Below are 140483 nucleotides of genomic sequence, written 5' to 3'. Positions count from 1 at the left end.
CACCCTCCAAGTTCCATCTCACCAGCCTCGCTGGCAGAGGCAACTGCTCTAGTCAAGAGGACCAAGACCTCAGGCCTCTTGGACCTTTCAGCCTTGCTACAGCCCTTGGCCATCTCTCCTGCAGCCTGTCCTACCCTGCCCCAAGCCTGCACCTCTTTCCCTTCAGGCTGTTCACACCCTGCTTGCTTTCCCACCCAGCTCTCACCCCACCATTTCTCCACCTTCCCTCGTGTCTCTCCACTCTCGCTGGCCATTCCTTGAAACACAAAGCCATAGGCTGATACAGACGCCCTCTGGGGGACCTCTTGCACTGCAAGACTACCCTCTGTGAGACATTTCTTTTGTTCTCCCCTCCAGTCTAAACCTTCCAAGCTGTACTTTGTGGAGGTTTCCTTCTCTTCCCACTACCAAGAAAATCTCCGTCAGCTCTGAAACCACCCTTCAAGCAGGTGCACGCTGCTCCTGTAGTGCCCTGAGCCTCCACTTCAGCAGGCTAAAGAAGCCCAGAACCTTCATCCTCCCTGCACAGGCTCCAAACTCCAGCCTGGCAGATCTCCTCGGCAGGCTTTCCTTTTCCTCCCCATTCCTCCAGGCAAGGGAGCCCCAAAGACAGACTCTGGTCATCCAGATGTGGCCACAGCAGTGCCGAGCCAAGGGGGATTACAGGTCCCTAGTCTGGGTGGCCACGCACCCCCTAACGTAGCCCCGTCTCTGCAGCCCCACCTGCAGCTGGACTTCCACACGGTGAGCGTGTACCACCGGCTCCTCTGGCATCCCTCGTAGTGCCCAGGCCCTTCTCCTCAGGGTCTTGGCTGTGCTGCCTGGCTGAATTTTCTGGTTTTGTGGGGCAGCATTGAGTGCCTTCTCCTTGTTGCTGTGGCCCATGACCTCTGCACAGCCCTCTGTGACCCCCTGCACTATACCCTCATCATGAGCAGGGGTCTCTGCATCTGGCTGGTGGTGGGGTCATGGCTGACTGTCTTACCAGTGCAAGTAGGACAGACCCACCAGGAGTTCACTTTGCCCTTCTGTGCATCTCGTCACCTTCACCACTTTTTCTGTGACCTCCCCCCTCTGCTGGCACTGGCCTGTGCAGACACTTTCTGGAACCAAGGGATGCTGTACATCATCATCCTGGCATTCGGAGTCCTTCCCTTCTCCTTCATAGTTGTGTCTTACGTTAAAATTACCAGGGAAACTCTGAAAATACCTTTGGATCTGGGCAGACACAAAGCCTTTTCCACCTGCTCTTCCCATCTCTGGGTGGTGACGCTCTGCTACAGCTTGGCCACAGTCGTCTACTTAAAGCAACGGTCAAGGGATTCCATAGGCACCAACAAATACCTTGCCCTGCTTTACACAGTTAGGACCCCCATGTTTAACCCTGTCATCTATAGCCTGAGGAATAAGGAAGTGAGAATTGCCTTGAAGAGACTCCTCTGGACAAAGTGATACTACAGAGTACGCAAAAGAGTCCCAAATAGTACCAGAACTCTCCCTGGGGTACGTGGTGGCCTGAATAAAGCACCCCATACTTGCTCCAACAAAACCGTGTGTCCAGCCTGGCTTTCATCTTCCTCAAGAAGGGGAAAGGTCTCCTGAGGCCCTCCCGTTATGCCATGCCCCACCATGACATCTTTGCACTCCAGAGCATCTTCAGTTTCCCTCTATAGCTTAATGCCAGTAGCTACTTCAAGCTGTGCCTGACCAACCACACGTTAAAGGGAAATCATCAAAGGATGGTCAGTAGTCAATGGGGCACAGAGGGTGAAACAATCGATGAAGAGATGGCTACCCTCAGGGCTGAGAAATCGCTTGATGGACCCCACAGACTACCTACGGTGTCCCAGCGTGGAATCAGCTGTAAAAAGTTAAAAGACATGAAAGTCATGTTCCCCTGCTATGGTCTCATCCACGTAGTTGTCTAATGCTTTCTAACTTGACATAAAGAATAAAAAACCTCAATCACCAGGGGAACAGTGCAGCACTGGAATAGACCTCTGGAGTTTGTGTTGGTTATGCTTTAACCCCAGCCGGCAAGGTTTCCCAGGAGGGACTCTCCAGGATTCACCACAGCCACACACGCCCTTGGGGCAGTTGACCTTCTGGCACTCATGAGGGGAGGCAGCTCAGGAACACGTGTGTCTGCTAGAACCGAGGCTCCAAATTCTTCTTTGCAGTCGGGGGCTAAGGCTGGATCGAGCTGCACCGACACTCCTCTTGGAGAGGAAGTTTAGAAAGTGAGGGGGGCCTGTCTGGACCTCACGATTCAGCGGTGGGTCTTCCTGGACTCTTCTAAAACACAGGGAGGGATCTCCTTCACCTGGCCTGAGGGAAGGGATTCAGCTGTCTCAAGGGAGGCATCTCATCCTGGGTCTGTAGTCCCCAGGGCTAAAAGAGGAGTTAGCTCCATCCCATGCCCACCACAAACCCGCAGGAGGGGGGATCCCTCTTGCCTCCGTTCAGACGTGCACAAGATAGGCTCCTGCACGTGAGCTCCTTGTCTCAGCTCCCTTGCTTGTTACTGGAAATGGAGGGCAGGAGGAAGGTGCTCAGGCACAGACACTTGGTGACACATTTGGTGCCAGAGGTGACCAAGATGCATGCTGGTGACTGCAAGCTCTGATGGAGCAGTTCCTAGGCAGAGGGCAGCATCTGGGGGCATCTCCTTAGAGGCTGGTGGGAAATTCAATTGGCCAACTTAAAAGACAGACGGTGCCCATGGGTAGTACCACTGAACCTGTAACTATTCCCTATGTCCAGGGCATCCTCTAGAGGTATTCAGCTGATCAAACGGAGCCATGTGGCACAGGCAGAGCCAAGTCTCTCTCTTTCTCTTCTCCACCAGCTCTATTTTCTCTATGGTCTTCAAGTCTAACAGCAGTTGTCTCCTGTGCATCCCTTCATTGCCTGCCCTAATTCGGGGCAGCTGAACCTCAATTTAATATCCACATACAGGCCCATAGTGCTATGGGAGGCAACAGGGCTTCCCAGCACAACTGCAGGCACCTGACACGGACAGCACAGATCCAACCCAGGAACCCCACCCCCATTCAGACTAGCTGAGTGGCAGGCACCACCCAGGACACCTCAGAGTCAATGCCTTTGGGCCAGTGACTGAATCCCACCCCTGAAGTCACCTCAGGGGTGTCCTGTCTCTATCCAGTAAATGTCGGGCAGAGTGTGAGTACAAAGCTCATCGCAGCAGGGTCTTCGCTCATGGACATTCCTTCTCCAACTCTGCTGGTTCTTCTCTCCTCCAGTGTGTAACCGTCCCCTCAATGATACAATCACGGATCAGGTGAATGTTTTTCACAGTGTGCCTGAGTCACAGGATGTCCACATCAAGGACATTTTCAACTTCATGTTGTCCTTCCTGAGGTCAGCTTCCCCTCCACCACAGGCCCTTGGGGCTGCAGAGACACAACAGACAACAAACCCCTCTCCTGTTCAGACTGCACAGCCCTGCTCTGTTTCTCTCTGGCCTTGAGGAGAGCAGGTTTTGCTCTCTTTGTGGGCACCTCCTTTCCTCTCCACACTGCCATCTACCATCCGCTCCAGCACATTTTGGTGTGAGGCAGAGAACCCATTTAAGACCCCGTGTGGACTTGAATTACCTGGCATTCACTGGAAGGGGACCACAACAACATGCAAACAGTCTTGGAGGTCTCTGGAGGGGCTTGGGACACAGGTGTTTATAGCACAGCTGCCAGCTTGGTCAGCAAGGGTGACGCTCATCTGCATCTGCTGCTTTCAAAGAAGGAAGAGCTGGGCATGGGTGTGAAAACCTTTCCTGTCATGACCACAGAAGCATGGCATCTCCACTCTTAAGCAGAAGGAGAATAGAAGAGTGCAGATGCTAGACCTCAGAGGAGCAGACTTTGGCCAAGCCTTGTGAATTTTAGGGGAGGAGCCCATGTGAGCAGAACAGAAGGGCAGCAATGCTCAGTCTAGCTAGTGTTCAAGGACAGTGTCTTTCAAGCACGAGAGAGTGCGCACCAAGAGTCAGGACAACAAGCAGAGCTGTCAGGAGAGAAGCTTGGGGGAACAGGAGAGTCACAGGGAAGCTGCACAGAAAAAAAGGAAGCCTACAAGAGGTAGATGCAAGGATCGAAAAAAGGAGGAATTCAGAACTCCCTTTTGTTTTAGAAAAGCCAGAACTCCTGTGAGGCTGACACTTGCAAGGCAATTCAAGGGCACAATGATGAGCTGTTACTGCTTCAGGAAGAGTTGAAGAAGAACTGCAGATAATGTGTGGCCACTGCTGAATTTCCTCAGAGTAGGTGTAGAGAGATCTGGGGCACTTTTGGCCTTTGTCTTCCCCAGCAAGGTCTTTCAGTTCTGTGTGTCTAAGAGGCAGAAGCCCAGAAACAATCCAACAGTGACAGAGATCAAGTCAAGTGTTACTTAGGTAAGGTCAGCCCAACCTTTAGGAGCCCATTGGAGCAGACGGGATGAGGCCAAGGCTGTTGACAGACGAGGCCAGTGCCACAGCAGGGCTACTCTGGTCCAGTTGGAAGGTGTCCATGACTGGAGAAAGCAAGAAGTGAATCTCACACATGCCTTCTGAAGAGACCCAAGGGCTGAGCAGGGCAACTACAGGCTGCAGGGACAGAGGCCAGGAGCCATGTGGCTGGGCAGCAGCTCTGTGGAAATGGCCCTGGTGGTCCTTGATTATCATCAGGCAAAACACGAACCAGCAGCAAAGGCGGGCAACAGCCTCCTGGGCTGTAGGAGCGGGAGTGCAGCCACAAGAAGGGATTGTGCTCCTCTGCTCAGCACCTTTGACACCACACCCTGCACCACGACAGGGAGACAATGGCAAACAGGAACCAGTTCACTGAAGGACCACTGAGGTGGCAATCCTCCAATTCTCCTCCAAGTGCTTGTGTGATTTCACTATCTCCAACTACAACAGCATCCGTCTGCCTAAACACCAATCTCTGCAGCAGAGCCATCTGCACCAGGGTAGCCCCTCTGGGCGATGCCAATGCAATCAGCATTTACCATCCACAGCGTGACACCCAATCCACAAGTCCCTCTCTGAAGCGGTTCAGATGAAGGGTGGCCTTGCAAAACCCACCCTTTGTGTCACCAGGTGGCATGGACACTGCTGTTTCCCTCTCAGAGCGTGGCTGAGGCTGGATCCCCTTCTCAGGACAGACTCCTTGCCAGGAAGCCGCAGCCATGAGGGCAGCTCACCTGGCTCCTACCGACACTTCACTCAGTATCAGTTGTGATTGATTTGGTTCTTTTCTGGGACTGCTCCTGCACAGATGATCACAAACAGACAATCACTTCATAAGACATGGTCAAAAAGGCCCTGCTGTGTCTAAGAAAGCTCACCATGAGCTCTAGAAGCACCAAGGAAGATTCTAAAAAGCACCAGGAAGATCTAAAACACTCAAGGCCTCTTCTGAAGAGGAAGCGGCCCTTAGCAGTAGTCGTTGGCCATGTGTAGGTGTGGGACAGGGAGTTGGCGGATGTCAGTGAGAAATAAAGAGATTGCTGACGGCTTTATCGAATCCTTAAAAGGCTGTCCAGCAATAGAAAATAGGTAGAGGAGGAGGAGGAGGGTTTTACTGGAAACATAGCAGGAATGAAGGCCCCTCCTGTGCATATCAGGGATGATACAGATGTTTCCAACTTGCGTGCAGGCCATGGAGATGGGGAATGCCCACTGCTGGGGGTGGCTGGGTTTAGTCATCCTCATGAGCTGACCAGCACCCTTGGATGCAACACGTCCAGTCCCATGGAATGGAAAGGGTGTGGTTTGCTAAGGGACCCCTGGCTTGATCCCCATCCGCCACTGGTTGTTCTCCTCCAGAGTCCTGCCTCACAGCTCAAAGGCCTGGGAGACCTTGCTGGTGGTAACTGCAGCAAAGAGGACATAGACTATCCCAGATCTATCTACATGTATTCTTACCTAATGTAGGAGTAGTCCTGTAGGATCTCTGTTTCTTTTTCAACTGTTCCTGATGTAACAACAGCTCGTCTTGGTGCCCTTGAATTCCCTTTTGGGTTTCAACTGAGTTTTGATATGGGCCATTGCTGTGCTTGGGACCTTACCTCTTTGGTTGCATCTGCTGACTGATGCCTCTGACTGATGGCAACCACTGATGGCACAAAGGCACCAAATCCCGCTCTCTGAGGTGCCATCAGTGGTGTCTGTCACGCACCCTCCCTGAATCAGAATTGCTTTTCCTGTAGGACCTGTGACTCCTGTGCCAGCCCTGGCATCTCAGGTAGCTCTGTGGGCCTGGACTGGAACTTTGACTTGAGTAGCTGCTCTGAATTGTGTCACACGACGTGGGGCTGACCATGAGACAACTGCCAATGCGGTCAGTGAAGATCTAGTAAATCCACCAGATGGAGAGGAGGAAGAGAGACACTGAGCTCTCCCTGTGGCACATGACTCCATCCCATCAGACGAACAGCTCTACAGGCCACCCTGAACATCATGACAGGGACAGGTTCAGATGCCCTTTATTGGGGCATCAGCTGCCATTGCAGTTGGCCAAAGGAAAGTGCCAAGAGCCTGCAAGAAGAGGCCCCCAGATGTTGTCCTGTCCCTGTATCAGCCTGCACATATCTTCCATCTGACTCTATTACCTGTCCTTGTTGAACCTCATGAGGTTCCTCCCTGTCCACCTCTCCAGCCTGTCCAGGTCTCTCTGAATGGCAGCACAGCCTTCTGGCGTGTCAGTCACTCTTCCCAATTTCACCAAACTGGCTGAGGGTGCACTCTGTCCCTTCATCCAGTGGCTGATAAATAGAGTGAATAAGATTCGACCTAGTACTGACTCCTGGGAACACCACTAGTTACAGGCCTCCAACTAGGCTCAGCAGCACTGATGACAACTCTCTCAGCTCTACTGCACATTTCTTCTTCCTCATGTCCAGTCTCCACTTTCCAAGCTGCACCTTGTAGCAGTTTTTCTTTCTCCTGATTTTTCCTGCTTCCAAGGAAAGATTAAAAACCTCAGGAAGCCCCCTTCAAGCAGCCAGCCTAACTCATCATCCTTCCTCTGGCCTTTCACCTGACCAGACAGAAGTAACCTCACCGTGATCTTCTGAACCTGCTCTTTCAGCTTCCTGGAGAGGCACAAACAAGCCACACCCCTGCTGCTGTCCCATCAGGTACTCAGGCAGAAGGCACATGACAATCCATACCCAGGCCCTCTCCCTGCATGGGGCTCCCCTGTACAGGGGGAAAGGAAGGACATTCAATAGTGTTGGCCCGAATGCTGAACACTGAGGGATTCCGGTTACGACTGGCTTCTAGGAGAGCTTTGTACCACTGGTCATGTTTGGACCTGGTCATCCAGCCAACTTCCCACCCTCGCTGTACCATCCGCTCTGTCAGCCCTGAGAGCGTCAGTAGGCTCTAAGGAGACTGTGGGAGATGATGTCAAAGGCCGTGTGAAAGGCCAGGCACACACCATGTCCTTGTTTCCCCTAACTGTTCTGGTTCAGCAGTGCCTTTCTTCGCCTTCAGGTGCCTGGAGATGGCTGCAGGAGCACGGACCCCATCCCCTTCCCAGGCACTGAGGTAGGCTGACCGGCTTTAATTCTAGCAATCCTCATCCCTGCCCTTCTTGAAGGTGGATGGACGTCTGCCTTTTCCAAGGACCCCAGAACGTTTCTGCCTGCTCTGGCACTTGGGAGGGCACAATCCAGAATCACAGGCAAGGGGGACGTAGCAGACAGGAGCACTTGCAAGGATCCTGTCCAAGGCAGCTGAGATGAACATCACTGGGACGGTGGGGCTTGTTCTGGAGTCACACACAGAAATGTCAGAGCTCTGCCAGGTTCCCACATCTCCTCTGGCCTCGTGCATTCCTCCTACACCCATGGGTGATCAGAGACACGAGTCCTTCCCTTGCACACGCAGAGGCAGTGCGCTGCAGCAGTCAGTGTCTCTCCGACCTTCTGCTGCCACTCCCAGAGGCTGGGAGGCCCCTCGGCCCTGGGGGGTATCGCCCTGCTCTGCACTCACCTGAGATGCCCCACGACGTGAGGAACGGACACGGGGACCAGGGTTCAAGGAAGCCCATCCCAGGGCTGCATTCCGGTGGTTTCCCAGGACATGTTGCTCTCCACGGGAAGTGACCTCCAGACACTGTCTGTCTCACAGGCCTTCATGGCACCCCCAGGAGCAGCTGATGGCACTTGTGCTCGCTTGGGTTCACCTCCCCACATGCATATCAGATGCATGCTTACCTCTCATCTGTACAGTGCAAACATGGACTGCTGACCTAGTCCTTTTCTTGTACAGCGGCACTGAAAATGTCTTTTTTCCTTCTTTTTCTCTCTTTTTAGCAATGGAATTTTACCTTCCTTTTCTTTCCCAATTTTGGCCCTGTTTTTCTGCCTCCTTTTTCGCAAGATTCTGCTCTTGTTTTCACAAGATGTGGGGCCTATTGTTCACTCCAATAGACCAGGTGGTCTATCTGCAAGTGTTCTTTTCCCAAATTCGGTCCTGTTTTTCCAGCTCGGTCCTGTTTTTCACAAGACTCCGGGCCAGTGGTTTTGTATGCTGGACCAGGTGGTCTATGAGCAATGCGTGACTGACTTATGTCTGTTCTGCTGAATGAGAGGAACAGGGACAGACTGATAAAAGAGAAACATCCTACCAGGGAGAGTCCCACCAGATAGTCTTGCTTGTTTGTACTGATTTATGCGATCTAGGCAACTAAAATCCATCAGTAAAAAAACACTTTTTTTGAGAAAAAATATCCTTGAAAATCTGTAAGCAAATGAATTCAGTTTATATATTTCATTTTGGCATAGAGAGTATAACAGAAAATACTTTCTGAGCTTTCGTAGTAATTGAGTTATGTAGCTTTAAATTGCATAAAAACTACAAAGTGAAGCAACAAGGTGTGCTAGCTTTGTGGAATTTTGACCTAGCACCCTTTTCTGCCCAGATTTATAAATAAATATGTCATCTCTGTGTGTACAGTTGGCTTGTTGCACATCGGGCACTGGACCCAGCTTCTGGGAACAACACTTTGGTGTCCCTCTGAGAAAGGACAAGCAACCTCTGCGAGCTGGGGTGAGAGGCCAGTGCTGGACATGGTGGTTGTTACTGGCTGCTCTGTGAGGATGGCCCTGGGGCAGCACCCCTGGGGTGTCCAGGGAGCACAGGCTCAGACCAGACACTCCTCTGCATGTCCTTCATGTCCCAGAGCAAGAAACAGGCCACTGAGAACATTCATCCAGCCGGCATGCTGAGGAGATCCCCACCTCAGGCACCTTGCAGCCCCACGTGCTATACTGCCTCCCCAGGACAGCAGGAGACAACTGGCCTAGGGGATCCTCAGGTGTTTTTGCCCCAGGGAAAGGGCAGCCTGACCCGAGCTGTCACCCACACCGAAGGGTTTCTCTTTCCATGTCCCCCCTGCACATACACACGGTGCCCTGCTCTTCTCCCGGGACATCCCATCACCCCACAGAGACTTTTCCCTACAGAGCTCATCTCTGCTGACCTGGATGGCCATTCCTGCAGCCCCTCCCCAGGCTCCCCACAGACCCTGAACTGGTGGTGCTGCTCTGCAGAGCAAGTGGGCTGTGGTGGCCAGGGCCATGCTGTTGAGGTTGGGAGGCAGACCCAGCTCAGGGTGGTTACTGCCCCCTTCACCTCAGCACACAGACACTGCCCCAGCAGCTCCAGAGAAGATCTGGGAGAAAGGAACTCAGACAAACAAGTCAGTGCAGGGTCCTTTATTTGGATTAAACACACAGTGAGCACAGCTCCTTATTTACACAAAGTCTGTGGGGCACACAAGGCGGGCAGAGACTGACATGGAAACAGGATGAAGAATGACAACATTTTTTTGGACAGCATTTATACAACCAAGAAGAGCTAAAACCAAGAGAAACCAAAGCAAACCACTCACCAAAGACAGGCTGAGCCTTTAATGAGTTTCATTACTAGTGATATGCGGAAGAAGATGGGCAGTTCATTGCTACTTCTGAACAACAACCAGTCATCAGTTTGCTCAGGGCATCCTTGAGATTCTGGTTCCTCATGCTGTAGATGAGGGGGTTCACTACTGGAGGCAACAACGAGTACAGAACTGCCATCACTAGGTTCAGGGATGGGGAGGAGATGGAGGGGGGCTTCAGGTAGGCAAACATGGCAGTGCTGAGAAACAGGGAGACCACGGCCAGGTGAGGGAGGCAGGTGGAAAAGGCTTTGTGGCGTCCCTGCTCCGAGGGGACCCTCAGCACGGCCCTGAAGATCTGCACGTAGGACACCACAATGAACACAAAACACCCAAAGGCTAAACAGACACTGACCACAAGTAGCCCAGCCTCCGTGAGGTAGGTGTCTGAGCAGGAGAGCTTGAGGATCTGGGGGATTTCACAGAAGAACTGGTCCACAGCATTGCCCTGGCAGAGGGGCAGTGAAAATGTATTGGCCGTGTGCAGCAGAGCATAGGGAAAAGCAGTGCCCCAGGCAGCTGCTGCCATGTGGACACAAGCTCTGCTGCCCAGGAGGGTCCCGTAGTGCAGGGGTTTGCAGATGGCAACGTAGCGGTCGTAGGCCATGACAGTGAGGAGACAATACTCTGCTGTGAGCAAGAAAGCAAACAGAAATACCTGGGCAGCACATCCTGCGTAGGAGATGGCCCTGGTGTTCCGGAGGGCATTGGCCATGGCTTTGGGGAGAGTCGTGGAGAGGGAGCCCAGATCAAGGAGGGAGAGGTTGAGGAGGAAGAAGTACATGGGGGTGTGCAGGCGGTGGTTGCAGGCTACAGTGGTGATGATGAGTCCGTTGCCCAGGAGGGCAGCCAGGTAGATGCCCAGTAAGAGCGCGAAGGTTAAAAGCTGCAGCTCCCGTGTGTCTGCAAATGGCAGGAGGAGGAACTGGGTGATGGAGCTGCCGTTGGACATTATTTCACTGCAGGAATAGGAGACTGTTTAAAGAGGAGAAGACATTGACAAGTGAGGACAGATTTTTCTGAGACAGTCTTATGCAATTTCTTTCTGATAACCCCCATAATGGCTTCTTTTTTAAGGGTAAATTCAGTCATTTCCTTTTTGTGAAGTCAGCTTTGATGAGCAGGGGCTCTGCCCATGGGCTCCAGAGAAGTCAGACCTGTGCTATTGCAGTGGTGTCAAACAGCCCCTGCATTTGGTAGGTGTTCCTGGCAATGGGTGCCTTCAGTCCAGTGAGAGGTATTTGCCTCAGTGACCGTGTGACAATTGTCCCTGTTTATTGCAGTGCGATGGAGTCAGCACCCAGACCAGCTGTATCTGAGAGGGAAGAGCCCAGGGAGGGACCCAGCCCTTCCAACTCTGCTGTAATGAACAGCAAAGTCTGGGGCGGAATCACTCACAGCCAACACAGAACCTTTCTCACAACCATTTTCCATCTCCAGGCTCTCTCCAGACATGATACCAGCAGCATGCCTGTCAAGGAGAATGGGGCTGTCAGTAGGTTCCCATCCTCCCCTGCTGAAGTGCCCCCAACACGGGGGAAGGGCACTTCAACCCCTTTACCTCTGGGAGATGCTCAGGTACCTGCAAAATTCTGCCCAGCTTCTCCTGAAGGGAGAGTCAGCTTGTTTGTAATTTCCACACGCTGCGTTGCCCACAGCCTCCCAGGGCCAGTATCTCAAAGTGCATCTGAGATATCCCCACAACCCAGAGCTTCCATAAGCAAGAAAAAACAGCAGCACAAAGAAGAAAAACACAAAGCAATACCCTGATCCTTCTGCAAATGGGGAAAAGGAAAGAAAGACAGCTGGCACATGGGAAAACTTCCTCCTTACACAGCAGAGCACAGCACCTCCACTTTGGTGATATCCCAGGCCGGTTGCTCTCAGTCCCTTTTCTCTGCAGAAGGAAGAGGTTTATGTGTCAGGAGAGATGCACTTTTGCTCTACTGCAGCTCTTGCAGCAGAAGAGACAGCATCTGCCCTGGACCCCCCTCAGCTTGAGGGCAGAGGGTCTGCTGGGGGGCAGAGCTGACTAGGGAGGCTTGCTCAGAAGCACCTCTCTGTATTGGATCAGCAGCTTTCTGAATTCGCACTGCCATGACATTTCTAGTTTTCTCTGCCCAGGTCTCTGCTGCCTGGAGCTGTCCCTGTCAGGAACTCTTTCTCTGTCCCCACATCTCCTCCCCGGCAGCACCCACAGACCCCATCCCATGCTCTGTGTACGCAGCTCAGCCTTGCCTACACCTCCTGGCAGCCAAGAACTGCCCAGGGGCACCTCCGTGGCACCAGGCTCTGATGGGAACATGAGTTCATTGCTGATGAGGATGGAGAGTTGATGCTGGGAAGGCCTGTAATCCAAAGGTGGTTTGTTTTTGATACTCCCGGATTTAGAAAGCTCCAAGTGAAACACATCTGGAGTTTCAGTGCCTTCTCCCAAACGGAGAGAATACTTTCCATGTCCAAACCCTCCCTCCACCCCTGAGGTGATTAAGAGTAGAAGACTGAAAGCACAGGTTCCATCCCATTCAGGTAAGCCCTGCCTTGATGTGTTTCTTGAGAAGCTTCCTCTGCCATTGTTCTGGGGGTGATCTGGAGCAGTGAGAAGTCCTGAGCAGCACAGCACCCTTTGAACAGCAGAAGATCCTTGCCCTGCCCTGCTAGGAATCTCCCTTCCACTCACAGCTTCTCCCCACAGCTCCACGAGGAGCTCAGTGGGAAAGCTGAGTGCTGATCCTGGCTGATGACAGAGTCCCTGCTCCAGGTCACAGCCCCCTGGGTGAGGACAACCTGTTTGGGAGGACAGCTCTGGGCACCGCAGGCTGCATGCCCAGGTCCATAGCCCAGAGCCATGCCCAGGAGAAGGCAACCGTCATGCCCTGTCCCTCTCACACTGCAGGAGGGAAGCCCTGCTCTGCAGCCCGGCTTCCTCTTCTCCATCACAGACAGATCCCAGAGGTTGCACACATTCAGGAGATCCTGCAAGGAACCACCGACACATCAGCCTGCACCCAGAGACTTACTGTGTCAGAGGCTGGGAAGAGTTCTCCTCCAGTGAGCTCTCAGCCATCCTCCCCCTCTCCCCTGCCTTCAACCTCTCTCTGCCCCGCTCCTTTCTCCTTGGTGCCCACAGGCAGCCCCCTCAGCCCTGCTGCGCTTGGCAGAGCAGCTGCTGCTGGGCAGAGCTGTCTCCCTGCAGCTCTGCCTGCTTGCTAGGAGCTCTCTCTGTCCCAGGAGCCCAGCCCAGATCAGCAGCACAGCAACAGCCCAACAACTTTTTAATCATCTCTCTAATGGTTTTGGTGCGAAGTCCATGAAACTCGGACACTGACGGGAAGCTGAGGAAACCTCTGGAGGAGTCAAAGTCAGATGCAAACTGTAAAGTTTCTTGGAGCACTGATGGGTTCCACTGGGGGACGTTACTGACAAAGCCTCCCTGGGGGCTGGTTAAAAATGAAAACTGGAGGCAGTGAGGACAGGTAGGCAAAGGCAAGGTGAAGGTGGCTCTGATGCTGAGTAACCCTTGCTGTGCTTCATCAAGCCAAAGAAAGCCCTGACTCCCCAGCCCCTGCAAGGCAGACCCTGTCCCTCAGCCGTTCCTCAGGGTTCTTCCTGGGGCAGGGTGATGTGGGGATGTGCAGTGCCAAGGGCAGGGCCAAGGTGCTCTGCTTCTGGGTTTGTCCTGGGTGGGCTGAGGAGGCACTGAGGTGCTGGTGCCATAAGGTTAAGGTGTCTCTGCGAAGGCCTTAGGGGTTGAGACAACACCCCTAGCCAAGGGGAAAAAGACCTCCGCTCTCTTGGGGGCTTTTTGTCTTGCCAGAGCCCTTGAGTGTCTCCACCACAGGATGTCCTACCGTGTCCCACACCTGAGCTTGCCATTGCACCGTGAGATCAGACTGTCCCCAGGAGACGCCTGAGCAACGCCTGAGGGACATGTTCTCCCTTCCCAGAGGCTGGAGGTCAGGACCTGTAGCCTTCATGGAACACCCTCAAGTTTCCTCAGCATCAGAGCCACCGTCACCTTGCCTTTGCCTGCCTGGGACGAAGGGAGATCCTGGCAAGAGGGCAGTGCTGCCGAGAGCTCTGGAGTGTCCCTCTCCTCCCAGAATCACAGAACCAAGGAGGCTGGAAGGCAGCCAGCTCCCACCTTTTCTGGGCTTCCCCTTCATGCTTGGTTTTAGCCAGCAGCTCCTTTCTCAGCCATGCCAGCCTCCTGACACCTTTATGTGACCTCCAATATGTCAAGGAGGACCATTCTGGATCATGAAGAGGAGATCCTTGATCATAAACAGCTCTCTGCACCCGTCTTCTCTGCAGGGCTGTAGCTCATGGGATTCTTCCAAGGAGGTCCCTCAACAATCCAAAATCTCTTCTGTCTTGGCCTTCTTCCCTTTCCTTAGGATCCTCAACTCTACCTTCTCACTCTGGATTCTTCCATTCCTCACCAGTTCTTCCTTGTTTGTAAATGTTGTGGGTTAAGCCCAGCAAGAAATTAGGCATCACCCTGCAGCTTGCACACCTCCCTCCTCCAACCTCAGTGCAACAAGGGAAGAGGAAAGGAAGAATAAAAGCAACAAAACTGGGGATTAAGAGGTCATTTGTAGTCATTGGCCTGGTTTTGTCTCCCCCCAACCTCTTGCACCCTCACCACTTCAGCCTGTGCACTGATGGGGTAGTGCCTTGGCACTGTGCAAATACTCTTCAGCAACAGCTAGAACATTAGTGTGTTCTCAACATTTTTTTGGTCACAAATCTGAAACACAGCACCATGGGAGCACACATGAAAAAAAGTAGGTCCATTCCAGCCAGACCCAGTCCAATCTCCACCCCTGATTCCGTCCCATTTCTGTCACAGTCAGGTCCCACACTGTCCAAAAGCACCTCATTTACAACCACACATTTCTCATCACGTGATTTATAGACAGCTATCATTCCTTTATCTATGGGCCATCCATCTCAAATGTCCATGAAATTATCCATAAAGTGCCCACTGAGGTCATGTCATCCATGACTCTGGTTCCATTTGGTATGGTGGTTATGCAGGACAACAGAGGCATGTTGTGCGGAGTTACTGGTCATGAAAACTAGCTCAGGTTGGGCATTGCTGCACTTGCCCAGCTTTATGCAATGCTCATTTAGGTCATATGTGCTGTAGAACTTTCTAAAATGTACAACTCAAACCGTGAGTATTTCCTACCCAGGTTAAATCTACTGCAGGTACATGTCAGATTTTCCAGACAGCAATGCAGTGTACCATGGTCCTTGAGAAAAACAATCCCACAATCAGGCTGTTTTTTCCTGAGGCAGGAGCCACCTGTGCTGTCTTTCCAAAACAGTTTCATACACGCACTATGGGTCCTTATCTCCTTCTACAATACGGAGGTTTTTGTCTGGGCAGGGCCAGGTTGATCAGTCCATCCTCTGGTATTAACCAGGCAGGTGGCTTCTGCCCAGGCTGCATCCCACCGCTTGTATTTCCCAGTCCCCTTTGCTCTCACTCTTGTCCTTAACAGTCCCTTCTCTCTCTGTCAATCATTCCAGAGGCTGGTGTGTGACAGGGGATGTGGCACACCCAATCAGTGCCACGTTCCCTGGCCCAGGGGCTTCTGAGGGTCTTTCAGAATGAAGCCTGCTGTCTGCCTCAGGTCTTTCTGGGGTGCCACAGCACTTGCTGTTCAAGGCCCAGGATGGCGTTTTGGGGGGTGGGTCATGGTTGTCACGGGCCATGTTGCCAACCCTCTGGTTGTCACTTCCACCACAGTAAGGACATGGCGCTTGCCTTGGCAGGTTCGTGGCAATGTCACATAATCCATCTGTGAGGCCTCTCTGTGTTGATATCGCAGCCACCATCCTTCATAGCACAGAGGCTTTGCTCGCTTGGCTCACTTGACTCCGGTGCGTGTGTCACACTCCTGAATAACACCTGCAATGGCTTCAGTGGTCAAGTCCACCCCTCCATCTCAAGCCCATCTGGACATCTGCTGGGGTGATTCCTCTAGCGAGTTGGGGCTTGGGTTCCTATCTCATCCCTGATGCCTTCAGGTGTGGTTTGTGTTCCCATCCCAAACATGGTGTCCTCTAATGTTATGTCTGTGTCACAATCATGGCATCCTCAGAGGTGGCTTGGGTCCATATCTCAACCATATTGTTCTGACAGCACCAAACAGTGGCTCGATGGGTTTCACTGGGTTAGGCAAGGCACCCTTCTGTTAGGCAGTGTGTCCATGCCCAAGCGGGATTACCTGCCTTTTCAGGCTTCAAAGAACAGGCACTGGGAGGTGATAACCACCCTAAGCACCTGCCCACACACCCTGACACCCAGGGACTGCCTGCCTCAGGGCATGTCTCAGGATCTCCTCACCATCTACTTCTTTCCTCGGATGACACAATTCCACACTAGATTGCACAAACGTTAGGAGACAGGAACACTGTTCCCATATAATTGCTGCATCATTATCTGGAGACCCAAGACTTATCAACTCCCCTTTCTGAGAAGAACAAGTGTGCAACAAAGAAAAGGACGCCTCTGTTCTCCCAAAAGAAGTAAGTGGATCCACACTGAAGAGAAACACCAGTTGCTGATGCCCAATGACTTTGCAGAAGTCAGTGATGGAAACATAGAAACACAGAATCATGTAATTGTTTGGGTTCAAATGGACCTCAAATACCACCTAGTTCCAACCTTCCTGCCATGGAAGGGACACCTCCTTTAGACCAGGTTGCTCAAGGCTCCATCCAACCTCATCTTGAACACTTCCAGGGATGAAGATTAAATGATTACCTGGGCCCCTGGGTCCATCACTGCCTCTCCTAGGGCTCTGGAATCCCTCTCGATGCTCTTGAGATTGCTTCTGGCTATGTCACTTGGTCCCATGGGAAACAGCAGCAATGGAGAGTGCTCCGTGGGAGGTACCAGGTTGGGTAGTCTCTCTGTGACATCCCTAATCCCAGCCCTTGCTGAGCACTAAACCTCTCTAGACAGCGGGTCAGCAAATGGGCACCTCCGTACCCCTCAAAAGAGGGTCTCCCACTACTGTTACCCATCGCTTTTTCTTGGTTGCCCTTGTTGTAATTCAGGGAGCTGATCTAGCCGCCTTCCCCAACTCTGAGGCGTTCTCTATGTCATCACCCTTTTTTCCCTCCTCATTCTGCAGAGCCTTGAAGTGGTTCTGCAGGAGCACCTCAGGCTTTGAGGAAGGCTTCTTCCTCCTTCTGGACCTTCCCTGCACCAGTTCCAAATTCACACTATGGTTGTCTTCCCCCTGTTTTGGGTGTGCCAGTGGAAGAGTTTTGGCTCTTTGGCTGGAGGGAGCGGTTTTGGGTGTGCTGGTGGAGAACCTCAGGCTCTTTGGCCAGAGACTGCGGTTCCGCTACTGCGTTCCCCTGCATCCAGCTCGCTCTCTCCTTTTCTGCCTCCCTGGTGCTCCGCAGCTTTGTGACCGTCTCCTGCAGCTCAGCCACCAGCCGCAGGAGGTCCTCCACTGTTGTGGTAGGGACCGACACCTACAAAAATATATGTATAAAAGGCAGCCTTTATTAAGTTACAAAAAGCCAAGATGGCTGAGATGGCGCACCAGAAAAAGCATTCCCTTCTATAACCTTTCTTTTCTGTCCACTAGGTCATGCACTGAGGCTGTTATAATGATTTGCTCAATACCTCTGTCCATTCACCTCTATTCACATACTGATTGGCTGGAGCTCCTACTGTACTTCCCACTTCGTCTACTGTTCTTTTTCCAAATTTCTACTCTGTGGTATTCAGTTGTTTAATCTCTTCTTGCTCAGTCTGTTATCACCTCCTCAAGCCTGTTTACAACATTCTTCATCCACTTCTTTCGTCTTCTCAGGGGTATAATGGGACACTGTTGAGGCCAATTTCATCTCCCTCAGTCAGGCTATGCCCGACATTGTAGAGTGTCTGTGTTTGTGGGGCGTGTGACAGTGGTCAGCTCGTAACCTTTGGAGTGAATCACTGACATGTGACGTACAGCAATGAAGTAAAACATCCCTTGAGCTGCCTGAAGATCTCATCTAGGGGATAATTCACCCACGTGACTGCTCTGAAGAAGCTGCGGATGGCTGTGGCAGATGTGGTAACCAGCTCCGTAAGGAAGTGTCAGTGTCAAAAGTGCAAGTGGAGCATTCCCCACCTCTGGTTTTTTGAGTGAGGTGCGTGTGAGTAAACTACACTCGCAGCTCAGACATGAAGGCTTTTATTGCCCGGAACAGGCTGCCGGAGGGCTAAAGTACTGCATGGGTCGCTTAGAGCTGCCAGACTCTCTGGAGTGCTCTGAGGTTCCTTTGTGGTAAGAAAATGGAGAATATTTGGGTCAGTGCTGCCCAGGCTGTTCTTGCTTCACATTAAAACAGGACACTAAGCTAAATGGGTCGTGCTGGGTGACGTCATAGGTGGCTGCACAGGTGACAGGTGAAGAGCAGCCCCTGCCTTGTGCAGCTCCTCCTGCTGTCCCTGATGGCTCAGGAGCTGCTAGGGCAGGAGTGTGCAGCAGGCTTGTGCCGCTGCTGGGGATGTCACTGGAGGCTTTGTGTCAGTTCCAGCAGGAGCAGGCAGCTGGCTTGTGCTGGTGCTGCTGATGTCCCCTGTGCCTGAGCAGGAGATAGGGCAGAAGCAAGGTCCTGGCAGGTGGAGGTGCCTGTGATGTCCAGGGGGTTGAGGAAATGGGAGGCCAGGAGGCAGCCCCTGGGTTTGCAGCTGCTGCTGAGGTCCCAGGTGCCTGGGGAGTTGGGAGAGCAAGAGCTTGGAGCTGGGTTGTGCAGGGGCTTGGGATGGCCATGGTGGCTGAGGAGGTGTGAGGCCAGGGGCCAGCTGGGTCTTTGCCAAAGCCATGGTGATCTTCCTCTGTACCCGCATTACCACTACTCTGCCTGTCACACGCTGTATTTGATTTCTTTAACTTTTCATGTGATTTCATCTGTCCTGATAAAACGACCATTTGTAAAGTCATCTTTTCAGATGCCAACTGCCCAGGCAAAGGCCCTCTCCATCATTCTCCAGGTTTCTCCTTCCTTTACACTTTGTTCATTCAGACACCTCTCACCTATACAGCTGCTTTGAGATTCATGGACTAAAAGAATTTCAGTAGTCTAGTTTTCTCTCGCCAGCTCTTTCATTAGGTTTATACCTACCTTTGTGTATGTATTGTTATAACACATTTCTCATAGGATTATCCCTTGTCGAAAGGTGCCATCATTAGAGAAACCCTGTACTTAGCACATAGTTGAGGAGTGTGTTTTATTGTTGATGAGTCTTGGTCATGCTTTAGTTTTCTTTGCTTGCCCATGGGAGAAGTCCTTCTGTGCCTGTGTGCAGGCAGTTCTCTAAGGAAAGCAGGTGGGAGATGGTGCAATGGAGATGTAACAGTTGTCTGCAGACTTGAGTGAAAAAGTCTGAGGTAAGAGAGGATGTAAATCCCCTTTGGCCAAAGACAGCAATGGGCAGGTAGAGGAGGTGAGGAGTAAAGCTGTCCATACAGTGTCCACAGATGTTGAGGAGACACTCTGCATCAATATCAATTGCAGAATGCTTCTATCACCTCTTCTCTAAACTAAAAATTGAATAAAAACACACTTTAAAATTAATTTTAATTAGGTGCACTTTTCAATGTTCATCTGTAACTACACTCTGAAAGGGTTCCAATTAGCTGTAGAAATCTTGAAGGTTTAAAAAAAATGAAAAGAAGACATATAGCTCCTTAGGGCTTTCTGTCTTTTAATGAGCCCCATGGGGTATTTTGCCTTAAGTAAAGGAATCTCAGCTACTGAGAGGAAACTGAGCAAACTGCTCTAGCTGTCAAAGACAGAAGCAAACCCCAAAGTCCCTTGTAGGACTGATTGGCCCCACTGAGGGCCACTGCTGACAAAGCCTCCCCAGGGACTCCTTAGAGCAGAGAACTGGAGGCTGTGCTTGCAGGTAGGCAAAGGCCCTGTGCAGGGGGCTGGAGTGCTGAGAAAACCCTGGCTTGGTTTCACCCAGCAGAAAGTCCAAACCCTGACCCTCAGGCCCTGGGCAGGCAGATCCTGTCCCTCGTGGGGGGCTCAGGGCTCTTCCGGGGGGCAGTGGGGTGTGAGGGGGAGCAGTGCCAAAGGCAGGGAAACTGGACAAGCCCTCCCGCCTTCCCCAAGCAACGGGGAAGGAGAAACGGAAAGTTCTGCCTGGGAGGCCTTGGTGGCAGAGGCCACTGCCATAGCCAAGGGGCCCAAGGCCTTGCTCCTGTTGGGCCTTTGAGCCTTGCCAGAGCCCTCGGCCATCTCTGCTGCAGGCTGTCCTGCACTCTGCCACGCCTGCACCTCTTCCCTTGCAGGCTGCACACACCCATCTTGCTTTCCCACACAGCTCTGCCCTCAGCATTTCTAGATCTTTACTGATCTCTCTCCACCCTCACCGCCTGTTCCTTGAAACACAAAGCCATGGACTGATTCAGACTCCCTCTGGGGATCTCTTGCACCACAAGGCTACCCTTTGAGGGAGAGTTCTTTTTCCTCACATGCAGTCTGAACCTTCCAAGTGGCACTTTGTGGATATCTCCTTCTCTTCCCACTACCCAGAAGGGTTCCATCATCTCTGGAACCAGCCTTCAAGCAGTTATTATAGAGCCCTGGGCATGAACTTCATCAGCCTAAAGAAGCCCAGGTCCCTCAGTCCTCCACACAGGCCCCAAACCCCATCCTGGCAGATCCCATCTAGAGCCTCTCCAGCTCCAGCCCATTCCTCCACAATAGAGCACCCCACATGCAGACACACTAGTCCAGATGTGGCCACATCAGTGCTCAGACAGGGGCCATCATAATTCCTGTCTGGCTGGCCATGATGCCCCTAATACAGCCCTGTGTGCAGCAGGCCTTATTCCTGGTCAGCATGTGCCACTGGCTAATGCAGCATCCCTCATCATGCCCAGGCTCCTCTCCTCAAAGTCACAGAATCACAGAATCATAGAACGGTGGGGGTTGTAAGAGACCTCTGGAGATCACCTAGTCCAACCCCCCTGCTAAAGCAGGTTCACCTAGAGCAGGTTACACAAGAATGTGTCCAGGGGTTTTGAATATCTCCAGGGACGCAGACTCCACCACCTCCCTGGGCAGCCTGTTCCAGTGCTCTCCCATCCTCAACGTAAACGAGTTTTTCTTCATGTTGAGGTGGAACTTCCTGTGCTAAAGTTTGTTCCCATTGCCTCTTGTTCTGTCGCTGGACACCACTGAGGAGAGCCTGGCTCCATCCTCTTGACACCCACCCTTTACATATTTAGAAGTGTTCATAAGATCTCCTCTCAGTCTTCTCCAGGCTAAAGAGCCCCAGGTCTCTCAACCTTTCCTCACAAGAGAGATTCTCCAGTCTCCTCATTCTCTTAGTAGCCCTCCACTGGACACTCTCCACTAGTTCCATGTCCCTCTTGAACTGGAGGGCCCAGAACTGGATACAGTACTCCAGTTGTGGCCTCATCAGGGCAGAGCAGAGGGGGAGGAGAACCTCCCTCCACCTGCTGGCCACACACTTCTTCACACACCCCAGGATACCACTGGCCTTTTTGGCCACAAGGGCACGTGGCTGGCTTATGGTTAACTTGCTGTCCACCACAGCTCCCAGGCCCTTCTCTACAGAGCTGCTCTCCAAGACGTCAAACCCCAGCCTGTACTGGTGCATGGGATTATTCTTCCCTAGGTCCAGGACCCTATATTTGCCCTTATTGAACCTCATTAGTTTCCTCCCCACCCAGCTCTTCAGCCTGTTCAGGTCTCGCTGAATGGCAGCACAGCCTTTTGGCGTGTCAGCCACTCCTCCCAGTTTAGTGTCGACAGCAAGTTTTACTTGTCTATTTTAGCATGTACTGCAGCAGATATCACCTAAATGAGCTTTGCAAAAATCTGGGCAAATGCAACAATCATAGGATCATGGAATCGTGTTTCTTGAGCACCTCTGGGGATGGTGACTCCACCACTTCCTGTGCAGCCTGTTCCAATGTTTCACAACTCTTTCAGTAAAGAAGTGTTACTTCATGTCCAACCTAAACTTCCCCTGGTGCAACTTGAGGCCACTTCCTCCTGTCCTACCACTTTTTCCTAGGGAGAAGAGAGTGACCCCCACCTCACTACAACCTCCTCTCAGGTAGTTGTAGAGAGCGATGAGGTCTGCCCTCAGCCTCCTCTTCTCCAGACTAAACAACCCCAATTCCCTCAGCCGCTCCTCACAAGACCTGTTCTCCAGACCCTTCATCAGCTTCGTTGCCCTTCTCTGAACACACTCCAGCACCTCAGTGTCTTTCTTGTAGTGAGGGGCCCAAAACTGCACACAGCATTCGAGGTGTGGCCTCACCAGTGCTGAGCACAGGGGCACGAATACCTCCCTGCTCCTGCTGGCCACACCATTGCTGATACAGGCCAGGATGCTGTTGGCCTTCTTGGCCACCTGGGCACACTGCCGGCTCATTTTCATCCACCTGTCAAGCAGCACCCCCAGATCTTTTTCTACCGGGGAGGTTTCCAGCCACTCATCCCCAAGCCTGTAGTGCTGCGTGGGGTTGTTGTGCCCCAGGTGCAGGACTTGGGCACTTGGCCTTGTTGAAACTCGTGCAATTGGCCTCAGCCCATGGATCCAGCCTGATCCGGTCCCTCTGCAGAGCATCCCTACTCTCGATCAGTTCAACACTCCCACCCAATTAGGTGCCATCTTCAAACTCACTCAGGCAGCACTCGATCCCCTGATCCAGATCATCGATAAAGATGTCAAACAAGACCGGCCCCAACACTGAGCCCTGGGGGTCACTGCTTGTGACCAGTCACCATCTGGATTGAACTCCATTCACCACCAACCCTGTGCTTGGCCATTGAGCCAGTTACCTTGACCCAACTTGAGCCAGTTGTCATGACCGGTAACTCCACACAACACACCTTTCCTGTCCTGTGTAACCACCATAAAAATCGGAACCGAAGTTATGGATGACATGAACTTAGTGGATACTTCACGGACAATTTTGTGGACATTTGAGAGGGGTGGCCCATAAGTAAAGCAATGATAGCTGTCTTTAAACAACATGATTGGAAGGGGGTGATTGTATATGAAGGTATTTTGGTTAGTGTGGGACCTGACTATGACAGAAATGGGATGGAATACCGCGGGGAGATTGGACTGAGCCTGGCTGGGCTGGACTTACTTCTTTTGTGAAAGCTCCTGTGGTGCTGTGTCTCAGTTTTGTGACTAAAACAATGCTGAGAACACACGAATGTTCTAGCTGATACTGAAAAGTGTTTGAAAAGGCTCAAGGCCTTCTCTGTTTTGACTATGCCCCACCAGGGAATAGAGGGGTGGGGGTGCAAGAGGCTGAAGGCAGATACAAGCAGGCCAATGAGCCCAAATCACCATCTTAAATGTTCTTGCTTTTACTCTACATTTCCTCTTCCCCTGTCGTACTGAGTTTGGGGGAGGGATGTAAGCAAGCTGCAGGACAGTGTCTAATATCTAGTGGGGGTTAAACCACAATATTTACAAACAAAGAAAGGCTGTTTAGGAATGGAAAAGTCCAGGGTGAGAAGGTAGATTGGAGGATACGGAGAAAAGGGAAAAAGGCAAAGATCAATGTAGATACTTAGGGTCTGGCGGACGGAAGATGTCGCGCTGTACGGAAACATAGGGCCCCCCCTCCCGATAGCCAATAGTGCCTAGGTTATGATGTGAGCAGACGGAAATGAGGTCATAAACCTAAGCTATATAACGCCGCTTCAACCAGCAATAAGCGCCATTTGCCGTCCACCACATTGGTGTCAGTGAGCTGATGGCCCGAGCAGCCCGGGGAAGGCCGCCGTGCCATTCCTGAGCCAGGTCGCCACGCCTTCAAAGGCAACAAGTGGTGCCGAAACCCGGGAACACTCGCCTGGAATCGGGTGAACGGCAGCCGGAGCGGCAGGACCAGCCCGGCGGGGAGGATGCTCCCGGACCAACAAGGAGGATGGAAGCCCTTGTGAAGGTCGTATCACAATTACATAAGCAGTGGGGTATTGATTGTAAACCTAAAGATTTTACTCTCGCAGTTGCGAGGCTTTTGCAAACTGGGGTCATTGACCAGCCGGTGGATATTCTCCACCCTGAAGTGTGGGATAAATGTACTAAAGCGTTAGCTGAGGAGACGATGTCTTCGGGTCGAGGGAAAAATCTTAAGTCGTGGGGGAAAGTTGTAAAGGCCCTGCAGAAGGCCATACAAGAGCAGGAGACCTGGAGGGCGGCAAAGAACTGTTTGTGGGCCACCCCAAAATTGGGAGTTGGGGCAGCCACACAGACTTTGCACCCCCCAGACGATGACTGTTCTGCTGAGCCTAAAAATCTGCAAGAGGGCGACACGTCACCTCAATCCCCGAACCCCGACCCGCTTACTGAGGGACAAGAACGAGCTAAATCCTTCTGGGGTAGACTAGCTGAAGAGGCCAGAGGCACCGCGGAGAGACCGGAGTCTAATGAAGTCTGGGCTAGACCACCGCCCTACGCGCCCGAAGATGGCGCCGAGCAAAGCGGGGGAGGACGAGGTGAAGATACCCATTCTGGGAACGGGGAAGAAGCGCTAGCACTAACAAGCGCACACAATAGGGAGGGGGAGGAGAACGACAGGGGAAAAGGGGGTGGGGGTGATTGGAAAGAGGAGGGGAGCATGAGTGACGGGCAGAAAGCCAATCAGAGCAGTCATTGGAAAAAATGCCCTTATAGGGCAAACACCCCGCCGAGCAGAGGGAGGGGCGAGCCAAGAGGGAGGGAACGGCCCGCCTGCAAGGGAAGCGGGTGGGGCCGAAGCCCGACAAAAAAGCACTGCAAACCGGAAGTAACCAGTCAGTCGAGCTCCGACTCCGGGTCAGACACTAGCTGGGACGAGTGGCTCGTAACTGATTCAAACTCAGAGGAAGAAGAAATGAGAGTAGTTGCAGCTGAATGCCAAAACATCCCCATCCAAAATAAAGAGGGATCACGAAGGGAAAAAATTCTTCTTACTAATTGGAGGAAAATAAAGATTGCATGTGCCGATTGGGTCCCATCGGCCACGCTAGCGTTCCCGGTCTGAGTGACAGACGGGGGGCAGAGGATCCACTCGCCAGTAAACCCTAAGGATATACAAGCGATTGTTAAGGCAATTGCGGATAAAGGGCTTAATTCTGCCATGGTCTTCACCCTCATAGATGGGGTTTTGGGGGGAGACGATATGCTCCTGTTCGACATAAAACAAACTTGTAGATTGATCTTTGATGGGGCAGGGATGATCGTTTTTAAACAAGAATGGGAGGACAACTGTGCGAGGAAACTAGCCCAAGTAACCGGGGCAGATCACCCGCTCCATGGCTCCAGCCTGCAGCAGCTGATAGGTACAGACCCAACAATGATTACCCCCCAGGCACAGGCCCAGGGCCTGCGGGCCCACAAAGATATGACAACTACTCGTGCGGCCAGAGAAGCCATTCGCACGGCCTCTAGAGTTATTGTCAAGCCATCGCCATGGTCCACGATAAAGCAAAATGAGAGTGAGAGTTTTACACAATTTGTGGATCGCCTCCAGGCAGCGGTCGATTCCTCGACCCTGCCTGCGGAAGCGAAAGGCCCGGTTGTTGCAGATTGTTTACGTCAGCAGTGTAATTCGGCAACCAAAGAAATCTTACGATCACTGCCAGTGGGGTCAAGCATCTCAGACACGATTAAGCATGTCGCAAAGGAAGAGCATCTAGCCCCGATTCAGGCGGCCGTTCGTACCGCAATAGCTAACGTGATGGCATGTTTTAAATGCGGCCAGGTGGGCCACGTTGTGGCGAACTGCCCTCGGCTAGGGGACCCGCCAGCAGCGCTCCCCCCGCGCCAAAATCAACCCAGAGGACCGTGTTGGGCCTGTGGAAAGAAAGGACATTTTGCAAAGGAATGCAGATCCAAAAGCCAGGGAAACGGGAGGGGGAGAGGGCACCCGGGTCGTGCACAGCCCTCTCCCGCTTGGGGAGAGGCGGCCCAACTATGCCAACCCCGGATGGGGCGAAGCGCTCCCGAACCCGCTGCCCCCTCGAGGAACGACCAACTTTACAGTTCAACTGACGGTCCAGCCGAACCTGTCCCTACCTCTGAGACAACAAGGACCACCCTCTGGGGGCGAGACTCCAGGGTGGCCCTGGCAGTAAAGTGTGATAACCCGCCAGTGGTGTGGGGGACCTGTTCCCTCTATAATATCTTAAATGGTACCACTATTAGTGTCTCCTTTTTCATTGATACCGGAGCAGATGTTACAGTTATTCCTGAGACAAACTGGCCCCTACATTGGGAATTGGAAGACGCTCCCGTGGTGGGTGGAGTGGGGGGATTAACCCGAGCTCGGAAGAGCATCCAATTGGTAGCAATTACGCTTCACACTGAAAAAGGACCAGAGAAAACTATTGCACTCTTCCCATATGTCATGTCAGGAGTCCCACCCCTGTTGGGAAGGGACGCTCTAACCCTGTTGAAAGCCAGGGTAACAAATTTACCATAAGGGCCACTGCCGTACACCCACTTCCACCCATTAAACTGATGTGGAAATCGTCCGACCCAGTGTGGGTCGAGCAGTGGCCCCTGTCAAAGCCTCGAATGGATGCCCTTCTTGAGCTAGTCGACCGCGAGCTACAACGAGGTCATATCGAACCTTCCACTAGCCCATGGAACACCCCAGTTTTTGTTGTACCCAAACGAACTGGCGAGGGGTTTCGCCTCCTCCATGACCTGCGTGAAGTAAATAAAAAAATTCAACCAATGGGTCCCGTCCAAACTCTGTTCCCCATGAACTCTATGATACCAGAGAGACAACCTTGTGCCGTCCTTGATATTAAGGACTGTTTCTTTTCGATACCCCTGCATGAGGAGGACAGGGAGCGATTTGCTTTTTCTGTCGTGTTCCCAAATAGCCAACGCCCCAACCTGCGCTTCCAGTGGAAAGTGTTGCCTCAAGGGATGATCAACTCGCCTACTATCTGCCAGATTACAGTCGATCGGGTGTTAGCACCGGTTCGGCGCAGCGACCCGACCGCGACTATCATCCAGTACATGGACGATATCTTAATTGCCGTGCCGTCAGGAAGTCAGGTGGACCAACTGGTATCAACAGTTTCAGAGACTTTAAAAACATGAGGGTTCGAAATCGCGAGTGCGAAAATTAAGAGGGGACCAAGTGTAAGCTTTCTGGGAGTGGGGATCACAAGTTCTTATGTAACCCCCCCTCAAATAAAAATCCGTCGGAACATCAAAACACTCCATGATATGCAGCAGCTAGTGGGATCTTTGCAATGGCTCCGTAATATCGTCCTGATCCCTCCTGAAACCACGGCACCCCTGTACGATCTCCTGAAAGGAAAGAACCCATGGGAGCAGAAAACTCTGACGACGGAAGCAATGAACTCTCTTGACTTCATCGAGCAACAGGTATCGTCAAGAGCGCTCGCCAGGTGGAACCCAGATGCACCACTCGATCTGTACGTCCACTTTACGGAGGGAGGGGGGGTAGGGGCACTAGCCCAGGGACCCCCTGACAAAGCTAAACCAATACAGTGGATAGTCCTGGGAAAACCATCACGCGCATTCTCTCCGGGAGTCGAGTGCCTCAGTAATCTCATTATGAAAGGCAGGAAACTCGCCCTAAGACACCTAGGCAGCGAACCCGCCAGGATATACCTACCCTTCCGCAAACAGCTCCCAGCGCAATCAGTGGTGATGTCGGAGTATCTAGCCATAGCTCTCGTTGGATTTGGTGGAGAAGTCCGGTACGCCGCAAAGCCCCCCTGGACTCAAATGCTGGCGGTTGTCGACATCGACCTCCCACGGAAGATCATGGACCGGCCCCAACAGGGACCAAAAGTCTTTACAGATGCATCTTCAACAACCTCAATCGCGGCGGCAGTATGGCAATCAGGAGGAGAATGGCACTGTATTAAAATGACCGATTGTGCGCTTTCAGTCCAGCAGCTGGAAGCAATGGCCGTGGTACTGGCGTGTGGACTGTTTCCGGTGGAACACCTCAACATCGTGACCAATTCGATGTTCGTGGCCAAGCTTTGTTTAGCAATGTCGGGGCCCGGCGTGTCAACATCCACAGCGGCCCTAATGCTGGAAGAAGCACTTTTTTCCCGAAAGGGCACCATATCGGTCATCCACGTCAACAGCCACGACCCAATCAAAGGGTTTTTCCAAACCGGTAACGACAAAGCAGACGCCGCTGCAAAAGGGTTTTGGACGCTAAGAGATGCCTGTCAGCTACACGAATCTCTCCACATTGGAGCTAAAGCGCTAGCAAAGAAATGCGGGATCCCAGTCACTGACGCGAAACACATAGTAGCCACGTGTCCCCACTGCCAAAAAACACCACTGTGGTCCAGTGGCGTCAACCCCAGAGGCCTCAAAGCCTCCGAGGTATGGCAGACAGATTTCACGCTCTGCCAGTTGCTGAAGCCTCGAGCGTGGCTAGCGGTGACCGTAGACACATATAGCGGAGTGATCGTAGCCACACAACACCTCAGAACCGACTCCAAAGCAACCATCCAACACTGGTTGACGGTCATGGCGTGGCTTGGCATCCCTAATCAGATCAAAACAGACAATGGTCTGAACTTCGTCTCTAAATCAGTCCAAACATTTGCTTCAAAATGGGGCATCACTCTAACGCACGGCATTCCATATAATAGCACAGGGCAAGCGATAGTTGAACGAGCAAATTAAACCTTGAAATCTAAATTAGAGGTATTGGCAAAAGCAGAAGGTTTTGCCAACGCCATTCCCCCAGGGGACCAAGCACGCTTGTTAGTAACCACTCTTTTAGCATTGAATCAATTTCCCAGAGGGGAAGAAAGGAATAGTCCCACTCAAAAACATTGGGCCACTCGGGCACTGGAAGAAGGCCCACTGGTTATAATGAGAAATGAACTAGGGGAATGGGAACAAGGGTGGAGGCTAGTCCTCACAGGACGAGGGTATGCCGCTGTCAAAAAAGATGGAAAAGTTAAGTGGTGTCCGCTTAAGTCTATTAAACCGGACCTCCGGAATAAAACTAATGAAAACTGCGAGTTTTTGTCCACAGGACCGGATTACCTGACGCCCTCGTAACCCGTACGCCCCAGTGACAACAGAAGATGACAAGTTGACAAGTATCCTGTCCGCACCTGAGAGTTCCACGCATATGGAATCCAAACAACGGCAACATGGCTCCCCTGGGGGGGGGCTACGATGCCCTTGTGTGATCTTGATTTTAGGGCTTATCACGATAGAACAGGCAGGGTCAGAACACCATCCCCACCAACCTTTTAAATGGACCTTACTTCGGCTCAAAGACCAAAAGATCATCGCGACCCAGACAACACCAGGGGCACCAAGCTTTAATTCCACTCTATGTCAGCTTGTCCCGAGACCCCGATGCTGGGAGTATCTGGGATTTTACACGTGCCCTAGCTCGAATCCTGGGAAGGGGTATTGCAACTCCCCTGGTCATTATCACTGCAGTTATTGGGGTTGCGAGACCATAGCCCCTAGTTGGATACCGGGTAGTGGTAGAGACAGGTACCTAAAAGTCCAGTGGGGTCCGTACGAGTGCAGGACACCGCAGGGGTGGGGAGGACGTGGGAACTGCAAATACCTCTTCTTAAATGTTACCAATCCCACAGACGAAGGGTGGATAATCGGAAGAATCTGGGGAGTGAGGTACGCGGAACCGGGGACAGACAAGGGTGGCTTAATTCTCATAAAGAAGGAAACAATCCTGAATGATCCACTGCCAGTAGGCCCCAACCGGGTACTGACTGACAGTTCGGCCAAGAAATCAGAGGTCTATGTAAAGAAAGTTCCTGTGATCCAAACCACCCATGCCCCCAAAGAGACTGGGCCCAAAACCATGACAAAAACCATCCACGACCCTGACAAAAATTATCTCTGGGACATGATGCAAGCTAGCTACCAAATATTGAACAAAACTGCATCAAATCTCACGGAGCATTGTTGGCTGTGTTACGGAATGAAGCCACCCTTTTATGAGGCTGTAGGAGTAAGTGACGCACCCATACGGAAAAATGGTACAAATCCGGCCCAATGCAAATGGGACCCAAAAAAGCAAGGGATTACTTCGGCGAAGGTGGTAGGAAGTGGCGTGTGTGTAGGCAAAGTCCCAAAGCACAAAAAGCAACTGTGTGTAGATGAGACACGAAGTAAGACCCCTGTGCAGTGGTTGATACCAGCCAACAATGCTAAGTGGGTTTGCTCTGTTATGGGAGTTACACCTTGCTTGTCGTTAAAAAACTTTGACGAATCCTCAGAATATTGTGTCCAAGTAGCTATCATCCCTAAAATTTTTTATCATTCCGAAGACTTTGTCTATGACTCACAGATTACCCCAGAACATCATCTGTCCAAACGAGAACCCTTTACAGCATTAACCATAGCTACTCTAATGATCATCGGAGGTGCAGGATTAGGTACAGGAGTAGCATCCTTGGTACAACAGACTAAAGAATTTAGCGCCTCGAGGACAGCAGTAGATGAGGACCTGGCTAGAATCGAGCAATCAATAACTGCGCTAGAACAATCACTCAGATCACTATCTGAAGTAGTGCTGCAAAACCGAAGAGGATTAGACCTGATGTTTTTACAGCAGGGGGGAGTGTGTGCTGCACTAAGGGAAGAATGTTGCGTATTCGCGGACCACATCAGAATAGTGAGGGACACTATGACCAAATTGCGAGAGGGACTGGAAAAATGAAAAAAGGAACGAGAGGCACAAGAAAGTTGGTTTGCATCGTGGTTTAACCATTCACCGTGGCTGACCACCTTAATATCTACCTTGATAGGGCCGATCACAATGATCGTGATAGCATTGATCTTCGGACCCTGTATATTGAACAAGCTCGTGTCGTTCGTTAAGAACCGGCTAGAGAAGGTTAACATCATGTTGGTAGAACGCCGACAACTGCTTTAAGAATGTTTTTTTTTGCTATTCTCAATTATACCCCATACCCCCGATTATCCCCCAATTACTTCTTTTCTAGAGTGCCTTATGTTTTCTATCCAAGTTGTCGATATATATCCTAAGATGTTTTCTATTCTTTAACGGTTATATATATTTAACTAATTTAACTATCCATAGGGAGGGGGGAAATGTAGATACTTAGGGTCTGGCAGCCGGAAGATATCGTGCTGTACGGAAACATAGGGCCCCCCCTCCCGACAGCCAATAGTGCCTAGTTTATGATGTGAGCAGATGGAAATGAGGTCATAAACCTAAGCTATATAACGCCACATCACCCAGCAATAAACGCCATTTGCCGTCCACCACATTGGTGTCAGTGAGCTAATGGCCTGAGCGGCCCGGGGAAGGCCGCCGTGCCATTCCTGAGCCAGGTCGCCACGCCATCAAAGGCAACAAAGGAGCAGTGAAAACATCTTATGCCAGACTGACTGCAACCCCCATTCCCTGCCACCCCCACGCACTGCTGGGGGGGAAGAGAGCTGAGCCCCTGAAGACCAGAGGGGTGGTGGTGGGGAAGGTGTGTTGTATTTAAGAGCTGGTTGTAGCTCTCATTATACTTGATCACAGAATCACAGAATGTTAGGGGTTGGGAGGGACCCTGAAAGATCACCTAGTCCACCCCCCCTGCCAGAGCAGGACCAACTACAGTTGGTCACACAGGAACATATCCTGGTGGGTTTTGGATGTCTCCAGGAAGGAGACTCCACAACCTCTCTGGGCAGTCTGTTCCAGTGCTCTGTCTCCCTCACACTGGAAAAGTTTTTCGTTATGTTAATGTGAAACTTCCTAATATCCAGCTTGCACCCATTGCCCCTTGTCCTATGATTTACCATCACTGTAATTCTGGAGGAATATATTAAAGACCTGCTTTGCCACCTGCACATTCACAAGTCTAGAGACTGGAAGGGATCCACCCAAGAGTGCTGAGTGAGGTGGCCAAACGAGTCTCCATGGGTAAGCATGAGGGAGAAGCCAAAGGAGGCAGATATCCTGCTGGGGTAGATCACCCAACCAGGATGAAGAGGCAGACGAAGCATTCTATAAGTGACTGGGAGAAGTCTCACAATCACTAGGCCATGTTCTTGTGGGAGAGTTCAACTTACCAGATGTCTGCTGGAAATAAAACACAGCAGGGCAGAAACAGCCTGGAAGGCTCCTGGAGTGTGTGGGTGGTAACTTCCTGACACAGCCGGTAAGGGAGCCTACTGGGGAGGTGCCTCGCTTGACCTGCTGTTTACGAACAGAGAAGGACTGGTGGGAGATGTGGTAGTCAGAAGTTGTCTTAGGCTTAGCAACCATGAAATAATAGAGTTCTCGATTCTTGGTGAAGTAAGGAGGGGGGCCAGCAAAATCACTGCCATGGACGTCCAGAGGGCTGACTTTGGGCTGTTCAGGTCACTGGTCGAGAGAGTCCCTTGGGAGACAGTCCTGAAGGGCAAAGGGGTCCAGGAAGGCTGGACATTCTTCAAGGAGGAACTGTTAAAAACACAGGAGCAGCCTGTCCCTGTGTGCTGGAAGATGAACCGGTGGGAAAGACAACCGGGCTGGCTGAGCAGGGAGATTTTGCTGGAACTCAGGGAGAAAAGGAGAGTTTACCACTTTTGGAAGAAAGGGCAGGCAACTCGAGAAGAGGACAGGGGTCTTGTTCAGTCATGCAGAGGGAAAATTAGAGGGGGAAAACCCCAAATAGGACTCAACTAGAACTCAAGCTGGCCATAGTCATGAGAGACAACAACGAATGTTTTTGCAAATACAATAACAACAGAAAGAGAGCCTAGGAGAATCTCCATCCTCTATTGAATGTGGGGGGGGAACTTTGCCTCCAAGGATGAGGAAAAGGCTGAAGTACTTAATGCCTTCTTTGCCTCAGTCTTTAATAGTCAGGCAAGCAATCTGCAAGGTAATCAGCCCCCTCAGCTGGAAGATAGGGACCAAGAGCAGAATAAACACCCTGTAATTCAGAAGGAAGCAGTTAATGCCCAGCTTTGCCACCTGGACATTCACAAGTCTATGGGGCCAGATGGGATCCGCCCGGGAGGACTGAGGGAGCAGACGGAGGAGCTGTCCCAACCACTACCCATCATTATCATCAGTCCTGGACAACAGCGGAGGTCCCGGATGACTGGAGGCTTGCCAATGTGACATCCATCTCCAAGAAGGGCCGGAAGGAGAATCTGGGGAACTACAGGTCCGTCAACCTGACCTCAGTACCGGGGAAGATTATGGAACTCACATGGCATGTGCAGGAGAACCAGGGGATAAGGCCCAGTCTACAGGGGTTCATGAAGGGCAGGTCCTGCTTGACCAACCTGATCTCCTTCTATGACCAGTAAGCCCAAGTAATTGAAGAGGGAAAGGCTGTGGATGTTGTCTATCTGGACTTGAGTAAAGCCTTTGACACCGTCTCCCACAGCATTCTCCTAGGAAAGCTGGTGGCTCATGGCCTAGGCTGGTGCACACTACACTGGGTTAAAAACTGTCTGGAGGGCAGAGTACAGAGAGTTGTGGTGAATGGAGTTCAATCCAGATGGTGACTGGTCACAAGCAGTGACCCTCAGGTCTCAGTATTGGGGCCGTCTTAACATCTTTATCGATGATCTGGATGAGGGGATTGAGTGCTGCCTCAGTGAGTTTGCAGATGGCACTAGATTGGGTGGGAGTTTGATCTCCTTGAGGGCAGGAAGGCTCTGCAGATGGATCTGGCAAGGTTGGAACGATGGGCTGAGGCCAATTGTATGAGGTTCAATAAGGCCAAGTGCTGGGTCCTGCACATGGGTCACGAGAACCCCAGGCAGCGCTACAGGCTTGGAGATGAGTGGCTGGAAAGCTGCCCGGCAGAAAAGGCCCTGTGGGTGCTGGTCGACAGGCGGCTGAACATGAGCCGGCAGTGTGCCCAGGTGGCCAAGAAGGCCAACAGCATCCTGGCCTGTATCAGCAATGATGTGGCCAGCAGGAGCAGGGAGGTGATCGTGTCCCAGTACTCAGCACTGGTGGGACCGGACCTCTACTGCTGCATGCAGTTTTGGGCCCTTACTCCAAGAAAGACACTGAGGTGCTGGAGTGTGTCCAGGGATCGGCAACAAAGGTGGTGAAGGTCCTGGAGAACGGGTCTTATGAGAAGTGGCTGAGGGAACTGGAGTTGTTTAGTCTGGAGAAGAGGAGGCTGAGGGCAGACCTCATCGCTCTCTACAACTACCTGAGAGGTGGTTGTAGTGAGGTGGGGGTCAGTCTCTTCTCCCAAGTAACAAGCGATGGGACAAGAGGAAATGGCCTCAAGTTGCACCAGGGGAAGTTCTAGACTGGACATGAGGAAAAATTTCTTTCCTGAAAGAGTGATCAAACGTTGGAACAGGCTGCCCAGGGAGGTGGTGGAGGTGTTCAAAACATGAGTTGATGTAGAACACAGATCCACGCCTGATATCTGAGCCTGCTCAGGGGGGAAGGCAGGGTGGAAAAAAAGGGAAAGGATAGAAAGGAGGAGAGGGGAAGGGAGCTGCCATGGCTTTGCCCCAGATCAGCAAGGCTTTCTCAAAATCTGCATCTGTCTGTGCTCCATCCACAGCCCTGGGCAGGAGGAGCTGTATGACGGAAGCTGTTCACATCAGCCAGACCAGAACCAGGCAGGAGATGGGGCTCAGCCACCTAGGGCATCACAGGCACCTGCACAAACCGTGACCTTGCTCCTGCCCTACTAGCTACAGTGCCACCAGGGTCATTACAAGGAGATGCACATGCCAGGGGACACCTCTGGGCCTGTACCCTGTTTGGGATCATGTGACATCACAAAAACCTTGATGAGAGCTGAAGGGATCTTAAGAGCTCCTCAGCCACAAGTGACATCACAAAGCACCTGCACAACCCAGCTGCCTCCTCCCGCCCACTCACATCTCCATGGAAATAGGACAACACAAGCACCTCTACAAGCCACATGGCCTTTCATCCACTATCCCATACTCAGACAGCAGTTGCCTCAAAAGCACCTTCACAAGCCAGGGCGCTACTTCTGATCTTGGTTCAAGGAAGCGCATCCCAGGACTGCATTCAGGTGTTTCCCAGGGGATGTTACTCTCAACGGGAAGTGACCTCAAGGCACTGCCTGTCTCACAGGCCTTCATGGTACCCCTAAGAAGAGCTGATGGCCCTTGTGCTTGCTCAGGATCACCTCCCCACATGCACACGATATGCATGCTTAGGTCTGCTCTGTACAATACAAACATGGACTCCTGACCTAGTCCTTTGGTGTCCCTCTATGGAGGGACAAGCAAGCCCTGCGAGCTGAGGTGAGAGGTCAGTGCTGGAAATGGTGGCTGCTACTGGCTGCTCTGTGAAGATGGCCCTGGGACAGCTCCCCTGGGATGTCCAGGGAGCACTGGCACAGACCAGACCCCGCTCTGCGTGTCCTTCATATCCCAGAGCAGGAAACAGGCCACTGAGAACGTTTATCCAGCCGGCATGCTGAGGAGATCCCCACCTCAGGCACCTTGCAGAACCACGTTCCGAACTTGCTCTCAAGGGTAGCAGGAGACAACTGGCCCTGGGGATCCTCAGGAAGGTCCTTTTGCCCCAGGCAAAGGGCAGCCTGACCCGAGCTGACACCCACACCAAAGGGTTTTTCTTTCCATGTCCCCCTTACGCACACACACGATGCCCTGCTCTTCTCCCAGGACATCCCATCTCCCCACAGAGACTTTTCCCTACAAAGCTCATCTCTGCTGACCTGGATGGCCATTCCTGCACCCCCTCCCCAGGCTCCCCACAGACCCTGAACTGGTGGTGCTGCTCTGCAGAGCAAGTGGGCTGTGGTGGCCAGGGCCGTGCTGGTGAGGCTGAGAGGCAGACCCAGCTCAGGGTGGCTACTGCCCCCTTCACCTCAGCACACAGACGCTGCCCCTGCAGCTCCAGAGAAGATCTGGGAGAAAGGACCTCAGACAAACAAGTCAGTACAGGGTCCTTTATTTGGTTTAAACACACAGATAGCACAGCTCCTTATTTACACAAAGTCTGTGGGGCACACAAGGCAGGCAGATACTGACATAGAAACAAAATGTGAAATGACAGCATTTTTGTTGAAAACATTAATACAACAAAAAATCTAAAACCAAAGAAATCGAACAAAACTACCTCCCAAAACTACTGCTGTGACAGTAATGACATTCCATTACGAGTAACATGCAGAAGATGAGCAGTTCCTTTTTGCTTCTGAAAAACAACAAGTAATCAGTTTCCTCAGGGAATCCTTGAGCTCCTGGTTCCTCATGCTGTAGATGAGGGGGTTCACTGCTGGAGGCACCACAGAATACAGAACTGCCATCACCAGGTCCAGAGATGGAGAGGAGATGGATGGGGGCTTCAGGTAGGAAAACGCGCCAGTGCCTAGGAACAGGGAGACCACGGCCAGGTGAGGGAGGCAGGTGGAAAAGGCTTTGTGGCGTCCCTGCTCCGAGGGGACCCTCAGCACGGCCCTGAAGATCTGCACGTAGGACACCACAATGAACACAAAACAACCAAGTGTTAAACAGACACTGACCACAACCACCCCAGCCTCCCTGAGGTAGGTGTCTGAGCAGGAGAGCTTGAGGATCTGGGGGATTTCACAGAAGAACTGGTCCACAGCATTGCCCTGGCAGAGGGGCAGTGAAAATGTATTGGCCGTGTGCAGCACAGCATAGGGAAAAGCAGTGCCCCAGGCAGCTGCTGCCATGTGGACACAAGCTCTGCTGCCCAGGAGGGTCCCGTAGTGCAGGGGTTTGCAGATGGCAACGTAGCGGTCGTAGGCCATGACGGTGAGAAGAAAATACTCTGCTACTATAAAAAAGAGAAATAGAAAAACCTGTGCAACACATCCCATGTAGGAGATGGCCCTGGTGTTCCAGAAGGCATTGGCTATGGCTTTGGGGAGAGTGGTGGAGAGGGAGCCAAGGTCAAGGAGAGAGAGGTTGAGGAGGAAGAAGTACACGGGGGTGTGCAGGCGGTGGTCGCAGGATACGGTGGTGATGATGAGTCCGTTGGCCAGGAGGGCAGCCAGGTAGATGCCCAGGAAGAGCGAGAAGTGCAAGAGCTGCAGCTCCTGTGTGTCTGGAAATGCCATGAGGAGGAACTGGTTGATGGAGCTGCCATTGGACATTATTTCACAGCAGGAATGGAAGACCTGAAAAAGGAGAAGATATTGACAAGTCAGGACAAATTTATCTGAATAAGTCTTACACTATTTCCCATAGGTATCCGCTACCATGAATTATCTTTTTTTTCGGGGAGACCTTCCTTTACTTCATTTGTTAGTTCAGGATTGACTTCCAGAGAAGTCAAACCTGTGCTATTGCAGTGGTGTCAAACAGCCCGTGCATTTGGTAGGTGTTCCTGGCAATGGGTGCCTTCAGTTCAGTGAGAGATATTTGCCTCAGTGACCGTGTGACAATTGTCCCTATTTATTGCAGTGCGATGGAGTCAGCACCCAGACCGGCTGTGTCTGAGAGGGAAGAGCCCAGGGAGGGACCCAGCCCTTCCAACTCTGCGCTCCTGAACAGCAAAGTCTGCGTTGGAATCAGTCATGGCTGACACAGAACCTTTCTCACCCCCATTTTCCATCTCCAGGCTCTCTCCAGACATGATAACAGCAGCGAGCCTGTGGGGGAGAATGGGGTTGTCACTCAGTTCCCATCCTCCCCTGCTGAAGTGCCCCCAGCGTGGTAGAAGTTCACGTCAACCTCTTCACCATAGGGACATGCTCAGGTGCCTGAAAGACAGTGCCCAGCATCTCTTGAAGGGAGACTCAACTTGTTTCCAAGTCCCACATGCTGCATTGCCTAAAGCCCCCAGGGTCAGTGTCTCAAAATGCATTTGAGACACCCCCAACCCTCCCAGAGCCTGGAGCTTCCATATGCAAGAAAAAGAGCAGCAGGTATAAGAGAAAAAAAAACCACAAAGCAATACCCTGATCCCCCTGCAAATGGCGAACAGGAGAGGAAGGCAGCTGGCACTCGGGAAAGCCTTCTCCTTACACAGCAGAGCACAGCACCTCCACGTTGGTGACATCCCAGGCCGGTTGCTCTCAGTCCCTTTTCTCTGCAGAAGGAAGAAGTTTATGTGTCAGGAGAGATGCACCTTTGCTCTACTGCAGCTTTGGCTGCAGAGGAGTCAGTGCCTGCCCTGGACCACCCACCTTGAGGGCAGAGGGTCTGCTGGGGAGGAGGGGAGACCAGGGAGGCTTGCTCAGAAGAAGCTCTCTGTGTTGGGTCAGGAGCTTTCTGAATTCCCACTGCCATGACATTTCTAGTTTTCTGTGCGCGTGTCTCTGCTGCCTGGAGCTGTCCCTGTCAGAAGCTGTTTCTCTCTCCCCACATCTCCTCCCTGGCAGCGCTCACACGTCCCATTCCACAAACTGTGTGCTCAGATCTGCCTTGCATACAACTCCTGGCAGCAGAGCATTGCCCAGAGGCATCTCCGTGGCTGCAGGCTCTGATGGGAACATGAATTCATTGCTGATAAGCCTGGAGAGGTGACGCTGGGGATGTCTGTAAGCCAAAGGTTTTTTATTTTTGATAATCCCAGATTTAGAAACCTCCAAGTGAAACACATCTGGACTTTCAATGCCTCCTCCCAAACTGAGAGGATAATTACCATGTCCAAAACCTTCCTCCACCCCTGAGGCCACTCAGACTAGAAGACTGAAAGCACAGGCCCCTTCCCATTACACGTAAACCCTGCCTTGATGTGCTTCTTGAGAAGCTGCCTCTGCCAATGTCCTGGGGGGGATCTGGAGTTGTGAGAAGTCCTGATCAGTGCATCACCCTTTGAACAGCAGAACATCCCTGTCCTGCCCTGCTGGGGATCTGTCCTTCCACCCACAGCTTCTCCCCACAGCTCCATGAGGAGGTCCCAGGGCAGGCCGTGTGCTGATGCTGCCTGGTAAGAGTCACTGTCCAAGTTCACAACCTTTTGTGGTGAAGGGACTCCACTCAGAAGGAGAGCCTTGGGCACTGCTGGCTGCACACCCTCAAGTCGTGCCCACCAAGCTTCACACCCTCAAGCCATCCCCACCAGAAGGCAGCCGTCATGCCCTGTCCTTCTCACACTGCACTAGGGAAGCCCTGCTCTGCAGCCCGGCTTCCTCTTCTCCATCACAGACAGATCCCAGAGGTTGGACACATTCAGGAGATCCTTCAAGGAACCACCGACATATCACCCTGCACCCAGAGACTTACTGTGTCAGAGGCTGGGAAGAGTTCTCCTCCAGTGAGCTCTCAGCCATCCTCTCACTCTCCCCTGTCTTCAACCTCTCTCTGCCCCGCTCCTTTCTCCTTGGTGCCCACAGGCAGCCCCCTCAGCCTTGCTGCGCTTTGCAGAGCAGCTGCTGCTGGGCAGAGCTGTCTCCCTGCAGCTCTGCCTGCTTGCTAGGAGCTCTCTCTGTCCCAGGAGCCCAGCCCAGATCAGCAGCAGAGCAACAGCCCAACAACTTTTTAATCATCTCTCTGGTGGTTTTGATGTTGAGTCCTTGAAACTCAGACGGTGAGGCGAAGTCGAGGAAACTTCTCAAGGAGTCAAAGTCAGTGAGAAGCAAACTCCAAAGTTTCTTGAAGCGCTAATGGGTTCCATTGAGGGACATTATTGACAAAGACTCCCTGGAGCTGGTTGAAGGAGAAACCTGGAGGCAGTGAGGACAGGTAGGTAAAGGCAAGGTGAAGGTGGCTCTGATGCTGCGTAACCATTGGTGTGCTTTATCACGCCAAAAGAAAGCCCTGACTCCCCAGCCCCTGCAAGGCAGACCCTGTCCCTCAGCCATTCCTCAGGGTTCTTCCTGGGGCAGGGTGATGTGGGGATGTGCAGTGCCAAGGGCAGGGCCAAGGTCCTCTGCTTCTGGGTTTGTCCTGGGTGGGCTGAGGAGGCACTGAGGTGCTAGTGACATAAGTTGGAGGAGTCTTCTGGTAGGCCTTGAGGGTTGAGACAACAGCCCTAGCCAAGGGGAGAAAGACCTTGGCTCTCTTGGGGGCTTTTTGTCTTGCCAGAGCCCTTGAGCGTCTCCACCACAGGATGTCCTACAGTGTCCCACACCTGCGCTTGCCATTGCACTGTGCAGATCAGACTGTCCCCAGGAGAGGCCTGAGCAACGCCTGAGGGACATGTTCTCCCTTCCCAGAGGCTGGAGGTCAGGACCTGCAGCCTTCATGGAACATCCCCAGGTTTCCTCAGCATCAGAGCGACCTTGCCCTTGCCTTTGCCTGCCTGGGACGAAGGGAGCTCCTGGCAAGAGGGCAGTGCTGCCAAGAACTGTGGAGTGTCCCTCTCCTCCCACAATCCCAGAACCAAGGAGGCTGGAAGGCAGCCAACCGCCACCTTTTTTGGGCTTCTCCTTCATGCTTGGTTTCAGCCAGCAGCTCCTTTCTCAGCCATGCCAGCCTCCTGCCACTTTTGTCTGACTTCCATCATGTCAAGGTAAACCATTATATATTGTGAAGAGGAGATCCTTGAGCATCAAACACCTCTCTGCACCTGTCTTCTCTGCTAGATGCAGCCCATGGGATTTTTCCAAGGAGGTCCCTCAGCAGCCCAAAATCTGCTCTCTTGAAACCCTGATCTTTGCCTTCTTCCGTTTTCTACACATCCTCCAACCTACCTTCTCACCTCAGACTTTTGCATTCCTAACCAGCCTTCCCTTGTTTATAAATGTTGTGGTTTAACCCCAACAAGATATTAGGCACCACCCTGCACCTTGTTCACCTTTCTCCCCCAACCTCAGTGGGACAGGGGAAGAGGAAAGATAGAGTAAAAGCTAGAAAATTTAAGATGGTGATTTGGGGTCATTGGCCTGGTTGTGTCTGCCCCCAACCTCTTGCACCCTCACCCCTCTATTCACTAGTGGGACACAGTCAAAACAGAGAAGGCCTTGACGCTTTTCAAATATCATTCAGAAACAGCTAGAACATTCGTGTGTTCTCAGCATTGTTTTGGTCAAAAAACTGAGATGTAGCACCACAGGAGCTTTATGGACAGAAGTCAGTCCAGCCCAGCCAGACACAGTCCAATCTCCACCTGTTATTCCATACCATTTCTGTCATATTCAGGTCCCAAACTGTGCAAAAAAACCTTCTTATACAACTGTCCCCTTTCAATCACGGTATTTACAGACAGCTATCATTGCTTTAAATATGTGCCACCCCTCAAATATATCCATGAAATTGTCCGTGAAGTGTCCACTGAGTCCATGTCGTCCATGGCTTGGCTTCCGTTTGGTATGGTGGTTACTCAGGAGACGAAAGGTGTGTTGTGTGGAGTTACTGGTCATTACAACTGGCTCAGGTTGGGTCAGGGTAACTGGCTGGATGGCCGAGCACAGGCTGGTGGTGAGCAGAGTTCAATCCAGATGGTGACTGGTCACAAGCAGTGTACCCCAGGGCTCAGTGTTGGGTGAGGGGATCGAGTGCTCCCTCAGTGAGTTTGGAGATGGCACCAAATTTGGTGGGAGTATTGAACTGCTCGTCTGCAGAGGGACCTGGACAGACTGGATTAATGGGTTGAGGCCAATTGTATGAGGTTCAACCAGTCCAACAGCCCGAGTCCTGCACCTGGGTCACAACAACCTCACACAGCGCTACAGGCTTGGGGATGAGTGGCTGGAAAGCTGCCTGACAGAAAAGGCCCTGGGGGTGCTGGTCAACAGCTGGTGAACATGAGCCAGCAGTGTGCCCAGGTGGCCAAGAAGGCCAACAGCATCCAGGCCTGTATCAGCAATGGTGTGGCCAGCAGGAGCAGGGAGGTGATCGTAACCCTGTGCTCAGCACTGGTGAGGCAGCACCTCAAATCCTGTGTGCAGTTTTGGGCTCCTCACTGCAAGAAAGACGCTGAGGTGCTGGAGCATGTGCAGAGAAGGGCAAGGAAGGTGGTGAAGGGTCTGGAGAACAGGTCTTGCAAGGAGCGGCTGAGGGAACAGGGATTGTTTAGTCTAGAGAAGAGGAGGCTGAGGGGAGACATCATAGCTCTTTAAAACTACCTGAGAGAAGGTTGTAGTGAGGTGGGGGTCAGTCTCTATTCCCTAGTAAGAAGTGACAGGACAAGAGGAAATGGCCTCAAGTTGCACCAGGGGAAGTTTAGGATGGACATGATGTAGCATTTCTTTACTGAAAAAGCGGTGAAGAACTGGAACAGGCTGCCCAGGGAAGTGGTGGTGTCACCATCCCCGGAGGTGTTCAAAAAACACAGTTCCATGATTCTATGATTGTTGCACTTGTCCAGATTTTTGCAAAGCTCATTTAGGTGATACCTGCTGCAGTACTTGCTAAAACATACAACGAAAACTTGCTGTCGATACCAAACTGGGAGAAGTGGCTGACACGCCAGAAGGCTGTGCTGCCATTCAGCGAGACCTGGACAGGCTGGAGAGGTGGGTGGGGAGGAACCTAAGGTTCACTAAGGGCAAGTGTAAGGTCTTTCACCTGGGGAGGAATAAGCTTATGCACCAGTACAGCCTGAGGGTCCACCTGCTGGAGAGCAGCTCTGCGGAGAAGGACCTGTGAGCTGTGGTGGAGAGCAAGTTAACTATGAGCCAGCCACGTGCCCCATGAGAGAGGCCTCACAGATGGATTATATCACACTGCCATGAACCTTCCAAGGCAAGCACCGTGTGCTTACTGTGCTAGAAGTGACAACCAGATGGTTGACAACATGCCCCGTGCCCATCATGACCCACCCCCCAAAACACCATCTTGGGCCTTGAACAGAAAGTGCTGTGGCACCCCAGAAAGACCTGAGGCAGACAGCAGGATTCCTTTCTGAAACACCCTCAGAAGCCCCTGGGCCAGGGAACGTGGCAATGATTGGGTGTGCCACATCCCCTGTCACACACCAGCCTCCGGAATGATTGACGGACAGAAGGGACTGTTAAGGACAAGAGTGAGAGCAAAGGGGGCTGGGAAATACAAGCGGTGGGATGCAGCCTGGGCAGAAGCCACCTGCCTAGTTAATACCAGAGGATCGACTGATCAACCTGGCCCTGCCCAGACAAAAACCGAAGACAAAGACCCCATAGTGCACGTAGGGAGCAGGCTTGGAAAGATGGCACGGGTTGCTCCTCCCTCAGGAAAAGGCCAACCAGATTGTGGGATTGCTTTTGCTCAAGGACACGGGTGCACTGGTTGGATGATGATGGAATCTGACATGTACCTGCAGTAGATTTAACCTTGGTTGGATAATAACTCACGATTTGAGTTGTATATTTTAGGAAGTACCGCAGCAGTTATCACCTAAATGGACCTTGCAAAAAGCTGGCAATGTGCAGCAATGACCCAAGCTGAGCTGGTTTCATGACCAGTAACTGCACACAACACACCTCCTTTGTGCTGAGTAACCACCATACCAAATGGAACCAGAGTCATGGAATACATGAACACAGTGCAAAATTTATGGACAATTTTATGGACATGTTGGGGGGTTACCTATAGATAAGGCAATGATAGCCATCTGTCAGCCACGTGGTGGGAAGGTGTGGTGTTAATAGAGGTGGTTTTGGACAGTTTGGGACCCGAGGATGACAGAAATAGGATGGAATAAATGGGTGGTGATTGGACTGGGTCTTCCTGAGCTTGACTTACTTTTCTTCACGGAAGTTCCCATGGTGCTGTGCTCAAGATCTGTGACCAAAACAATGCTGAGTACACTCTCATGTTCTGGCTGTTGCTGAAGAGTGTTTGCACAGCTTCAAGGCCTGCTCTGTTTCTGACTGTGCCCCACCAGTGAATAGACTGGGGGGCTGCGGGTACAAGAGGTTTGGAGGGGACATAACCAGGCCAAGGACCCAAATGACCATCTTATCCCCGAAGTTTCCTTGCTTTTATTTTTCCTTTCCACTTCCCTTGCCCACTAATGTTGGGGGAGGGTAGTGAGCAAACTGCAGGGTGGTGCCTAATTTCTTGCTGGGGTTAACCACAATATTTACAAACAAGGAAGAACTGGTGAGGAATGGAAGAATCCAGAGTGAGAAGGTAGAGTTGAGGATCCTAAGGAAAGGGAAGAAGGCAAAGAGAAAACAGACTTTGGATTGCTGAGGGACCTCCTTGGAAGAATCCCATGAAATACAGCCTGGCAGAGAAGATGGGAGCAGAGAGCTGTTTGATGCTCAAGGATCTCCTCTTCACAATCCAGAATGGTCCACCTTGACATGCTGAAAGTCACACAAAAGTAGCAGGAGGCTGGCATGGCTGAGAAAGGAGCTGCTGGCTAAAACCAAGCTTGAAGGGGTAGCCAAGAAAAGGTGGTGACTGGCTGCCTTCCAGCCTCCTTGGTTCTGTGATTGTGGGAGGAGAGGGACACTCCAGAGCTCTTGGCAGCACTGTCCTCTTGCCAGGAGCTCCCTTCGTCCCAGGCAGGCAAAGGCAAGAGCAAGGTCACTCTGATGCTGAGAAACCTGGGGGTGTTCCATGAAGGCTACAGGTCCTGATCTCCAGCCTTTGGGTAGGGAGAACATGTCCCTCAGGCGTTGCTCAGGCCTCTCCTGGGGACAGTCTGATCTGCACGGTGCAATGGCAAGCGCAGGTGTGGGACACTGTAGGACATCCTGTGGTGGAGACGCTCAAGGGCTCTGGCAAGATAAAAAGCCCCCAAGAGAGCCGAGGTCTTTCTCCCCTTGGCTATGGCTCTTGTCTCAACCCCCAAGGCCTACCAGAATACCCCTTCATTTTACGACACCAGCACCTCAGTGCCTCCTCAGCCCACCCAGCACATACTCAGAAGCAGAGGATCTTGGCCCTGCCCTTGGCACTGCACATCCCCACATCACCCTGCCCCAGGAAGAACACTGAGGAATGGCTGAGGGACAGGGTCTGCCTTGCAGGGGCTGGGGAGTCAGGGCTTGGTCTTTTAGCTGGACAAAGCACTCGAAGGTTTACTCAGCATCAGAGGCCCCTTCACCTTGCCTTTGCCTACCTGTCCTCGCTGCCTCCAGTTTTCATTTTTAACCAGCTCTCAGGGAGGCTTTGTCAGTAACATCCCTCAGTGGAACCCATCAGTGCTCCAAGAAACTTTGGAGTTTTCTTCTGACTTTGACTCCTCAAGAGGTTTCCTCAGCTTCATCTCAGTGTCTGAGTTTCACAGACTTGGCACCAAAACCACCAGAGAGATCATTAAAAAGTTGTTGGGCTGTTGCTGTGCTGCTGATCTGGGCTGGGCTCCTGGGACAGAGAGAGCTCCTAGCAAGCAGGCAGAGCTGCAGGGAGACATCTCTGCCCAGCAGCAGCTGCTCTGCCAAGCGCAGCAGGGCTGAGGGGGCTGCCTGTGGGCACCAAGGAGAAAGGAGCGGGGCAGAGAGAGGTTGAAGGCAGGGGCGAGGGGGAGGATGGGTGAGAGCTCACTGGAGGAGAACTCTTCCCAGCCTCTGACACAGTAAGTCTCTGGGTGCAGGGTGATGTGTCGGTGGTTCCTTGAAGGATCTCCTGAATGTGTGCAACCTCTGGGATCTGTCTGTGATGGAGAAGAGGAAGCCGGGCTGCAGAGCAGGGCTTCCCTCCTGCAGTGTGAGAGGGACAGGGCATGACGGCTGCCTTCTGGTGGGGATGGCTTGAGAGTGTGAAACTTGGTGGGCATGACTTGAGGGTGTGCAGCCAGGAGTGCCCAAGGCTCTCCTTCTGAGTGGAGTCCCTTCACCACAAAAGGTTGTGAACTTGGACAGTGACTCTTACCAGGCAGCATCAGCACACGGCCTGCCCTGGGACCTCCTCATGGAGCTGTGGGGAGAAGCTGTGGGTGGAAGGACAGTTCCCCAGCAGGGCAGGACAGGGATGTTCTGCTGTTCAAAGGGTGATGCACTGATCAGGACTTCTCACAACTCCAGATCCCCCCCAGGACATTGGCAGAGGCAGCTTCTCAAGAAGCACATCAAGGCAGGGTTTACGTGTAATGGGAAGGGGCCTGTGCTTTCAGTCTTCTAGTCTGAGTGGCCTCAGGTGTGGAGGAAGGGTTTGGACATGGCAATTATCCTCTCAGTTTGGGAGGAGGCATTGAAAATCCAGATGTGTTTCACTTGGAGGTTTCTAAATCTGGGATTATCAAAAATAAATACCTTTGGCTTACAGACATCCCCAGCGTCACCTCTCCAGGCTTATCAGCAATGAATTCATGTTCCCATCAGAGCCTGCAGCCACGGAGATGCCTCTGGGCAATGCTCTGCTGCCAGGAGTTGTATGCAAGGCAGATCTGAGCACACAGTTTGTGGGATGGGACGTGTGAGCTCTGCCAGGGAGGAGATGTGGGGAGAAACAGCTCCAGGCAGCAGAGACATGCGCACAGAAAACTAGAAATGTCATGGCAGTGGGAATTCAGAAAGCTCCTGGCCCAACACAGAGAGCTTCTTCTGAGCAAGCCTCCCTGGTCTCCCCTCCTCCCCAGCAGACCCTCTGCCCTCAAGGTGGGTGGTCCAGGGCAGTCACTGACTCCTCTGCAGTAGAGCAAAGGTGCATCTCTCCTGACACATAAATCCCTTCCTTCTGCAGTGAAAATGGACACAGAACAACCGACCTGGGATGTGATCAACGTGGAGGTGCTGTGCTCTGCTGTGTAAGGAGAAGGATTTCCTGAGTGCCAGCTGTCTTCCTCTCCTGTTCCCCATTTGCAAAAGCATCAGGGTATTGCTTTGTGTTTTTTTTTCTCTTGTTCCTGCTGCTCCTTGTCTTGCATATGGAAGCTCCAGACTGTGAGAGGGTTGGGGGTGTCTCAGATGTGTTTTGAGACACTGACCCTGGGGGGTTTAGGCAATGCAGCATGTGGGACTTGGAAACAAGTTGAGTCTCCCTTCAGGAGACGCTGGCCACTGTCTTACGGGCACCTGAGCATGTCCCTATGGTGAAGAGGTTGACGTGAACTTCTACCACGCTGAGGCCACTTCAGCAAGGGAGGATGGGAAACTACTGACAGCCCCTTTCTCCTCCACAGGCGTGCTGCTGTTATCATGTCCGGAGAGAGCTTGGAGATGGAGAATGGGGGTGAGAAAGGTCCTGTGTCAGCCGTGAGTGATTCTGACCCAGACTTTGCTGTTCAGGAGCGCAGAGTTGGAAGGGCTGGGTCCCTCCCTGGGCTCTTCCCTCTCAGACACAGCCGGTCTGGGTGCTGACTCCATCGCACTGTAACAAATGGGGACAATTGTCACATGGTCACTGAGGTAAATACCTCTCATTAGACTGAAGGGACCTATTGCCGGGAAAAATCTACAAAATGCACTGGCTTTTTGACATCACTGCAATACCACAGGTCTGACTTCTCTGGAAGTCAATCCTGGACTAACAAATGAAGTAAAGGAAGGCCTCCCCGAAAAAAAGAGAATTCATGGTAGCGGATACCTATGGGAAATAGTGTAAGACTTACTCAGATAAATCTGTCCTGACTTGTCAATATCTTCTCCTTTTTCAACTCTCCCATTCCTGCTGTGAAATAATGTCCAATGGCAGCTCCATCAACCAGTTCCTCCTCCTGGCATTTGCAGACACACAGGAGCTGCAGCTCTTGAGCTTCGGGCTCTTCCTGGGCATCTACCTGGCTGCCCTCCTGGCCAACGGACTCATCATCACCGCCATAGCCTGCGACCACCGCCTGCACACCCCTATGTACTTCTTCCTCCTCAACCTCTCCCTCCTTGATCTGGGCTCCCTCTCCACCACTCTCCCCAAAGCCATGGCCAATGCCCTCTGGAACACCAGGGCCATCTCGTACTCAGGATGTGTTGCCCAGGTCTTTTTCATTTTCTTTTTGATGTCAGCAGAGTATTGTCTCCTCATCGTCATGTCCTACAACCGCTACGTTGCCATCTGCAAACCCCTGCACTACGGGACCCTCCTGGGCAGCAGAGCTTGTGCCAAAATGGCAGCAGCTGCCTGGGGCAGTGGGTTTCTCCATGCTGTGCTGCACACGGCCAATACATTTTCACTGCCCCTCTGCCAAGGCAATGCTGTGGACCAGTTCTTCTGTGAAATCCCCCAGATCCTCAAGCTCTCCTGCTCAGACACCTACCTCAGGGAGGCTGGGCTACTTGTGGTCAGTGTCTGTTTATCCTTTGGGTGTTTTGTGTTCATTGTGGTGTCCTACGTGCAGATCTTCAGGGCCGTGCTGAGGGTCCCCTCGGAGCAGGGACGCCACAAAACCTTTTCCACCTGCCTCCCTCACCTGGCCGTGGTCTCCCTGTTAGTCAGCACTGCCATGTTTGCCTACCTGAAGTCCCCCTCCATCTCCTCCCCATTCCTGAACCTAGTGATGGCAGTGCTTTACTCGTTGTTGCCTCCAGCAGTGAACCCCCTCATCTACAGCATGAGGAACCAGGAGCTCAAGGACGCCCTGAGGATACTGATGACTGGTTGTTGTTCAGAAGCAAGAAGGAACTGCCCATCTTCTGCATGTCACTCGTAATGGAATGTCATTACTGTCACAGCATGTAGTTTTGGGAGGTTGTTTTTTTGGTTTCTTTGGTTTCAGATTTTTGGTTATATTAATTTTTTCCACAAAAATGCTGTCGTTTTCATATTAGTTCTATGTCAGTCTCTGCCTGCCTTGTGTGCCCCAGAGACTTTGTGTAAATAAGGAGCTGTGCTCTCCATGTGTTTAATCCAGATAAAGGACCCTGCACCAACTTGTTTGTCTGAATTTCTTTCTGTAAGACCTTCTGTGAAGCTGCAGGGGCAGCTTCTGTGTGCTGAGGTGCAGGGGACAGCAGCCACCCTGAGCTGGGTCTGCCTCTCAGCCTCACCAGTACGGCCCTGGTCACCACAGCCCTCTTATTCTGCAGAGCAGCACCAGCAGTTCAGGGTCTGTGGGGAGCCTGGGGAGGGGGTGCAGGAATGGCCGTCCAGGTCAGCAGAGATGAGCTTTGTAGGGAAAAGTCTCTGTGGGGAGATGGGATGTCCTGGGAGAAGAGCAGGGCACCGTGTGTGTGTGTGCAGGGGGGACATGGAAAGAGAAACCCTTTGGTGTGGGTGGCAGCTCGGGTCAGGCTGGCCCTGCCCTGAGTGAAAAGGACCTTCCTGAGGATCCCCAGGGCCAGTTGTCTCCTGCTACCCTTGAGAGCAAGTTTGGCACGTGGTTTTGCAAGGTGCCTGAGGTGGGGATCTCCTCAGCATGCTGGCTGGATGAACGTTCTCGGTGGCCAATTTCTTGCTCTGGGACATGAAGGACAGGCACAGCGGTGCCTGGTCTGTGCCTGTACTCCCTGGACACCCCGGGTGAGCTGCCCCAGGCCCATCCTCACAGAGCAGCCAATAACAACCACCATGTCCAGCACTGGCCTCTCACCTCAGCTTGCAGAGGCTGCTTGTCCCTCCACAGAGGGACACCAAAGGACTAGGTCAGGAGTCCGTGTTTGCATTGTACAGAGCAGACGTAAGCATCCCCATCGTGTGTGTGTGGGGAGGTGATCCTGAGCAAGAACAAGGGCCATCAGCTCTTCTTAGGGGTGCCATGAAGGCCTGTGAGACAAGCAGTGCCTTGAGGTCACTTCCTGTTGAGAGTAACGTCCCCTGGGAAACACCTGAATGCAGCCCTGGGATGGGCTTCCTTGAACCAAGATCAGAAGTAGCGCCCTGGCTTGTGAAGGTGCTTTTGAGGCAACTGCTGTCTGAGTATGGGATAGTGGATGAAAGGCCATGTGGCTTGTAGAGGTGCTTGTGTTGTCCCATTTCCATGCAGATGTGAGTGGGCGGGAGGAGGCAGCTGGGTTGTGCAGGTGCTTTGTGATGTCACTTGTGGATGAGGAGCTCTTAAGATTCCTTCAGTTCTCAACAAGCTGCTTGTGATGTCACATGATCCCAAGCAGGGTACAGGGCCAGAGGTGTCCCCTGGCATGTGCATCTCCTTGTGATGACCCTGGTGGCACTGTAGCTAGTAGGGCAGGAGCAAGCTCACGGTTTGTGCAGGTGCCTGTGATGTCCACGGTGGCTGAGCCCCGTCTCCTGCCAGGTTCTGGCCTGGCCGATGCCAGCAGCTCCTGTCACATGGCTGCTCCTGCCCAGAGCTGTGGCTGGAGCATAGACAGACCCGCATTTTTGGGAAGGCCTTGCTGATCCAGAGCAAAGCCATGGCAGCTCCCCTACCCTCTCCTCCTGTCCTGTCCCCTCCCCTCCTTACACCCCTGCCTCCCCTGTCTAAGCAGGCTCAGGTCCTCGGCGCAGACCTGTGTGCTACATCAACTCGCATTTGAACACCCCAGCTGCTCCTCGTAAGCCTGTTCTCCAGACCCTTCAGCACCTTCGTTGCCCCTCTCTGGACGCGCTCCAGCACCTCAATGTCTTTTTTGAAGTGAGGGGCCCCAAACTCCACACAGCATTCGATGTGCAGCCTCACCAGTGCCGAGCACAGGGGCGTGAACACCTCCCTGCTCCTGCTGGCCACACCGTTGCTGATACAGGCCAGGATGCTGTTGGCCTTCTTGGCCACCTGGGCACACTGCTGGCTCATGTTCAGCCGGCCGTCGACCAGCACCCACAGGTCTTTTTTGCTGCGCAGCTTTCCCGCCACTCATCCCCAAGACGTGGCGGGGGGTTGTTGTGACACCTGGGGGTCACTGTTTGTGACCAGTCAACATCTGGATGGAACTCCATTCACAGAATCAGAGAATCACAGAATGTTAGGGGTTTGAAGGGACCTCGAAATATCATCTGGTCCAACCCCCCTGCCAGAGCAGGACCACTTAGAAAATGTCACACAAGAAGGTGTCCAGGCGGGTTTTCAATGTCTCCAGAGAAGGAGCCTCCACAACCACTCTGGGCAGCCTATTCCAGAGCGCTGTCACCCTCACATTGACGAAGTTTATCCTTATGTTTTTCAGATTATTCTGTAGGGGGTTTATACCTTATGCTACAAGGGTATGATACGAATCACCAAGCTACCTGCTAAGGCGTGCTGCTAATTATCGAAACCATAAACGCAGTTCAGCGTATTTCTGTTGGTCTTGCAGCATCACCACCCAGCACCATTCTTGTGGTTTATCTCTTAATCCAGATGTTCCATCACTCATGTCTACAAAGTCATCAGGAGTCATCAACTCCTGTTTCTGTTTGCTGAAGATACTGCTGTTGATTTTGGGAGAAGAGAGGTTTCCTTATCTTAGTTGGACACTTGTTCTTCTTAGTAAGGGTGGGTGATAAGTCTTGGGTCTGGAGATAATGATGCAGCAATTATATGCTAATACTGTTCTTGGCTCCCCAAAGGCCTGTGTGGCCTCACTAATCTATAGCATAGTTTGAAGGTTCTCTCGGCCCTATCCACCCTACGGATCCTTTCCGGGTGGAATGGGGGTACGTCATGTCAGGGTTGTCAATACACAGATGGCAACGTGGCCCTGAGGGTCCAACCCGGCATGTGGGATTTTACTCATGAAGATTTAAGGATGCTGAGAGGAGATATGGTGCTTGGGAGAGAGGTTTGTTTGTGGTTAGCCTGGCTCTCATAGAAGTAGGGAAAATCACACGACAACAACCACTCCTATTAAGAGACGCTTCTAAAGTTATAAAAGCTGTTACTACCGGGACCTCCCCCTGTGACAGGGTGGCCCAGAGAGCTTTCGGTTCAAAAGAGGTATGCCCAGATCAAACACTATTGTAACATTTTCTCAGTGATCGAAAGAGCTTTAAAAAACCTAACTATGCAAGAACTGGAGAGCCGGGACAGCAGCCAAGATAAACCTGCCTCAGTCATTCGGGTGGCCCCTCCTTTCTCCCATGATCAGTCAGTAAGTGCTTGTTCACTGACGCTTCTGCCAAGAGAGAAGGAAAAGCGTGGAGATATCGGGCAGTGGCACTCCATACCTCCTCCGAGCAACGGATTGTAACAGAGGGAAAGGGCAGTGCCCAAGTAGGTGAATTAATGGCAGTATGGAGCGTTTTCCGGCATGAAGCACAAACTCCTTCTCCTGTCCATGTTTATACCAATCCCTATGCTGTGTTTAAGGGATGTACAGAATGGCTTCCTTTCTGGGAGCAGAATGAATGGGAGGTTAACAGAGTTCCAGTGTGGCAAAAGGAAAGATGGCAAGACCTCTTAAGCACTGCAAGCCGAGGGAATTTTGCTGTGGGATGGGGAGCTTCTCATCAGGGAGATGGGGGTTCAGTGGGGGAGTGGAAGAACAGAGGTGATGAGGTAGCAAGGCTAGCCCCTGTGCAAACAGACCAAATGACAGAGGATTGGGAACGCTTGTTAGAATGGTTGCATGTAAAGCACAAACACACAGGGGCTAAAGATTTTTATTGTGAAGCCCTTGCCCGAGGCTGGCCTGTCACCAGAGCAATGTGTAACACCTGCATATCAGCCTGGGAACAACGTTGTACATGACTAGAAAGGCACCCTTTAGAGGATGACCCTCTGCATTTGTGGGAGGGTAGAGGCTTGTGGGATGCCTGGCAGGTGGGTTATATCGACCCCTTTAGGAAATCAGGAGGAAAACATTTTGTGCTGGTGGGAGTGGAAATAGCATCAGGACTAGTTCAAGCAGAAGCCTTTAACAAGTCTATGGGAGAAAACATTGTGAAGGCATTGCGAGAATGGTTTGGAGCTTTTCCAAAACCACATGAAATACAATTTGATAACGGTTCTCATTTCACTGCTAGAGTTGTACATGATTGGGCAGGAAGGGAAGGGATTAAATGGACCTTTCACACCCCATATTACCCACAAACCAATGGGATTGTAGAAAGAACTAATGGTCTCTTGAAATGGCTTTTGAGACCACAAAGGGGAAATTGCAATATCCGTCTGTGGGAAGCAATTAAATGAGTAAATGACAGATGAGGGGTAAATGGATGCCCCAAAATCACCGCCTTTTGCCCAAAGGCTCCTTCTTTGGTTCCCTTATCAAAGGAAACAAAGGACTCCAAGAATCCAGCTCACTTGCCAGGATGGCCTTTACTGGTGGAACTTCCCATCATGCGAAGCGTACCACTCGGGCTAAAAGCCCCACTAAGTGCATACACACGGGTAGCCTCCGATGCCCTGGGAAAGGAACATTGGATACATACTCGCTGGATAGTTCCATCATTTTAATTTCCTGCCTCTGAGAGGAAAGCTCTGGTGTTTCATTGTTGCAGGAGAACTCCGATGGACACTCAGAACAGGATGAACTCCTTGTGGATGATAATTTGGAGGGCTAAATTTTAGAAAGACTGATCGTTTAATTGGACTAATGATTGGACGGGTTATAGTTTTCTGCATCCTACCACTAACCTGTAACCAAAAGAATGCAGAATGGCCATGGTCCCAAGCTATTGTCAAGTCCACCAGCACTCTAGCGTACTATCCCAAGGACCGCCTCCCAACCTTAGATGCTGTGGTAATGCATGACACTGAGGTGTACCACTTAAATGAATGGGAGTGGGACAGAAAAGACCGGGTTCATGCCCTGACTGGAAAATTGGAGAAAAGATACAGGTAGGACGCGGAAAAGTGGAAAATTTCTCTATGAAAAAGCCTCCTCAATTGTAATTTCTGGAAATCTTTTGGATCTAGATTTAACAACCCAAATTCACCCCAGCATCACAGCCAAACTCTGTCCTGCTACAGAGTGGAAATGCAACAAACAAGTTTCTCTCATCATGCGTTGCCTACAAAAGTCTGTCGGTAACTTCACCTTAGACCCAAGTACCGACAATGGGGAAATCACCAAATCCTGTATTAATGAGCAAGGGGATCGTTGGTACTACTTCACTTTGACCAAGCCTGTCTACGGAGTGTGTAATTGGCACAATAATCCGGCAAATCGGTCAGGCCTATTGGGCCTAACATTCAACTTCAAAATAAATGCTGTAACTGAGCCTCCAGTGATGCTTGTTGCAGTAGTCACACACCATGGCATAGATACCCTCTTCACACTGGCTGACAAAAGTGAAGTTATACCCTCTTTTATGGTGGTATAGGGTGAAGTCATCACAACACAATGCAGGTATTGATGACTAAATCCCTCATCGAACCCAGAAACATTTATGGAATTGAACCGCATGGCCCTATTTTGTCGTGTAAAAATCAAAACCAAGGTTGCTGGCTAAACTTGACTGCTGCACAGCACTCCCGTAAGAACATGTGTGGCAAAACCAATACAAGATACTGGGGGGAACTTAAAATAGATGTTGTAATACCTACCGCCCAACCAATTGTTGTGATTAGTCCAAAAATCTTTGGAATTGGACCGTATGTGGTCAGGAACACGGGCTAACAACCAACGTTGTTCAATCCGATGTGGTCTCTTAAACAAGTTGAGTTGCTGATGCAAAATAATGTCTCAGAAATTCAGTCAGCTTGCTCACCTTTCCTAAAAACTTCTTATGAGGGATGGGCAACCTGGCTGCAAATACGGACTCCTTCCAGGAGACGAACACAGAGAGACCTAACTGGTGTTTTGGGAACAGAATTGAGAGTTCTGAATAGTATCGATTCAGAGGTGTTCATGAAGAAATCAGCTACCACGACTAGTGATCTGGCCAAATTGCAATGGCCTTTACGATCTTCCCCATTGGCTTTAGGAACTAACCAATGACTGTTATCAAAAATATTACCAACATGGGAAAAGGTGAATGCAAAGGACCACGAAATGATTGTGGACTCACTTGGTGTTGTCCAAAACGACCTCTCTTTGGCTCTCAGTTGTATCCAGGCTCAACTGTGGATGCAATAGATAGCCGCCTAAATCATAAGAGAAGGTGAAGAAGGCACTCTCCCCACTGAACTTAGAAAATAATTTGGGACAGTGCCACTGACTTCAAGAAGGATCACCAATCCTGGTGGAATCTGGTAAACCTCACTTATGACCCTGTCACAAACCACCACAATATTTGTGCTAACCGTACACAGTGCGTCAATATACTTGATTCATCCTGTCATTGCATTAGGATTGAACCACAACGGAGCTGCACTTTATCTTATAGAGCATAAAGTCTGGGCCCGAAAGGTGGATGAGAAATGGCAAACGGTTGATTTGGAGTCTTGTATTGTACGAGAACAACAAGGGCTCATCTGTGAGAGTACTGCAGTCCGAGCTGAGGACATCTGTTTGGACACTGAACAAAATATTTGTCATTTCGAGATTCATCCAGATGGATCTCCTGAAACTGTACCTGGGTGTATTGGCAAAGGCTGTGCCTGCTTGAGGACTGCTTGTGAGTCTGTATCCGTAGATGGGGTAGTTGTGGATAGTAGGAATGGTTCAAATTTCTGTGTTTGTGATTTTTACTAAAATCACTGGATGTGACTTTTCTTATCTAGCCCCAGCCACATCCCACCAACACTTGCAATCCAATGACACACTGATTCACAAACTGCTGCCTACATCCATTGGGATGAATCTCGCTTTGGAAAGGCAATTGCTACAAAACCAGGATTTGATCGAGATTTGGGAAAAGGTCAGGGAAAACGGGCACAAAACCTTGATAACTGTCCATCACAATGTGGAAGAAATACACCGTGTTATGGAAAGGGTGAAAAGGGATGCAGAACACAAATGGTGGGACACGCTTTTCAGATGGTCACCTACTGCTACAGGCGTCCTCAACAAGTTGCGTCACCCCATCATTGTCCTCAACAATATTGGTTTTCAATCAGTTTTGTATTGTCAACAACACTCTAGGTCATAAATTGGAGAATGACAAATCGGTTGACACGATTGGCATCCGTACTTAACGCACATGATCTGCTTAATGTCCCATCCAACGTGGACATCCCTAAGTCTGTTGACACCAGGCGGATCGCGTGAGAAGAGGACATAAAATCATTGCAGGCTTAAACCCGTTAATTTCTTCTATAAACTGTTTGATAAAATAATAATTTCTGGTAAGGCAATTTTTTTGGTGAAACAATTTGATTTTGTATTATTATCATTGTTACTCTTTCTCTCTCTCTCTCTGGCTCTCTTTGAGAACTATGCCACCATCATGTGGTCCTGACGACAATGCTGAGCCATGGGGTGGTGTAAGAATCGGTTTGAAGAACAGCATTGTCTCAACCTTGTCGTCAGGGATATAGACAATAAGGTACCCCAAAACTTAGAGTAACATCTTGACATGAGTCTGCAGCGGCCTGCCTGAGACACAGTTGCTGATCCCGAGATTGGAATGCAGTACGAGCGCTCCGGGAGGGAGAGCTGCATGGCACCAAGAGTGCTGTGCCGTTCTCCGGTGCGGAACAAGCCTGAGCTGATCAGGTGGCTGCATAACTGCCGTCATGAAAGACTGATCAGCATCGACGGAGCCAAGAAGAGGCGGAGATATAGAGGAGGAGCAGGGGTGCTTCTTGGCATAAACGATGGCTCCTCAGCACCCGAACTTTGGAAGCTTCCCCCACCAAGGATCACAACGATCGTTAGGACTGGCGGGACGCTGCCTGGACCTGGGACCATAGGGAGGCCTTGGACCCCTGGTGGTAGCTATTGATCTCTGTCCTCTTTTCACTTTTAATTTTTTCCCTTTTGTTTCGACCTTTTACCTACCGCACATCGCTTTACTTGTGAAAAATAAAGTTTCAGTCTTTGATTTAAGCAAACCCCTTTGGCGTGGTTGCCTTAAATTTGCACTTCAAGATCACAGCAAACGAACCATCACAAGTCCGCTGAGTGGACCATGACACCTACCACACCAGATTTCCTACCACCTCTGACGTCACAGGCACCTTCACTGTGAGTTTCCACCACCATAAGCCTGCTTCCAGTGCCTTCCACGCTGGATTTCCAACAACTTGTGCAATCACAATCACTGCCATGGCAAGATTCCATGAGCACAGGCCTGTGTCCAGAGCCTGCCACACCACATTATTAAACCGCCTGTGCCATCACAGGCACAATCACCACAAGCTTTCACCACCATAACCCTGCTTCCAGAAACGGTCACACAAGAGTTTCCACCACTGTGACATCACAGGCACCTTCACAGCAAACTTCCACCAGCAGAAGCCTGATTCCAACACCTCACACATTTCTTCAACTACCTGTTGCATAACAAGAACATTCACAGAAAATTTCCACCAGTATAAACCTCCTTCCAGCACCTGCAACACCACATTTTCAACCTCCTCCGACAACACAGGCACCTTCACGGCAGGCTTCCACAGCCTTAAGCCTGCTTCCAGTGACTGCCACACCATATTTTCTGCCTCTGTGACATCTCAACCACCTTAACGGCAAAATTCTACCATCATAAGCCTGTGTTCAGGGCCTGCCTTGCCAGATTTTAAAGAACCTCTGAAATCACAGGCACCTTCACTGCAAGATTCTACCACCATAAGCCTGATTTCAGTGACTGTCACACCAGATTTTAACTCTCTGTGACATCACAGGTACCTTTACAGTAGCTTTCCCCCACAGTAAGCCTGCTCCCAGCGTCTACCAATTCATTTTTTTCAACGTCTGTGACATCACAAGCACCTTCACTGCAGGATTCCATCATAAGCCTGTTTCCAGTGCCTGCCACACCAGTTTTAACCACCTCTCACATCACAGGCACTTTCTCAGCAACCTTCTATCACCATAAGCCTGCTTCCATCGCCTGCCTCAACTTAAGGCTTATAGCCTTGAGGAAGATGGGTAAATGTGTACTGCTGTCCGTCCCATGTGAAAGCAAACCGAGCACGATCTTCTTCCTGCAGCGGCACCATAAAAAACATATCCTTTACATCAGTTGTGGCCAATATTTGGTGAGCCTGCTCTTGTATGGTGGACACTAACTCTGCAATTTTAGGTACAGCTGCTGTCAGAGGCCCCGTATTGGCGTTCAAATGTTGATAATCCACATTCAGCCTCCACTTTCCATTTGGTTTGCGCACGGGCCATACTGGAGAATCATAAGGTGAGAGGGATGACACTACAATCCCTTGTTCTTTTAGTTCTGTTACACAGGAATGACTCCTTCCCTTGCTCCCAAAGGAAGGGGATAGGGTTTGACATTAGTCAGTTTAGAAGGAGGGAGCAGGGGTGCAGACTGGAGCAGTCAAATATCAAAAGATGTCACTCCAAAAGTCCAACTCCTCCCTCTATCATCGATCCAGGATTTGCCTTTCGGTACACTGAATTCTAAAAAATTAACTGGGAAAGACCCGAATTCCTTTTCCATATGGGTGAGGTGGTCGTCTCCAGGCAATTTAAGATTCACCCGGGCCATCAATTGGGCTTGAATATTACCAAAAGCATCAGCCACAAAAAACGTTTATGAGAGGGAGTGATACCACATTGACGGGTATCGTCCAGTTTTAGAGCCGAAATTTGTGCTCCAGTGTCTACCAAAAAGGTAGTGGTGAGACACTTGGGTCCAATTGCACAAGTAATCATCGAATCACCCTTTTCATTTTCAGTGAGCCTCCTTAAATATTGCCACCCTCCTCCCCCTGCCTCACTTACAGGGGGAGGAGAAGATCGTTTCCCTGCTGCTCGTGTTATGCCTCCTTGGTCTTGCAGGTGTGACTCGGGAAAGGGGGTGCAGAGGGGGTGCTGGGCTTTTCTTTAGTCCAATTGGGTACCAATATTTCTAAGGCTCTAGTGGGTTGTTTGTCCATTATTCCTCTAGGTATCCCTTTTTTCAGCCCTTCCATCCACAAATCGACCCTCTTTCTTCGTCGCTCACTGTCTGACCCTCTCCTGACCAGGTTAGAGACTTTTCCTGGGGTTTCTCTCCAAATGGGTACCTCCTCGGTTCACCTGATTCCCTTAGATTCTTGTTTGGGGTGGCTCGGCACAGGGCTGTATTTCCTTCCCTAATTAATTAATTCTTGAGCAACCTCTCCCCAAGTCCATACTTACCTACCAGGATGTTTGCGATCTGGGGTGACTGTTCCCTCCAGTGCCACTGCGACTCGGTCGTCACTTGCGGTGGCTCTCATTTGGCCTTGCAATTGAATTCCCATGGCCTTCAGGGAGTCTGGGAGCCCTCGGATGAGAGGGGTCATCCTCTCTGGGTCCACAGGAATCATCATGGGTGACTCCTGATTAAGTTTTAATGCCCTATCACACATCATTAGCAGACAAGCTGCTTTTTGAACACTCTCTACTAATTGATCTGTAGATCCTATGATTGCCAGTGGATCTCCTCGTTCTAACGGATTGAGACCTCCGGCCCAGTAAGTAACCTGCTGAGTCAGGGACCAGGGAGCCCTACAGTTCCCTGTAGTCAAAAACACTCCAGGTCCCCAATATCCCTCAGCTTCCTTTTCTGTCAATAAGATCTGGTCTCCCCTGGTTAGAGAGACCCTCCACACATATTCTGTTTCCGATTCCTTTGACATGTGGCCATAATCTTTTTTGAGTTTTGCCAATGCAGTGGCCGTAAATGGCACTTCTTTAGTCATGACCTGAGGCACATCGTCCTCTCCATCACAGATACAGTCACTCTTAATCAATGGTCTCAACAGGACTTCTAATTTGTCCAACCTTTCTTTCAATTGAAACAACTCAGCTTGGGGATAAGTCGGCAGAGGGGTGACTCCCTCGGCTTTCTTTTTGGTCGCCGCAATGGCATCGGGGTCATCTGTGTCTGCTAAGAGTCGATTAATTAATTCCTGTCTCAGCAGAGCCACTTGAGACCTCACTTCTTCTAATTGACACTGTAATGTTTTGATCAAATCTTGTTGAGACTGAATCAACTGGGTTTCTGCCGTGTGGTTTTGTTCCTTTTCCTCAACTGCTGCAATGAAAACAGCACCTAATCCAGCACATAACATTCCTTTCCCTTTTCCTGCCCGCACACGGGCTGCATTTTGTAAACATATCATCCGATCTGTCACTGCTGAAAGATTAAACCAATTCTTTTGAGCCCATTCTAAGCCAGATGGCTTAGACTTTTGCTTTTCCAAATACTTCAGTAACACCCGACATTCCTGTGTTTCTGGCATGTCTTATGGGTTCAGACATGGGTCTGGGAGTTACGATTCGGGCGGACTTAACTTCTACTATTTGCTCTCTTAACAGCCCCAAAAGGTCAAATTTCTACACGTCTGACAAAGGCCAGAACAATGTCTATTTGCCAAGGTGGTATTAGACAATACACAACCAGCAGTGGGCCAGTCCAGGCAGGCAGGCAGGCGGGCAGGTCTCCACTCCACTCCTCTTCGCTCCTCTTCATTCTGCTCCACTTGTTCTCTTTTTACTTCACTCCAGAGGCTACCGAGGGTCCTTTTTGGACCATAGTCCCACGCCAATCTGATGTGATGTGTTGGGGTCAAGCAGTGAGATCCAATCCAACAGCGGCATTTTGCTTCCACGCGCCGATCACGAGCTGGCAGTCTATGCAACCTCCATTACACAGATGCGAGCTGTAGCACATCAGCTGAACAAATTCATGCCTTTAGCTGTTATCACATAACGACAAAAAAAGGTGTTTCCAGGAAGCCATGTCGTCTAGCCCAAAGTCCTACCACGTCTGTCGCTATGGCGACTTGAGTCTCTACTTCCTCTCCAAAACCACAAGGTACGAAGTTTGAGACAAACATAAAGTTCAGCGGTCCTAATTCTCACACTGTGATCCAGCCACAGTCCTGGGCAGGAAGAGCCGCATGACAGGAGCTGCTCACATCGGCCAGGCCAGAACCTGGCAGGAGACGGGGCTCAGCCACCTAGGGCATCACAGGCACCTGCACAAACCATGAGCTTGCTCCTGCCCTACTAGCTACAGTGCCATCAGGGTCATTACAAGGAGATGCACATGCCAGGGGACACCTCTGGCCCTGTACCCTGCTTGGGATCATGTGACATCACAAGCAGCTTGTTGAGAACTGAAGGGATCTTAACCTTGCCCTCTCCAGTCATGTCCTTGGCCAGCGTTACTCACTAACATCGCTACCATGAGTGCCTACATTGCTGCAGCCTTAGGTCGCAGGCTGCAACCCAGCCACACAGTGAACTCAGGCTGAACTCTTTCTTAGCCCGGGAAGAATGGCCAGCAGTTTTGTGTGACTGACAAACCGTAACTTCACCCACATACTGAAGTTGTATAAGTGATATTAATGAAGGTGGTAGGCCTGGAAATATGAATTAGAGCGACTGTTTGACCAAAGGAAAAGAAACTATAATTCTGGAAACGAAGAAAGAGACCATTCTAGCTGGAGTCAGCAGAAGACAGCGGAGATCCAGATGCAGATGGAACCAAAGATTATGAAACTGTGTAAGAAGGTAAAGGTGCCTGCACTCAAACGCAATCACTGAAAAGGAGAAGTAACAATTAAACAATTTGTTTGGACAAAAGACACACACGTGTCAGGTGAACAGCTGCATGAACAGCTCCTGTAACAGACTGTGAGGCATTAAAAAGCACAGGAAAAGAACCAAGGGGGTCCTTCTTGGGAGGAGTCCAGCTCGAGCTGGAATGAACCGACTTGGGGACAGAACCTAGGGGCTGGGCTCTCCTTTAACATAGCTCTACAAGCCTGGTCCATGTTTCAGCCCTGTCACCTACTCACCCACGTGTAACATCACAGGCACCTGCACGAGGCACAAGCTGCCCTATCAGCTACCAGGCACTTGTGACACCTTCACCAGCTGCACAGAGAAGGCTCCTGCTCCAGCCCTATCAGCCACTCAGGGACGTGGGACATCACAAGATTATGAACAAGCCAAGTGCCTCCTTCTCCCCTATCACTTTCTCAGGCTCCTATGACATCACAGGGATCTGCAAAAACCAGAGGATGGCCCCTGGCCTCATCCCTCTTCACCCAACCACGACATCACAAGAACTTGCACAGACAAGAAGCTTCCTTCTGCCCTAAGAGCTCCTCAGCAACACGTGACTCCACAAAGCACCTGCACAACCCAGCTGCCTCCTCCCGCCCACTCACATCTCCATGGAAATAGGACAACACAAGCACCTCTACAAGCCACATGGCCTTTCATCCATTATCCCATACTCAGACAGAAGTTGCCTCAAAAGCACCTTCACAAGCCAGGGCGCTACTTCTGATCTTGGTTCAAGGAAGCGCATCCCAGGACTGCATTCAGGTGTTTCCCAGGGGACGTTACGCTCAACGGGAAGTGACCTCAAGGCACTGCTTGTCTCACAGGCCTTCATGGCACCCCTAAGAAGAGCTGATGGCCCTTGTTCTTGCTCGGGATCACCTCCCCACATGCACACGATGGGGATGCTTACGTCTGCTCTGTACAATGCAAACATGGACTTCTGACCTAGTCCTTTGGTGTCCCTCTGTGGAGGGACAAGCAATCTCTGTGAGCTGGGGTGAGAGGCCAGTGCTGGACATGGTGGTTGTTATTGGCTGCTCTGTGAGGATGGGCCTGGGGCAGCTCACCCGGGGTGTCCAGGGAGCACAGGCACACACCAGACCCAGCTCTGTGTGTCCTTCATGTCCCAGAGCAGAAGGCTGACTGTGCAGGTCACTGCTGTGTCCTCCAAACCTGCACACTCACACACTTGAGCTGCTCACTGGTATTTCCTCTCGAGGGCACTTGCCAGCCCAGCCAGCCCAGCCCCTCCTGAATCTTGACACATTCATGGCCTCTCCCCAGTCAAGCCTAGGAAAGCAGCCCTGCTGGGACTGGTCCCACAGCAGGAAACAGGCCACTGACAAAGTTCATCCAGCCGGCATGCTGAGGAGATCCCCAACCCGGGCCGCTTGCAGACCCATGTGCCAAACTTGCTCCCGAGGGCAGCAAGAGACAACTGGCCTTGAGGATCCTCAGGAAGGTCCTTTTGCCCCAGGGAAAGGGCAGCCTGACCCGAGCTGCCACCCACACCAAAGGGTTTCTCTTTCCATGTCCCCCCTGCACACACACACGGTGCCCTGCTCTTCTCCCGGGACATCCCATCTCCCCACAGAGACTTTTCCCTACAGAGCTCATCTCTGCTGACCTGGAAGGCCATTCCTGCAGCCCCTCCCCAGGCTCCCCACAGACCCTGAACTGGTGGTGCTGCTCTGCAGAGCAAGTGGGCTGTGGTGGCCAGGGCCGTACTGGTGAGGCTGAGAGGCAGACCCAGCTCAGGGTGGCTACTGCCCCCTCCACCTCAGCACACAGATGCTGCCCCCGCAACTCCACAGAAGATCTTGGAGAAAGGAACTCAGACAAACAAGTCGGTGCAGGGTCCTTTATTTGGTTTGAAAACACAGAGAGCACAGCTCCTTATTTGCACAAAGACTGTGGGGCACACAAAACAGGCAGACACTGACATAGAAATAGGACAAAGAATGATAACATTTTCTTGGACCTTAATTTAATGCAGATTTAATAATCTGTCCACCTAGAAAAACTAAAACGCCAAGAAAGCAAAGGAAACAACCCACCAGAGACAGACTGGGATGGTAATGAGTTCCATTACTAGTAATATGCAGGGGAAGATGGGCAGTTCATTGCTGCTTCTGCAAAGCAACCAGTCATCAGTTTCCTCAGGGCGTCCTTGAGCTCCTGGTTCCTCATGCTGTAGATGAGGGGGTTCACTGCTGGAGGAACCACCGAGTACAGAACTGCCATCACCAGATTCTGGGATGGGGAGGAGATGGAGGGGGGCTTCAGGTAGGCAAAAAAGCCAGTGCTGATAAACAGGGAGACCACGGCCAGGTGAGGGAGGCAGGTGGAAAAGGCTTTGTGGCGTCCCTGCTCCGAGGGGATCCTCAGCACGGCCCTGAAGATCTGCACGTAGGACACCACAATGAACACAAAACAAACAAAGGCTAAACAGACACTGACCACAAGTACCCCAGTCTCCCTGAGGTAGGTGTCTGAGCAGGAGAGCTTGAGGATCTGGGGGATTTCACAGAAGAACTGGTCCACAGCATTGCCTTGGCAGAGGGGCAGTGAAAATGTATTGGCCATGTGCAGCACAGCATAGGGAAAAGCAGTGCCCCAGGCAGCTGCTGCCATGTGGACACAAGCTCTGCTGCCCAGGAGGGTCCCGTAGTGCAGGGGTTTGCAGATGGCCACGTAGCGGTCGTAGGTCATGACGGTGAGAAGAAAATACTCTGCTGCAATAAAAAAGAGATTGAGAAAGACCTGGGCAGCACATCCTGAGTAGGAGATGGCCCTGGTGTTCCAGAGGGCATTGGTCAAGGCTTTGGGGAGAGTGGTGGAGAGGGAGCCCAGGTCGAGCAGGGAGAGGTTGAGGAGGAAGAAGTACATGGGGGTTTGGAGGTGGGGGTCGCAGGCTACAGTGGTGATGATGAGGCCATTGCCCAGGAGGGCAGCCAGATACATAGCTAGGAAGAGCCCGAAGGTCAAGAGCTGCAACTCCCGTCTGTCTGCAAATGCCACCAGGAGGAATTGGTTGATGGAGCTGGCATTGGACATTATTTAATTGCAGGAATGAGGGACTGCTGAAAGAGGAAAGGTCATTGATAAGTGAGGGCAGATTTCGCTGAGCCAATCTTATTCCGTTTCCCATAGATATCTCCCACAATGGCTTCATTTTTGAGGGAACTTCAGACAGTCCCTTTTTGTGAGGTCAGGATTGACAAGCAGGGACTCTACCCGTGGGCTCCAGACAAGTCAGACCTGTGCTATTGCAGTGGTGTCAAACAGCCCGTGCATTCAATAGCTGTTCCTGGCAATGGGTGCTTCACTTGAGTGAGAGGTATTTGCCTCGGTGACCGTGTGACAATTGTCCCTATTTATTGCAGTGTGATGGAGTCAGCACCCAGACCTGCTGTGTCTGAGAGGGAAGAGCCCAGGGAGAGACCCAGCCCTTCCAATTCTGCTCTCCTGAACAGCAAAGTCTGGGAAGGAATCACTGTAGGCTGAGAGAGAATATTTCTCACCATAATTTTCCATCTCCAGGCTCTCTCCAGACGTGATAAGAGCAGCGTGCCTGTGGGGGAGAATGGGGCTGTCACTAGGTTCCCATCCCTGCTGCTGAAGTGCTCCCAGCATGGGGGAAGGGCACTTCAAGCTCTTCACCCCAGGGAGATGCTCAGGTGCCCAAAAGACAATGCCCAGCATCTCCTAAAGAGAGACTCACCTGGTTTCAGGTTACTGCACTCTACATTATCCAAAGCCCCCAACGTTGAGTGTCTCAGAATGCATCTGAGACAATCCCCTGACGTCCAATGCCCACAACCCAGAGCTTTCAAAAGCAAGAAAAGGAGCAGCAGGAATTGGAGAAAAAGCCACAAAGCAATACCCTGATCCTTCTGCAAATGGGTAACAGGAGAGGAAGGCAGCTGGCACTCGGGAAAGCCTTCTCCTTACACAGCAGAGCACAGCACCTCCACGTTGGTGACATCCCAGGCCAGCTGGTCTCAGACCCTTTTATCTGCAGAAGGAAGAGGTTTATGTGTCAGGAGAGATGCAACTTTGCTGGGGATTTATCCTTCCACCCACAGCTTCCACCACAGATCCTGAGGAACTCCCTGGGCAGGCTGAGTGCTGATCCTGGCTGATGACAGAGTCCATGCCCCAGGTAACAGCCACCTGAGGTGAAGAGACACAGCTTGGAAGGACAGCCCTGGGCACCCCTGGCTGCACACCCACAGCCATCCCCACCAGAAGGCAGCCGTCATGCCCTGTCCCTCTCACACTGCACTAGGGAAGCCCTGCTCTGCAGCCCGGCTTCCTCTTCTCCATCACAGACAGATCCCAGAGGTTGCACACATTCAGGAGATCCTGCAAGGAACCACCGACACATCACCCTGCACCCAGAGACTTACTGTGTCAGAGGCTGGGAAGAGTTCTCCTCCAGTGAGCTCTCAGCCATCCTCACGCTCTCCCCTGCCTTCAACCTCTCTCTGCCCCGCTCCTTTCTCCTTGGTGCCCACAGGCAGCCCCCTCAGCCCTGCTGCGCTTGGCAGAGCAGCTGCTGCTGGGCAGAGCTGTCTCCCTGCAGCTCTGCCTGCTTGCTAGGAGCTCTCTCTGTCCCAGGAGCCCAGCCCAGATCAGCAGCAGAGCAACAGCCCAAGAACTTTTTAATCATCTCTCTGGTGGTTTTTATGTTGAGTCCTTGAAACTCAGACGGTGAGGAGAAGTTGAGGAAACTTCTCAAGGAGTCAAAGTCAGATGCAAACTCCAAAGTTTCTTGGAGCACTAATGGCTTCCACTGAGGGACATTACTGACAAAGCCTCCCTGGGGGCTGGTTAAAGGACAAACCTGGAGTCAGAGAGGACAGGTAGGCAAAGGCAAGGTGAAGGTGGCTCTGATGCTGAGTAACCCTTGCTGTGCTTCATCAAGCCAAAAGACAAAGGACTGACTCCCCAGCCCCTGCAGGGCAGACCCTGTCCCTCAGCCATTCCTCAGGGTTTTTCCTGGGGCAGGGTGATGTGGGGATGTGCAGTGCCAAGGGCATGGCCAAGGTCCTCTGCTTCTGGGTTTGTCCTGGGTGGCCTGAGGAGGCACTGAGGTGCTGGTGCCTTAAGGTTAAAGGGTAATCTGGCAGGCTTTGGGGGTTGAGACAACAGCTGTAGCCAAGGGGAGAAAGACCTCGGATCTCTTGGGTTTTTTTTGTCTTGCCGGAGCCCTTGAGCGTCTCCACCACAGGATGTCCTACAGTGTCCCACACCTGTGCTTGCCATTGCACCGTGCAGATCAGACTGTCCCCAGGAGAGGCCTGAGTGATACCTGAGGGACGTATTCTCCCTAACCAGAGGCTGGAGGTCAGGACCTGTAGCCTTCATGGAACACCCTCAGGTTTCCTCAGCATCAGAGTGACCTTGCCCTTGCCTTTGCCTGCCTGGGACGAAGGGAGCTCCTGGCAAGAGGGCAGTGCTGCCAAGAGCTCTGGAGTGTCCCTCTCCTCCCACAATCCCAGAACCAAGGAGGCTGGAACGCATCCAGCCGCCACCTTTTCTGGGCTTCCCCTTCATGCTTGGTTGTAGCCAGCAGCTCCTTTCTCAGACATGCCAGCCTCCTGCCACCTCTATGTGACTTCCAGCATGTCAAGGTGGAACATTCTGGGTCATGAAGAGGAGATCCTTGAGCATCAAACAGCTCTCTGCACTCGTCTTCTCTTCATGGCTGTAGGCCGTTGGTTCTTTTAGGGATGTCCCTCAGCAGGCCCTCCAGAAGCCCTGTTCTTTACTTTCTTCCCATTTTCTCAGGCTCCTCAACTCTGCCTTCTCACCCCTGACATTTCCCTTCCTAGCCAGCTCTTCCTTGTTTTGTATATGTTGTGGATTAACAACCCCAAGATATTAGGCACCACCCAGTGTCTTGCTCACATCCCTCATCAACCTCTATGGGACAGGGGAAGACTAAAGAAGAGTAAAAGCAAGAATACTTGCGGGTTAAGGTGACCATTTGTTTTCAACGGCCTTCTTGTTTCTCTTTCGAACCTCTTGGACCCTCACCCCTTTATTCACTGGCGTGGCACAGTCAGAAGCAGAGCAGACCTTGAGGCTTCTCAAACACTTTTCAGAAACAGCTAGAACATTCGTGTATTCTCAGCGTGGTTTTAGTCACGAAAGTGAGACATAGCACCACGGGAGCTTTCATGTAGAGAAGTAAGTCCAGCCCAGCCAGGCCCAGTCCAATCTCCACCCGTTATTCCATCCCATTTCTGTCGTACTCAGGTCCCACACTATCCAAAAGACCTTCATATACAACCACCCCCTTCCAATCGTACTGTTTACAGACAGCTATCACTGCTTTAACTGTGGGCCACCCCTCTCAAATGTCCTTGAAATTGTCCGTAAAGTGTTGACTGAGTTCGTCAATAACTTCTTTTCCATTTGGTATGGTGGTTACACAGGACAGGAAAGGTGTGTTGTGTGGAATTACTGATCACGACAAGTAGCTCAGGTTGGGTGAGGTTACTGGCTGGACGGTCAAGCACAGGGTGATGGTGAACAGAATTCAATCTAGATGGTGACTGGTCACAAGCAGTGTACCCCAGGGCTCAGTGTTGGGCCGGTCTTGTTTCACATCTTTATCGACGATCTGGATGAGGGGATTGAGTGCTCCCTCAGTGAGTTTGCTGATGACATTAAATTGGGTGGGAGTGTTGATTTGCTTGAGGGTAGAGAGGCTCCACAGAGGGACCTGGATTGGCTGGATCGATGGGCTGAGGACAATTGTATGAGGTTCAACAAGGCCAGCAGCCGAGTCCCGTACTTGGGTCACAAAAACACCACACACTGCTACAGGCTGGGGATGAGTGGGTGGCAAGCTGCCCGACAGGAAAGAACCTGGGTGTGCTGCTCGACAGGCGGCTGAACGTGAGCCAGCAGTGTGTCCAGGTGGCCAAGAAGGCCAACAGCATCACGGTCCGTATCAGCAATGGTGTGGCCAGCCTGAGCAGGGAGGTGATTGTGTTCCTGTACTCAGCACATGTGAGGGTGCACCTCAACTTCTGTGTGCAGTTTTGTGCCCCTCACTCCAAGAAAGACACTGAGGTGCTGGAGCGTGTCCAGAAAAGGGCAACAAAGGTGATGAAGGGTCTGGAGAACAGGTCTTGTGAGGAGCAGCTGAGAGAACTGGGATTGTTTAGTCTGGAGAAGAGGAGGCTGAGGGGAGACCTCATCGCTCTCTACAACTACCTGAGAGGAGGTTGTAGTGAGGTGGGGGTCAATCTCTTCTCCCAAGTAACAAGTCATAGGACAAGAGGAAATGGCCTCAGGTTGCACCAGGGGAAGATTAGAATGGACATGAGGTAATATTTCTTTACTGAAATACTCAAACACTGGAACAGGCTGCCCAGGGAAGTGGTGGAGTCACCATCCCTGGAGGTTCTCAAAAAAAACAATTCCATGATTCTGTGATTGTTGCACTTGCCCAGATTTTTGAAACTCTCATTTAGGTGCTATCTGCTGCAGTACTTGCTAAAATATACAACTAAAACTTGCTGTTTAAATTAAACTGGGAGGAGTGGCTGACACACCAGAAGGCTGTGTTGATATTCAGCGAGACCTGGACAGGCTGGAGAGCTGGGCAGGGAGGAATTTCATGAGGTTCAATAATGGCAAGAGTAGGGTCCTGCACATGGGGAGGAATAACCCCCTGCACCAGTAGAGGCTGGGGGTTGACCTGCTGGAGAGCAGCTCTGCAGAGGAAGACCTGGGAATTGTAGTAGACAGCAAGTTAACCATGAGCCAGACGTGCCCTTGTGGCAAAAAAGACCAGTGGTATCCTGGGGTGTGTGAAGAAGAGTGTGGCCAGGGCCTCCAGAGGGCTCTTCCAACCCCCACCGTTCTGTGATTCTGTGATTCTGTGACCTTGAGGAGAGGAGCCTGGGCATGATGAGGGATGCTGCATTAGCCAGTGGCACATGCTGACCAGGAATAAGGCCTGCTGCACACAGGGCTGTATTAGGGGGAGCGTGGCCTGCCAGACAGCAGTTATCATGGCCCTTGACTGAGCACTGGTGTGGCCACATCTGGACTAGTATGTCTCCATGTGGGGCGCTCTATTGTGGAGGAATGGGCAGGAGCTGGAGAGGCTCTAGATGGGATCTGCCAAGATGGGGTTTGGGATCTGTGTGGAGGGCTGAGGGACCTGGGCTTCTTTAGGCTGATGAATTTCACGCCCAGGGCTCTATAATAACTGCTTGAAGGATGGTTCAGAGGTGATGGTGCTTTTCTGGGTAGTGGGAAGAGAAGGAAACCTCCACAAAGTGCCGCTTGGAAGGTTCAGACTGCATGTGAGGAAAAAGAACTCTCCTTCAAAGGGTAGCCTTGTGGTACAAGAGGTCCCCCAGAGGGTGTCAGGATCAGCCCGTGGCTTTGTGTTTTAAGGAACAGGCAGTGAGGGTGGAGAGACATCTGTAAAGGTCTAGAAATGCTGAGGGCAGAGCTGTGTGGGAAAGCAAGATGGGTGTGTGCAGCCTGCAAGGGAAGAGGTGCAGGCGTGGCAGAGTGCAGGACAGCCTGCAGCAGAGATGGCCGAGGGCTCTGGCAAGGCTCAAAGGCCCAACAGGAGCAAGGCCTTGGGCCCCTTGGCTATGGCAGTGGCCTCTGCCACCAAGGCCTCCCAGGCAGAACTTTCCGTTTCTCCTTCCCCGTTGCTTGGGGAAGGCGGGAGGGCTTGTCCAGTTTCCCTGCCTTTGGCACTGCTCCCCCTCACACCCCACTGCCCCCAGGAAGAGCCCTGAGCCCCCCACGAGGGGCAGGATCTGCCTGCCCAGGGCCTGAGGGTCAGGGTTTGGACTTTCTGCTGGGTGAAACAAAGCCAGGGTTTTCTCAGCACTCCAGCCCCCTGCACAGGGCCTTTGCCTACCTGCAAGCATGGCCTCCAGTTCTCTGCTGTAACGAGTCCCTGGGGAGGCTTTGTCAGCAGTGGCCCTCAGTGGGGCCAATCAGTCCTTCAAGGGACTTTGGGGTTTGCTTCTGACTTTGACAACATGAGCAGTTTGCTCAGTTTCCTCTCAGTAGCTGAGATTCCTTTTCTTAAGGCCAAATACCCCATGGGGCTCATTAAAAGACAGAAAGCCCTAAGGAGCTATTTCTCTTCCTTTCATTTTTTCAAGTCTTCGAGATTTCTATAGCTAATTGTAGCTCTTTCAGAATGTAGTTACAGAGGAAAATTGAAAAGTGCACCTTATTAAAATTAATTTAAAAGTGTATTTTTATTCAATTTTCAGTTTAGAGAAGAGGTGATACTAGGATTCTTTAATTGATATTTATGCAGAGTGTCTCCTCAGCAGGTCTGGACAGCTAGGAACAGCAGTCCCTTGAGGTCTGACACTGTATGGACAGCTTTGCTCCTCACCTCCTCTACATCCTCATTGCTGTGTTTGTTCGACGGGGATTTACATCCTGTCTTACCTCAGACTTCTCCACACAAGTCTGCAGACAACTGTTACATCTCCATTGCACCATCTCCCACCTGCTTTCCTTAGAGAACTGCCTGCACACAGGCACAGAAGGACTTCTCCCGTGTGCAAGCAAAGAAAAGTAAAGCATGAACAAGTCTCATCAACAATAAAACACACTCCTCAACTGTGTGCTAAGTACAAGATGTCTCTAATGAGGTCGCCTTTCGACAAGGGATAATCCTATGAGAAATGTGTTAGATCGATAGATACAAAAAGGTAGGTATAAACCTAATGAAAGAGCTGGCGAGAGAAAACTAGACTACTGAAATTGTTTTAGTCCCTCAAGCTCAAAGCAGCTGCATAGGTGAGAGGTGTCTGAATGGACAAAGAGTAAATGAAGGAGAAAAATGGAGAATGATGGACAAGGCCTTTGCCTGGGCAGTTGGCATCTGAAAAGATGACTTTACAAATGGTCGTTTTATCAGGACAGGTGAAAATCCATGAAAAGGCAGAGAAATCAAATACAGCGTGTGACAGGCAGAGTAGTGGTAATGCAGGTACAGAGGAAGATCACCATGGCTTTGGCAAAGACCCAGCTGGCCCCTGGCCTCACACCTCCTCAGCCACCATGGCCATCCCAAGCCCCTGCACAACCCAGCTCCAAGCTCTTGCTCTCCCAACTCCCCAGGCACCTGGGACCTCAGCAGCAGCTGCAAACCCAGGGGCTGCCTCCTGGCCTCCCCTTTCCTCATCCCCCTGTGCCATCACAGGCACCTCCACCTGCCAGGACCTTGCTTCTGCCCTATCTCCTGCTCAGGCACAGGGGACATCCCCAGCAGCTGCCCATGCCGTGGTCCTGCTCCGCACCTCCTGGCTCCTCAGCCAAGAGGGGCTACCCAGAAACGGGAAGAGATCCAGGACATGCTTCTGTCCTGTCCCCTCCTCAGCCATCACTGACATCCCCAGCAGCGGCACAAGCCTGCTGCACACTCCTGCCCTAGCAGCTCCTGAGCCATCAGGGACAGCAGGAGGAGCTGCACAAGGCAGGGGCTGCTCTTGACCTGTCACCTGTGCAGCCACCTATGACGTCACCCAGCACGACCCATTTAGCTTAGTGTCCTGTTTTAATGTGAAGCAAGAACAGCCTGGGCAGCACTGACCCAAATATTCTTCATTTTCTTCCACAACGGAACCTCAGAGCACTCCGGAGAGTCTGGCGGCTCTCAGCGACCCATGCAGTACTTTAGCCCTCCGGCAGCCTGTTCTGGGCAATAAAAGCCTTCATGTCTGAGCTGCGAGTGTAGTTTACTCACACGCACCTCACTCAAAAAACCAGAGGTGGGGAATGCTCCACTTGCACTTTTGACACTGACACTTCCTTACGGAGCCGGTTACCACGTCTGCCCCAGCCAACCGCAGCTTCTTCAGAGCAGTCATGTGGGTGAGTTTTCCCCCAGAGAAGTTCTTCAGGCAGCTCAAGGGATGTTTTACTTCATTGCTGTACGTCACCTCTCAGTGATTCACTCCAAATGTTACGAGCTGACCACTGTTACACACCCCACAAACGCAGACACTCCACAAGAAGCAGACACCCGACTGGGATGAAAGATTGCACAGTGAGGAATGATTAAGGCCCTGCCTGTAACCTCCTCTATGACTCCTCAATTTGACACCTTCTGGATGCAAGAACTAAGGCTAAAAACGCGCTCTACTACCAGTCGGAACACGCACAGAGTTTCAATATTATAAAAAGCATTACAAAAGAAAGCTGACAAATCCTTCATGAAATTGGGATTTGAGAAGCAAGCTGACACTGAACAAGGCAGAGTTTTCCTCCACGTTTTCTGATTCCTGAGATCCATTTCTTCCCAAGTAATACATGAAGAATCTGTAAACAAGTAGCCACCTCAATGTGATAGAAAGATTATAGTAGTCTTAAAAAAAAAAAAAAAAAATCAAAAACCCCTCACACTCGAGGATTTCAGGAAATAGATACTGTCAGCAACAAATCCAGTCCCTGCAAACAGGAAGGCAGACACCAACAATGACACTCTGGTTACACAGAAAATGACATGACATTTTCTCAAGAAGTAACTTAAATGTATTAAACATCAGTCGCTGAGATCAGCTACTTCGGGACGGGCCCCGCCAGGAGCAGATATCAATGTTCAGGAGTTTTCCTGAGGTTTTCCCGCTGTAGGGAAACACCAGGGGAGCGGCGAGACCCGCCCGGAGCTTGCAGCTCTTGCGGGGAGAGGCGGAGGGGCCGTCGGCATGGCCAGAGCAACGGCTGTCACCGGCTGTCACTGCCTGCCCACAACAGGAGCCTGTGGGGAGCAAAGGAGCGGAGCGAGCAGCTCCCGCGGCATTGTGCGGGGAGGGCGCTGAAGCTCCGCCAGTTGGAGAGGCCAAGGGCGCTCATCCTCCCTGACCCTCGAGGCAGAAGGGTGGGCACTCGTGGCAGAGCCAAGGCTGCAGCTCTGGCTGGACACTCTGCACCACCGGCCCCGGCGGGGACCAGTGCCTCCAGCCAGACGGAGCTGCTGAAGGGAGAGGCTGCGGTTCAGCCCTCAGCCTGGGGGAAGTGCCTAGACCTTCCTCCTGGGGAAGGGGTGGGGAACAAACGCAGCTGCAAAAGCTGTGCTCAGGTGGAGGACCTCCTGCGGCAGGTGGCTGAGCTGCAGGGGACGGTCACAAGGCTGCGGAGCACCAGGGAGGCAGGAAAGGAGAGAGCGAGCTGGATGCAGGGGAACGCAGCAGCGGAACCACAGCCTCTGGCCAAAGAGCCTGAGGTTCTTCCACCAGCACACCCTAAACCGTTCCCTCCAGCCAAAGAGCCAAAACTCTTCCACTGGCACACCCAAAACAGGGGGAAGCCAGCCATACTGCAGATTGGGAAGTAGTGCAGGGAAGATCCAGAAGGAGGAAGAAGCCTTCCTCAAAGCCTGAGGTGCTCCTACAGAACCTCTTCATGGCTCTGCAAAATGAGGAGGGAAAAAAGGATGATGAGATAGACAACGCCTCAGAGTTGGGGAAGGCGGCTAGATCGGCTCCCCGAATTACAATAAGTGCATCCAAGAAAAAGCGATGGGTAACAGTAGTGAGAGACTCTCTTTTGAGGGGTACTGAGGCGCCCATTTGCTGACCCGCTGTCTAGAGAGTTTTGTTGCTCACCAGGGGCTGGGATTAGGGATGTCACAGAGAGTCTGTCTGACCTGGTACCTCCCATGGAGCACTCTCCATTGCTGCTGTTTCCTGTAGGCAGCAGTGACACAGCCAGAAGCAATGTCAGGAGCATCGAGAGGGATTCCGGAGCCCTAGGAGAGGCAGTGAAGGACTCGGGGGCCAAGGTCATCTTTTCACCAGTCCTCCCAGTCAAAGGCAAGGGGCTTGGAAGAGACATCAGATTGATGAAAATCTATGAACAGCTGAAGGAGTGGTGCCACAGCCAGGGCTTTTGCTACTTAGACCATGGGACTCGCTTTGAGAAGCCTGGTCTCCTGGGGGTTGCTGGAGGACATTCTCTCAGAGAAGGGGAGAACATCTTTGGACAAAGGTTAGCCAATCTCGGAAGGAGGGCTTTAAACTAGATTGGCTGGGGGAGGGGATCCTCAATCCATCCCACTTCAAGGCCATGTGCCAGAAATACATGCCCTCGCCCTGGAGATGGATCCCAGACCAGTGAGAGAGCACATCAAGTGTAAGAGAATGATTTCCAGCCAGCAAGCACTCCAGCTGGGAAGTCGGCTTCAATAGGAGGAGGGACCCACATGAATGCCTCTATGCATCTCATGGAGCATGGGGAACAAACCAGAGGCGTGAGAGATGTGTGCACATCTACAAGGCTGTGATGTTACAGGTACCAGTGAGAGGTGGTGAGATATCTCCTGTAACTGGAATGCAGGAACAGATGGGAACAGGCTCTTTAGGAAAGACAGGCAGGGGTCCTGGTGGGCAGCAGGATGACCATGAGCCAGCAATGTGCCCTTGTGCAGTCGAGAGGTTATGATCTGGTGGCAGTTACAGAGATATAGTGGGACAGCTCACATGACTGGAATGTGGTCATGGATGGCTGTGTCCTTTTTAGGAAAGACAACCCAACAAGGCGAGGTGGAAGAGGTGTTCTTTACGTGAGAGAGCAACTAGAATGTATGGAGTTCTGGCCAGGGGTGGATGAGGAGCGAGCTGAGTTTGTGGGTGAGACTCAAGGGGCAGGCTAGCATGGGAGATACTGTTGTGGGTGTCTGTTACAGGCCACCTGACCAGGATGAGGAAGTTGACAAGGCCTTGTACAGGCAGCTGACAGCAGCCTCACAATCACAGGCCCTGCTTCTCATGGGGGATTTTAACTCCCCAGATATCTGCTGGAAGGCCTACACAGCCAGCCATTCACTACCCAGGAGATTCCTCCAGTGCATCGGTGATAACTTCTTGATGCAATGTTGGTGGATGAGCCAACTAGGAGGGGAGCACTGCTGGATCTCCTCCTCACTAACAAGCAGGGTCTGGTTGAAGCAGTGAAGGTCGAGGGCAGCCTTGGCTGCAGCGACCATGAGATGGTGGAGTTCAGGATCTTGTGTGGCAGGAAGAGAATACCAAGCAAAATCAAAACCCTGGACTTCAGCAGGGCCAACTTTGGCCTTTTCAAGCAATTGTTAAGGATAATCCCACGGGACAGGGTACTAGAAGGTAAAGAGGCCCAAGAGAGTTGTTTTTTATTCAAGGACCAGTTCTTCTAAGCTCAAGATCTGAGCATCCCAGTGGGTAGGAAATCAAGAAAGGGAGCCAGGTGACTTGCATGTCACAACTAGGACGAGATGGGCAAACTCAAGCGGAAGAAGAGATTCTATAGATCTTGGAAGGAGGGGATGGCCAATTGGGAGCACTGTAAGAGTGTTGTCAGAGGATGTAGGGAGGCAACTAGGAAAGCTAAGGCCTCCTTGGAGTTAAGCCTTGCAAGGGAGGTCAAGGACAACAGAAAGGGCTTTTCCAAATACACTACAGACAAAACTAATACCAGAGGCAATGCAGGCCCACTGTTGAATGAGGAAGGTGCCCTGGTGACAGAGGATACAAAGAAGGTGGAGCTACTGAATGCCTTCTGTGCCTCTGTCTATACTGCTGGGAACAATCCTCAGGAGTCCCAGACCCCTGAGGCCCCAGAGGAAATCAGGAGAAAGGAGGAGTTTGCCTTGGTTGATGAGGACTGGGTTTGGGATCAGTTAAGCAAGCTGGACATACACAAATCTATGGGCTCTCATGGGGTGCACCCATGGGTGCTGAGAGAGCTGGCGGAAGTCATTGCTAGACCACTCCTCCTCGTCTTTGGGAAGTCGTGGGGAACAGATGAGGTGCCTGAGGACTGGAGGAAAGCAAATGTCACTCCAGTCTTCAAAAGGGCAAGAAGGAGGACTTAAGTAACTACAGACCGGTCAGCCTCAGCTCCATCCCTGGAAGTCTTCAAGATGAGGTTGGATGGAACCTTGAGCAACTTAGTCTAGTACGAGGTGTCTCTGCCATGGCAGAATAGTTGGAACTAGGTGATGTTTGAGGTCCCTTTGAACCCAAACAATTACATGATTCTATGATACTATGTTTACATCATTGACTTCTGCAAAGTCATTGGGCATTAGTAACTGGTGTTTCTCTTCAATGTGGTTCCATCTGTTACTTTTGGGAGACCAGAGGTGTCCTTTTCTTTGTTGCCCACTTGTTCTTCTCAGAAAGGGGAGGTGATAAGTCTTGGGTCTCCAGATAATGATGCAGCAATTTTATGGGAACATTGTTCCTGTCTCCTAATGCCTGTGCAATCTGGTGTGGAATTGTGGCATCAGAGGAGAGAAGTTAGCGGTGAGGAGATCCTGAGAGATGCCCTGAGGCAACCAGTCTCTGGGTGTCAGGGTGTGTGGGCAGGTGCCTAGGGTGGTTATCACCTCCCAGTGCCTGTGCTTTGAAGCCTGAAAAGGCAGGTAATCCCTCTCCATGGACACACTGCCTAACAGAAGGGAGTCTTGCCTAACCCAGTGAAACCCATTTAGTCACTGTTTGGTGCCGTCAGAACAACATGGTTGAGATATGGACCCAAGCCACCTCTGAGGATGCCATGACTGTGACATTGACATAAAAATGGAGTACACCATGTTTGGGATGGGAACCCAAATGACACCTGAGGGAACCAGGGATGAGACAGGAAGACAAGCCCCAACTCAGTAATCACCCTAGCAGATGTCCAGATGGGCTTGAGATGGAGAGGTGGACTTGACCACTGAAGCCATTGCAGGTGTTATTCAGGAGTGTGACACATGCGCCATAGTCAAGTGAGCCAAGCGAGCAAAGCCTCTGTGGTGTGAAGGATGGTGGCTGCGATATCAATCCAGAGAGGCCTCACAGATGGGTTATATCACACTGCCACGAACCTGCCAAGGCAAGTGCCATGTTCTTACTGTGGTGGAAGTGACAACCAGATGGATGGCAACATGGCCCGTGACGCAAACCACCTCCCGAAACACCATCCTGGGCCTTGAACAGCAAGTGCTGTGACACCCCAGAAAGACCTGAGGCAGACAGCAGGATTCCTTTCTGAAACACCCTCAGAAGCCCCTGGGCCAGGGAATGTGGCAATGATTGGGTGTGCCACATCCCCTGTCACACACCAGCCTCTGGAATGATTGACAGAGAGAAGAGACTGTTAAGGACAAGAGTGAGAGCAAAGGGGACTGGGAAATACAAGCGGTGGGATGCAGCCTGAGCAGAAGCCACCTGCGTAGTTAATACCAGAGGATCGACTGACCGACCTGGCCCTGCCCAGACAAAAACCTGCCTATTGCAGAAGGAGATAATGTCCCTATAGTGCACGTAGGGAACTGTCTGGGAAAGACAGCACGGGTGGCTCCTTCCTCAGGAAAAGGCCAACCTGATTGTGGGTTTTCTTTTCTCAAAGATGTGGGTGCACTGGGTTTATTTCTGGAAAATCTGATGTGTACCTGCAGTAGATTTAACCTGGGTAGAAAAAAACTCCCGATTTGAGTTGTACATTTTAGAAAGTTCTACAGCACATATCACCTAAATGAACATTCTAAAAACCTGAGCAAGTGAAGCAATGATCCAACCTGAGCTGGTTTCATGACCAGTAACTCCACACATCACACCTCTCTTGTCCTCAGTAACCGCCATCCCAAATGGAACCTAAGTCATGGACAACATTAAATCAGTGGACACTTTATGGATCATTTCATGGACATATGAGAGGGGTGACCCATAGATAAGGCAATAATAGCTGTCAGTCACGTGATGGGAAGGGGTGGTGGCAGATGAGGTGCTTTTGCACAGTGTGGGACCTGAGTATGAGAGTAAGGGGATGGAGAAGGGGTGGAGATTGGATTGGGTCTGGCTGGGCTGGAGATACATTTATTCATGGAAGATCCCAGCGTCTTGCGTTTGATTTGTGACCAAAACTATGCTGAGAACACACTAATGTTGTGGCTGTTGCTGAAGAGTCTCTGCACAGCGTCAAGGCCTGCTCTGTTTCTGACTGTGCTCCAGCAGTGAATAGACTGGGGGGGTTAGAGTACAAGAGGTTTGGAGGGGACACAATCAGGGCAATGACCCCAAGGGACCATCTTTACCCACAAGTTTTCTTGCTTTTACTCTTCTTTCCTTTTCCGCTGTTCCACAGAGGTTGGAGGAGGGAGGTGTGCAAGCTGCAGGGTTGTGCCTAAATTCTTGCTGGGTTTAACACACAACATTTACAAACAAGGAAGAGCTGGCTAGGAATGGAAAAGTCCAGGGGGAGAAGGTAGAGTTGAGGATACTGAGAAAAAGGGAAGAAAAGAAAGAACAGGGCTACTATAGGGCAGACTTCGGCCTGCTGATGGACCTTCTTAGAAGAACGGATGGGCTACAGCCAAGCAGAGAGGACAGGTCCAGAGAGCTGTTTGATACTCAAGGATCTCCTCTTAACAATCCAGAACAGTCCACCTTGACATGCTGGAAGTCACATAGAGGTGGCAGGAGGCTGGCATGGCTGAGAAAGGAGCTGCTGGCTAAAACCAAGCATGAAGGGGAAGCCTAGAAAAGGTGGTGGCTGGCTGCCTTCCAGCCTCCTTGGTTCTGTGATTCTGGGAACAGGGTGACACTCCAGAGCTCTCTGCAGCACTGTCCTCTTGCCACATGTCCCTCAGGCATTGCTCAGGCCTCTCCTGGGCACAGTCTGATCTGCACGGTGCAATGGCAAGCGCAGGTGTGGGACACTGTAGGACATCCTGTGGTGGAGACGCTCAAGGGCTCTGGCAAGACGAAAAGCCCCCAAGAGAGCCGAGGTCTTTCTCCCCTTGGCTATGGCTGTTGTCTCAATCCCCAAGGCCTACCAGAAGACTCATTCACCTTACGGCACCAGCACCTCAGTGCCTCCTCAGCCCACTCAGGACAAACCCAGAAGCAGAGGACCTTGGCCCTGCCCTTGGCACTGCACATCCCCACATCACCCTGCCCCAGGAAGAACCCTGAGGAATGGCTGAGGGACAGGGTCTGCCTTGCTGGGGCTGGGGCTCAGGGCCTGGTCTTTTGTCTTGATAAAGCACAGCAAGGTTTACTCATCATCTGAGCCACCTTCATGTTGCCTTTGCCTACCTGTCATCACTGCCTCACATTTTCCTTTTTAACCAGCCCCCAGGGAGACTTTGTCAGTAACCTCCCTCAGAGGAAACCATTAGCACTGCAAGAAACTTTGGAGTTTGCATCTGACTTTGACTCCTCAAGACGTTTCCTCAACTTCCTCACAGTCTCTGTGATTTATGAACTTCACACTAAACCACCAGAGAGATGATTAAAAAGTTGTTGGGCTGTTGCTCTGCTGCTGATCTGGGCTGGGCTCCTGGGACAGAGAGAGCTCCTAGCAAGCAGGCAGAGCTGCAGGGAGACAGCTCTGCCCAGCAGCAGCTGCTCTGCAAAGCGCAGCAGGGCTGAGGGGGCTGCCTGTGGGCACCAAGGAGAAAGGAGCGGGGCAGAGAGAGGTTGAAGGCAGGGGAGAGGGGGAGGATGGCTGAGAGCTCACTGGAGGAGAACTCTTCCCAGCCTCTGACACAGTAAGTCTCTGGGTGCAGGGTGATGTGTCGGTGGCTCCTTGCAGGATCTTCTGAATGTGTCCAACCTCTGGGATCTGTCTGTGATGGAGAAGAGGAAGCCGGGCTGCAGAGCAGGGCTTCCCTAGTGCAGTGTGAGAGGGACAGGGCATGACGGCTGCCTTCTGGTGGGGATGGCTGTGGGGTGTGAAGGTGGGTGTGCAGCCAGGGGTGCCCAGGGCTGTCCTTCCAAGCTGTGTCTCTTCACCTCAGGTGGCTGTTACCTGGGGCATGGACTCTGTCACCAGCTGGCATCAGCACTCATCCTGCCAGGGAGTTCCTCACGGATCTGTGGGGGAAGCTGTGGGTGCAAGGAGAAATCCCCAGCAAAGTTGCATCTCTCCTGACACATAAACCTCTTCCTTCTGCAGATAAAAGGGACTGAGAGCAACATGCCTGGGATGTCACCAACATGGAGGTGCTGTGCTCTGCTGTGTAAGGAGAAGGCTTTCCCGAGTGCCAGCTCTCTTCCTCTCCTGTTCCCCATTTGCAGAAGGATCAGGGTATTGCTTTGTGTTTTTTTCTCCAATTCCTGCTGCTCCTGTTCTTGCTTTTGAAAGCTCTGGGTTGTGGGCGTTGGACGTCAGGGGATTGTCTCAGATGAATTCTAAGACACTGAACGTTGGGGGCTTTGGATAATGTAGAGTGCAGTAACCTGAAACAAGGTGAGTCTCTCTTTAGGAGATGCTGGGCATTGTCTTTTGGGCACCTGAGCATCTCCCTGGGCTGAAGAGCTTGAAGTGCCCTTCTCCCTTGCTGGGAGCACTTCAGCAGGGGGGATGGGAACCCAGTGACAGGCCCATTCTCCCCCACAGGCACACTGCTGTTATCATGTCTGGAGAGAGCCTGGAGATGGAAAATGATGGTGAGAAATATTCTCTCTCAGCCTACAGTGATTCCTTCCCAGACTTTGCTGTTCAGGAGAGCAGAGTTGGAAGGGCTGGGTCCCTCCCTGGGCTCTTCCCTCTCAGACACAGCTGGTCTGGGTGCTGACTCCATCACACTGCAATAAATAGGGACAATTGTCACACGGTCACCGAGGCAAATACCTCTCACTCAAGTGAAGCACCCATTGCCAGGAACAGCTATTGAATGCACGGGCTGTTTGAGACCACTGCAATAGCACAGGTCTGACTTGTCTGGAGCCCATGGGCAGAGTCCCTGCTCGTCAATGCTGACCTCACAAAAAGGGACTGTCTGAAGTTCCCTCAAAAATGAAGCCATTGTGGGAGATATCTATGGGAAAAGGGATAAGACTGGCTCAGCGCAATCTGCCCTCACTTATCAATGACTTTTTCTCTTTCAGCAGTCCCTCATTCCTGCAATTAAATAATGTCCAATGCCAGCTCCATCAACCAATTCCTCCTGGTGGCATTTGCAGACAGACGGGAGTTGCAGCTCTTGACCTTCGGGCTCTTCCTGGGCATCTACCTGGCTGCCCTCCTGGGCAATGGCCTCATCATCACCACTGTAGCCTGCGACCCCCACCTCCAAACCCCCATGTACTTCTTCCTCCTCAACCTCTCCCTCCTCGACCTGGGCTGCCTCTCCACCACTCTCCCCAAAGCCATGACCAATTCCCTCTGGAACACCAGGGCCATCTCCTATACAGGATGTGCTGCCCAGGTCTTTCTCAATCTCTTTTTTATTGCAGCAGAGTATTTTCTTCTCACCGTCATGGCCTACGACCGCTACGTGGCCATCTGCAAACCCCTGCACTACGGGACCCTCCTGGGCAGCAGAGCTTGTGTCCACATGGCAGCAGCTGCCTGGGGCACTGCTTTTCCCTATGCTGTGCTGCACACGGCCAATACATTTTCACTGCCCCTCTGCCAGGGCAATGCTGTGGACCAGTTCTTCTGTGAAATCCCCCAGATCCTCAAGCTCTCCTGCTCAGACACCTACCTCAGGGAGGCTGGGGTAATTGTGGCTAGTGTCATTTTTGACGTTGTTTGTTTTGTGTTCATTGTGGTGTCCTACGTGCAGATCTTCAGGGCCGTGCTGAGGATCCCCTCGGAGCAGGGACGCCACAAAGCCTTTTCCACCTGCCTCCCTCACCTGGTTGTGGTCTCCCTGTTTATCAGCACTGGCTTTTTTGCCTACCTGAAGCCCCCCTCCATCTCCTCCCCATCCCTGAACCTGGTGACAGCAGTTCTGTACTCGGTGGTGCCTCCAGCAGTGAACCCCCTCATCTACAGCATGAGGAACCTGGAGCTCAAGGACGCCCTGAGGAAAGTGATGACTGGTTTCGTTGCAAAAGCAGCAATGAACTGCCCATCTTCCTCTGCCTATCACTAGTAATGGAACTCATTACCGGCCCAGTCTGTCTTTGGTGGATTGTTTGCTTTGGTTTCTTGGCGTTTTAGCTTTTCCAGGTGGTATGAAATCCTTCATTAAACTGATGCCCAAGAAAATGTTATCATTCTTTGTCCTATTTCTACGTCAGTGTCTGCCTGTCTTGTGTGCTCCAGAGACTTTGTGTAAATAAGGAGCTGTGCTCTCCGTGTGTTTAATCCAAATAAAGGACCCTGCACTGACTTATTTGTCTGAGTTCCTTTCTGCAAGATCTTCTCTGGAGCTGCGGGGGAAGCATCTGTGTGCTGAGGTGGAGGGGACAGTAGCCACCCTGAGCTGGGTCAGCCTCTCAGCCTCACCAGCGTGGCCATGGCCGCAACAGCCCACTTGCTCTGCAGAGCAGCACCACCAGTTCAGGGTCTGTGGGGAGCCTGGGGAGGGGGTGCAGGAATGGCCGTCCAGGTCAGCAGAGATGAGCTCTGTAGGGAAATGTCTCTGTGGGGAGATGGGATGTCCCGGGAGAAGAGCAGGGCACCATGTGTGTGTGTGCAGGGGGGACATGGAAAGAGAAACCCTTTGGTGTGGGTGGCAGCTCGGGTCAGGCTGCCCTTTCCCTGGGGCAAAAGTTCCCTGTTCTGTAGAACATCTGCACTGGTGCTCGCTCTGAGTGACCAGTTACAGATCAAAGGAAACACACGTGACCAAGGCAAAGTAAAGCAAACACAGGAAAACAAGCTCAGCCCCTGTAACTCAGACTGTTCCTAGCTAGCAGGAATCCACTTCTAGAAATCTGTCAAAGGCTTTTATATCTTTTCTTTTATCTTTTTTTCTTTTTTTTCCCTTTTTTCTCTCTTTTTACTTTTTTTTTCCTCTCTTTTTTTCTTTTTTTTTTTTCCTTCTTTTTTTTTTTCCCAATTTTCATAGCAACAGACTTCCCTCCCCCCCCGCCGAAAATTGACCAGGGTGGGAGGGGCAGGTCCATACTGCAGTGTTTTTGGAGGGGAGGGGGGAGCTCGTTTTTTGGGGGGTGGGGGGATGAGATCCATTTTTGGGGGGAGGGGGAAGGGTTGGGGTGACCCCAGGTGTGATGCCGGGGGTCCCCTTTCCCCCGCCATGAGCCTTCGGCATCGTCCTTGTCCTCCTTCCTCCTCGCCGGGGGTGGGCAATGGGAGGTGCTCAGCCAGGCCATGGGTGTCGGGGCCGCAGGGGTTGGGGCCGGCCGGCCCTGGCAGCTGAAGAGGAGGACGCTCTCACTGGGCGCGTCTCTCTCTGCCACACCAGGCAGACACCGTGGGAGCCGGCGCCGCCACCAGCACCAGCTGAGCCACCTTCAGCCGTGACAGCGTCCCATGGAACCAGGGGTACTCGGAGAGGGGGTACTCCAGGGGGCCCATCTGGCGCCTGTACTTAAGCGGCAAGGCACGCAACATTTCCAAGTCCCCCTCTTCCCAAGCCTTGGGGCGAAATTCGTCCCATATCTCGGGGGAATAGATAGTACATGAGTCCACTCCGGGGACTGCGATCCTGACCCACTTCAAGATACACTTAAGTTAGGACTCAATTTTGGCCTCTCTCTCCTGCACACTTTGTTCCAATTCCCTTTTTAAACTATTGAGATTCTTGCTTTGTTTATCCAGCTGCTCCTTCAGATTATTTAGCTCTTCATGACAGTCTTTTCCTCCGCAGACACAGAGGTACCCATTCTGCCCCGTTGCTCACCCCTGTCCTGCAGAGAAGATTAATGTGACTCCGCGATCCTGCTTCCTTTCAGCAGCCTGCGGAGTTCAACGGGGTTGCCACTGGATCAGCTGCTCCTTAAGTTACATTCCCAGCCGCTCACCTTTTTTCCTAGGTGATTACTTGTCCGGACGGCAGCTCTCAATCCGCTGCTTTATTCGTTCTGCTGGGCTCTCCACCGGTCGCTCACTGCCGCGATTCAAGTCCCTGTTCAGGCGCCATTTGTGGAGATTGAGGGCACGGACTCCGATCGAGGGTGAATCAAAGACCTTTATTGTTTGCTACAGCATCATTATATACGTTTCTCTACTAGTATACACGCCACTAAGTAAGCTGTGATTGGTGTACAGGCATTGTCCACAGGCCACTACCGCTAGCCCCGTTGGCTGCTGTCCTGCAGGTTTGTGTTCTTCTCGTGTCTAAGGGTCTGCACCCGTTTACTTCCCTGTTCTCTTCCTTTGCTCTTGTTCAAGGCTCAGGGCAGGAGCTGCCTCAATCCTGTTACCTCTTTCCATCCTTTCTCTCCTTTAAAGCCACCACACCAGCAGCAGCACATACACAGCTGGGAAGACAGCGGGTCCCATCCCATTCCCCTCTCAGGCTCATCTGGGGTGAAGGTCATGAGGGGGCCTTGCATCCCCTGCAGCATCAACCCATGGATTTGGTTCACTTTGGTCCTTCCCCCTGACATGTTTGTCCGTCCTGTGTTGCAGACTAAGAGATCTCTGTGGCTGTTCATGAGCCGCAGACATTCCCTGTCTCCCTGGGCATAGCTGAGTTTAACTGAGGTGTTGTGACGTGTTTCGATGGCTGCAGGGCCATTTGCAAGTCCTCGCGTTGCTCTTGTCTTTGCCAGGTCCTGCTTGTGCTCCGTGCTCGTGTTCACCTGCTGGGGAATGGCTCCTCTGCCCATGCTCAGCCTCACCATCTTGTGTGCCACCAGACCCTCTGTGCCCAATGCAGAGACTGCTTCTTCTGGGGCATCATCCCTTTGCTGAGAGGAGCCCGCACGGGCACCAGCTACTATGAACCAGGAGCGTTGCTCTCTCCTCCGCTGTGCTGCTGAGCTCCTTCACAGGGACTGCTGTGGTTTATGCCTCCATGATAGGCACCATCCTGAGGATAACCTCTGTGCAAAGCCACGATAAGGCCTTCTTCACCCGGATATCCTTCGCCTGCACATCCTCTGTTTCTTCACTCTGTGTCTCTCACGCTGGCTGCGTGTTTGGCGATGCTGGGCCTGAACAGAATCTGTCTGCAAACCTGCAGGTTCGCCTAAGGAGGTGGCTTCAGGAGAAGAATACTTTTAGATAATTTAGGTGTTACCCAACAGAGTAAGAAGACACCAGCCTTTGAGTGTGTGAACTGACCTAGAAAATGGAAACTGGGATGACCACCTCTGATTCACCGATTCACCACGCTCAAACTGCTGGGGGTGACTGAGCTTGAGCTTTTACTCAAATGCAGCCAGTGGTTTAACCTCAGAAACTTTTCCAGGCGAACCCAGTGCAGAGCTTCCCCTGTGTCAGACTAGAGGCAAAGAACAAGTCGGGCATTTGGGATGTAAGACTAGCCTGAGCCCCAAGCTGAATATCGTGCCAACGTGGAGCACCACCCTATGCTGAAATTCCCATTTTGCTCCTTGGGTAATGCTACCCATTCTGCCCTGGGACAGAGCCTGAGGGGACAGCACAGCCTGTGGAGAACTTTTGTTTCACTGCTTCAAACCCACCAGCTCCTCCCCTCGCTATCCTCCCCTTGCGTTGTGAATCATCCTGTGTCTGGTCTCATCTGCTCTGCTCCTTTCTATGTCTAAAAACAACGATATAGATTAAGGGAAAAACATTGGTCGTTATTGTATATACTTTTCTTGTGCTTCATTCTGTTAGATGCGTATTTTGAGTTTAAAAAATAATAACTGGGTACATCCGAGATTTGAGACTTGAACAGTGAGTGTCACCGACTGTGCTGCAGGTGCCTGTGAGAACTTGTTTCCCAGAGGCTCCCTCTATACTCAATGGAGACAAGAGAAAACGCTAGAGGCTGGGTCCTCCCAGCCTGTAACTGGCACGTAAAAGAAAGCTTACAAATCTCTTCCAGACACCCTTGCTCTGTGTTTAGATCAGGACATTTGAGGGTAACAGCAATGAGCAGCTGTTTGGAAACAACTGCATTTGAGTGCAGGCGGATGTCAGATGAGACTGTGTGGAACCACAGAAAATTTCAGTCACTATTTAGAGTACTAAGGAAGACAAGTCAGGCTTGGTCCTTGTTCCCCCTTCCCACCCCTGTCCTCTCCTGAAGAAACAGAGAAAAAGAAGCCATGGAAGAAAGTGGGGGATTACAGAAGAGATACTTGATATTACTTATTTTAAAATCAGCAGATTCTCAGCGATTCCTAGCCCAAAAAGGCAAGTATGGAAAAATAGAAGGAACAGCTTTTAACATACAGATTTGGTTTGATTTCATTTGTTTCTCTTTTTTAGTATTCGTGCAATAGAAGAGGAGAGTTTGGCACATAGGTGTGACAGAGGTTTGCAATAGGTCTGAGTGAATGAATTTGTGATTACCCAGGAATGGGATGAAATAGCTAACAGCCTCTTTAAAATGTGTTCTGGAGAAAGAAATCCTTTGTGAGTGTTTGGAAAGGGTAGAAAAGAGACGACAAATTCTGTGAGGACTCCCACTGAAATGCGAAACAGAGAAATTGGGGTGGGAGAAATGCTTGAAGGACTGTCTCTGTCTGTGTCATATAGCAAGACTGCAAGAAAGGAAAGCAGCAGAAAAGGAAGGACAGAAGTATTCACCCAGATGGTGAAATTATCACAGTTGGTTTTTGCCAGGTTCCTGTCTCCTCAAGATGAACTGAAATTGAGCATGGGACCAGAAAGTGAAAGTGCAGTTACTGAGTTCATCCTAGAGGGTTTCTCAGGGCTTGATCAAAGACTACAGCTATTTCTCTCTCTGGTCCTTCTGCTCGTCTACCTGACAACAGTGGTGGCGAACATGACCATCATTTTCCTGGTGTGTATGGATCACCACCTGCAAACCCCCATGTACTTTTTCATCAGCAACCTGTCCTTCCTGGAGATCTGGTTTACATCCTCCACAAGCATCAAACTCGTTGTGATCCTGGCTTCTGGGAGGAGAAGAATCTCCCTAAGCAGCTGCTTTGCCCAATCCTATTTCTATTTTGCCCTGGGCTGCACAGAGTTGGCTCTTCTGGTTGTCATGTCCTTTGACCGCTATGTTGCCATCTGCCAGCCTTTGTGTTACGCTGCCATCATGAAGCCTCAGCTCTGCATCCGCCTGGTTGTTGCTGCTTGGGTCACAGGCATCACACTCATGAGTTACCGTCTGGTCCTCCTCCACGCGCTGACTTTCTGTGGCTCCAACAAGATCCACCATTTTTTTGGTGACAACTCCCCCTTGTTCAAATTGTCCTGCTCTGACACCAGCCTGTTTTGGAAACTAGACTCTCTTTTAATATCATTTGTCATACTGGATTCCTTAGGTTTAACTCTGGCATTTTACATGGGCATCCTTCTCTGTATTCTACACCTTCCAGCAGCCTCTGGGAGGAAAAAAGCTTTTACTACATGTTCTTCCCATCTCACCACCTTGGCCATTGCATATGGGAGCTGCATTGCTCTCTATGTGTGTCCTTCAGAAGATGTTTCCTTGGAGACAAACAGAATCGTAGCTTTGCTGAACACCGTCCTGTACCCATTCTTGAATCCATTCGTCTACAGCCTTAGAAACAAGGCTGTGATGCTGGCCCTGAACAAAGCCATTGCCCGTGCAACAGTACAGCTTTTCCCCTCATCATGATGCCTTTCTGGACAGTGATTCCAAAGACCTGCTATCACATCTTAGATAATATCAGTGCATATGTATGTGACCTCCAAACACAGATGCCTCAGGAGGCTGATGTTCTTGTGGGATTGTGTCAGGCTAAGTGATACGAAGCTCATCTGTACAGTCGAAGAAAGCACTACCAATGGCAGAAGGAGTAGCTCAGCTAATACCCTGCCTCAGCTCTCCCAGACCCATCCCAGGAGAGCCACCAGCTCATCAAAAGCCCTTCTCTGCAAACTAAGAAGAGCACAGAGGCACAGTGGCAGGTGGGAACCCAGATTACAGGCTCCTGAGGCATGAACAAGTTGTCCCAGCTCCTTCCAGGGCTGCCCTCGGAGAGCCATCAGCCCCATATCCAGGTGACAAACCCATCAAGACAAGTCACTGAGAGCAGCTTTCTGGATCACCACTTGGGCTAAGGGGACTGTTGCCTGGAGGTGGAGGACACCTTTTGGGATGCAGGGCAGGAGCATTTTTGGATTGCACAGGACTTATTATGGGAAGTTTAGGGGAGGCCCTCGACCAGTGTAACCTGTTCTGTCTTCTCGTGAAATTTTATTTCCAACTCTTTCCTGAGTGAGTCAATCTCTCCTTTGCGTGAACCTGTGAGCACAGGGGTGTGAGTGCAGCAACTGGAGCAGGACCAGGGGGTCAGACAGCCCTTGTGTCGTTTGTGCCAGCAACTGAGAGACCGGAGTAACTGGACGTCAGAGTTTGCGTGTGGGTGTGTGTGTGAGACTGAGGTGGTCTGTACCAGCATCTGGAATGGGACTGTAGCCTCAGGGGCTCATACTGAGGAGACTGAGTGTCAAAGCCCGGGTGCTGGAGGGATCCATCCTGTACAGGTTTGTCTATAGAATAGAATGGTTCAGTTGGAAGGGGCCTACAATCATCATCCAGTCCAGCTGCCTGACCACTTGCCACCAAAAGATAAATCATGTCCTTAAGGGCATTGTCCCAATGCCTCTTAAATACTGACAGGCTTGGGGTGTTGACCACCTCTCTAGGAAGCCCGTTGCAGGGTTTGACCACCCTCTTGGTAAAGAAATGCTTCCTAATGTCCAGTCTAAACCTGTCCTGGTGCAGCTTGGAACCATTCCCACATGCCGTGTCACAGGATATCAGGGAGGAGAGCTCAGCCCCTCCCTCTCCACGTCCCCATTGCAGGAAGCTGTCGAGAGCAATGAGGTCACTCCTCAGCCTCTTTATTTCCAAGTTACACAAACCCACTCTCCTTAGCCGTTCCTCATAGGACATGCCTTCCAGCCCTGCCACCAGCTTTGTTGCCCTCCTCTGAGCACCTTAAGTATCTTAACATCCTTGAAAATTGTGGGGCCCAGAAGTGCACACAGTGCTCAAGGTGAGGCCACACCAATGCTGAACAGAGTGGGATAATCCCCTCTTTGGGCTGGCTGGTTCTACTTTGTTTGATGCACCCCAGCTTCCAGTTTGCCCTCTTGGCTGATGGGGAACCTTGGTGACTCCTGTTGAGCCTGCTGTCACCCAGCACCCCCAGATCCCGTTCTACAGGGCTGCTCTTCACCCACTCCTCTCCCAGTCTACACTTGTGACTGGTGTTCTTTCATCCCAGGAGTCGAATCTGACATTTGTTCTTGTTAAACACGGTGACTCCTCTGGGTCATGGATACAGGTATTAAATTGAACAGCACCCAGAAAAGGTCTGTGTGTTCCTCACGTACGTCCCAGTATGTATCCTTGCTAAGTCCATTCTGCCTGCATTTGGACACGTTCTTCTCTTTTAGGGGCCCAGGAACGTCACCCAAGAGGACTCTAATTGATGGCACACTCCTCACCAAAATGAGCTTTTAGAATCATAGAATCATGGATAGATTTGGTTGGAAGGGACATTCAATGGTCATCTAAAGACACTGAAATCATTTAGTCCAAACCCCAGCTGAGGCAGGGCCAGCTGGAGCAGGTTGCTGAAGACCTGGTCGAGGTCGGTTGATGGAGACTCCACCAATCCACTGGGGCACTCTGTTCCAGTTGTTGACCACCCTTCCAGTCAAAAAGCATTTACCTGTTTCAGACAGAATTTTGTGTCTATATATCTGTGTCCATCACCCCCTTGTCACTGGGAACTACCAAGAAAAGTTTGGCTCCCTGGTCTTCATGCTCTCCCATCAGGTATTCCTATACATTAATAAAATCCCTCCAAGCTTCCTTCTCCAGACTGAACAGTCCCACAACTCTCAGCCTTAACACCTATGAAAGCTGCTCCAGTCCCTTAAACCAGCTCTGTGGCCCTTTGCTGGACGTGCTTTAGTAGATCAGCAACTTCATCGCCCTGGGCAGCCCAGCACTGGACACAGCACTCCAGGTGTGTCCTCACCAGTGCTGAGTGGAGGGGAAGGGTCACCTCCCTCCACCTGCCAGCAACGCTTTTCCTAATGCAGTTTTAACCTAATGTTTCTCTACCCGTCCCGACTGGAATGGCCTGACTTGGGTAGAAGAATATTGAGGGAGACCACGGCAAGGGTTGGGCTGAAGCTGAGGCAAATGGCAGCCACTTTTTATCTGCTCATGCACAAGTGCAGCTGTCAGGTTGGTGAGGCATGAGTGACCCTTGGAGAGTCCATGTTGACAGTCACTCTCTCGCAGGTGCTCAGAACTGTCACCCATGAGGACTCTCAGTGATGTCACACTCCTCCCCAGCATGAGCTTGTACAGTCTGGGGTTCCCTGGGATGCACTTTCGGCCTCTTTCAAAGATGGATGTTTGTCCTCTCTCAGAAGAGACCTCTGCCATTCCCATGACCTTTACGAAGGGATATTCCAAAGAAATAGCATCTTCCCCTCGGAGTTCACTAACACTGTTCTTCCTGTTCTATGGTGGATCTAATTTCTTTAATCTTTCAGATATTTGCACCTGTTCAGGATACAATGACCACTTCTGAAGTCATCTTTTCAGATGCAGACTGGCCAGATCATTACTCTCTGGTTTCCTCCTCCCCTTAATCTTTGTTCATTCAGATGCCTCTCACTTATGTTGCTGTTTTGAGCTTCAGGCAGTAAAATCTTACCTGTCTTTCAACAGTCTGATTGTGTCCTTAGCCAACCCTTTCATTGTCTTTATTTCTAATTATCTTGTATCCACCTACTGTAGCTATTTCTCCTCAGATTATCGCTTGTAGGAAGTTCAAGCTCGTTAGAGACAGCTCGGACAGAGCATATGCTTGCAGAGTGTGTTTTATTGTTCATGAAACTTCATCATGCCGCACTGTTCTCTACACATCAGGAAAGTTCTTCTGTACCCGCGTGCAGCCGGGTCTGTCAGGAGAGCAGGCGGGAGATGATGCAATGGAGCTGTAACATCCAGCTGCAGAATGCAGGGGAGAAGGCTGATGTCACAAAAAGTGATGCAGGTTCCAGGGGACAATGAGGAAAATGGTGGGGTTGGGGAGGTAAGGAGTAAGGTTGTCCATACAGTGTCAGACCTCAAACAAATGCCTTTCTGACCAGTCCAGACCTCCTGAGGAGACCCTCGGGATCGTTAGCACTTAGAGAATGCTGCTCTAACCCCTTCGCTGAAAGAAAAGGCAGAAGGTGTAACCCTTAAAAAAAAAAAAAAATTCTTAGATGCACCTTGAAATCTTCCTCCTAAACTACACTATGAAATAGCTCCAGTTATCTGTGCAAGTTTTGAAGACTTGAAGAAAATGACAAGGTAAACAGCTCATTAGGGCATTTGGGGCTCATTCCATGACCCTCAGGTACTGAGAGAAGCCTGAAGAAACCTCTCCAGAAGTCAAAGTCAGAAGCAAAACCCAGAAGTCCCTTGAAGCCCTGACTGGCCCCCTGAGGGCCCTTACTGACAAAGCCTCCCCAGGGCCTCCTTAGAGCAGATCACTGGAGGCCATGCTTGCAGGCAGGCCAAGGCCCTGTGCAGGGGGCTGGAATGCTGAGAAAACCCTTTGCTTTGCTTTAGGAAGCAGAAAGGCCAAGCCCTGACCCTCAGGCCCTGCCAAGGCCCATCCTGACACCCTCCAAGTTCCATCTCACCAGCCTCGCTGGCAGAGGCAACTGCTCTAGCCAAGAGGACCAAGACCTCAGGCCTCTTGGACCTTTCAGCCTTGCTACAGCCCTTGGCCATCTTTACTTCAGCCTGTCCTGCCCTGCCCCAAGCCTGCACCTCTTTCCCTTCAGGCTGTTCACACCCTGCTTGCTTTCCCACCCAGCTCTCACCCCACCATTTCTCCACCTTCCCTCGTGTCTCTCCACTCTCGCTGGCCATTCCTTGAAACACAAAGCCATAGGCTGATACAGATGCCCTCTGGGGGACCTCTTGCACTGCAAGATTACCCTCTGTGAGACATTTCTTTTGTTCTCCCCTCCAGTCTAAACCTTCCAAGCTGCACTTTGTGGAGGTTTCCTTCTCTTCCCACTACCAAGAAAATCTCCATCAGCTCTGAAACCACCCTTCAAGCAGGTGCACGCTGCTCCTGTAGTGCCCTCAGCCTCCACTTCAGCAGGTTAAAGAAACCCAGAACCTTCATCCTCTCTGCACAGGCTCCAAACTCCAGCCTGGCAGATCTCCTCGGCAGGCTTTCCTTTTCCTCCCCACTCCTCCAGGCAAGGGAGCCCCAAAGCCAGACTCTGGTCACCCAGATGTGACCACAGCAGTGCCGAGCCAAGGGGGATTAGAGGTCCCTTGTCTGGGTGGCCACGCACCCCCTAGCGTAGCCCCGTCTCTGCAGCCCCATCTGCAGCTGGACTTCCACACGGTGAGTGTGTACCACCGGCTCCTCTGGCATCCCTCGTAGTGCCCAGGCCCTTCTCCTCAGGGTCTTGGCTGTGCTGCCCAGCTGTATTTTCTGGTTTTGTGGGGCAGCATTGAGTGCCTTCTCCTTGTTGCCGTGGCGCACGACCGCTGCACAGCCCTCTGTGACCCCCTGCACTATGCCCTCACCATGAGCAGGGGTCTCTGCATCTGGCTGGTGGTGGGGTCGTGGCTGACTGTCTTACCAGTGCAAGTAGGACAGACCCACCAGGAGTTCACTTTGCCCTTCTGTGCATCTCGTCACCTTCACCACTTTTTCTGTGACCTCCCCCCTCTGCTGGCACTGGCCTGTGCAGACACTTTCTGGAACCAAGGGATGCTGTACACCATCATCCTGGCATTCGGAGTCCTTCCCTTCTCCTTCATAGTTGTGTCTTACGTTAAAATTACCAGGGAAACTCTGAAAATACTGTTGGCTCTGGGCAGACACAAAGCCTTTTCCACCTGCTCTTCCCATCTCTGGGTGGTGACGCTCTGCTACGGCTTGGCCACAGTCGTCTACTTAAAGCAACGGTCAAGGGATTCCATAGGCACCAACAAATACCTTGCCCTGCTTTACACAGTTGGGACCCCCATGTTTAACCCTGTCATCTATAGCCTGAGGAATAAGGAAATGAGAATTGCCTTGAAGAAGCTCCTCTGGACAAAGTGATACTACAGAGTATGCAAAAGAGTCCCAAATAGTACCAGAACTCTCCCTGGGGTACGTGGTGGCCTGAATAAAGCACCCCATACTTGCTCCAACAAAACCGTGTGTCCAGCCTGGCTTTCATCTTCCTCAAGAAGGGGAAAGGTCTCCTGAGGCCCTCCCGTTATGCCATGCCCCACCATGACATCTTTGCACTCCAGAGCATCTTCAGTGTCCCTCTATAGCTTAACGCCAGTAGCTGCTTCAAGCTGTGCCTGACCAACCACACGTTAAAGGGAAATCATCAAAGGATGGTCAGTAGTCAATGGGGCACAGAGGGTGAAACAATCGATGAAGAGATGGCTACCCTCAGGGCTGAGAAATCGCTTGATGGACCCCACAGACTATCTACGGTGTCCCTGTGTGGAATCAGCTGTAAAATGTTAAAAGACATGAAAGTCATGTTCCCCTGCTTTGATTTCGTCCACGTAGTTGTCTAATGCTTTCTAACTTGACATAAAGAATAAAAAACTCCAATCACCAGGGGAAGAGTCCAGCACTGGAATAGACCTCTGGAGTTTGTGTTGGTTGTGCTTTAACCCCAGCCGGCAAGGTTTCCCGGGAGGGACTCTCCAGGATTCACCACAGCCACACACGCCCTTGGGGCAGTTGACCTTCTGGCACTCATGAGGGGAGGCAGCTCAGGAACACGTGTGTCTGCTAGAACCGAGGCTCCAAACTCTTCTTTGCAGTCGGGGGCTAAGGCTGGATTGAGCTGCACCGACACTCCTCTTGGAGAGGAAGTTTAGAAAGTGAGGGGGGCCTGTCTGGACCTCACGATTCAGCGGTGGGTCTTCCTGGACTCTTCTAAAACACAGGGAGGGATCTCCTTCACCCAGCCTGAGGGAAGGGATTCAGCTGTCTCAAGGGAGGCATCTCATCCTGGGTCTGTAGTCCCCAGGGCTAAAAGAGGAGTTAGCTTCATCCCATGCCCACCACAAACCCGCAGGAGGGGGGATCCCTCTTGCCTCCGTTCAGACGTGCACAAGATAGGCTCCTGCACGTGAGCTCCTTGTCTCAGGTCCCTTGCTCGTTACTGGAAATGGAGGGCAGGAGGAAGGTGCTCAGGCACAGACACTTGGTGACAGATTTGGTGCCAGAGGTGACCAAGATGCATGCTGGTGACTGCAAGCTCTGATGGAGCAGTTCCTAGGCACAGGGCAACATCTGGGGGCATCTTCTTAGAGGCTGGTGGGAAATTCCGTTGGCCAACTTAAAAGACAGAAAGTGCCCATGGGCAGGACCGCAGGCAGGACCACGGGCAGAACCTGTAACTATTCCCTATGTCCAGGGCATCCTCTAGAGGTATTCAGTTGATCAAACGGAGCCATGTGGCACAGGCAGAGCCAAGTCTCTCTCTTTCTCTTCTCCATCAGCTCTATTTTCTCTATGTCTTACGAGTCTAACGGCAGTTGTCTCCTGTGCATCCCTTCATTGCCTGCCCTTATTCGGGGCAGCTGAACCTCAATTTAATATCCAAATACAGGCCCATAGTGCTCCGGGAGGTGCAAGAGCTCCCCAGCACAACTGCAGGAACCTGACACGGACAGCACAGGTCCAACCCAGGAACCCCGCCCCCATTCAGACTAGCTGAGTGACAGGCACCACCCAGGACACCTCAGAGTCAATGCCTTTGGGCCAGTGACTGAATCCCACCCCTGAAGTCACCTCAGGGGTGTCCTGTCTCTATCCAGTAAATGTCGGGCAGAGTGTGAGTACAAAGCTCATCGCAGCAGGGTCTTCTCTCATGGACATTCCTTCTCCAACTCTGCTGGTTCTTCTCTCCTCCAGTGTGTAACCGTCCCCTCGATGATACAATCATGGATGAGGCGAATGGTTTTCACAGTGTGCCTGAGTCACAGCATGTCCACATCATGGACATTTTCGACTTCATGTTGTCCTCCCTGAGGTCAGCTTCCCCTCCACCACAGGCCCTTGGGGCTGCAGAGACACAACAGACAACAAACCCCTCTCCTGTTCAGACTGCGCAGCCCTGCTCTGTTTCTCTCTGGCCTTGAGGAGAGCAGGTTTTGCTCTCTTTGTGGGCACCTCCTTTCCTCTCCACACTGCCATCTACCATCCACTCTAGAACATTTGGTGTGAGGCAGAGAACCCATTTAAGTCCCCTTGTGGACTTGAATTACCTGGCATTCACTGGAAGGGGACCACAACAACATGCAAACAGTCTTGGAGGTTTCTGGAGGGGCTTGGGACACAGGTGTTTATAGCACAGCTGCCAGCTTGGTCAGCAAGGGTGACGCTCATCTGCATCTGCTGCTTTCAAAGAAGGAAGAGCTGGGCATGGGTGTGAAAACCTTTCCTGTCATGACCACGGAAGCATGGCGTCTCCCCTCCTAAGCAGAAGGAGAATAGAAGAGTGAAGATGCAAGACCTCGGAGGAGCAGACTTTGGCCAAGCCTTGTGAATTTTAGGGCAGGAGCCCATGTGAGCAGCACAGAAGGGCAGCAATGCTCAGTCTAGCTGGTGTTCAAGGACAGTGTCTTTCAAGCACAAGAGAGTGCGCACCAAGAGTCAGGACAACAAGCAGAGCTGTCAGGTGAGAAGCTTGGGGGAACAGGAGACTCACAGGGAAGCTACACAGAAAAAAAGGAAGCCTACAAGAGGTGGATGCAAGGATCGAAAAAAGGAGGAATGCAGAACTCCCTTTTGTTTTAGAAAAGCCATAGCTGCTGTGAGGCTGACACTTGCAAGGCAATTCAAGGGCACAATGATGAGCTGTTACTGCTTCAGGAAGAGTTGAAGAAAAACTGCAGACAATGTGTGGCCGCTGCTGAATTTCCTCAGAGTAGGTGTAGAGAGATCTGAGGCACTTTTGGCCTTTGTCTTCCCCAGCAAGGTCTTTTAGTTATGTGTGTCTAAGAGGCAGAAGCCCAGAAACAATCGAACAGTGACAGAGATCAAGTCAGGGGTTACTTAGATAAGGTCAGCCCAACCTTTAGGAGCCCATTGGAGCAGACAGGATGAGGCCAAGGCTGTTGACAGACGAGGCCAGTGCCATAGTAGGGGTACTCTGGTCCAGTTGGAAGGTCTCCATGACTGGAGAAAGCAAGAAGTGAATCTCACACACGCCTTCTGAACAGACCCAAGGGCTGAGCAGGGCAACTACAGGCTGCAGGGACAGAAGCCAGGAGCCACGTGGGCGGGCAGCAGCTCTGTGGAAATGGCCCTGGTGGTCCTTGATTATCATCAGGCAAAACACGAACCAGCAGCAAAGGTGGGCAACAGCCTCCTGGGCTGTAGGAGCAGGAGCGCAGCCACAAGAAGGGATTGTGCTCCTCTGCTCAGCACCTTTGACACCACACCCTGCACCACGACAGGGAGACAATGGCAAACAGGAACCAGTTCACTGAAGGGCCACTGAGGTGGCAATCCTCCAATTATCCTCCAAGTGCTCGGGTGAATTCACTATCTCCAACAACAACAGCATTCATCTGCCTAAACATCAATCTCTGCAGCAGAGCCATCTGCACCAGGGTAGCCCCTCTGGGTGATGCCAATGCAATCAGGATTTACCATCCACAGCGTGATACCCAATCCGCAAGTCCCTCTCTGAAGCGGTTCAGATGAAGGGTGGCCTTGCAAAACCCACCCTTTGTGTCACCAGGTGGCATGGACACTGCTGTTTCCCTCTCAGAGTGTGGCTGAGGCTGGATCCCCTTCTCAGGACAGACTCCTTGCCAGGAAGCCACAGCCATGAGGGCAACTCACCTGGCTCCTACTGACACTTCACTCGGTATTGGTTTTGATTGATTTGGTGCTTTTCGGGGACTGCTCCTTCTGCACAATCACAGACAGGAAATCATTTCATAAGACATGGTCAAAAAGATCCTGCTATGGCTAAGAAAGCTCACCATGAGCTCTAGAGACACCAAGGAAGATTCTAAAAAGCACCAAGAAGATCTAAAACTCTCAAGGCCTCTTCTGAAGAGGGAGCGGCCCTGAGCAGTAGTCGTTGGTCATGTGTAGGTGTGGGAGAGAGCGTCGGGGGATGTCAGTGAGAAACAAAGAGATTGCTGATGGCTTTATCAAATCCTTAAAAGGCTGTCCAGCAATAGAAAATAGGTAGAGGAGGAGGAGGAGGGTTTTACTGGAAACATAGCAGGAAGGAAGGCCCCTCCTGTGCATATCAGGGATGATACAGATGTTTCCATCTTGCGTGCAGGCCATGGAGATGGGGAATGCCCACTGCTGGGGGAGGCTGGGTTTAGTCATCCTCATGAGCTGACCAGCACCCTTGGATGCAACATGTCCAGTCCCATGGACTGGAAAGGGTGTGGTTTGCTAAGGGACCCCTGGCTTGATCCCCATCCGCCACTGGTTGTTCTCCTCCAGAGTCCTGCCTCACAGCTCAAAGGCCTGGGAGACCTTGCTGGTGGTAACTGCAGCAAAGAGGACATAAACTATCCCAGATCTATCTACATGTATTCTTACCTAATGTAGGAGTAGTCCTGTAGGATCTCTGTTTCTTTTTCAACTGTTCCTGATGTAGCAACAGCTCGTCTTGGTGCCCTTGAATTCCCTTTTGGGTTTCAACTGAGTTTTGATATGGGCCATTGCTGTGCCTGGGGGATGCTGTCTTTGAAGGCAAGATGTCTCCAGGCACACTGTTAAAATGCTTGGGCTCTTCCTTGGTTGAATGGTCAGGGGGTGAGTAAAGACCCCGCTGTGATGCGCTTTATGTTCACCCATCTTTATGTTAGATAGAATAAGGGACAGACCTTGCCTCTTTGGTGGCATCTCTGATTGATGCCTCTGACTGATGGCAACCATCAATGGCACAAAACACTAAATCCCACTCTCTGAGGTGCCATCAGGGGTGTCTCTAGCACACCTTCCCTGAATGAAAATTGCTTTTCCTGTAGGACCTGTGACTCCTGTGCCAGCCCTGGCATCTCAGGTAGCTCTGTGGGCCTGGACTGGAACTTTGACTTGAGTAGCTGCTCTGAATCGTGTCACACGACGTGGGGCTGACCATGAGACAACTGCCAATGCAGTCAGTGAAGATCTAGTAAATCCACCAGATGGAGAGGAGGAAGAGAGACACTGAGCTCTCCCTGTGGCACATGACTCCATCCCATCAGACGAACAGCTCTACAGGCCACCCTGAACATCACAACAGGGACAGGTTCAGATGCCCTTTATTGGGGCATCAGCTGCCATTGCAGTTGGCCAAAGGAAAGTGCCAAGAGCCTGCAAGAAGAGGCCCCCAGATGTTGTCCTGTCCCTGTATCAGCCTGCACATATCTTCCATCTGACTCTATTACCTGCCCTTGTTGAACCTCATGAGGTTCCTCCCTGTCCACCTCTCCAGCCTGTCCAGATCTCTCTGAATGGCAGCACAGCCTTCTGGCGTGTCAGTCACTCCTCCCAATTTCTATCGTCACCAAACTGGCTGAGGGTGCACTCTGTCCCTTCATCCAGTGGCTGATAAATAGAGTGAATAAGATTCGACCTAGTACTGACTCCTGGGAACACCACTAGTTACAGGCCTCCAACTAGGCTCAGCAGCACTGATGACAACTCTCTCAGCTCTACTGCACATTTCTTCTTCCTCATGTCCAGTCTCCACTTTCCAAGCAGCACTTTGGAGCAGTTTTTCTTTCTCCTGATTTTTCCTGCTTCCAAGGAAAGATTAAAAACCTCAGGAAGCCCCCTTCAAGCAGCCAGCCTAACTCATCATCCTTCCTCTGGCCTTTCACCTGACCAGACAGAAGTAACCTCACCGTGATCTTCTGAACCTGCTCTTTCAGCTTCCTGGAGAGGCACAAACAAGTCACACACCTGCTGCTGTCCCATCAGGTACTCAGGCAGAAGGAGCATGACAATCCATACCCAGGCCTTCTCCCTGAATGGGGCTCCCCTGTACAGGGGGAAAGGAAGGACATTCAACAGTGTTGGCCCGAATGCTGAACAAGTCGGGAGTTGGAGGATGAGGAAGCTCAACAGCTGGAGTCACTCGCCAGGGACAAGGGAAGTGACAGAGAAATCCCTGAGGAACATCAACACAACAAGCAAGTAGACCGGGTGCAACAATGGAAGTGGCTGAGGTGGACCAACACTGGGAACACAGGAGTTAACTAGTCATAAGTTAGTGGAATCCTGTAGGGTCAGGACATCTAGGGAGAGCTTCAATGTCCAGATGGGCTTGAGGTGGAGGGGTGGACTTGACCACTGAAGCCATTGCAGGTGTTATTCAGGAGTGTGACACACGCACCGGAGTCAAGTGAGCCAAGCGAGCAAAGCCTCTGTGCTGTGAAGGATGGTGGCTGCGATATCAATCCAGAGAGGCCTCACAGATGGGTTATATCACACTGCCACGAACCTGCCAAGGTAAGCGCCATGTCCTTACTGTGGTGGAAGTGACAACCAGATGGATGGCAACATGCCCCATGACCCAAACCACCCCCCAAAACACCATCCTGGGCCTTGAAAAGCAAGTGCTGTGGCACCCCAGAAAGACCTGAGGCAGACAGCAGGATTCCTTTCTGAAACACCCTCAGAAGCCCCTGGGCCAGGGAACGTGGCAATGATTGGGTGTGCCACATCCCCTGTCACACACCAGCCTCCGGAATGATTGACCGAGAGAAGGGACTGTTAAGGACAAGAGTGAGAGCAAAGGGGGCTGGGAAATACAAGCGGTGGGATGCAGCCTGGGCAGAAGCCACCTGCGCAGTTAATACCAGAGGATCGACTGATCAACCTGGCCCTGCCCAGACAAAAACCTGCCTATTGTAGAAGGAGATAAGGACCCATAGTGCACGTAGGGAACTGTCTGGGAAAGACAGCACAGGTTACACCTCCCTCAGGAAAAGGCCAACCTGATTGTAGGATTTCTTTTCTCAAAGATGTGGGTGCACTGGGTTTATTTCTGGAAAATCTGATGTGTACCTGCAGTAGATTTAACCTGGGTAGAAAAAAACTCACGATTTGAGTTGTACATTTTAGAAAGTTCTAGAGCACATATCACCTAAATGAGCATTCTAAAAGCCTGAGCAAGTGAAGCAACGATCCAACCTGAGCTGGTTTCATGACCAGTAACTCCACACATCACACCTCTCTTGTCCTCAGTAACCGCCATCCCAAATGGAACCCAAGTCATGGACAACATTAAATCAGTGGACACTTTATGGATCGTTTCATGGACGTGTGAGAGGGATGATCCATAGATAAGGCAATAATAGCTGTCAGTCACGTGATGGGAAGGGGTGGTGGCAGATGAGGTGCTTTTGCACAGTGTGGAGCTGATTATGAGAGTAAGGGGATGGAGAAGGGGTGGAGATTGGACTGGGTCTGGCTGGGCTGGAGATACATTTATTCATGGAGGCTCCCATGGTCTTGTGTTTGATTTGTGACCAAAACTATGCTGAGAACACAGTAATGTTGTGGCTGTTGCTGAAGAGTGTTTGCACAGCGTCAAGGCCTGCTCTGTTTCTGACTGTGCTCCAGCAGTGAATAGACTGGGGGGGTGAGAGTACAAGAGGTTTGGAGGGGACACAATCAGGGCAATGACCCCAAGTGCCCATCTTAACCCACAAGTTTTCTTGCTTTTACTCTTCTTTCCTTTTCCGCTGTTCCACAGAGGTTGGAGGAGGGAGGTGTGCAAGCTGCAGGGTTGTGCCTAAATTCTTGCTGGGTTTAACACACAACATTTACAAACAAGGAAGAGCTGGCTAGGAATGGAAAAGTCCAGGGGGAGAAGGTAGAGTTGTGGATACTGAGAAAAAGGGAAGAAAACAAAGAACAGAGCTTCTATAGGATAGACTTTGGCCTGCTGATGGACCTTCTTAGAAGAACCCATCGGCTACAGACAAGCAGAGAAGACAGGTCCAGAGAGCTGTTTGATACTCAAGGATCTCCTCTTAACAATCCAGTACAGTCCACCTTGACATGCTGGAAGTCACATCAAGGTGGCAGGAGGCTGGCATGGCTGAGAAAGGAGCTGCTGCCTAAAACCAAGCATGAAGGGGAAGCCCAGAAAAGGTGGGGGCTGGCTGCCTTCCAGCCTCCTTGGTTCTGTGATTCTGGGAACAGGGTGACACTCCAGAGCTCTTGGCAGCACTGTCCTCTTGCCACATGTCCCTCAGGCATTGCTCAGGCCTCTCCTGGGCACAGTCTGATCTGCACGGTGCAATGGCAAGCGCAGGTGTGGGACACTGTAGGACATCCTGTGGTGGAGACGGTCAAGGACTCTGGCAAGACAAAAAGCCCCAAAGAGAGCCGAGGTCTTTCTCCTCTTGATTATGGCTGTTGTCTCAACCCCCAAGGCCTACCAGAAGACCCCTTCACCTTACGGCACCAGCACCTCAGTGCCTCCTCAGCCCACCCAGGACAAACCCAGAAGCAGAGGACCTTGGCCCTGCCCTTGGCACTGCACATCCCCACATCACCCTGCCCCAGGAAGAACCCTGAGGAATGGCTGAGGGACAGGGTCTGCCCTGCAGGGGCTGGCGAGTCAGTGCTTGGTCTTTTGTCTTGATGAAGCACAGCAAGGTTTACTCATCATCAGAGCCACCTTCACCTTGCCTTTGCCTACCTGTCCTCACTGCCTCCAGGTTTGTCCTTTAACCAGCCCCCAGGGAGGCTTTGTCAGTAACGTCCCTCAGTGGAACCCATGAGTGCTCCAAGAAACTTTGGAGTTTGCATCTGACTTTGACTCCTCAAGAGGTTTCCTCAGGTTCCCCTCAGTCTCTTAATTTCACAAACTCGTTGGCAAAACCACCAGAGAGATCATTAAAAAGTTGTTGGGCTGTTGCTGTGCTGCTGATCTGGGCTGGGCTCCTGGGACAGAGAGAGCTCCTAGCAAGCAGGCAGAGCTGCAGGGAGACAGCTCTGCCCAGCAGCAGCTGCTCTGCCAAGCGCAGCAGGGCTGAGGGGGCTGCCTGTGGGCACCAAGGAGAAATGAGCGGGGCAGAGAGAGGTTGAAGGCAGGGGAGAGGGGGAGGATGGCTGAGAGCTCACTGGAGGAGAACTCTTCCCAGCCTCTGACACAGTAAGTCTCTGGGTGCAGGGTGATGTGTCGGTGGCTCCTTGCAGGATCTCCTGAATGTGTCCAACCTCTGGGATCTGTCTGTGATGGAGAAGAGGAAGCCGGGCTGCAGAGCAGGGCTTCCCTAGTGCAGTGTGAGAGGGACAGGGCATGACGGCTGCCTTCTGGTGGGGATGGCTGTGGGGTGTGAAGCCCAGTGGGGATGGCTTCAGGATATGTAGGTGGGTGTGCATCCAGGTATTCCAAGGGCTGTCCTTCCAAGCAGTTTATCTTTACCCCAGGGGCTGTGACCTGTGGCAGGGAATCTGTCATCAACCAGCATCACCACTCAGCCCAGAGATTTCCTCATAGAGCTGTGGGGAGAAGCTCTGAGTGGAAGGACTGATCTCCAGCAAAGATGCATCTCTTCTGACACAGAAATCTCTTCCTTCTACAGAGACAAGTGACTGAGAGGAACTGGCCTGGGATGTCACCAACGGGGAGGTGTTGTGCTCTGTTGTGTAAGGAGAAGGCTTTCCTGGGTGCCAGCGGTCTTCCTCTCCTGTTCTTCATTTGCATAATGATCAATGTACTGCTTTGTATTTTTTTCTCCTGTTCCTGCTGCTCCTCTTCTTGCTTGCAAAAGCTCAGGGTTGTGGGGGGTATGGGCGACGTCTGCTGTGTCTCAGATGCAGTTTGAGACACTGACCATGGGAGGCTGTGGGCAATGTAGAGTGCGGTACTTGTAAACGAGCGGAGTCTCTCTTCAGGAGATGCTGGGCACTGTCTTTCACGCACCTGAGCATCTCCCTGGGGTGAAGAGTTTGAAGTGCCCTTCCACCCTGCTGGGGGCACTTCAGCAGAGGAGGATGGGAACCTAGTGACAGTCCCATTCTCCCCCACAGGCACGCTGCTCTTATCATGTCTGGAGAGAGCCTGGAGATGGAAAATGGGGGTCAGAAAGGTTCTGTGTCGGCCGTGAGTGATTCCGATGCAGACTTTGCTGTACAGGAGAGCAGAGTTGGAAGGGCTGGGTCCCTCCCTGGGCTCTTCCCTCTCAGACACAGCCGGTCTGGGTGCTGACTCCATCACATTGGAATAAATAGGGACAATTGTCACACGGTCACCGAGGCAAATACCTCTCACAGGACTGAAGGCTCCCGTTGCCAAGAACACCTACCGAATGCACGGGCTGTTTGTCACCACTGCAATAGCACAGGTCTGACTTCTCTGGAGCCCATGGGCAGAGCCCCCGCTCGTCAATCCTAAACTCAAAAGATGAACTGACTGAAGTCCCCCCTCAAAAAGAAAGCCATCTTTGGGGTTATCTGGGAGAACTGGCATAAGACTGATTCAGAGAATTCTGTCCTAATTTGTCAAAGTCTTCTCCTTTTTCAACAGTCCCCCATTCCTGCAGTGAAACAATGTCCAATGCCAGCTCCATCACTGAATTCCTACTCTTGGCATTCGCAGACACACGGGAGCTGCAGCTCTTGACCTTCGGGCTCTTCCTGAGCATCTACCTGGCTGCCCTCCTGGGCAATGGACTCATCATCACCACTGTAGCCTGTGACCCCCACCTCCACACCCCCATGTACTTCTTCCTCTTCAACCTCTCTGTTCTTGACCTTAGCTCCCTCTCCACCACTCTTCCCAAAGCCATGGCCAATGCCCTCTGGAACACCAGGGCCATCTCCTACACGGGATGTGCTGCACAGGTTTTTCTATTTCTCTTTTTTATAGTAGCAGAGTATTGTCTTCTCACCGTCATGGCCTACGACCGCTACGTTGCCATCTGCAAACCCCTGCACTACGGGACCCTCCTGGGCAGCAGAGCTTGTGTCCACATGGCAGCAGCTGCCTGGGGCACTGCTTTTCCCTATGCTCTGCTGCACACGGCCAATACATTTTCACTGCCCCTCTGCCAGGGCAATGCTGTGGACCAGTTCTTCTGTGAAATCCCCCAGATCCTCAAGCTCTCCTGCTCAGACACCTACCTCAGGGAGGCTGGGCTACTTGTGGTCAGTGCTTGTTTAGCCTTTGTTTGTTTTGTGTTCATTGTGGTGTCCTACGTGCAGATCTTCAGGGCCGTGCTGAGGATCCCCTCGGAGCAGGGACGCCACAAAGCCTTTTCCACCTGCCTCCCTCACCTGGCTGTGGTCTCCCTGTTTGTCAGCACTGGCGTGTTTGCCTACCTGAAGCCCCCCTCCATCTCCTCCCCATCCCTGAACGTGGTGATGGCAGTTCTGTACTCAGTGATGCCTCCAGCAGTGAACCCCCTCATATACAGCATTAGGAACCAGGAGCTCAAGGATGCCCTTAGGAAACTGGTGACTGGTTTTTGTTCAGAAGTAGCAATGAACTGCCCATCTTCTTCCGCATATCACTAGTAATGAAACTCATTAAAGGCTCAGCCTGTCTTTGGTGAGTGGTTTGCTTTGGTTTCTCTTGGTTTTAGCTCTTCTTGGTTGTATAAATGCTGTCCAAAAAAATGTTGTCATTCTTCATCCTATTTCCATGTCAGTCTCTGCCTGCCTTGTGTGCCCCACAGACTTTGTGTAAATAAGGAGCTGTGCTCTCTCTGTGTTTAAACCAAATAAAGGACCCTGCACTGACTTGTTTGCCTGAGTTCCTTCTTCCCAGATCTTCTGTGGATTTGCAGGGGCAGCGTCTGTGTGCTGGGGTGGAGGGGGCAGTATCCACTCTGAGCTGGGTCTACCTCCCAACCTCACCAGCATTGCCCTGGACACCACAATCCACTTGCTCTGCAGAGCAGCACCACCCTTTCAGAGTCTGTGGGGAGCCTGGGGAGGGGCTGCAGGAATGGCCATCCAGGTCAGTAGAGATGAGCTCTGTAGGGAAAAGTCTCTGTGGGGAGATGGGATGTCACAGGAGAAGAGCAGGGCACCGTGTGTGTGTGCAGGGGGGAAAATGGAGAGAGAAACCCTTTGGTGTGGGTGTCAGCTCGGGTCAGGCTGCCCTTTCCCTGGGTCCAAAGGACCTTCCTGAGGATCCCCTAGGCCAGTTGTCTCCTGCTGTCTTGGGGAGGAAGTTTAGCATGTGGGTCTGCAAGTTCCCCAGGGTGGGGATCTCCTCAGCATGCCGGCTGGATGAATGTTCTCAGTGGCCTGTTTCTTGCTCTGGGACATGAAGGACATGCAGAGGAGTGTCTGGTCTGAGCCTGTGCTCCCTGGACACCCCAGGGGTGCTGCCCCAGGGCCATCCTCACAGAGCAGCCAGTAACAACCACCATGTCCAGCACTGGCCTCTCACCCCAGCTCGCAGAGGTTGCTTGTCCTTTCTCAGAGGGACACCAAAATGTTGTTCCCAGAAGCTGGGTCCAGTGCCCGATGTGCAACAAGCCAACTGTACAAACAGAGATGACATATTTATTTATAAATCTGGGCAGAAAAAGGTGTTAGGTCAAAATTCCACAAAGCTAGCACACCTTGTTGCTTCACTTTGTAGTTTTTATGCAATTTAAAGCTACATAACTCAATTACTACGAAAGCTCAGAAAGTATTTTCTGTTATACTCTCTATGCCAAAATGAAATATATAAACTGAATTCATTTGCTTACAGATTTTCAAGGATATTTTTTCTCAGAAAAAGTGTTTTTTACTGATGGATTTTACTTGTCTAGATCTCATAAATCAGTACAAACAAGCAAGACTATCTGGTGGGACTTTCCCTGGTAGGATGTTTCTCTTTTATCAGTCTGTCCCTGTTCTTCTTATTCAGCGGAACAGACATAAGTCAGTCACGCATTGCTCATAGACCACCTGGTCCAGCATACAAAACCACTGGCCCGGAGTCTTGTGAAAAATAGGACCGAGCTGGAAAAACAGGACCGAATTTGGGAAAAGAACTCTTGCAGATAGACCACCTGGTCTATCGGTGTAAACAATAGGCCCCACGTCTTGTGAAAACAAGAGCAGAATCTTGCGAAAAAGGAGGCAGAAAAACAGGGCCAAAATTGGGAAAGAAAAGGAAGGTAAAATTCCATTGCTAAAAAGAGAGAAAAAGAAGGAAAAAAGACATTTTCAGTGCCGCTGTACAAGAAAAGGACTAGGTCAGCAGTCCATGTTTGCACTGTATAGGTGAGAGGTAAGCATGCATCTGGTATGCATGTGGGGAGGTGAACCCAAGCGAGCACAAGTGCCATCAGCTGTTCGTGGGGGTGCCATGAAGGCCTGTGAGACAGACGGTGTCTGGAGGTCACTTCCCGTGGAGAGCAACATGCCCTGGGAAACCACCGGAATGCAGCCCTGGGATGGGCTTCCTTGAACCCTGGTCCCCGTGTCCGTTCCTCACGTCGTGGGGCATCTCAGGCGAGTGCAGAGCAGGGCGATACCCCCCAGGGCCGAGGGGCCTCCCAGCCTCTGGGAGTGGCAGCAGAAGGTCGGAGAGACACTGACTGCTGCAGCGCACTGCCTCTGCGTGTGCAAGGGAAGGACTCGTGTCTCTGATCACCCACGGGTGTAGGAGGAATGCACGAGGCCAGAGGAGATGTGGGAACCTAGCAGAGCTCTGACATTTCTGTGTGTGACTCCAGAACAAGCCCCACCGTCCCAGTGATGTTCATCTCAGCTGCCTTGGACAGGATCCTTGCAAGTGCTCCTGTCTGCTACGTCCCCCTTGCCTGTGATTCTGGGTTGTGCCCTCCCAAGTGCCAGAGCAGGCAGAAACGTTCTGGGGTCCTTGGAAAAGGCAGACGTCCATCCACCTTCAAGAAGGGCAGGGATGAGGATTGCTAGAATTAAAGCCGGTCAGCCTACCTCAGTGCCTGGGAAGGGGATGGGGTCCGTGCTCCTGCAGCCATCTCCAGGCACCTGAAGGCGAAGAAAGGCACTGCTGAACCAGAACAGTTAGGGGAAACAAGGACACGGTGTGTGCCTGGCCTTTCACACGGCCTTTGACATCATCTCCCACAGTCTCCTTAGAGCCTACTGACGCTCTCAGGGCTGACAGAGCGGATGGTACAGCGAGGGTGGGAAGTTGGCTGGATGACCAGGTCCAAACGTGACCAGTGGTACAAAGCTCTCCTAGAAGCCAGTCGTAACCGGAATCCCTCAGTGTTCAGCATTCGGGCCAACACTATTGAAAGTCCTTCCTTTCCCCCTGTACAGGGGAGCCCCATGCAGGGAGAGGGCCTGGGTATGGATTGTCATGTGCCTTCTGACCGAGTACCTGATGGGACAGCAGCAGGCGTGTGGCTTGTTTGTGCCTCTCCAGGAAGCTGAAAGAGCAGGTTCAGAAGATCACGGTGAGGTTACTTCTGTCTGGTCAGGTGAAAGGCCGCAAGAAGGATGATGAGTTAGGCTGGCTGCTTGAAGGGGGCTTTCTGAGGTTTTTAATCTTTCCTTGGAAGCAGGAAAAATCAGGAGAAAGAAAAACTGCTACAAGGTGCAGCTTGGAAAGTGGAGACTGGACATGAGGAAGAAGAAAACTCCAGAAGAGCTGAGAGAGTTGTCATCAGTGCTGCTGAGCCTAGTTGGAGGCCTGTAACTAGTGGTGTTCCCAGGAGTCAGTACTAGGTCGAATCTTATTCACTTTATTTATCAGCCACTGGATGAAGGGACAGAGTGCAACCTCAGCCAGTTTGGTTATGATACTAAACTGGGAGGTGTGGCTGACATCAGAAGGCTGTGTTGCCATTCAGCGAGACACGGACAGGCTGGAGAGGTGGGCGGGGAGGAACATAATGAGGTTGAATAACGGCAAGTGTAGCGTCCTGCACTTGGGGAGGAATAACCCCATATACCTGTACAGGCTGGGGGTCGATCTGCTGGAGAGCAGCTCTGCGGAGAAGGACCTGGGAGCTGTAGTGGACAGCAAGTTAACCATGAGCCAGCCATGTGCCCTTGTGGCCAAAAAGGCCAGTGGTATCCTGGGGTGGGTGAAGAAGAGTGTAGCCAGCAGGTGGAGGGAGGTTGTCCCCCCGCCCCTACTCTGCTCTTGTAAGGCCACATCTGCAGTGCTGTATCCAGGTCTTGGCCAGCTAGTTCGAGAGAGACAGGGAACTACTGGAGAGAGTCCAGTGGAGGGCTACAAAGATGATGAGGGGACTAGAGCATCTCTCTTGTGAGGAAAGGCTGAGAGACCTGGGGCTCTTTAGCCTCGAGAAGACTGAGAGGAGATCTTATCAATGCTTATAAATATCTAAAGGGTGGAAGTTGAGAGGATGTGGCCAGGCTTTTTTTCGTGGTGTTCAGTGACAGGACAAGGGGCAACAGGCATATACTGGAGCACAGGGAGTTCTGCCTCTACATAAGGAAAAGCTTTCACTGTGAGGGTGACAAAGCACTGGAACAGGCTGCCCAGGGAGGTTGTGCAGTCTCCTTCCCTGGAGATATTCAAAACCCACCCGGACACAGTCCTGTGCGACCTGCTCTAGGTGAACTTGCTTTAGCAGGGGGGTTGGACTAGATGATCTCCAGAGGGCCCTTCCAACCGCCACTATTCTCTGATTCTGTGATTCTGTGAAAAGCTGGCACCCATCCATTGCAGCACTCCAGGCTATGTGACTTGTCCCACCACGCCTTGGCTGTTACTCCATCCATATCAAAAAGCACAGGCTCTCTCTCAACTTGTCTGCACCCCAGGTTGGGGGCAGTGGTGCACATGTGGGCTGTGGCACCTCTGGTGTGGCTGCAGGCCAAGCCCTGACTTGTCTTTGGGAAACCTGGTGCAGAGGGTCCAAGTCCCCATGTGTGCAAAGGCTTTGCTTCAGAGCACAGACACGGCTGAGTGGGCAGCAGATGGACAAAGCAAGCTGCAACAGGATGCCAAGGGAGGGAGCAAATCCCGCTGTCCCCAGGGACAGAGGGGAAGAGGGCTGGGAAGTGCAGCCCTGACAAGAAATGGATTTGCTGTCATTGGGGTCTCTGCTGCCCCTGAGGGCCTTTGTTGGAGGTGAAGGGGATCTGCAGGAAGGAGAAGGTGCTGCTGCCAGGCCCCCTGGGAAAAGTGTTTCTCTGTTCCTTGACTGTATCATCACGGGGGTGAGGAAAGGTTGGTGGAGCTTAAAAAGAGAAGATTGAGAGTGTGGGGACACGAGTGGAGACCTGGGTGTGATTCTCCGTGTGTTTCTGGACTGCTCTGCATCTCCTGGCTAGAGAAGAGCCAGACCTTGCCACACTGCCAAACAACGTTTTACATTGGATTCTTATACAGTTCAGGCATTAAGGTAAAACATGTCTTGATTAATCACTAATTATACACACCACTGATTACTAATCCTATTAAAACTTCACAAGCAGCTCTATTTCTGCAGTGTCCCCATCCATCAGCATTCCCCTGCTTGCCTATGGATGCAGCGATTCCTGGAGTTGGTCTTCTGATAGTATTTAATTATGATGGCAGATGCTGGGAGGGGTTCAAAGATGCGTTAGAGCGGCTGGGATGCTAGCATTATCTGTGTTCTCCAGGAGTATACTTTATCCTTCATGGACAGCTCTAAGATTCCATGGCAGGGCTGTTCTTCTGGTGCTTATGATGGGCTGGTGTCCTTAATTTGTTTCAGCAAATCATTATACAATGTGAGATACAGATATCTTTATTAAGAAAGGTAATAAAACTTCATAATGTAAAGAGTAATTCATATAACAGTTTAGGAGGGAAATTTTCATAGCCTTGGACAAGGGGATGCCTGTGGGCAGGTGGATTCTTCAGAGGACTCTCTGATGGTCAAGGATCACCTCTTCATGACCCAGAACGGTCCAACCCAACATACAAGAAATCACGCCAAGGTGGGAGGAGGCTGGAGTGGATGAGAAAGGAGCTCCTGTCTTATATGGAGCACAAAGAAGAATCACACAGAAGGTGAAGGTTGGCTGTCTTCCAGCCTCAACACTTCTGTGATTCTGCACTGGAGAGACATTTGCTTGTGTGTTTGGCAGTGCACGGGGGAACTGAGGGAATGAGGGACTCCTGGGACCAGCTCCTAAACAGACAGAGGATCTAAGACCAGCGGCTGGAGGGATCCAATGTCCCTTCCAGGATGCATGAATGACGCACCATGAGTCTTCCCTTGATGACAACAGGGAGAGCTCTCAGGGCCCCATGACCACAGAAGGAAGCAGACACAGGTTTGGTGCACTCAGCTGTGGCTTTTTTGTCCCCCTCAGTCATTGACTCAAGGCTGCCAGGCAGGTAACCCCAAACAGACCTCATCACATCCTGAGCTGAACCTTTGCGTTTCCTTTTCCCTCTTTCCCACTCCCAGGTTCTTCCCTTTCATCATCCTCCTACAGATTCCTCTACAAACAGCCCAGCTCTGCTCTTTCTCCACTGGCCATGGTTTGCTGACTTTGTGCCCTCACACAATGTTCCTCAGATCGTTGCCGTGCTGATTCTGACCTTGCCCAGCACAAACTAGTAACTCCTGTTCTTGTCTGTAGTGCCCTGCGACTCCTCATGCTGTCACCTTGTGGTGATGGCTCTCCACAACCAGGGTGAGCCGCCTGCACACAAACACTAAGAGCTGACCAAATGGAGCTTCAGTGCAGGCAGACCTTGAGGAACTCTGGGATTCAGCCAACAGGAACCTCTGCAGTTTTACAAGGAGAAGTAGCATCGGGGGGAACAAATAAGCCCATAAGTCAGGGCCAGCTGGGACGTGACTGGCTGAGCAGGAGAATGGCCTGGCCACCACGAGGGACACCGTACAAGCCAGCGGTGAGCACTCACCATGAACAAGGCCAGCTGCACAGGGGGCTGCATTAGGAGGAGCGTGGCCACCCAGACATCTTGAGTTTTCATCCCCCTCCAGTGAGCCCTGGTGTGGTCACACCTGGTCTGGTGTGTCCCTCTGTGGGAATTCCTGCTGTAGACAGGTGGGGAGGAACTGGAGAGTGCCCAGAGGAGGTCTGCACATGCCCTGGACTCTCAGCCCCAAACCCCATCTTTGCAGCCCTCTTCCATCTCCACACGTCCCCAGGAACATGCTGTCCCTGCAGAACTGCCCAGCTCTCCCAACAGCTTCATGTTACCCTCCTAGAGAATGGGGGTATTTAGTGTCATCTGTGGGAAAGCCCTGGGTACATCCCTCAATATACTTATCAACGTACCCGATACCTGAAACCCTCTGGTGATTCTTAAATCCAGCCCTATGTCTCAAATAGGCTACAAAATTGAGCTTTTTACTCTTAAAAACATGGGGAAAGAGGAACTTAAGAGCTGAAGTTTCTCAGGTTTCCTTGGAGAAAGAGCTCAGCCTGAAAGCACTGCAGCAGGGAATCCCATTTCATTTCAGAGCGGCTGTGAAGGAAATTAACTCTGAGCCAGTGTCAAACATGCTTTTATAAGGGCACTAGGCATCCCAAATTTGGTCCACGCCTCAGGTAAGTGATGCAAATACAAACATTTGTCTACTAACACAAGAACCATGAATGACAACACAGCAATTATAATAATATAAAAGATATTAAGAACAAAATAAAACATCTCCCAAAAAAAGTGAAGAAAAAAATCCAACCTCTAAAAACCATACGACATACAAAAAACGCCAAAGAAGTATGGAATCAGATAATCTGTGAATCATTTGTGCAGAGAGGAAATAACTTTTTCACTATTGAACAATGTGGAAGGAATGAGTTTCTTAACAGCATCTTTGAGCTCCTGGTTCCTCATGCTGTAGATGAGAGGGTTCACTGCTGGAGGCATCACTGAGTACAGAACTGCCATCACTAGGTTCAGGGATGGGGAGAAGATGGAGGGGGGCTTCAGGTAGGCAAACATGCCAGTGCTGACAAACAGGGAGACCACGGCCAGGTGAGGGAGGCAGGTGGAAAAGGCTTTGTGGCGTCCCTGCTCCAAGGGGATCCTCAGCACGGCCCTGAAGATCTGCACGTAGGACACCACAATGAACACAAAACAACCAAAGCCTAAACAGACACTGACCACAAGTAGCCCAGCCTCCCTGAGGTAGGTGTCTGAGCAGGAGAGCTTGAGGATCTGAGGGATTTCACAGAAGAACTGGTCCACAGCATTGCCCTGGCAGAGGGGCAGTGAAAATGTATTGGCCGTGTGCAGCACAGCATAGGGAAAAGCAGTGCCCCAGGCAGCTGCTGCCATGTGGACACAAGCTCTGCTGCCCAGGAGGGTCCCGTAGTGCAGGGGTTTGCAGATGGCAACGTAGCGGTCGTAGGCCATGATGGTGAGAAGACAATACTCTGCTGCATTAAAAAAGACAAATAGAAAGACCTGGGCAGCACACCCCGTGTAGGAGATGGCCCTGGTGTTCCAGAAGACATTGGCCATGGCTTTGGGGAGAGTGGTGGAGAGGGAGCCCAGGTCGAGCAGGGACAGGTTGAGGAGGAAGAAGTACATGGGGGTGTGAAGGTGGGGTTCACAGGCTACAGTGGTGATGATGAGTCCGTTGCCCAGGAGGGCAGCCAGGTAGATGCCCAGGAAGAGCTCGAAGGTCAAGAGCTGCAGCTCCCATGTGTCGGCAAATGCCAGGAGGAGGAACTGGGTGATGGAGCTGGCATTGGACATTACTTCACTCTAGGAATGGGGGACTGTTGAAAGAGGAGAAGACATTCACAAGTGAGGACAAATTTCTCTGAGCCACACTTTTCCACAGATATTCACCACAATGGCTTTTTTTTTGGAGGAACTTCGATTAGTTCCTATTTGTGAGATCAGGATGGACGAGCAGGGGCTCTGCCCATGGGCTCCAGACAAGTCAGACCTGTGCTATTGCAGTGGTGTCAAACAGCTCGTGCATTCAATAGCTGTTCCTGGCAATGAGTGCCTTAAGTCGAGTGAGAGGTATTGGCCTCAATGACCATGTGACAATTGTCCCTATTTATTTCAGTGCGCTGGAGTCAGCACCCAGACCGGCTGTGTCTGAGAGGGAAGAGCCCAGGAGGGACCCAGCCCTTCCAACTCTGCGCTCCTGAACAGCAAAGTCTGCATCGGAATCAGTCATGGCTGACACATCTCCAGGCTCTCTCCAGACATGATAAGAGCAGCGTGCCTGTGGGGGAGAATGGGGCTCTCACTAGGTTCCCATCGTCCTCTGCTGAAATGCCCCCAAGCATGGGAGAAGGGCACTTCAACCTCTTCACCCCAGGGAGATGTTCAGCTGCCCGAAAGACAGTGCCCAGCATCTCTTGAAGGGAGATTTAGTTGGTTTCCGAGTCCCACACACTGCATTGCCCACCTCCTCCCATGGTCAGTGTCATAAATGCATCTGAGACACCCCCCTCACCCCCATCCCCTACAACCAGAGCTTCCACAAGCAAGAAAAGTAGCAGGAGAAACAGGTGAAAAAATCACAAAGCAATAACCTGATCTGCGACTGAGGAACAGGAGAGGAAGACAGCTGGCAGTTGGGAAAGCCTTCTCCTTACATAGCTGAGCACAGCACCTCCATGTAGGTCATATCCCAGGCATGTTGCTCTCAGTCCCTTTTCTCTGCAGAAGGAAGAGTTTTATGTATCAGGAGAGACGCAACTTTGCTGGGGATCTTCCACACACAGCCTCTCCCCACAGCTCCGTGCGGAGCTCCATGGGAGGGCTGAGTGCTGATGCGGGCTGATGACAGAGTCCATGCCCCAGGAAACAGCTCCTTGGGGTGAAGAGACACTGCTTGGAAGGACAGCCCTGGGCACCCCTGACTGCACACCCACCTTCACACCCCACAGCCATCCCCACCAGAAGGCAGCCGTCATGCCCTGTCCCTCTCACACTGCACTAGGGAAGCCCTGCTCTGCAGCCCGGCTTCCTCTTCTCCATCACAGACAGATCCCAGAGGTTGGACACATTCAGGAGATCCTGTAAGGAACCACCGACACATCACCCTGCACCCAGAGACTTACTGTGTCAGAGGCTGGGAAGAGTTCTCCTCCAGTGAGCTCTCAGCCATCCTCCCCCTCTCCCCTGCCTTCAACCTCTCTCTGCCCCGCTCCTTTCTCCTTGGTGCCCACAGGCAGCCCCCTCAGCCCTGCTGCGCTTGGCAGAGCAGCTGCTGCTGGGCAGAGCTGTCTCCCTGCAGCTCTGCCTGCTTGCTAGGAGCTCTCTCTGTCCCAGGAGCCCAGCCCAGATCAGCAGCACAGCAACAGCCCAACAACTTTTTAATCATCTCTCTGGTGGTTTTGATGTTGAGTCCTTGAAACTCAGACACTGAGAGGAAGTTGAGGAAACCTCTGGAGGAATCAAAGTCAGATGCAAACTCCAAAGTTTCTTGGAGCACTCATGGGTTCCACTGAGGGATGCTACTGACAAAGCCTCCCTGAGGGCTGGTTAAAAAAGAAACCTGGAGGCAGTGAGGACAGGTAGGCAAAGGCAAGGTGAAGGTGGCTCTGATCCTGAGTAATCCTTGCTATGCTTTATCAAGCCAAAGAAAGCCCTGACTCCCCAGCCCCTGCAAGGCAGACCCTGTCCCTCAGCCATTCCTCAGGGTTCTTCCTGGGGCAGGGTGATGTGGGGATGTGCAGTGCCAAGGGCAGGGCCAAGGTCCTCTGCTTCTGAGATTGTCCTGGGTGGGCTGAGGAGGCACTGAGGTGCTGGTGCCGTAAGGTGAAGGTGTCTTCCAGTAGGCCTTGAGGGTTGAGACAACAGCCCTAGCCAAGGGGAGAAAGCCCTCGGCTCACTTGGGGGCTTTTTGTCTTGCCAGAGCCCTTGAGCGTCTCCACCACAGGATGTCCTACAGTGTCCCACACCTGCGCTTGCCATTGCACTGTGCAGATCAGACTGTACCCAGGAGAGGCCTGAGCAACGCCTGAGGGACATGTTCTCCCTTCCCAGAGGCTGGAGGTCAGGACCTGTAGCCTTCATGGAACATCCCCAGGTTTCCTCAGCATCAGAGTGACCTTGACCTTGCCTTTGAATGCTTAGGATGAAGGGAGCTCCTGGCAAGAGGGCAGTGCTGCCAAGAGCTCTGGAGTGTCAATCTACTCCCACAGTCACAGAACCAAGGAGGCTGGAAGGCAGCCAGCCGCCACCTTTTCTGGGCTTCCCCTTCATGCTTGGTTTTAGCCAGCAGCTCCTTTCTCAGCCATGCCAGTCTCCTGCCACCTTTATGTGACTTCCAGCATGTCAAGGTGGAACATTCTGGGTCATGTAGAGTTGATCCTTGAGCATCAAACAGCTCTCTGCACCCGTCTTCTCTTCAGGACTGGAGGCAGTGGGTTCTTCTAGGGATGTCCCTCAGCAGGCCCTCCAGAAGCCCTGTTCTTTACTTTCTGCCCATTTTCTCAGGATCCTCAACTCTGTCTTCTCACCCCTGACATTGCCGTTCCTAGCCAGCTCTTCCTTGTTTTGTATGTATTGTGGATTAACAACCCCAAGAAATTAGGCACAACCCTGCGGCTTGCTCACATCCCTCATCAACCTCCGTGGGACAGGGGAAGAGTAAAGGATAGTGAAAGCAAGAACACTTGCGGGTTAAGGTGACCATTTGTGGTCAATGGCCTTCTTGTTTCTCCTCCCAACCTCTTGTACCCTCACCCCTTTATTCACTGGTGTGGAACACACAGAAACAGAGCAGACCTTGAGGCTTTTCAAACACTTTTCAGAAACAGCTAGTACATTCGTGTATTCTCAACATTGTTTTAGTCACAAGACTGAGACATAGCACCACGGGAGCTTTCATGAAGAGAAGTAAGTCCAGCCCAGCCAGGCCCAGTCCAATCTCCATCCGTTATTCCAACCCATTTCTGTCATACTCAGGTCCCACACTATCTAAAAGACCTTCATATACAACCACCCCCTTCCAATCATACTGTTTACAGACAGCTATCACTGCTTTAACTGTGGGCCACCCCTCTCAAATGTCCATGAAATTGTCTGTGAAGTGTCAACTGAGTTCGTCAATATCTTCTTTTCCATTTTGTATGGTGGTTACACAGGACAGGAAAGGTGTGTTGTGTGGAGTTACTGGTCATGACAAGTAGCTCAGGTTGGGTGAGGTTACCGGCTGGACGGTCAAGCACAGGGTGATGGTGAACAGAGTTCAATCTAGATGGTGACTGGTCACAAGCAGTGACCCCCAGGGCTCAGTATTGGGATCGGTCTTGTTTAACATCTTTATCGATGATCTGGATGAGGGGATTGAGTGCTCCCTCAGTGAGTTTGCTGATGACATTAAATTGGGTGGGAGTGTTGATTTGCTTGAGGGTAGAGAGGCTCCACAGAGGGACCTGGATTGGCTGGATTGATGGGCTGAGGACAATTGTATGAGGTTCAACAAGGCCAGCAGCCGAGTCCTCTACTTGGGTCACAAAAACACCACACACTGCAACAGGCTGGGGATGAGTGGCTGGCAAGCTGCCCGATAGAAAAGAACCTGGGTGTGCTGCTCGACAGGCGGCTGAACGTGAGCCAGCAGTGTGCCCAGGTGGCCAAGAAGGCAAACAGCACCACTGTCTGTATCAGCAATGGTGTGGCCAGCAGGAGCAGGGAGGTGATCGTGCCCCTGTACTCAGCACTGATGAGGCCGCACCTCAACTTCTGTGTGCAGTTTTGTGCCCCTCACTCCAAGAAAGACGCTGAGGTGCTGGAGTGTGTCCAGAAAAGGGCAACAAAGGTGATGAAGGGTCTGGAGAACAGGTCTTGTGAGGAGCAGCTGAGAGAACTGGGATTGTTTAGTCCAGAGAAGAGGAGGCTGAGGGGAGACCTCATCGCTCTCTACAACTACCTGAGAGGAGGTTGTAGTGAGGTGGGGGTCAGTGTCTTCTCCCAAGTAACAAGTCATAGGACAAGAGGAAATGGCCTCAGGTTGCACCAGGGGAAGATTAGAATGGACATGAGGAAATATTTCTTTCCTGAAAGAGTTCTCAAACACTGGAACAGGCTGCCCAGGGAAGTGGTGGAGTCACCATCCCTGGAGGTTCTCAAAAAACACAATTCCATGATCCCATGATTGTTGCACTTGCCTAGATTTTTGAAACTCTCATTTAGGTGATATCTGCTGCAGTACTTGCTAAAATATACAACTAAAACATGCTGTTGATATTAAACTGGGAGGAGTGGCTGACACACCTGAAGGCTGTGCTGATATTCAGCGAGACCTGGACAGGCTGGAGAGCTGGGCAGGGAGGAACTTCATGAGGTTCAATAATGGCAAGAGTAGGGTCCTGCACATGGGGAGGAATAACCCCCTGCACCAGTAGAGGCTGGGGGTTGACCTGCTGGAGAGCAGCTCTGCAGAGAAAGACCCGGGAATTGTAGTAGACAGCAAGTTAACCATGAGCCAGACGTGCCCTTGTGGCAAAAAAGACCAGTGGTACCCTGGGGTATGTGAAGAAGAGTGTGGCCAGGGCCTCCAGAGGGCTCTTCCAACCCCCACCGTTCTGTGATTCTGTGATTCTGTGACCTTGAGGAGAGGAGCCTGGGCATGATGAGGGATGCTGCATTAGCCAGTGGCACATGCTGACCAGGAATAAGGCCTGCTGCACACAGGGCTGTATTAGGGGGAGCGTGGCCACCCAGACAGCAGTTATCATGGCCCTTGACTGAGCACTAGTGTGGCCACATCTGGACTAGTGTGTCTCCATGTGGGGCGCTCTATTGTGGAGGAATGGGCAGGAGCTGGAGAGGCTCTAGATGGGATCTGCCAGGATGGGGTTTGGGGTCTGTGTGGAGGGCTGAGGGACCTGGGCTTCTTTAGGCTGATAAAGTTCACGCTCAGGGCTCTATAATAACTGCTTGAAGGGTGTTTCCAGAGCTTTTCTGGGTAGTGGGAAGAGAAGGAAACCTCCACAAAGTACCGCTTGGAAGGTTCAGACTGCATGTGAGGAAAAAGAAATCTCCCTCAAAGGGCAGCCTTGTGGTGCAAGAGGTCCCCCAGAGGGAGTCTGGATCTGCCCATGGCTTTGTGTTTCAAGGAACAGGCAGTGAGGGTGGAGAGACATCAGTAAAGGTCTAGAAATGCTGAGGGCAGAGCTGTGTGGGAAAGCAAGATGGGTGTGTGCAGCCTGCAAGGGAAGAGGTGCAGGCGTGGCAGAGTGCAGGACAGCCTGCAGCAGAGATGGCCGAGGGCTCTGGCAAGGCTCAAAGGCCCAACAGGAGCAAGGCCTTGGGCCCCTTGGCTATGGCAGTGGCCTCTGCCACCAAGGCCTCCCAGGCAGAACTTTCCGTTTCTCCTTCCCCGTTGCTTGGGGAAGCTGGGAGGGCTTGTCCAGTTTCCCTGCCTTTGGCACTGCTCCCCCTCACACCCCACTGCCCCCGGGAAGAGACCTGAGCCCCCCACGAGGGGCAGGATCTGCCTGCCCAGGGCCTGAGGGTCAGGGTTTGGACTTTCTGCTGGGTGAAACAAAGCCAGGGTTTTCTCAGCACTCCAGCCCCCTGCACAGGGCCTTTGCCTACCTGCAAGCACAGCCTCCAGTTCTCTGCTCTAAGGAGTCCCTGGGGAGGCTTTGTCAGCAGTGGCCCTCAGTGGGGCCAATCAGTCCTTCAAGGGACTTTGGGGTTTGCTTCTGACTTTAACGACTTGAACAGTTTGCTCAGTCTCCTCTCAGTAGCTGAGATTCCTTTTCTTAAGGCCAAATACCCCATGGGGCTCATTAAAAGACAGAAAGCCCTAAGGAGATATTTGTCTGTTTTTAATTTTTTTCAAGTCTTTAAGATTTTTGTAGCTAATTGGAATCCTTTCAGAACGTACATACAGACGAAAATTGAAAAGTGCACCTAATTAAAATTAATTTTAAAGAATATTTTTATTTATTTTTCAGTTTAGGGAAGAGATGATAGAAGCATTCTGCAATTGACAGTGATGCAGAGTGTCTCCTCGACAGATCTGGACAGCTAGGAACAGCAGTCCCTTGAGGTCTGACACAGTACAGACAGCTTTGCTCCTCACCTCCTCTACCTCCCCATTGCTGTCTTTGCCAACGGGGATTCACCTCCTGTCTTGCCTCAGACTTCTCCACTCAAGTCTGCAGACAACTGTTACATCTCCATTGCACCATCTCCCACCTGCTTTCCTTAGAGAACTGCCTGCACACAGGCACAGAAGGCCTTCTCCCATGGGCAAGACAAGGAAAGTAAAGCATGACCAAGTCTCATCAACAATAAGACACACTCCTCAACTGTGTGCTAAGTACAAGGTGTCTCTAATGAGGTCGCTTTTCGACAGGGCATAATCCTGTGAGAAATGTCTTAGATCGATACATACACAAAGGTAGGTATAAACCTAATGAAAGACCTGGTGAGAGAAAACTAGTCTACTGAAATTCTTTTAGTTCCTGAATCTCAAAGCAGCTGCATAGGTGAGAGGTGTCTGAATGAACAAAGTGTAAAGGAAGGAAAAAAACTGGAGGATGATGGAAAAGGCCTTTGCCTGAGCAGTTGGCATCTGAAAAGATGACTTTAGAAATGGTCGTTTTATCAGGACAGGTGAAAATCCATGAAAAGGCAGAGAGATCAAATACAGCGTGTGACAGGCAGAGTAGTGGTAATGCAGGTACAGAGGAAGATCACCATGGCTTTGGCAAAGACCCAGCTGGCCCCTGGCCTCACACCTCCTCAGCCACCATGGCCATCCCAAGCCCCTGCACAACCCAGCTCCAAGCTCTTGCTCTCCCAACTCCCCAGGCACCTGGGACCTCAGCAGCAGCTGCAAACCCAGGGGCTGCCTCCTGGCCTCTCATTTCCTTATCCCCCTGGACATCACAGTCACCTCCACCTGCCAGGACCTTCTGCCCTGTCTCCTACTCAGGCACAGGGGACATCACAAGCACCAGCACAAGCCAGCTGCCTGCTCCTGCTGGGACTGACACAAAGCCTCCAGTGACATCCCCAGCAGCGGCACAAGCCTGCTGCACACTCCTGCCCTAGCAGCTCCTGAGCCATCAGGGACAGCAGGAGGAGCTGCACAAGGCAGGGGCTGCTCTTGACCTGTCACCTGTGCAGCCACCTATGACGTCACCCAGCACGACCCATTTAGCTTAGTGTCCTGTTTTAATGTGAAGCAAGAACAGCAGGGGTAGCACTGACCCAAATATTCTTCATTTTCCTACCACAAAGGAACCTCAGAGCACTCCAGAGAGTCTGGCGGCTCTCAGCGACCCATGCAGTACTTTAGCCCTCCGGCAGCCTGTTCTGGGCAATAAAAGCCTTCATGTCTGAGCTGCGAGTGTAGTTTACTCACACGCACCTCACTCAAAAAACCAGAGGTGGGGAATGCTCCACTTGCACTTTTGACACTGACACTTCCTTACGGAGCTGGTTACCACGTCTGCCCCAGCATCCGCAGCTTCTTCAGAGCAGTCATGGGGGTGAGTTTTCCCTCAGAGAAGTTCTTCAGGCAGCTCAAGGGATGTTTTACTTCATTGCTGTGCGTCACCTGTCAGTGATTCACTCCAAAGGCTACGAGCTGACCACTGTTACACGCCCCACAAACGCAGACACTCCACAAGAAGCGGACACCTGACTAGGATGAAAGATTGCACAGTGAGGAATGATTAAGGCCCTGCCTGTAACCTCCTCTATTACTCCTCAATTTGACACCTTCTGGATGCATGAACTAAGGCTAAAAACGTGCTCTACTACCAATCGGAACACGCACAGAGTTTCAATGTAATAAAAAGCATTAAAAAAGAAAGCTGACAAATCCTTCATGCAATTGGGATTTGAGAAGCAAGCTGACACTGAACAAGGCAGAGCTTTCCTCCACGTTTTCTGACTCCTATGATACATTTCATCCCAACAAATGCATGAAGGAACTATAAACAAGTAACCACCTCAGTGTGATAGAAAGATTAGAGTAGTCCTAATAAAAAATCTTACCAAAAACCCCTCACACTCAAGGATTTCAGGAAATAGATACAGTGAGCAACAAATCCATCCCTACAAACAGGAAGGCACATACAGAAAATGACACTCTGCTGCCACAGAAAATCACATGACATTTTCTCAAGGAGAAACATGAACATATTGATCTGTGGAGTAAAGAGTTAAATTTAGCATAGCTTAGTACAAAGTAGAAATTAGCCAGCTGGACTTAGCACAAGGTAAGGGAGCAGAAGCAGTCTTGAAATGTTTGAGGTAGTAGGAACAGCTTGCATGAGAAAGAAGGACTTGATTGTCTTTGTGAAACAATCATCAGGTTCAGATTGGTTCTGTGGTTTGGAGTTAAGCCAGTCCAGGTTCCTGTACCAAAGGAGAGAAGTACACGATGAAGAAGACTATGAGCCTTCTTCCGAAAGCCCCCAAAGGACGACCACCAGACGATAGCACGCATGCGCCAAGAGGAGGAAACATATTATAATAACTTCCGAGAAACAATTACAATATTCCCAGCTATTCTCTGAACTAGTTGTACTAACTCATGGATATGCATGTTTTGATGTAATAAATCAAGTTTTAGAAGGCGACCCGGTGTGCACGCGAGGAGGAGCGATCCCCCTTGCACCCAGTGCTGTAACAAACACACCTGCTTTAGAACTCTCTGCGAGTTACAGAGTTTGTTTCCGCGCTCCATTTTGGTGACCCAGCTGGGACCTTCTCTGTCCGGCTGCGGGACCTGCTGAGGATGGGACTCCTCTGGGTGCCCCCAAGATTTTCTCAGGAGGACCCCCCCTCTCATCCAGGTCAGCGTGCAGGCACACAAGGACCATCATCAGCGGAGCAGGTATGTTATACGTAAGTAAGGGGATACCTGTAAGTCATGAGGAGACGTTCTACGTGAGGTAACGAGCCTTGGTGTTCGCCCCTGGGGTTGGGGTTTGAGTCCCCATAAGGTGGTGGCAGGGTGAATTCTGTCCCCTGTCTGTTGGTATCCTAGGTCTGGCCCTGGGTCCTCCTAGCCCTGGCTACAGGAGCGGTACGCAGCGTTGCCCTTACTGTCACCAAATGTAAAATCTGGTACCGTGTATTATAATCCCATTGATATCGATCGGCGTGGAGCTGTGGCAAATGGTAAACAGTTAATAATTTATTCTATATGTGCATTTGGTTACTGCTCTGATCGGTAATTTGTAATGTAAGAGCCAGAACTAGAAAGGGCCCTTTTGTGAGTGGCCGAGGGCGTGCGCTGTGTGAGTGAGACGCGGCACGGCTGCGGAGCGAGCGCGGAGTTCTTATCCACAATTCCGTGTTCTCCGCGAGTAGAGCGGCCAGAGACGAACAAACCTTATGACAAAGTTTAAATTCTGCTTCAACCAAGTATTACTGGTGGCATTTGGAAAGAAATACTGAATTGTGTGGGTGAACTCTAGAATTCCTCAGGTCCAATGTCAGAACGGAACCCGAATATTTGGCTGTCTTTGTTGTTTGTTTGTGAGGCAAGTACTCGCTCTGGGACAGATTTCATTATTGTTGACGTGGGTCATGGACAAAGAGGCAGAATACTAAAAAGGAGCCCTTTAGGCTGCGTTTTGCCTCATTGGAAGGATATAGGGGAATTGTCCGGTGTGGGTGTGAGTGAGAAGACCTTAATAAAGTGTTGTTATCAGTGGTGGTCCTTGTATAAATTAGATGATGGGGAGAAGTGACCCTTTAACGAGACGCTAAATTATAAGACCCTTTTGCAGCTGATGTTGTTTTTGAGGAGAGAAGGGAAGAGGGAGGAAGTTTCATATGTGGAGATGTTTTTCACCCTCTGAAATCACCTCGAGTACTATACTGACTGTGGACTGACAGTCCCGCAGGACCCGATGGCGTTAGCTTTAGAGAAGGAGAACGAGAGAGAAGGGAAAGGAAAGGTGAAGAGGTGTTCGGCATGTAGCAGAGTTGTACGAAGCCCGGGAAAATAAGAAATCCTGAAACAGAGGATCTACCAGAGTATTATAAACCACCACAAACAGGCTGGACCCAGCAAGGGGCACAACAATGAAGAGTGAAAGTGAGGATTCCGATTCTGGAATCCCTCCAAGTAGTCCGGTATCCTCTCACACCCGGAGTAAGAAAGAGCAGGCAATGTTGCCAGCACCCTTAAGGCAAGAAGTAGGACCAGAGGGAGATCCTATCTTAATACAAGTTCCCTTCTCCTCCTTTGATCTCGAAACATGGAAAGGATTTGCAAAATCTACCAAAATGACTCCGTGGGGGTGACAAGACACTTCCAGTTCCTAATAAAACAACACAATCCTGATTGGAGAGATAGTCAATTGTTATTAGATGATATGACTGAAACAGAAAAGCAGTTAATTTTAAAAATGGCCCAGGATTTGGCCAATGATACTCTTAAAGGGATAGGAGAGGATATTAAAGAACAATTTCCCTTACAGGACCCAGTCGGACTCTAATAGAGGGGCCCACATGATATTGCTGAATGAATACAGGGACTGGATCGTACAGGCAATGGAGCGAGCCATCCCTAAAGCAATCAGTTGGTCAGCCTTATATGCTGTTCGGCAAGGTCCAAAGGAGACCCCCTCGGAATTCTTAGACAAATTGCGGGATACTATGAGGCGACATATTCCCTTAGACCCAGGGTCAGAGATAGGAATCCAGCAGTTAGTGTCCCTGTTTATTGGACAATCAGCAAGTGATATCCGAAGGAAGCTGCAGAAATTGAGAACAACAGAAAGTGGAAACTTTATTAGATGAAGCATGGAGAGTGTTTAGCAATAGGGAAGAAAAGGCAGGCACTGATGGCGGTGCTACAAGCAAGTAGAGGATTCAAAAGTGGGGGAGACAAGAGTGCTTTAGGGAAGGATCAGCGTGCATGGTGCAGACAGAAGGGACATTGGAAGAACGAATGTCCAGAGAGATGGGGAGGGAAGGGAGGGATACAGGCACATGTTAAGGAGGACTGACGGGGACCTGGGGAATCTACCCTGGCGGATCCACTGGTTATATTAAAGCTAGGGAAATAGCAACAGGACATGGAATTTCTAGTTGATACCGGGGCAACATTCTCAGGTTTAAATCAAGCTTTGACACCCATAGATGATGGCTCTGTAATGGTAAGGGGAGCTACTGGCCAGGGTGAAAAGGCCTACTTTTTAAAACCCCTTAAATTCAAGTTGGGGAAACAGCTGGGGATGCGCAAATTTTTGTATATGCCTCATTCACCCAAACCACTACTAGGGCAAGATTTATTAGAACAATTAAAGGCAGAAATAAAATTTGAAAACGGAAAGGTAGAACTCCGAGTGGGAAATGACCAACTGATTGAAATTTTGAGTCTAGCCCTCCTAAATACCCCTGTTGGCTCAGAAGTATCTGAGGAGGTCCAGAACCAAGTGTATCCAGGGGTATGGGCCTCAGAAATACCAGGAAAAGCAAAAAATGCTTCTTCAATAATAGTTAAACTCAGACTGGGGGCACGGCCCCTAAGGATTAAACAGTACCCCCTTAGAATGGAAGATAGGGAAGGGATTTGACCTGTAATCAAGCGATTCATCAAGTACGGGCTACTAACGGAGAGTGAATGGGAATGTAACACTCCCATTTTCCTGGTCAAAAAGCCAGAATGGTAACTATGGAATAGTACAGGATCTCAGAGCTATTAATAAAATTGTTGAGGATCTGCACCCAGTTGTAGCAAACCCATATCCGTTGCTGACTAAATTAGTACCTGAATTGGCTTGGTTTACCGTATTGGACTTAAAGGACGCCTTCTTTTGCCTATCCTTGAGTCCAGAAAGCCAGTTGCTCTTTGCATTTGAGTGGGAAAACCCAGACTCTGGAAGGAAGACACAGCTAACATGGACAGTGTTACCACAGGGATTTAAGAACAGCTCCATTATTTTTGGAAACTAATTAACCAGAGACCTGGAAAAATGGGAATGGATACATGGAGCTGGAAAAATATTACAGTATATAGATGATCTGCTGATAGCCACCGAGATGAATGAACTTTGTATAGTGTGGACAACTAGTCTGTTAAATTTTCTTGGACTTAACGGTTATCGAGTCTCTCCACAGAAAGCCCAAATAGCTCAGCAACAAGTGACTTACCTTGGATACAAGATAACAGCAGGCCAGCGAGCCCTGGGAGCCACAAGAAAGGAGGTTATCTGCCAGACCCCCCGACCGCAGACAGCTAAAGAGCTCCGTACGTTTCTAGGAATGACAGGATGGTGTCGCCTATGGATCTATAACTGTGGACTCATGGTAAAGCCACTTTATGAACTGTTGAAATCTAATCAAAAGAACCTTGTCTGGAATAAAGAAGCAGAAAGAGCACTCCACCAGCTAAAGAAAAGGCTGATGGAGGCCCCTGCTTTGGCATTACCAGATACTACCAAGCCTTTCTGGCTGTTCTCTCATGAAAAGCAGGGAATAGCCCTAGGGGTCCTAGCTCAAAACCTGGGACCATACCACAGGGCAGTAGCATACTTCTCCAAGCAACTTGATGATGTAAGCAGGGATTGGCCTAGCTGCTTAAGAGCAGTAGCAGCGGTGGTACTGAACATCCAAGAAGCCCGTAAGTTTACATTGGGTCAGAAGATTACAGTATTGGTCTCCCATACTGTATCAGTGGTGTTGGAGATGAAGGGAGGACACTGGCTCTCGCCACAAAGATTCCTTAAACACCAAGCTGTTCTGGCAGAGCAGGATGACATGGAAACAGTAGTCACTAACATCATTAACCCAGCATCTTTTCTTAGCGGGGCTACAGGAGAACTGGTGTTGCACAACTACCTGGAAACAAGTGAAGGAGTCTACTCTAGCTGACCTGATCTAAAAGAGGAGCCACTGGAAGATGCTGATCACTCCTGGGGCACTGTCGGAAGCAGCTTCGTTCGGCAAGGCATCCATAAGGCAGGATACACGGTAACCACTAGGGATCAGTCTAAAGCTCTTGCCCCAAACACCTCAGCACAAAAAGCAGAAATAAAGCTCTAACCTGAGCATTGGAATTAGCCAAAAGCCAAAGAATAAACATCTGGACCAACTCCAAGTACGGTTTTGAGGTGGTCCATGCTCATGGAGCGCTATGGAGAGAAAGAGGACTCCTAACTACTGAAGGGAAACATATCAAACATGCTGAAAAAATTCTCAAGCTCCTGGAAGCAGTGCAACTCCCCAAAAAGGTGGCCATCATGCACTGTAAAGCTCATCAGAGAAAGAATACTGCTCAGGATTTGGGCAATGCCATGGCGGACCGTGAAGCCAGGAGAGTAGCTGAGGAGGCTGATTTGGGGGTGCAGTCTTTGGTCCCAGATGGTAAAAATACAAATTGATTGTAAACTCAGATACTCTAAAGAAGATCAAAAATTGATTGAAGATTTAGAAGGAAAAGTAGAAAAGGGAGATGGGCAAAAACTCCACAAGGTAAAGTCATAGTACCATCCGCATTATTGTGGGCGTAGTCATGGCCGAGCATAAAAAATCCCATTGGGGAACAGAAGCCTTGTATAAATACTTGAGTCGGCTTACAGATGCCTGAAATCTGTATACCACTATCAAGCAGATAACACAGCAGTGCGAGGCATGTTTACAGAGTAATCCCAAAACAGGCCCTAAAGCGCAGCCTGGACAGATAGGGAAAGGAAACTGTCCAGGACAACAATTGATTTCTCAGAGCTCCCAAGAAAAAGGGGATTTCGATATTTGTTGGTCTTGACAGACACCTTTTCAGGGTGGCCAGAAGCATTCCCTTGCCAAACCAATAAGGCTAAGGAGGTGAACAAGGTAATATTACAAGAAATAATACTGAGATTTGGAGTTCCAGTGATAATTTCATCAGATCGAGGGACACCCTTCATTTCAAAGATCATTCAACAAGTCAGTATGATTCTAGGAATAGATTGGCAACTACACACCCCCTATAACCCACAATCAAGTGTCAGGTGGAAAAGATGAAACACTTAATTAAGCTACGAACTAGGACAGGAGTCAAGTCTACCTTGGCCTTAGTCCTTGCCCCTGGCACTCCTAAGAATTAGAACTAAGCCCAGAATGAAGGAAGGATTAACTCCATTTGCAATATTATATGGTAGACCCTATATCGTGCAGGTGGGGATATTGGCCCAAATAGGGGATGAAGCGTTAACAGATTATGTGATATGCTTGCAGAAGCAACTTCAAGAGATAGAAAAGCGAGTTTTAGGGACCAGAGCCCGAGGTCTCAATGGACCTGTACATAATATCGAACCTAGTGACTATATATATGTCAGATCTCTTTCAGGCTCACCTTTGGAACCTAGATGGGAAGGTCCATTCCGGGTATTGCTAACTTCCCACACAGCTATCAAGATTACAGAACGAGCTTCGTGGACTCATCATACGAGAGTAAAGAAAGCTCCCAAGCCACAATGAGAGGCCACACGTGTCGGACCAGTAAAATTGCGAGTTCAACGAAATGATGGACATTAACTATTAGTCTGGTTGGAATATGGCTGGATACTGGAGGTGCATGGGATCAAAATGTGTATTTGCAATTGTTAAGGAAGGTGGTTGACAACTTTAAATTATCTTCCTGTTGGATTAGTGCACTACTACCGGAAAATTCAGCACGTGGATTCCTCTCAATAGGTACAGCTTTCCCCAACAGTTCTGAAGTGTTAAGAGCCCTTTCAACCACGAATCTTTCAAAATATGTAGAAATATCAATTAAAGATCTGCAATGGGTGTTAGGTCTTGGTGAACCATCAGACTCGAGCACAGGTATTCCACGTGTCCAGAGATGTTCCCAAGAAACCATTAGTTCCAATAGCGGAGGAAACGCAATTGAAAAGAATTGTGGAGAAAAAATAACTGTAGGAAAGAATCCTACCTGTACTTCCTATTGGAAATCTGGGGGTGTTAACATGTGGAACAAAATTCAGGCTAGGAGATATAACTCTACCAGTCCCAAAGGGTAGCCCACTCCCTTGGGAACAGGGTGATATTGGTTATGTGGTAATAAGGCACGAAAAGTTTTGCCCTTAGGATGGAAAGGTCAGTGCGCCATAGGACCTGTATACCTATATGTCACCATAATTAACCAACTAGGACAAGGAACAGTAAGGTCATATATGAGACGAGTCTGATCTCCTCCAAACCCACTTATAGAAAGACCCAGCTCTTCCCATAGTTTTGCTCGATGGTTTTTGCCATGGCTAGGGGTAAGCGAACTAGAAAAAGCTGTGGTAAACCTATCAGCTACCTTAGAGATGCCATGAATTCCACTGTAGATGCCATAAGAGCACAGCAAAAAGAAATAGAAAGCATTTCAAAAACGACACTACAAAACAGATCAGCATTGGATTTGCTATATAGCAAGGAAGGAGGAGTATGTACTGAGTAATAGCTGTTGGACGTACATAGATGAGAGTCAGAGAATAACCTTTGACTTAGAACAATTTGGAAACAAAAAAAAAGTTGCTACATCAAGTGACCTTGGATGACGCCTCACTGGGATTTTCAGAACTTTGGAAAAAACAAACATCATGCCTGCCTAGCTTTACATGGCTCAAGCAACTCTTTGTTAGTATAATTTGTTTATTCTATTGGGGTTGATGATATGCTGCATGTTACAATGTTCCCTATGGTTGTGTAAACGTACTGGAGATACATATGAAGAATGGAAGAGACATAAACTCAGACAAAACGTTGAGAGTGGAAAATACTTTACTAAAACTCTCCAAGGGAATGGCAGTATATAGCAAAAGAAATTGCAAATGTAAGAGAAAAGGGGGGATTTGCTCTGGGGAATAAAAAGTTAATTTAGCATAGCTTAGGAGAAAGCAGAAATCAGCTAGCTAGACTTAGCACAAGATAAGGGAGGAGAAGCAGCCTTGAAATGTTTGAGACAGTAGGAACTACTTGGATGAGAAAGAAGGACTTGATTGTCTTTGTGAAACAATCATCAGGTTCAGACTGGTTCTTTGGTTTGGAGTTAAGCCAGTCCGGGATCCTGTACCAAAGGAGAGAAGTACACGATGAAGAAGACTATGAGCCTTCCTCCGAAAGCCCCCAAAAGATGACCACCAGATTACAGCATGCATGCGCCAAGAGGACGAAACATACGATAATTACTTCCGATAAACAATTATGATATTCCCAGCTATTCTCTGAACTTGTTGTACTAACTCATGAATATGCATGTTTTGATGTAATAAATAGAGTTTTCGAATGTGACCCGGTGTGCAAGCGAGGAGGAGCGATCCCCCTTGCACCCAGCGCTGTAACAAACACACCCGCTTTAGAACTCTCTGCGAGTTACAGAGTCTGTTTCCGCGCTTCACTGGGATGTCACAGAGTTTGACAATACGGTGTGGCAGTCACTGGAAGCAGGCTTATGGAGGTGGAAGTTGCCACGACGCTGCCTGTGATGCCACAGAGGTGGTTGACAATCTGGTGTGGCAGGCACTGGACACAGGCTTATGCCCCTGGAATCTTGACATCACAGTGACTGTCATGTCACAGGTGCTGAAAATCTGCTGTGGCAGCCCCAGGCAGCAGGCTTATGCTGGTAAAATGTAGCTATGAACGTGCTTGTGCTGACACGGGTGATTGAAAATCTTGTGTGGAAGGCAGTAGAATCAGTCTTCTGCTAGTGGAATTTTGCAATGAGAGTTCCTGTGATGTCACAGAGGTTCAAAATGATAATTTGGCTGTTGTTGGAAGCAGGCTTACGGAGGTGGAAGGCTGCTATAAAGGTGCCTGTGATGTCACAGAGATTAAAAACATGGTGTGGCAGGCACTGGATGCAGGCTTACACTGCTGGAAGGCTACCGTAAAGTTGCCTGTGAGGTCACAGGCATCATAAATATTCTGTGGCAGTCGTTGGAAGCAGGCTTACGGTGGCGGAAGGCTACAGCAAATGTGCCTGTGGTTTCACAGAGGTTGAAAATATGGTGTGGCAGGCACTGGAAGCAGGCTTGTGGTGGTGGAAGTGACTCGGATAAAACTCACTAACAACTCGGTGTTATTCAGCAGGGATTCTTTATTGCGGCAACGGGCAGCACGGGGGATGGCTCCTTTGATCCATGCGCGCCCAAGCGTTAGGATTCTTGCCTTATATTTACAGCTTTCATGTTTACTCATTACATTTCTATGAAAAGGTTGGGTTATTCTAATTATTTCCAGGAATTCATTAACATAAGTTCCTTCCACAGTCCTACCTCAGTCTGTCCAAGTTACACCCCCGTCAGGGATCCTTGGTGATCATTGGAGATGAAGGTCCAAGTCTTTCTCAGGATCGAACTTTTGAACTTGTCCTGTGGCACATGCACTTTACCATCTTGGGTCTTTTCCAATTCACAGAACCAGATCTTGCTCACTGCCCTCCCTATCTCTCCTGCTCAGTGCTTTGTGTTCCTTGAGCCCCACAGTCTGATGGGAGGATTCCACCTGGTGTCCTTCACTTGGCGCATTCTGCTTCATTCTTATCTTTAGTTAGCCAGCAATGGGTCTATGCATAAGGGTTAGTACAAATCAACCTCCCTCCCTCCCTCTAAAGGCTGGTCAGCAGCACTTTTCTAAAATCTAATTTTCTAAAGGCTAGTTAGCCATCATTTATTACAGAGACCTTCATCGCTGTGATGAATAGGTTGTGCTCCCTTCCTTCCTTTCTTCCTGCCTTCCTTCCTTCCTTCCTGCCTTCCTTCCTGCCTGCCTGCCTGCCTTCCTTCCTGCCTGCCTTCCTGCCTGCCTGCCTTCCTTCATTCCTTCCTGCCTTCCTTCCTTCCGCCCTTCCTTCCTTCCGCCCTTCCGCCCTTCTTTCCTTCCGCCCTCCCTTCTTTCCTTCCGCCCTTCTGCCCTCCCTTCCCTCCTCTCCAAGAAGGGTGAGGCATCCAGCCCAGCCGGCCAGTCACAGGTGGTGGTGAGGAACAATGTGGCTGCAGAGAATGGTGGTGTTGAGAGGTCTTCTCGCATGGGACGTCACAAGCCCATGAACAAGCCAAGTGCCTCCTTCTCCCCTATCGCTTACTCAGGCTCCTCTGGCATCACAAGGAGCTGCACAAACCAGAGGCTGGCCCCTGGCCTCACACCTCCTCACCCAACAATGACATCACAAGCACTTGCACAGGCCAGGAGCTTCCTTCTGCACGAAGAGCTCCCAGCCACAAGTGACATCACAAGCACCTGCACAACCCAGTTGCCTCCTCCCGCCCACTCACATCTGCATGGAAACAGGACAACACAAGCACCTCTACAAGCCACATGGCCTTTCATCCACTATCCCATACTCAGACAACAGTTGCCTCAAAAACACCTTCACAAGCCAGGGCGCTACTTCTGATGTTGGTTCAAGGAAGCCCATGCCAGGGCTGCATTCAGGTGTTTCCCAGGGGATGTTACACTCAACGGGAAGTGACCTCAAGGTCCAGTCTGTCTCATAGGCCTTCATGTACCCCTAAGAAGAGCTGATGGCCCTTGTGCTTGCTTGGAATCACCTCCCCACACACACACGATGGGCATGCTTACGTCTGCTCTGTACAATGCAAACACGGACTTCTGACCTTGTCCTTTGGTGTCCCTCTGGGAGGCACAAGCAACCTCTACGAGCTGGAGTAAAAGGCCAGTGTTGGACGTGGTGGTTGTTACTGGCTGTTCTGTGAGGACGGTCCAGGGAGCAGAGGCACAGACCAGACACTCCTCTGCATGTCCTTCATATCCCAGAGCAAGAAACAGGCCACTGAGAACATTCATCCAGCCGGCATGCTGAGGAGATCCCCACCCTGGGCACCTTGCAGCTTCACGTGCCAAACTTGCTCCCCACAACAGCAGGAGACAACTGGCCTAGGGGATCCTCAGGAAGGTCCTTTTGCCCCAGGGAAAGGGCAGCCTGACCCAAGCTGTCACCCACACCAAAGGGTTTCTCTTTCCATGTCCCCCCTGCACACACACACGGTGCCCTGCTCTTCTCCCGGGACATCCCATCACCCCACAGAGACTTTTCCCTACAGAGCTCACCTCTGCTGACCTGGACAGCCATTCCTGCACCCCCTCCCCAGGCTCCCCACAGACCCTGAACTGGTGGTGCTGCTCTGCAGAGCAAGTGGTTTGTGGTGGCCAGGGCCATGCTGGTGAGGCTGAGAGGCAGACCCAGCTCAGGGTGGCTACTGCCCCCTCCACCTCATCATGCAGATGCTGCCCCCACAGCTCCACAGAAGATCTTGGAGAAAGGAACTCAGACAAACAAGTCAGTGCAGGGTCCTTTATTTAGTTTAAACACACAGAGAGCACAGCTCCTTATTTACACAAAGTCTCTGCGGCACACAAGGCAAGCAGACACTGAGGTAGAAACAGGATGAAGAATAAGAGCATTTTTGTGGACAGCATTAATACAACCAAGAAAATTTTAAACCCAGAGAAACCAAAGTAAATAACCCATCAAAGAGACGTCGGGCTTGTAATGAGTTCCATTACTAGTGATATGCAGGGGAAGATGGGCCGTTCATTGCTGCTTCTGATCAGCAACCAGTCATTAGTTTCCTCAGAGCATTCTTGAGCTCCTGGTTCCTCATGCTGTAGATGAGGGGGTTCACTGCTGGAGGCACCACTGAGTACAGAAGTGCCAGCACCAGGTTCAGAGATGGGGAGGAGATGGAGGGGGGCTTCAGGTAGGCAAAAAAAATAGTGCTGAGAAACAGGGAGACCACGGCCAGGTGAGGGAGGCAGGTGGAAAAGGCTTTGTGGCGTCCCTGCTCCGAGGGGATCCTCAGCACAGCCCTGAAAATCTGCACGTAGGACACCACAATGAACACAAAACAAACAACGTCAAAAATGACACTGACCACAATTACCCCAACCTCCCTGAGGTAGGTGTCTGAGCAGGAGAGCTTGAGGATCTCGGGGACTTCACAGAAGAACTGGTTCACAACATTGCCTTGGCAGAGGGGCAGTGAAAATGTATTGGCCGTGTGCAGCACAGAACTGAGAAATCCACTGCCCCAGGCAGCTGCTGCCATGTGGACACAAGCTCTGCTGCCCAGGAGGGTCCCGTAGTGCAGGGGTTTGCAGATGGCAACGTAGCGGTCATATGCCATGACTGTGAGAAGAAAATACTCTGCTGAAGTCAGGAAGAAAAAGAGAAAGACTTGGACAACACATACCCAGTAGGAGATGGCCCTGGTGTCCCACAGGGTATTGGCCATGGCTTTGGGGAGAGTGGAGGAGATGGCGCCCAGGTCGATGAGGGAGAGGTTGAGGAGGAAGAAGTACATGGGGGTGTGGAGGTGGGGGTCACAAACCACAGTGGTGATGACGATTCCATTGCCCAGGAGGGAAGCCAGGTAGATGCCCAGAGAAAGACAGAACATCAAGAGCTGCAGCTCCTGTGTGTCTGCAAATGTCAGGAGGAGGAACTCGGTGATGGAGCTGGCATTGGACATATTTAACTTTAGGAGTGGGAGACTGTTGAAAGAGGAGAAGACATTGACAAGTGAGGACAGATTTCTCTGAGGCAATATTATGCTATTTCCCATAGATAGACCGCACAATGGCTTCAGTTTTGGGGGAACTTCAGTCAGTTCCTTTTTGTGAGGTCAGGATTGATGAGCAGGAGCTCTGCCCACGGGCTACAGAGAAGTCAGACCTGTGCTATTGCAGTGGTGTCAAACAGCCCCTGCATTCAGTAGGTGTTCCTGGCAATTAGTGCCTTCAATTCAGTGGGTGGTATTTGCCTCAGTGACCATGTGACAATTGTCCCTATTTCTTGCAGTGCGATGGAGTCAGCACCCAGACCTGCTGTGTCTGAGAGGGAAGAGCCCAGGGAGGGACCCAGCCCTTCCAACTCTGCTCTCCTGAACAACAAAGTCTTGGTCAAAATCACTCTCAAATAGCACAGAACCTTTCTCCCCCCCATTTTCCATCTCCAGGCTCTCTCCAGACATGATAAGAGCAGCGTGCCTGTGGGGGAGAATGGGGCTGTCAGTAGGTTCCCATCCTCCCCTGCTGAAGTGCCCCCATAATGGGGGAAGGGCACTTCAAGCTCCCCAGGTAGGTGTTCAGGTGCCCGAAGGACAGGGCCCAGTATCTCTTGATGGGAGACTCAACTTGTTTCCAAGTCCCACACACTGCATTGCCCACTGCCCCCTGCCACGGTCAGTGTATCAAATGCATCTGAGATACCTCCTACTCCTCCAACAACCCAGAGCTTCCACAAGCAATAACAGGAGCAGCAGGAATTGGAGAAGAAATGCAGAGCAATACCCTGATCATTTGCAAATGGGGAACAGGAGAGGAAGGCAGCTGGCACTTGGGAAAGCCTTACACAGCAAAACATAGCACCTCCACGTTGATGACATCCCAGGCCAGTTCCTCTCAGTCTCGTTTCTCTGCAGAAGGAAGAGGTGTATGTGTCAGGAGAGATGCATCTTTGCTGGGGATCTGTCCTTCCACCCACAGCTTCTCTTCACGTCTCCATGAGTGACTCCCTGGGCAGGCTGAGTGCTGATCCTGGCCGATGACAGAGTCCCTGCTGCAGGTCACAGCCGTCTGGAGTGAAGACACATTGCTTGGAAGGACAGCCCTGGACACCCCTGGCTGAACACCCACCTTCACACCCTCAAGCCATCCCCCACGAGAAGGCAGCCATCATGCCATATCTCTCTCACACTGCACTAGGGAAGCCCTGCTCTGCAGCCCGGCTTCCTCTTCTCCATCACAGACAGATCCCAGAGGTTGGACACATTCAGGAGATCCTGCAAGGAACCCCCGACACATCACCCTGCACCCAGAGACTTACTGTGTCAGAGGCTGGGAAGAGTTCTCCTCCAGTGAGCTCTCAGCCATCCTCCCCCTCTCCCCTGCCTTCAACCTCTCTCTGCCCCGCTCCTTTCTCCTTCGTGCCCACAGGCAGCCCCCTCAGCCCTGCTGCGCTTGGCAGAGCAGCTGCTGCTGGGCAGAGCTGTCTCCCTGCAGCTCTGCCTGCTTGCTAGGAGCTCTCTCTGTCCCAGGAGTCCAGCCCAGATCAGCAGCAGAGCAACAGCCCAAAAACTTTTTAATGATCTCTCTGGTGGTTTTGGTGACAAGTCTGTGAAACTCAGACACTGAGAGGAAGCTGAGGAAACCTCTTGAGGAGTCAAAGTCAGATGGAACCTCTAAAGTTTCTTGGAGCGTTAATGGGTTCCACTGAGGGACATTACTGACAAAGCCTCCCTGGGGGCTGGTTGAAGGAGAAACCTGGAGGCAGTGAGGACAGGTAGGCAAAGGCAAGGTGAAGGTGGCTCTGATGCTGAGTAAACCTTGCTGTGCTTCAACAAGCCAAAAGAAAGCCCTGACTCCACGGCCCCTGCAAGGCAGACCCTGTCCCTCAGCCATTCCTCAGGGTTCTTCCTGGGGCAGGGTGATGTGGGGATGTGCAGTGCCAAGGGCAGGGCCAAGGTGCTCTGCTTCTGGGTTTGTCCTGGGTGGGCTGAGGTGCGGGAGCTGCGTGAGGACACTGACACGATCAATTTGATCTAACAAGTGAACCTTTATTTCCGTGTTTCCAGTGCAATTTATAACCCTCCACCACACCCAATAAATACTGATTGGCTTCATCGCAAATAACGGCCCATAGTCCAACCCGATTGGCCACATTGTGAGTCATGTTCAAGTCACGTTCACAGATGTTCACACCCATCTTCTTCAAGAATTAAAACTGCGTCATTAATGGCGGCTGTCTCTTCTCCTGCCCCTGTAAGATGTTCATGCCCCCTGCACCGCAAGTTGTTTATGCTTTCCGCAGTTCCGGTACGTCCCAGCTCAGATTCTCAGGAAAGGCTGGATTGTTCACATGTCCCTTATTTCATAAATGTCCTCCCACACATCCCCCTTCTTTTTTTTTGAACGATCCAGACTTGTTTTACAGCCCACTCGACCATTGAGCTTATGTACCGTAGGATACAAGGTAGCATCAGCAGTAGAATTAATATCATGATAACAATAAGGATACCATACTTTACCCAGGGTAGTAACCATCCACTTATACCCCAAGAACTCAACCACGCGTCCAGTGAAGAATGATCAATGCCAATCTTTTTAATATTCTTTTGCAGATTTTGTATGTGCTTGTGAAATGATCAGAAAGATTCATGCAACACAATCCCTCAAATTCTTCGCACCCGTGACCTAATGCCAATAACAAAAAATCTATAGCAGCTCTATTCTGTAATACTGCATGTCTAACACTATCTACATCTTCCAGCAATTCTGTTGCTATGCTTGAGGTCAGATTAATTTGCTTAGCAGTCCAGCATGCTAAATGCGATAGTTCACGCAAGGCATTGCCCCCAACAGCTCCTGGCAAAAATAAGGATAAAGCAATTCTAGAAGCCCTTCCCAGAATGAACCCATTCCTTTGCTGTGTATTAACATTGGTGGCTCCTCACTGTTACCTGCTAGGCTTAAAAAATTCAAGACATACAATGCTTTCATCAGTTGATCATTAGGCAACCAACCCTGGGTTCCCCCTTTTTGTTTTAACAACGTTGCTTTTAGTGTCTGGTGAGAGCGCTCAACAATTGCCTGACAGGTAGGAGAGTGAGGTTCACCTGTACGATGGTTAATACCCCAAAGATTGCAAAAACGTGCAAAGCGAAGCGAAGCATAAGCACGTGCGTTGTTTGTCTTAATTTCAAGTGGAATGCCTAAAACAGCAAAGCATGCATAAAGCTGTCGCTCAACATGTCGTGTAGTTTCACCAGTCTGTGCGGTAGCTGTCCCATGTGTCTTTTTTTTTTTCTTCTTTTTTTTTATTTTTTTTTCTTTTTTTTTTCTTCTTTTTTTTTTTTTTTCTTTCATTGAAAAGCGGCAAAGTGCGGTTAACAAAATATCTTCTATATAATGATAACAATAACACTGTGTCTCACTCACTCACACATTCAAATACTGATAACCAGTTTTTACACTATCACACAAGGAGCTCCTTTACACCATTCACACAAAAGACATAAGAAGACGCTTGCAAATATGATCACTACAATAGCAACTATGGCATTAAGCAGACTCACCCCATTCACGTAGTTAAATATCAGTGCGAGTGGTGAAAATACACGCTGACATCAATGCCGATCGGTGCACAGTGTGAACATTTAGCAAATTACAGAAACAGACCAGCAAGAATACCTTTTTCCATAGATGGACCGTGTCTGCCCCTGCAGCGAGCCAGATGAGTCAGGAAGCCCCTCCGAGAAAGGGTCCCGGAGCGCGCCCAGGGAGTCCCGGTCCTCACTGGCTCCTGCAGCCGAACAGAGATTGTCGCATCTGGGTTGTCAACTGAATCTGAGAAAACTCAATAACAACTCAGTGTTATCAAGCAGGTATTCTCCATTCTCCATTGCACTTCAAGAAATCTGTCTCAAAGGCTTTTATATCTTTTATGCAGATCCCCCTTTTTCAGTTTTGTTTTTTTGGTTTTGTTTTTTTTTTTTTTAGATTATCTTTACAAGGAACTTGAGAGCTCTTTCATAATGAACACTGCTTTTCAAATTACACAACTTTACAGGCAACCTGTAAATGAATCCTGAATTTCTTTGCCTGCTTTAATAAAATGTCTCATATTTTACAGTCAGCTAACATCATGAATAAAAATAGCATTTTGAAGCTTTATCTTTGACCAGACACATACAGATCATAAGATAGTTTAAAAAATAGTTTTAAAACAAGGACCTGCTTTGACCCTATTGCAAAGACTGAAAAAATTAAGCACTTTTTAAACCTGCCTGGCAAGCACAAACCTACAGCGCAATTAGAATTTGGTACGCTGTGTAACTGCGGAAGTTTGATTTACAGAGGGACTGAAATGAGTTTACCTTGGCTCATAAGGTGACCCATTGTCCTGCAATTGAAGCATCTCTTTTGCTTGCCTCCCTCCTTTCTATCTATGAGGGGTTGAACAGCACTGTATACAGCAGCAGCAAGTAAGGACGCGGTACCATTGGTGCGTTCTATAACTTCAAGCATATCAGCTACTTGTGCATCTCTGGGTAGGGTACTTAAAGCTCTTTTTGTTGTATCATTAGCATTCTCAAAGGCAAACATTTTAAAAACCTTTTCCTTCATTCCCTCATCCAAATCTGGATGACTTCTAATAACCTGATCTAAATGATCAATAAAAGAAGGCAAACTTTCTTGTGGACCCTGCTTAATATTGGCAAAGGAATATACCTTTCCTGATTCCCTGATTGAAATTATTGCTTGGTAAGCTAACGGCTGTGACAATTGTAATACCTCTCCTATAAAACCTTGTTGTAAAGCCACGCTCGCAAAAGGACCTTGGCCTGTTAGCATTTGTGCTTGTACCCCATACAATGGATCCCCTTGCTGCCTTGGTCGTGAAGCCTCCTGGTCACAGAGTTGTTGCCAGGCCTTGGAGAACATAAGCTGCTGAGAAGGGGACAAAAGAATGTTAGCCATCTGTTGTGAATCAAGTGGCAACAAAACACCTGCTGTAAAAATAGATTGTAGTAATTGCTGAGTACAACTAGATTGAAGCCCATATTGTGATACTGCTAAACAAGCTTTTTCAAGGATTTTCCAATCAAATGGTTCCCATTTTCTACCTTCTGCCTGATCTGTAATGATAGGAAAGACAGAAGGAAGAAAATTTCCTTCAATTAGGGCATCACGAATAACTCCTTTCCATCTTCGTCCTGCTTCTTGTTCATTTAATTGTGTATTTGACAATGAAGTAGTTGGCACAGGCATTTGCGACAAAGGCACTGGTAGTGATGACGGTACAGCAAAAGGATCATGAGTCGCAGCGTTTTCTGGATTCTTCTTGTTGCTGTCCGCTGCGATATTGAGTTCCGATAGTTTGTTTATGAGTTGCTGTAGGACTTCATCAAGCAGTTCCTCTTTCTGCTTTTGTTTTGACATGATCCCTGGAGAAAGAGAGTCTTCCTGTAGGCGGGTTGTTGTGACATCGGGGATAAGGGCGGGATTCTAGGCGGGTCGTTGTGACGTCGGGATAAAGGCGGGATTCTACTGGTTCACGTACTTGTCCCTTTTCTTTGCCCACGCCCTCTTGTAGTTTTTCTGCGTTCTCCGCCGAGTCCCTTGTTACTGTGATCGGGTCAGCGCCATGATGGCGCACCTCCTCCTCCGAGGGTGCGGTCCCCGCGGAGGCCCCACCAGCCCCCGAACTCGCGGTCTGGGTCTGATCGGGGTGAGATTCCGTAGTCGTTTCACGACGAGGCGCGCACCTTCCTTTTCTCTCCTCCTGCCCGGTAACTATGTGAGTCACCGCTTTTCCTCTGGCGGTGCACTCGGCCCCCCTGCAGGGCACTGCCCATCGGGGGGGGGGAGGAAACGGGGGCGCAAGCGGGAAGACCTCAGACCCGGGAGACATCTGGGGTTTCGTAAATACCAGCGAACTGTCAACCGCATTAAGTCGTCTCACGGGGGCAGCTGCCCCCGATTGTTCCATTTGATATTTTTTCAAACAGTTAGTTACTTCCCGCCATGCCTTTTGTAGTTTTTTGTTTGTTTGGGGTTTTTTTTTTTGGTTTGTTTTTTGGTTTTTTGTTTTTTTCTGCCGTTCGGTCCTCATCAATAACCGCATCCCATAAGGAGTCCCCACATCTTCGCCACTCGGACACATCAAACAACGTGCTTGAGTCCGAGAAATGTCCTTTTGCATATCCCCAAGTATAAAGAGATATTAAAGTCTTTTCTCCAACATTCACACCCCGCTTTCCCAGAAAGCTTTCCAACAGTGATAATGTTACTTCTTTCTCCATTATCCTACCGCGGTGTTGAGTTTCTTCTCTCCAGCTTTCCTCTATAGGCCGCCTGGTTTCTTCTCTCTGGCTTTCCTCTATAGGCCACCTGTCGCCGTCACTCCTTTTCTCCGCCGAGCTCCAACTCTTCTGTAGAAGCGAGCTTTTCCTTAATTTCCCCGAACATGAGTCCTGCTCATTCTTCAGGTCCCTGTTCAGGCGCCACTTGCGGAGACGGGAGTTGGAGAATCCACAAAAGACTCAATATGAGTTATATCAGGAAACTCATTTTATTGTGTAGATGCACTTTCTTATATAGCACAATTTCCCAAACTCATCATGACTTGCAATTTTCATAAGCTCTAATTGAGTTATACATACATCAGTCATTTGCTTCTGCCTATCACTTTGCTGTTAATTCTAATATGTTCTGCCTCATACGGAGGTTAGTTCCTTATTTTCTATAACCTAATTCTTCTATTCTGTCCCTCAAGGTCGAAGCGTCCTTGAGTCCTACTATGTTAGTTTAGACAAGCTGCTCAATAGAGTTTTCTTTGTGCAGGCCCTCTAGCATTCCATGCCTGTTTTCAGCGAGCCGCGCTCCCACAGAGTATGACAAAAAAGGTATGGAATAAAGGATGGAGATTAAACTGTGTCAGGCTGGGCTGGAGTTACTTGCTTTGTGAAAGCTCCTGTGGTGCTACGTCTCAGTTTTGTGACCAAAACAATGCTGAGAACACACGAATGTTGTAGCTGTTTCTGAATGATGTTTGAAAAGTGTCAAGGCCTTCTCTGATTTGACTATGCCCCACCAGTGAATAGAGGCTTGAGGGTGCAAGAGGTTGGGGGCAGACACAAGCGGGCCAATGACCCCAAATCACCATCTTAAATTTTCTTGCTTTTACTCTATCTTTCCTCATCCCCTGTCCCACTGAGTTTGGGGGAGGGAGGTGAGCAAGCTGCAGGGTGGTGCCTA

The 140483-nt window shown here is 50.9% G+C and overlaps 9 protein-coding genes and 1 pseudogene across 9 annotated transcripts in view; 5 read left to right on the top strand and 5 right to left on the bottom strand.

Annotated features, from left to right (window-relative positions):
• Nucleotides 1–1452, top strand: part of LOC147412991 (olfactory receptor 10AG1-like) — a 2140-nt gene extending 688 nt beyond the window's left edge. Inside the window, exons 2-3 of the mRNA XM_086480858.1 lie at nucleotides 593–779; nucleotides 852–1452. Coding sequence (XP_086336984.1) covers nucleotides 593–779; nucleotides 852–1452 — 788 coding nt within the window. The remainder of the gene's footprint in view (nucleotides 1–592; nucleotides 780–851) is intronic.
• An 8484-nt stretch (nucleotides 1453–9936) lies between these two features.
• LOC147412990 (olfactory receptor 14C36-like) lies at nucleotides 9937–10950 on the bottom strand. The gene has a single exon (XM_086480857.1). The coding sequence runs from the start codon at nucleotides 10900–10902 to the stop codon at nucleotides 9937–9939; it is 966 nt and encodes a 321-aa protein (XP_086336983.1). The 5' UTR covers nucleotides 10903–10950.
• Nucleotides 10951–36107: 25157 nt separating this feature from the next.
• Nucleotides 36108–37073, bottom strand: LOC147412989 (olfactory receptor 14C36-like). The gene has a single exon (XM_086480855.1). It carries the CDS (start codon nucleotides 37071–37073, stop codon nucleotides 36108–36110), a length of 966 nt encoding a protein of 321 aa, XP_086336981.1.
• A 10286-nt stretch (nucleotides 37074–47359) lies between these two features.
• Nucleotides 47360–48325, top strand: LOC147412988 (olfactory receptor 14A16-like). Its single transcript, XM_086480854.1, has one exon. It carries the CDS (start codon nucleotides 47360–47362, stop codon nucleotides 48323–48325), a length of 966 nt encoding a protein of 321 aa, XP_086336980.1.
• Nucleotides 48326–58567: 10242 nt separating this feature from the next.
• Nucleotides 58568–59761, bottom strand: LOC147412987 (uncharacterized; annotated as a pseudogene).
• Nucleotides 59762–63188: 3427 nt separating this feature from the next.
• Nucleotides 63189–64154, bottom strand: LOC147412986 (olfactory receptor 14C36-like). The gene has a single exon (XM_086480853.1). It carries the CDS (start codon nucleotides 64152–64154, stop codon nucleotides 63189–63191), a length of 966 nt encoding a protein of 321 aa, XP_086336979.1.
• A 16840-nt stretch (nucleotides 64155–80994) lies between these two features.
• On the top strand, nucleotides 80995–81960 carry LOC147412985 (olfactory receptor 14A16-like). The gene has a single exon (XM_086480852.1). The coding sequence runs from the start codon at nucleotides 80995–80997 to the stop codon at nucleotides 81958–81960; it is 966 nt and encodes a 321-aa protein (XP_086336978.1).
• A 4545-nt stretch (nucleotides 81961–86505) lies between these two features.
• Nucleotides 86506–87525, top strand: LOC147412984 (olfactory receptor 6E1-like). Its single transcript, XM_086480851.1, has one exon. It carries the CDS (start codon nucleotides 86506–86508, stop codon nucleotides 87523–87525), a length of 1020 nt encoding a protein of 339 aa, XP_086336977.1.
• Nucleotides 87526–90950: 3425 nt separating this feature from the next.
• On the top strand, nucleotides 90951–93004 carry LOC147412983 (olfactory receptor 10AG1-like). The gene is made up of 3 exons (XM_086480849.1): nucleotides 90951–90976; nucleotides 92270–92296; nucleotides 92404–93004. The coding sequence occupies exons 1-3, from the start codon at nucleotides 90951–90953 to the stop codon at nucleotides 93002–93004; spliced, it is 654 nt and encodes a 217-aa protein (XP_086336975.1).
• An 18562-nt stretch (nucleotides 93005–111566) lies between these two features.
• LOC147412982 (olfactory receptor 14C36-like) lies at nucleotides 111567–112526 on the bottom strand. Its single transcript, XM_086480848.1, has one exon. The coding sequence runs from the start codon at nucleotides 112524–112526 to the stop codon at nucleotides 111567–111569; it is 960 nt and encodes a 319-aa protein (XP_086336974.1).
• Between the last annotated feature and the right edge of the window lie 27957 nt (nucleotides 112527–140483).

The sequence above is a fragment of the Leptosomus discolor genome, unplaced genomic scaffold (genome assembly GCF_034619465.1).
Source record: "Leptosomus discolor isolate bLepDis1 unplaced genomic scaffold, bLepDis1.hap2 HAP2_SCAFFOLD_35, whole genome shotgun sequence".
NCBI classification, from domain to species: domain Eukaryota; kingdom Metazoa; phylum Chordata; class Aves; order Leptosomiformes; family Leptosomidae; genus Leptosomus; species Leptosomus discolor.
This window is presented reverse-complemented; position numbering and strand designations above follow the sequence as displayed.

Bases quoted from the DNA above. Each gene is read 5' to 3' on its own strand.
- LOC147412988 (XM_086480854.1), top strand. From the start codon at position 47,360: ATGTCCAATGGCAGCTCCATCAACCAGTTCCTCCTCCTGGCATTTGCA.
- LOC147412989 (XM_086480855.1), bottom strand. From the start codon at position 37,073: ATGTCCAATGGCAGCTCCATCAACCAGTTCCTCCTCATGGCATTTCCA.
- LOC147412986 (XM_086480853.1), bottom strand. From the start codon at position 64,154: ATGTCCAATGCCAGCTCCATCAACCAATTCCTCCTGGTGGCATTTGCA.
- LOC147412983 (XM_086480849.1), top strand. From the start codon at position 90,951: ATGAGGAAAATGGTGGGGTTGGGGAG. The intron at 90,977-92,269 runs GTAAGGAGTAAG...CCGTCTCTGCAG, and splicing joins AAAATGGTGGGGTTGGGGAG to CCCCATCTGCAGCTGGACTT. The intron at 92,297-92,403 runs GTGAGTGTGTAC...TTTGTGGGGCAG, and splicing joins TGCAGCTGGACTTCCACACG to CATTGAGTGCCTTCTCCTTG.
- LOC147412984 (XM_086480851.1), top strand. From the start codon at position 86,506: ATGGTGAAATTATCACAGTTGGTTTTTGCCAGGTTCCTGTCTCCTCAA.
- LOC147412990 (XM_086480857.1), bottom strand. From the start codon at position 10,902: ATGTCCAACGGCAGCTCCATCACCCAGTTCCTCCTCCTGCCATTTGCA.
- LOC147412985 (XM_086480852.1), top strand. From the start codon at position 80,995: ATGTCCAATGCCAGCTCCATCAACCAATTCCTCCTGGTGGCATTTGCA.
- LOC147412982 (XM_086480848.1), bottom strand. From the start codon at position 112,526: ATGTCCAATGCCAGCTCCATCACCCAGTTCCTCCTCCTGGCATTTGCC.